Source organism: Microcebus murinus, chromosome 14 (assembly GCF_040939455.1).
Source record: "Microcebus murinus isolate Inina chromosome 14, M.murinus_Inina_mat1.0, whole genome shotgun sequence".
Lineage (NCBI taxonomy): Eukaryota > Metazoa > Chordata > Mammalia > Primates > Cheirogaleidae > Microcebus > Microcebus murinus.
Window position 1 is genome coordinate 74,297,781 of NC_134117.1, and position 115,747 is coordinate 74,413,527.

General features: G+C 62.3%; 20 non-coding genes across 20 annotated transcripts; all 20 read left to right on the forward strand.

Annotated features, from left to right (window-relative positions):
- Positions 1 to 39,875: 39,875 nt before the first annotated feature.
- LOC142875791 (5S ribosomal RNA) lies at positions 39,876 to 39,994 on the forward strand. Its single transcript, XR_012923077.1, has one exon. It is a non-coding gene; the product is annotated as a 5S ribosomal RNA (ribosomal RNA).
- Positions 39,995 to 43,728: 3,734 nt separating this feature from the next.
- Positions 43,729 to 43,847, forward strand: LOC142875846 (5S ribosomal RNA). Its single transcript, XR_012923126.1, has one exon. It is a non-coding gene; the product is annotated as a 5S ribosomal RNA (ribosomal RNA).
- A 3,734-nt stretch (positions 43,848 to 47,581) lies between these two features.
- On the forward strand, positions 47,582 to 47,700 carry LOC142875857 (5S ribosomal RNA). The gene has a single exon (XR_012923137.1). It is a non-coding gene; the product is annotated as a 5S ribosomal RNA (ribosomal RNA).
- A 3,734-nt stretch (positions 47,701 to 51,434) lies between these two features.
- LOC142875868 (5S ribosomal RNA) lies at positions 51,435 to 51,553 on the forward strand. The gene has a single exon (XR_012923148.1). It is a non-coding gene; the product is annotated as a 5S ribosomal RNA (ribosomal RNA).
- A 3,734-nt stretch (positions 51,554 to 55,287) lies between these two features.
- LOC142875879 (5S ribosomal RNA) lies at positions 55,288 to 55,406 on the forward strand. Its single transcript, XR_012923153.1, has one exon. It is a non-coding gene; the product is annotated as a 5S ribosomal RNA (ribosomal RNA).
- A 3,734-nt stretch (positions 55,407 to 59,140) lies between these two features.
- LOC142875890 (5S ribosomal RNA) lies at positions 59,141 to 59,259 on the forward strand. The gene has a single exon (XR_012923154.1). It is a non-coding gene; the product is annotated as a 5S ribosomal RNA (ribosomal RNA).
- Positions 59,260 to 62,994: 3,735 nt separating this feature from the next.
- On the forward strand, positions 62,995 to 63,113 carry LOC142875902 (5S ribosomal RNA). Its single transcript, XR_012923155.1, has one exon. It is a non-coding gene; the product is annotated as a 5S ribosomal RNA (ribosomal RNA).
- A 3,734-nt stretch (positions 63,114 to 66,847) lies between these two features.
- Positions 66,848 to 66,966, forward strand: LOC142875913 (5S ribosomal RNA). The gene has a single exon (XR_012923156.1). It is a non-coding gene; the product is annotated as a 5S ribosomal RNA (ribosomal RNA).
- A 3,735-nt stretch (positions 66,967 to 70,701) lies between these two features.
- Positions 70,702 to 70,820, forward strand: LOC142875925 (5S ribosomal RNA). Its single transcript, XR_012923158.1, has one exon. It is a non-coding gene; the product is annotated as a 5S ribosomal RNA (ribosomal RNA).
- A 3,735-nt stretch (positions 70,821 to 74,555) lies between these two features.
- LOC142875936 (5S ribosomal RNA) lies at positions 74,556 to 74,674 on the forward strand. The gene has a single exon (XR_012923159.1). It is a non-coding gene; the product is annotated as a 5S ribosomal RNA (ribosomal RNA).
- Positions 74,675 to 78,408: 3,734 nt separating this feature from the next.
- Positions 78,409 to 78,527, forward strand: LOC142875948 (5S ribosomal RNA). The gene has a single exon (XR_012923160.1). It is a non-coding gene; the product is annotated as a 5S ribosomal RNA (ribosomal RNA).
- A 3,733-nt stretch (positions 78,528 to 82,260) lies between these two features.
- On the forward strand, positions 82,261 to 82,379 carry LOC142875959 (5S ribosomal RNA). Its single transcript, XR_012923161.1, has one exon. It is a non-coding gene; the product is annotated as a 5S ribosomal RNA (ribosomal RNA).
- A 3,734-nt stretch (positions 82,380 to 86,113) lies between these two features.
- LOC142875970 (5S ribosomal RNA) lies at positions 86,114 to 86,232 on the forward strand. Its single transcript, XR_012923162.1, has one exon. It is a non-coding gene; the product is annotated as a 5S ribosomal RNA (ribosomal RNA).
- A 3,733-nt stretch (positions 86,233 to 89,965) lies between these two features.
- LOC142875982 (5S ribosomal RNA) lies at positions 89,966 to 90,084 on the forward strand. The gene has a single exon (XR_012923163.1). It is a non-coding gene; the product is annotated as a 5S ribosomal RNA (ribosomal RNA).
- Positions 90,085 to 93,818: 3,734 nt separating this feature from the next.
- LOC142875993 (5S ribosomal RNA) lies at positions 93,819 to 93,937 on the forward strand. Its single transcript, XR_012923164.1, has one exon. It is a non-coding gene; the product is annotated as a 5S ribosomal RNA (ribosomal RNA).
- A 3,734-nt stretch (positions 93,938 to 97,671) lies between these two features.
- Positions 97,672 to 97,790, forward strand: LOC142876005 (5S ribosomal RNA). Its single transcript, XR_012923165.1, has one exon. It is a non-coding gene; the product is annotated as a 5S ribosomal RNA (ribosomal RNA).
- Positions 97,791 to 101,525: 3,735 nt separating this feature from the next.
- LOC142876016 (5S ribosomal RNA) lies at positions 101,526 to 101,644 on the forward strand. Its single transcript, XR_012923166.1, has one exon. It is a non-coding gene; the product is annotated as a 5S ribosomal RNA (ribosomal RNA).
- A 3,734-nt stretch (positions 101,645 to 105,378) lies between these two features.
- LOC142876027 (5S ribosomal RNA) lies at positions 105,379 to 105,497 on the forward strand. Its single transcript, XR_012923167.1, has one exon. It is a non-coding gene; the product is annotated as a 5S ribosomal RNA (ribosomal RNA).
- Positions 105,498 to 109,228: 3,731 nt separating this feature from the next.
- Positions 109,229 to 109,347, forward strand: LOC142876040 (5S ribosomal RNA). The gene has a single exon (XR_012923169.1). It is a non-coding gene; the product is annotated as a 5S ribosomal RNA (ribosomal RNA).
- Positions 109,348 to 113,081: 3,734 nt separating this feature from the next.
- Positions 113,082 to 113,200, forward strand: LOC142876052 (5S ribosomal RNA). The gene has a single exon (XR_012923170.1). It is a non-coding gene; the product is annotated as a 5S ribosomal RNA (ribosomal RNA).
- Positions 113,201 to 115,747: the final 2,547 nt, after the last annotated feature.

The following is a 115,747-nucleotide window of genomic DNA, read 5'->3' on the forward strand; positions in this document are numbered from 1 at the left end:
CGAAGGCCCAGCTGGCCTGCGGGTCCTTAGAGTGGCAAAAACATCCGAAAACTGAGATTGAGGGTCCGGTGGGTGTCTGCACTTTTGCAGGGAGGCCCGGGGGCTGGCTGGACAACGCGGTCTGCTGGGCGGGGGGGTTTGGAGGAGCAACTGATGTCCTTTGCACTTTGGGTAGCAAGTGTCTGAGGTGTCTCTGATCCCTGCACCATGTCGGGGGGGAGGGGGGCAGGAGGAGGAGGAGGAGGAGGAAGAGGAGGAGGAAGGGGGGGGCCGTGACCTGCAGTCGTGTTCCCGGGGTGGCACGGCATGTGGCTTCTTCCACGGGATGCTTGGCCTGGGCTCCCTGCACCTGGGCCTTTGGAGGACTGGCCCTGTGCTTGCCAACACTTCCTGCAGGGACCCAGAGCTGGGAGGTTGCATCTCTCAGCCCTGGGTCGGGCAGAGTCCCAGCGGGCCATGCCCACAACCTCTCTCAGCACGGGTCCCCCAGAAGGCTCCTTTGGGACCAGGATTCTCTTGCGGGTGACTCTTTAAGGTCTGGCCCCTGGATGGAGGGGCACCAGGACTAGAGGTGCAGGAAGGGGAAGGGGGTGGCCATGCGAGGGGACACTTTCAGGCCAAGTCCCAGCTTCAGCCTGATCCTCCTGGGAGCCCCGGGGTGGACATCACACCTCCTGGTTGTCCCGCTCTGAGACAAGGAGCCGGGCTTCGCATTCCCACAGCAGCCAGTCGTGGGCTGAGGACACCTGGGGCGTTGGGAACTCCCTGGCTTCTCCTTGGTTTAACATCTGGAGCTGCTTGGGAATCGTGCCGCCACACACACCCGAGTGCAGGTGTCTTCTGCACAGACTGCGGGCCTCGCTCTTCTGAATGCCGCTAGCTCGCCACCCACCCACGGGTGAACCTGGTCAGGGTACTTTCTCTCAGGGGCAGACTCTGATCCGGGCGGGCTACCGGTGTCTCTGTTTGCTCCTTTCTTTCTTCCATTTCGGGAAAGGCTTCCTTACTGGGTGTGGAAATCTCCTATGCCTTTCCTCGCCTATTCTGTCAGCTTTCAAATTCTCTTTCAGGCCGGGCGCGGTGGCTCAAGCCTGTAATCCTAGCTCTCTGGGAGGCCGAGGCGGGCGGATTGCTCGAGGTCAGGAGTTCGAAACCAGCCTGAGCAAGAGCCAGACCCGGTCTCTACTGTAAATAGAAAGAAATTAATTGGCCAACTAATATATATAGGAAAATGAGCCAGGCATGGTGGCGCATGCCTGTAGTCCCAGCTACTTGGGAGGCTGAGGCAGAAGGATTGCTTGAGCCCAGGAGTTTGAGGTTGCTGTGAGCTAGGCTAACGCCACGGCACTCACTCTAGCCTAGGCAACAAAGCGAGACTCTGTCTCAAAAAAAAAAAAAAATTCTCTTTCAGTTGCCACCCTCACAGATGGATTAGGAAACTCTTTCCGGTGCACTCATTAGTGAAATGACCTCAATGAAGCTGGAATCCAATATCTAATCGCCGATTTTTGGCGAGTCCACACGCCAGGGTGGTTGGGGTCCAATGCAGCCCCGGCCAGGCCTAGGCCCCTTGGACTGGGCCACAGGAGGACACAGAGGAGGGTCCCGGCCCCCACGGTAGCGGTGCGGGCAGTTCCCCAAGGGCTTGGGCGTTTTCCAGAGGTAGGAGATGGAGGGGACTGATTTCTTCAGCGCCCCACAGACCAAGCCACCCCACCCCACCCATGGGACACATCCCGAGAGAGAGACACGCCCCATACACTGGCTCCCCTCCCCCATGCGCTGTGCCCCAGCCCTGACCCGGGGGAATAGGCGGCCGCCCACCCACAGGGCGGGGGGCACAGCTGAAAGGGGTTGTGGGGGAGGGCGGCCCCTGGCTGGGGTCAAAGGGCGAGCGCCCCGCGCGTGCGCAGTCCTTGGCGGCGGCGGCGGCGGCGGCGGCGGCGGCGCTGGGGGTGGGGGTCGGGGAGGTGAAGGAGGCCAGGCGAGGAGAGGAGGGGGGCTGGAAGGGCTCCACCTTGGCGAGTCCAGCCGTGGAGGCGCATCTTGTGTGAGTGTGAGTGAGTGAGTGAGTGAGTGTGAGTGTGTGTGTGTGGGTGCGTGTGTGGTGTCTGTGTGTCTGTGTGTCTGTGTGTGTAGAGAGACAGCCCCCCACCCCGGCCCGCCCCTCCCTGCCCGCCCCGCCCCGCCCCGCCCGTCACCCCCGTCCCTCGGAGCCCGCCGGACCCGGCCGGCAAACTCAACAGGCCCGGCCCCCGCGGGGCCTGGGGCGGGAGGAGGCGGCGGGGAAGCGCAGAGAGGCTCGGCTTCTTGAGCGGGGCAGGGGCGCCCTCCGCCGTCCACGGCCACACCACCCCGAACGCGCCCGATCTCGTCTGATCTCGGAAGCTAAGCAGGGTCGGGCCTGGGAATACCGGGTGCCGTAGGCTTCTTCTTTTTTTTTTTTTGGCCTCTTGTTCTGTCCCCTTTCTGGGAGCGCCGCGGAGGCCCGGGCTGGGGGTCACCCCCACCCTCAGCGCCCGCCGCGGTGCCTGGCGCCCCAGCCCGCACCGTGGGGCCTCCTCTTGTCCCGAGCCGCGACACCGCCGCCACGGGGCAGCATGCGTGGCATCTGGACAACTGTCAGGTCTCAGACCAAAAGTCTGCTTTGTGGGAACCGACACGCTGGAGGAAACCTTGAGAGTCTGAGAGGGGAGGGAGTTGCAGAAGAAGGCCAGGATGTCATTTTGAGGGAGTATGTGACCAGAACTCGTCCCGTTGCTTTTGGGGTTCTATGGGCTCCACGTAGGAATCTTTGGTGGTGGCACCTGATGTTGGGGGATCCGGAGTCACACCCAGACCTGCTCCACAGGCCTCCTTTTACTTTTCTCTTCGGATTCATTATTATTATTATTTTTTTTTTGAGACAGAGTCTCGCTTTGTTGCCCAGGCTAGAGTGAGTGCCGTGGCGTCAGCCTAGCTCACAGCAACCTCAAACTCCTGGGCCCAAGTGATCCTCCTGCCTCAGCCTCCCGGGTAGCTGGGACTACAGGCATGCACCACCATGCCCGGCTAATTTTTTTATATATGTATCAGTTGGCCAATTAATTTCTTTCTATTTATAGTAGAGACGGGGTCTCGCTCTTGCTCAGGCTGGTTTTGAACTCCTGACCTTGAGCAATCCGCCCGCCTCGGCCTCCCAAGAGCTAGGATTACAGGCGTGAGCCACAGCGCCCGGCCTGGATTCATTATTTTTAAAAAGTGTCTCTTATCTCTATTAGTGCATTTTCTTTTCTCTCTCTCTTCAAGCAGATGATGGCAGTCCAAGTATTAAGGTGACATGTGTTGCCCGTGCCCCCCTGTGTTCTTATTCATTTACCTCTCATGTGGTTCCAGCGTATTGTGGGGGCACCAAAGTTAAGGTCGGGTACATCGCCCTCTCCCCGCCTCCCCCCTCGGGTCAGAGCTTCAAGTGCGCCCATCCCCCAGTGGGTGCGCACCCACCCCATTCCTAATGGATGTGTATGCCCATCCCCTCCCCACGCCCACCCGACACCCACCCGATGAAGGTGATTCCTCTGTGTCCACTTAGGTGTCCATCGGTTCGTACCAATTTGCTGGTGAGCGCGAGCACGTGGTGCTCGTGTGTCCATTCTTGGGATACTTGGCTTACTGGAACGGGTTCCAGCTCTGGCCAGGAGAACCACGAGAGGTGCCCTCTCACCGCTGTTCCTCACAGCCGAATAGCACTCCGTGGTGTCCACACGCCACATTTTATTTACGCACTCGTGGGTCGATGGGCACTCGGGTCGCTTCCAGGTCTTTGCGATTGTGACTTGTGCCCTGACTCTAACCCTAACCCTTACCCAGCCCGTCTCCTCCTCGGCCCCTGCCTGACTGACTCCTTCCCGCCCGGCCTGTCACCTGTCACCGTCCTCGGCCCCTGCCTGACGGGGCTCCTCCGTCGCCTGGGCCTTCCAAGGGCTTGGTGTGGACGCTGGTTCCAGGACGCCCTCCCAGGAACCCGGTAGCAGGGCGGCCGCAGCGTCTCGCGCAACCCAACCGTCCGCCTGCCGCCCTCGCTAAGCGGCCTTCGGGGGACGTGCTCCCGCTGTGCCCCGGGGGCCCAGCCTGGTGTCTTCTCTGAGGCCCCGCAAGGGGAGAGCCGCGGAGGTGGGGACCGCCTCCTCATGGGGACGTACACCCAGCTCTCCACGTCGGATTCCGGGGCTCTCTGTCCTGCCCGAAGGCCCAGCTGGCCTGCGGGTCCTTAGAGTGGCAAAAACATCCGAAAACTGAGATTGAGGGTCCGGTGGGTGTCTGCACTTTTGCAGGGAGGCCCGGGGGCTGGCTGGACAACGCGGTCTGCTGGGCGGGGGGGTTTGGAGGAGCAACTGATGTCCTTTGCACTTTGGGTAGCAAGTGTCTGAGGTGTCTCTGATCCCTGCACCATGTCGGGGGGGAGGGGGGCAGGAGGAGGAGGAGGAGGAGGAAGAGGAGGAGGAAGGGGGGGGCCGTGACCTGCAGTCGTGTTCCCGGGGTGGCACGGCATGTGGCTTCTTCCACGGGATGCTTGGCCTGGGCTCCCTGCACCTGGGCCTTTGGAGGACTGGCCCTGTGCTTGCCAACACTTCCTGCAGGGACCCAGAGCTGGGAGGTTGCATCTCTCAGCCCTGGGTCGGGCAGAGTCCCAGCGGGCCATGCCCACAACCTCTCTCAGCACGGGTCCCCCAGAAGGCTCCTTTGGGACCAGGATTCTCTTGCGGGTGACTCTTTAAGGTCTGGCCCCTGGATGGAGGGGCACCAGGACTAGAGGTGCAGGAAGGGGAAGGGGGTGGCCATGCGAGGGGACACTTTCAGGCCAAGTCCCAGCTTCAGCCTGATCCTCCTGGGAGCCCCGGGGTGGACATCACACCTCCTGGTTGTCCCGCTCTGAGACAAGGAGCCGGGCTTCGCATTCCCACAGCAGCCAGTCGTGGGCTGAGGACACCTGGGGCGTTGGGAACTCCCTGGCTTCTCCTTGGTTTAACATCTGGAGCTGCTTGGGAATCGTGCCGCCACACACACCCGAGTGCAGGTGTCTTCTGCACAGACTGCGGGCCTCGCTCTTCTGAATGCCGCTAGCTCGCCACCCACCCACGGGTGAACCTGGTCAGGGTACTTTCTCTCAGGGGCAGACTCTGATCCGGGCGGGCTACCGGTGTCTCTGTTTGCTCCTTTCTTTCTTCCATTTCGGGAAAGGCTTCCTTACTGGGTGTGGAAATCTCCTATGCCTTTCCTCGCCTATTCTGTCAGCTTTCAAATTCTCTTTCAGGCCGGGCGCGGTGGCTCAAGCCTGTAATCCTAGCTCTCTGGGAGGCCGAGGCGGGCGGATTGCTCGAGGTCAGGAGTTCGAAACCAGCCTGAGCAAGAGCCAGACCCGGTCTCTACTGTAAATAGAAAGAAATTAATTGGCCAACTAATATATATAGGAAAATGAGCCAGGCATGGTGGCGCATGCCTGTAGTCCCAGCTACTTGGGAGGCTGAGGCAGAAGGATTGCTTGAGCCCAGGAGTTTGAGGTTGCTGTGAGCTAGGCTAACGCCACGGCACTCACTCTAGCCTAGGCAACAAAGCGAGACTCTGTCTCAAAAAAAAAAAAAAATTCTCTTTCAGTTGCCACCCTCACAGATGGATTAGGAAACTCTTTCCGGTGCACTCATTAGTGAAATGACCTCAATGAAGCTGGAATCCAATATCTAATCGCCGATTTTTGGCGAGTCCACACGCCAGGGTGGTTGGGGTCCAATGCAGCCCCGGCCAGGCCTAGGCCCCTTGGACTGGGCCACAGGAGGACACAGAGGAGGGTCCCGGCCCCCACGGTAGCGGTGCGGGCAGTTCCCCAAGGGCTTGGGCGTTTTCCAGAGGTAGGAGATGGAGGGGACTGATTTCTTCAGCGCCCCACAGACCAAGCCACCCCACCCCACCCATGGGACACATCCCGAGAGAGAGACACGCCCCATACACTGGCTCCCCTCCCCCATGCGCTGTGCCCCAGCCCTGACCCGGGGGAATAGGCGGCCGCCCACCCACAGGGCGGGGGGCACAGCTGAAAGGGGTTGTGGGGGAGGGCGGCCCCTGGCTGGGGTCAAAGGGCGAGCGCCCCGCGCGTGCGCAGTCCTTGGCGGCGGCGGCGGCGGCGGCGGCGGCGGCGCTGGGGGTGGGGGGCGGGGAGGTGAAGGAGGCCAGGCGAGGAGAGGAGGGGGGCTGGAAGGGCTCCACCTTGGCGAGTCCAGCCGTGGAGGCGCATCTTGTGTGAGTGTGAGTGAGTGAGTGAGTGAGTGTGAGTGTGTGTGTGTGGGTGCGTGTGTGGTGTCTGTGTGTCTGTGTGTCTGTGTGTGTAGAGAGACAGCCCCCCACCCCGGCCCGCCCCTCCCTGCCCGCCCCGCCCCGCCCCGCCCCGCCCGTCACCCCCGTCCCTCGGAGCCCGCCGGACCCGGCCGGCAAACTCAACAGGCCCGGCCCCCGCGGGGCCTGGGGCGGGAGGAGGCGGCGGGGAAGCGCAGAGAGGCTCGGCTTCTTGAGCGGGGCAGGGGCGCCCTCCGCCGTCCACGGCCACACCACCCCGAACGCGCCCGATCTCGTCTGATCTCGGAAGCTAAGCAGGGTCGGGCCTGGGAATACCGGGTGCCGTAGGCTTCTTCTTTTTTTTTTTTGGCCTCTTGTTCTGTCCCCTTTCTGGGAGCGCCGCGGAGGCCCGGGCTGGGGGTCACCCCCACCCTCAGCGCCCGCCGCGGTGCCTGGCGCCCCAGCCCGCACCGTGGGGCCTCCTCTTGTCCCGAGCCGCGACACCGCCGCCACGGGGCAGCATGCGTGGCATCTGGACAACTGTCAGGTCTCAGACCAAAAGTCTGCTTTGTGGGAACCGACACGCTGGAGGAAACCTTGAGAGTCTGAGAGGGGAGGGAGTTGCAGAAGAAGGCCAGGATGTCATTTTGAGGGAGTATGTGACCAGAACTCGTCCCGTTGCTTTTGGGGTTCTATGGGCTCCACGTAGGAATCTTTGGTGGTGGCACCTGATGTTGGGGGATCCGGAGTCACACCCAGACCTGCTCCACAGGCCTCCTTTTACTTTTCTCTTCGGATTCATTATTATTATTTTTTTTTTTTTGAGACAGAGTCTCGCTTTGTTGCCCAGGCTAGAGTGAGTGCCGTGGCGTCAGCCTAGCTCACAGCAACCTCAAACTCCTGGGCCCAAGTGATCCTCCTGCCTCAGCCTCCCGGGTAGCTGGGACTACAGGCATGCACCACCATGCCCGGCTAATTTTTTTATATATGTATCAGTTGGCCAATTAATTTCTTTCTATTTATAGTAGAGACGGGGTCTCGCTCTTGCTCAGGCTGGTTTTGAACTCCTGACCTTGAGCAATCCGCCCGCCTCGGCCTCCCAAGAGCTAGGATTACAGGCGTGAGCCACAGCGCCCGGCCTGGATTCATTATTTTTAAAAAGTGTCTCTTATCTCTATTAGTGCATTTTCTTTTCTCTCTCTCTTCAAGCAGATGATGGCAGTCCAAGTATTAAGGTGACATGTGTTGCCCGTGCCCCCCTGTGTTCTTATTCATTTACCTCTCATGTGGTTCCAGCGTATTGTGGGGGCACCAAAGTTAAGGTCGGGTACATCGCCCTCTCCCCGCCTCCCCCCTCGGGTCAGAGCTTCAAGTGCGCCCATCCCCCAGTGGGTGCGCACCCACCCCATTCCTAATGGATGTGTATGCCCATCCCCTCCCCACGCCCACCCGACACCCACCCGATGAAGGTGATTCCTCTGTGTCCACTTAGGTGTCCATCGGTTCGTACCAATTTGCTGGTGAGCGCGAGCACGTGGTGCTCGTGTGTCCATTCTTGGGATACTTGGCTTACTGGAACGGGTTCCAGCTCTGGCCAGGAGAACCACGAGAGGTGCCCTCTCACCGCTGTTCCTCACAGCCGAATAGCACTCCGTGGTGTCCACACGCCACATTTTATTTACGCACTCGTGGGTCGATGGGCACTCGGGTCGCTTCCAGGTCTTTGCGATTGTGACTTGTGCCCTGACTCTAACCCTAACCCTTACCCAGCCCGTCTCCTCCTCGGCCCCTGCCTGACTGACTCCTTCCCGCCCGGCCTGTCACCTGTCACCGTCCTCGGCCCCTGCCTGACGGGGCTCCTCCGTCGCCTGGGCCTTCCAAGGGCTTGGTGTGGACGCTGGTTCCAGGACGCCCTCCCAGGAACCCGGTAGCAGGGCGGCCGCAGCGTCTCGCGCAACCCAACCGTCCGCCTGCCGCCCTCGCTAAGCGGCCTTCGGGGGACGTGCTCCCGCTGTGCCCCGGGGGCCCAGCCTGGTGTCTTCTCTGAGGCCCCGCAAGGGGAGAGAGCCGCGGAGGTGGGGACCGCCTCCTCATGGGGACGTACACCCAGCTCTCCACGTCGGATTCCGGGGCTCTCTGTCCTGCCCGAAGGCCCAGCTGGCCTGCGGGTCCTTAGAGTGGCAAAAACATCCGAAAACTGAGATTGAGGGTCCGGTGGGTGTCTGCACTTTTGCAGGGAGGCCCGGGGGCTGGCTGGACAACGCGGTCTGCTGGGCGGGGGGGTTTGGAGGAGCAACTGATGTCCTTTGCACTTTGGGTAGCAAGTGTCTGAGGTGTCTCTGATCCCTGCACCATGTCGGGGGGGAGGGGGGCAGGAGGAGGAGGAGGAGGAGGAAGAGGAGGAGGAAGGGGGGGGCCGTGACCTGCAGTCGTGTTCCCGGGGTGGCACGGCATGTGGCTTCTTCCACGGGATGCTTGGCCTGGGCTCCCTGCACCTGGGCCTTTGGAGGACTGGCCCTGTGCTTGCCAACACTTCCTGCAGGGACCCAGAGCTGGGAGGTTGCATCTCTCAGCCCTGGGTCGGGCAGAGTCCCAGCGGGCCATGCCCACAACCTCTCTCAGCACGGGTCCCCCAGAAGGCTCCTTTGGGACCAGGATTCTCTTGCGGGTGACTCTTTAAGGTCTGGCCCCTGGATGGAGGGGCACCAGGACTAGAGGTGCAGGAAGGGGAAGGGGGTGGCCATGCGAGGGGACACTTTCAGGCCAAGTCCCAGCTTCAGCCTGATCCTCCTGGGAGCCCCGGGGTGGACATCACACCTCCTGGTTGTCCCGCTCTGAGACAAGGAGCCGGGCTTCGCATTCCCACAGCAGCCAGTCGTGGGCTGAGGACACCTGGGGCGTTGGGAACTCCCTGGCTTCTCCTTGGTTTAACATCTGGAGCTGCTTGGGAATCGTGCCGCCACACACACCCGAGTGCAGGTGTCTTCTGCACAGACTGCGGGCCTCGCTCTTCTGAATGCCGCTAGCTCGCCACCCACCCACGGGTGAACCTGGTCAGGGTGCTTTCTCTCAGGGGCAGACTCTGATCCGGGCGGGCTACCGGTGTCTCTGTTTGCTCCTTTCTTTCTTCCATTTCGGGAAAGGCTTCCTTACTGGGTGTGGAAATCTCCTATGCCTTTCCTCGCCTATTCTGTCAGCTTTCAAATTCTCTTTCAGGCCGGGCGCGGTGGCTCAAGCCTGTAATCCTAGCTCTCTGGGAGGCCGAGGCGGGCGGATTGCTCGAGGTCAGGAGTTCGAAACCAGCCTGAGCAAGAGCCAGACCCGGTCTCTACTGTAAATAGAAAGAAATTAATTGGCCAACTAATATATATAGGAAAATGAGCCAGGCATGGTGGCGCATGCCTGTAGTCCCAGCTACTTGGGAGGCTGAGGCAGAAGGATTGCTTGAGCCCAGGAGTTTGAGGTTGCTGTGAGCTAGGCTAACGCCACGGCACTCACTCTAGCCTAGGCAACAAAGCGAGACTCTGTCTCAAAAAAAAAAAAAAATTCTCTTTCAGTTGCCACCCTCACAGATGGATTAGGAAACTCTTTCCGGTGCACTCATTAGTGAAATGACCTCAATGAAGCTGGAATCCAATATCTAATCGCCGATTTTTGGCGAGTCCACACGCCAGGGTGGTTGGGGTCCAATGCAGCCCCGGCCAGGCCTAGGCCCCTTGGACTGGGCCACAGGAGGACACAGAGGAGGGTCCCGGCCCCCACGGTAGCGGTGCGGGCAGTTCCCCAAGGGCTTGGGCGTTTTCCAGAGGTAGGAGATGGAGGGGACTGATTTCTTCAGCGCCCCACAGACCAAGCCACCCCACCCCACCCATGGGACACATCCCGAGAGAGAGACACGCCCCATACACTGGCTCCCCTCCCCCATGCGCTGTGCCCCAGCCCTGACCCGGGGGAATAGGCGGCCGCCCACCCACAGGGCGGGGGGCACAGCTGAAAGGGGTTGTGGGGGAGGGCGGCCCCTGGCTGGGGTCAAAGGGCGAGCGCCCCGCGCGTGCGCAGTCCTTGGCGGCGGCGGCGGCGGCGGCGGCGGCGGCGCTGGGGGTGGGGGGCGGGGAGGTGAAGGAGGCCAGGCGAGGAGAGGAGGGGGGCTGGAAGGGCTCCACCTTGGCGAGTCCAGCCGTGGAGGCGCATCTTGTGTGAGTGTGAGTGAGTGAGTGAGTGAGTGTGAGTGTGTGTGTGTGGGTGCGTGTGTGGTGTCTGTGTGTCTGTGTGTCTGTGTGTGTAGAGAGACAGCCCCCCACCCCGGCCCGCCCCTCCCTGCCCGCCCCGCCCCGCCCCGCCCCGCCCGTCACCCCCGTCCCTCGGAGCCCGCCGGACCCGGCCGGCAAACTCAACAGGCCCGGCCCCCGCGGGGCCTGGGGCGGGAGGAGGCGGCGGGGAAGCACAGAGAGGCTCGGCTTCTTGAGCGGGGCAGGGGCGCCCTCCGCCGTCCACGGCCACACCACCCCGAACGCGCCCCATCTCGTCTGATCTCGGAAGCTAAGCAGGGTCGGGCCTGGGAATACCGGGTGCCGTAGGCTTCTTCTTTTTTTTTTTTGGCCTCTTGTTCTGTCCCCTTTCTGGGAGCGCCGCGGAGGCCCGGGCTGGGGGTCACCCCCACCCTCAGCGCCCGCCGCGGTGCCTGGCGCCCCAGCCCGCACCGTGGGGCCTCCTCTTGTCCCGAGCCGCGACACCGCCGCCACGGGGCAGCATGCGTGGCATCTGGACAACTGTCAGGTCTCAGACCAAAAGTCTGCTTTGTGGGAACCGACACGCTGGAGGAAACCTTGAGAGTCTGAGAGGGGAGGGAGTTGCAGAAGAAGGCCAGGATGTCATTTTGAGGGAGTATGTGACCAGAACTCGTCCCGTTGCTTTTGGGGTTCTATGGGCTCCACGTAGGAATCTTTGGTGGTGGCACCTGATGTTGGGGGATCCGGAGTCACACCCAGACCTGCTCCACAGGCCTCCTTTTACTTTTCTCTTCGGATTCATTATTATTATTTTTTTTTTTTTGAGACAGAGTCTCGCTTTGTTGCCCAGGCTAGAGTGAGTGCCGTGGCGTCAGCCTAGCTCACAGCAACCTCAAACTCCTGGGCCCAAGTGATCCTCCTGCCTCAGCCTCCCGGGTAGCTGGGACTACAGGCATGCACCACCATGCCCGGCTAATTTTTTTATATATGTATCAGTTGGCCAATTAATTTCTTTCTATTTATAGTAGAGACGGGGTCTCGCTCTTGCTCAGGCTGGTTTTGAACTCCTGACCTTGAGCAATCCGCCCGCCTCGGCCTCCCAAGAGCTAGGATTACAGGCGTGAGCCACAGCGCCCGGCCTGGATTCATTATTTTTAAAAAGTGTCTCTTATCTCTATTAGTGCATTTTCTTTTCTCTCTCTCTTCAAGCAGATGATGGCAGTCCAAGTATTAAGGTGACATGTGTTGCCCGTGCCCCCCTGTGTTCTTATTCATTTACCTCTCATGTGGTTCCAGCGTATTGTGGGGGCACCAAAGTTAAGGTCGGGTACATCGCCCTCTCCCCGCCTCCCCCCTCGGGTCAGAGCTTCAAGTGCGCCCATCCCCCAGTGGGTGCGCACCCACCCCATTCCTAATGGATGTGTATGCCCATCCCCTCCCCACGCCCACCCGACACCCACCCGATGAAGGTGATTCCTCTGTGTCCACTTAGGTGTCCATCGGTTCGTACCAATTTGCTGGTGAGCGCGAGCACGTGGTGCTCGTGTGTCCATTCTTGGGATACTTGGCTTACTGGAACGGGTTCCAGCTCTGGCCAGGAGAACCACGAGAGGTGCCCTCTCACCGCTGTTCCTCACAGCCGAATAGCACTCCGTGGTGTCCACACGCCACATTTTATTTACGCACTCGTGGGTCGATGGGCACTCGGGTCGCTTCCAGGTCTTTGCGATTGTGACTTGTGCCCTGACTCTAACCCTAACCCTTACCCAGCCCGTCTCCTCCTCGGCCCCTGCCTGACTGACTCCTTCCCGCCCGGCCTGTCACCTGTCACCGTCCTCGGCCCCTGCCTGACGGGGCTCCTCCGTCGCCTGGGCCTTCCAAGGGCTTGGTGTGGACGCTGGTTCCAGGACGCCCTCCCAGGAACCCGGTAGCAGGGCGGCCGCAGCGTCTCGCGCAACCCAACCGTCCGCCTGCCGCCCTCGCTAAGCGGCCTTCGGGGGACGTGCTCCCGCTGTGCCCCGGGGGCCCAGCCTGGTGTCTTCTCTGAGGCCCCGCAAGGGGAGAGCCGCGGAGGTGGGGACCGCCTCCTCATGGGGACGTACACCCAGCTCTCCACGTCGGATTCCGGGGCTCTCTGTCCTGCCCGAAGGCCCAGCTGGCCTGCGGGTCCTTAGAGTGGCAAAAACATCCGAAAACTGAGATTGAGGGTCCGGTGGGTGTCTGCACTTTTGCAGGGAGGCCCGGGGGCTGGCTGGACAACGCGGTCTGCTGGGCGGGGGGGTTTGGAGGAGCAACTGATGTCCTTTGCACTTTGGGTAGCAAGTGTCTGAGGTGTCTCTGATCCCTGCACCATGTCGGGGGGGAGGGGGGCAGGAGGAGGAGGAGGAGGAGGAGGAGGAAGAGGAGGAGGAAGGGGGGGGCCGTGACCTGCAGTCGTGTTCCCGGGGTGGCACGGCATGTGGCTTCTTCCACGGGATGCTTGGCCTGGGCTCCCTGCACCTGGGCCTTTGGAGGACTGGCCCTGTGCTTGCCAACACTTCCTGCAGGGACCCAGAGCTGGGAGGTTGCATCTCTCAGCCCTGGGTCGGGCAGAGTCCCAGCGGGCCATGCCCACAACCTCTCTCAGCACGGGTCCCCCAGAAGGCTCCTTTGGGACCAGGATTCTCTTGCGGGTGACTCTTTAAGGTCTGGCCCCTGGATGGAGGGGCACCAGGACTAGAGGTGCAGGAAGGGGAAGGGGGTGGCCATGCGAGGGGACACTTTCAGGCCAAGTCCCAGCTTCAGCCTGATCCTCCTGGGAGCCCCGGGGTGGACATCACACCTCCTGGTTGTCCCGCTCTGAGACAAGGAGCCGGGCTTCGCATTCCCACAGCAGCCAGTCGTGGGCTGAGGACACCTGGGGCGTTGGGAACTCCCTGGCTTCTCCTTGGTTTAACATCTGGAGCTGCTTGGGAATCGTGCCGCCACACACACCCGAGTGCAGGTGTCTTCTGCACAGACTGCGGGCCTCGCTCTTCTGAATGCCGCTAGCTCGCCACCCACCCACGGGTGAACCTGGTCAGGGTGCTTTCTCTCAGGGGCAGACTCTGATCCGGGCGGGCTACCGGTGTCTCTGTTTGCTCCTTTCTTTCTTCCATTTCGGGAAAGGCTTCCTTACTGGGTGTGGAAATCTCCTATGCCTTTCCTCGCCTATTCTGTCAGCTTTCAAATTCTCTTTCAGGCTGGGCGCGGTGGCTCAAGCCTGTAATCCTAGCTCTCTGGGAGGCCGAGGCGGGCGGATTGCTCGAGGTCAGGAGTTCGAAACCAGCCTGAGCAAGAGCCAGACCCGGTCTCTACTGTAAATAGAAAGAAATTAATTGGCCAACTAATATATATAGGAAAATGAGCCAGGCATGGTGGCGCATGCCTGTAGTCCCAGCTACTTGGGAGGCTGAGGCAGAAGGATTGCTTGAGCCCAGGAGTTTGAGGTTGCTGTGAGCTAGGCTAACGCCACGGCACTCACTCTAGCCTAGGCAACAAAGCGAGACTCTGTCTCAAAAAAAAAAAAAAATTCTCTTTCAGTTGCCACCCTCACAGATGGATTAGGAAACTCTTTCCGGTGCACTCATTAGTGAAATGACCTCAATGAAGCTGGAATCCAATATCTAATCGCCGATTTTTGGCGAGTCCACACGCCAGGGTGGTTGGGGTCCAATGCAGCCCCGGCCAGGCCTAGGCCCCTTGGACTGGGCCACAGGAGGACACAGAGGAGGGTCCCGGCCCCCACGGTAGCGGTGCGGGCAGTTCCCCAAGGGCTTGGGCGTTTTCCAGAGGTAGGAGATGGAGGGGACTGATTTCTTCAGCGCCCCACAGACCAAGCCACCCCACCCCACCCATGGGACACATCCCGAGAGAGAGACACGCCCCATACACTGGCTCCCCTCCCCCATGCGCTGTGCCCCAGCCCTGACCCGGGGGAATAGGCGGCCGCCCACCCACAGGGCGGGGGGCACAGCTGAAAGGGGTTGTGGGGGAGGGCGGCCCCTGGCTGGGGTCAAAGGGCGAGCGCCCCGCGCGTGCGCAGTCCTTGGCGGCGGCGGCGGCGGCGGCGGCGGCGGCGCTGGGGGTGGGGGGCGGGGAGGTGAAGGAGGCCAGGCGAGGAGAGGAGGGGGGCTGGAAGGGCTCCACCTTGGCGAGTCCAGCCGTGGAGGCGCATCTTGTGTGAGTGTGAGTGAGTGAGTGAGTGAGTGTGAGTGTGTGTGTGTGGGTGCGTGTGTGGTGTCTGTGTGTCTGTGTGTGTAGAGAGACAGCCCCCCACCCCGGCCCGCCCCTCCCTGCCCGCCCCGCCCGTCACCCCCGTCCCTCGGAGCCCGCCGGACCCGGCCGGCAAACTCAACAGGCCCGGCCCCCGCGGGGCCTGGGGCGGGAGGAGGCGGCGGGGAAGCGCAGAGAGGCTCGGCTTCTTGAGCGGGGCAGGGGCGCCCTCCGCCGTCCACGGCCACACCACCCCGAACGCGCCCCATCTCGTCTGATCTCGGAAGCTAAGCAGGGTCGGGCCTGGGAATACCGGGTGCCGTAGGCTTCTTCTTTTTTTTTTTTGGCCTCTTGTTCTGTCCCCTTTCTGGGAGCGCCGCGGAGGCCCGGGCTGGGGGTCACCCCCACCCTCAGCGCCCGCCGCGGTGCCTGGCGCCCCAGCCCGCACCGTGGGGCCTCCTCTTGTCCCGAGCCGCGACACCGCCGCCACGGGGCAGCATGCGTGGCATCTGGACAACTGTCAGGTCTCAGACCAAAAGTCTGCTTTGTGGGAACCGACACGCTGGAGGAAACCTTGAGAGTCTGAGAGGGGAGGGAGTTGCAGAAGAAGGCCAGGATGTCATTTTGAGGGAGTATGTGACCAGAACTCGTCCCGTTGCTTTTGGGGTTCTATGGGCTCCACGTAGGAATCTTTGGTGGTGGCACCTGATGTTGGGGGATCCGGAGTCACACCCAGACCTGCTCCACAGGCCTCCTTTTACTTTTCTCTTCGGATTCATTATTATTATTTTTTTTTTTTTGAGACAGAGTCTCGCTTTGTTGCCCAGGCTAGAGTGAGTGCCGTGGCGTCAGCCTAGCTCACAGCAACCTCAAACTCCTGGGCCCAAGTGATCCTCCTGCCTCAGCCTCCCGGGTAGCTGGGACTACAGGCATGCACCACCATGCCCGGCTAATTTTTTTATATATGTATCAGTTGGCCAATTAATTTCTTTCTATTTATAGTAGAGATGGGGTCTCGCTCTTGCTCAGGCTGGTTTTGAACTCCTGACCTTGAGCAATCCGCCCGCCTCGGCCTCCCAAGAGCTAGGATTACAGGCGTGAGCCACAGCGCCCGGCCTGGATTCATTATTTTTAAAAAGTGTCTCTTATCTCTATTAGTGCATTTTCTTTTCTCTCTCTCTTCAAGCAGATGATGGCAGTCCAAGTATTAAGGTGACATGTGTTGCCCGTGCCCCCCTGTGTTCTTATTCATTTACCTCTCATGTGGTTCCAGCGTATTGTGGGGGCACCAAAGTTAAGGTCGGGTACATCGCCCTCTCCCCGCCTCCCCCCTCGGGTCAGAGCTTCAAGTGCGCCCATCCCCCAGTGGGTGCGCACCCACCCCATTCCTAATGGATGTGTATGCCCATCCCCTCCCCACGCCCACCCGACACCCACCCGATGAAGGTGATTCCTCTGTGTCCACTTAGGTGTCCATCGGTTCGTACCAATTTGCTGGTGAGCGCGAGCACGTGGTGCTCGTGTGTCCATTCTTGGGATACTTGGCTTACTGGAACGGGTTCCAGCTCTGGCCAGGAGAACCACGAGAGGTGCCCTCTCACCGCTGTTCCTCACAGCCGAATAGCACTCCGTGGTGTCCACACGCCACATTTTATTTACGCACTCGTGGGTCGATGGGCACTCGGGTCGCTTCCAGGTCTTTGCGATTGTGACTTGTGCCCTGACTCTAACCCTAACCCTTACCCAGCCCGTCTCCTCCTCGGCCCCTGCCTGACTGACTCCTTCCCGCCCGGCCTGTCACCTGTCACCGTCCTCGGCCCCTGCCTGACGGGGCTCCTCCGTCGCCTGGGCCTTCCAAGGGCTTGGTGTGGACGCTGGTTCCAGGACGCCCTCCCAGGAACCCGGTAGCAGGGCGGCCGCAGCGTCTCGCGCAACCCAACCGTCCGCCTGCCGCCCTCGCTAAGCGGCCTTCGGGGGACGTGCTCCCGCTGTGCCCCGGGGGCCCAGCCTGGTGTCTTCTCTGAGGCCCCGCAAGGGGAGAGAGCCGCGGAGGTGGGGACCGCCTCCTCATGGGGACGTACACCCAGCTCTCCACGTCGGATTCCGGGGCTCTCTGTCCTGCCCGAAGGCCCAGCTGGCCTGCGGGTCCTTAGAGTGGCAAAAACATCCGAAAACTGAGATTGAGGGTCCGGTGGGTGTCTGCACTTTTGCAGGGAGGCCCGGGGGCTGGCTGGACAACGCGGTCTGCTGGGCGGGGGGGTTTGGAGGAGCAACTGATGTCCTTTGCACTTTGGGTAGCAAGTGTCTGAGGTGTCTCTGATCCCTGCACCATGTCGGGGGGGAGGGGGGCAGGAGGAGGAGGAGGAGGAGGAAGAGGAGGAGGAAGGGGGGGGCCGTGACCTGCAGTCGTGTTCCCGGGGTGGCACGGCATGTGGCTTCTTCCACGGGATGCTTGGCCTGGGCTCCCTGCACCTGGGCCTTTGGAGGACTGGCCCTGTGCTTGCCAACACTTCCTGCAGGGACCCAGAGCTGGGAGGTTGCATCTCTCAGCCCTGGGTCGGGCAGAGTCCCAGCGGGCCATGCCCACAACCTCTCTCAGCACGGGTCCCCCAGAAGGCTCCTTTGGGACCAGGATTCTCTTGCGGGTGACTCTTTAAGGTCTGGCCCCTGGATGGAGGGGCACCAGGACTAGAGGTGCAGGAAGGGGAAGGGGGTGGCCATGCGAGGGGACACTTTCAGGCCAAGTCCCAGCTTCAGCCTGATCCTCCTGGGAGCCCCGGGGTGGACATCACACCTCCTGGTTGTCCCGCTCTGAGACAAGGAGCCGGGCTTCGCATTCCCACAGCAGCCAGTCGTGGGCTGAGGACACCTGGGGCGTTGGGAACTCCCTGGCTTCTCCTTGGTTTAACATCTGGAGCTGCTTGGGAATCGTGCCGCCACACACACCCGAGTGCAGGTGTCTTCTGCACAGACTGCGGGCCTCGCTCTTCTGAATGCCGCTAGCTCGCCACCCACCCACGGGTGAACCTGGTCAGGGTGCTTTCTCTCAGGGGCAGACTCTGATCCGGGCGGGCTACCGGTGTCTCTGTTTGCTCCTTTCTTTCTTCCATTTCGGGAAAGGCTTCCTTACTGGGTGTGGAAATCTCCTATGCCTTTCCTCGCCTATTCTGTCAGCTTTCAAATTCTCTTTCAGGCTGGGCGCGGTGGCTCAAGCCTGTAATCCTAGCTCTCTGGGAGGCCGAGGCGGGCGGATTGCTCGAGGTCAGGAGTTCGAAACCAGCCTGAGCAAGAGCCAGACCCGGTCTCTACTGTAAATAGAAAGAAATTAATTGGCCAACTAATATATATAGGAAAATGAGCCAGGCATGGTGGCGCATGCCTGTAGTCCCAGCTACTTGGGAGGCTGAGGCAGAAGGATTGCTTGAGCCCAGGAGTTTGAGGTTGCTGTGAGCTAGGCTAACGCCACGGCACTCACTCTAGCCTAGGCAACAAAGCGAGACTCTGTCTCAAAAAAAAAAAAAAATTCTCTTTCAGTTGCCACCCTCACAGATGGATTAGGAAACTCTTTCCGGTGCACTCATTAGTGAAATGACCTCAATGAAGCTGGAATCCAATATCTAATCGCCGATTTTTGGCGAGTCCACACGCCAGGGTGGTTGGGGTCCAATGCAGCCCCGGCCAGGCCTAGGCCCCTTGGACTGGGCCACAGGAGGACACAGAGGAGGGTCCCGGCCCCCACGGTAGCGGTGCGGGCAGTTCCCCAAGGGCTTGGGCGTTTTCCAGAGGTAGGAGATGGAGGGGACTGATTTCTTCAGCGCCCCACAGACCAAGCCACCCCACCCCACCCATGGGACACATCCCGAGAGAGAGACACGCCCCATACACTGGCTCCCCTCCCCCATGCGCTGTGCCCCAGCCCTGACCCGGGGGAATAGGCGGCCGCCCACCCACAGGGCGGGGGGCACAGCTGAAAGGGGTTGTGGGGGAGGGCGGCCCCTGGCTGGGGTCAAAGGGCGAGCGCCCCGCGCGTGCGCAGTCCTTGGCGGCGGCGGCGGCGGCGGCGGCGGCGGCGGCGCTGGGGGTGGGGGGCGGGGAGGTGAAGGAGGCCAGGCGAGGAGAGGAGGGGGGCTGGAAGGGCTCCACCTTGGCGAGTCCAGCCGTGGAGGCGCATCTTGTGTGAGTGTGAGTGAGTGAGTGAGTGAGTGTGAGTGTGTGTGTGTGGGTGCGTGTGTGGTGTCTGTGTGTCTGTGTGTCTGTGTGTGTAGAGAGACAGCCCCCCACCCCGGCCCGCCCCTCCCTGCCCGCCCCGCCCCGCCCCGCCCCGCCCGTCACCCCCGTCCCTCGGAGCCCGCCGGACCCGGCCGGCAAACTCAACAGGCCCGGCCCCCGCGGGGCCTGGGGCGGGAGGAGGCGGCGGGGAAGCGCAGAGAGGCTCGGCTTCTTGAGCGGGGCAGGGGCGCCCTCCGCCGTCCAGGGCCACACCACCCCGAACGCGCCCGATCTCGTCTGATCTCGGAAGCTAAGCAGGGTCGGGCCTGGGAATACCGGGTGCCGTAGGCTTCTTCTTTTTTTTTTTTGGCCTCTTGTTCTGTCCCCTTTCTGGGAGCGCCGCGGAGGCCCGGGCTGGGGGTCACCCCCACCCTCAGCGCCCGCCGCGGTGCCTGGCGCCCCAGCCCGCACCGTGGGGCCTCCTCTTGTCCCGAGCCGCGACACCGCCGCCACGGGGCAGCATGCGTGGCATCTGGACAACTGTCAGGTCTCAGACCAAAAGTCTGCTTTGTGGGAACCGACACGCTGGAGGAAACCTTGAGAGTCTGAGAGGGGAGGGAGTTGCAGAAGAAGGCCAGGATGTCATTTTGAGGGAGTATGTGACCAGAACTCGTCCCGTTGCTTTTGGGGTTCTATGGGCTCCACGTAGGAATCTTTGGTGGTGGCACCTGATGTTGGGGGATCCGGAGTCACACCCAGACCTGCTCCACAGGCCTCCTTTTACTTTTCTCTTCGGATTCATTATTATTATTTTTTTTTTTTGAGACAGAGTCTCGCTTTGTTGCCCAGGCTAGAGTGAGTGCCGTGGCGTCAGCCTAGCTCACAGCAACCTCAAACTCCTGGGCCCAAGTGATCCTCCTGCCTCAGCCTCCCGGGTAGCTGTGACTACAGGCATGCACCACCATGCCCGGCTAATTTTTTTATATATGTATCAGTTGGCCAATTAATTTCTTTCTATTTATAGTAGAGACGGGGTCTCGCTCTTGCTCAGGCTGGTTTTGAACTCCTGACCTTGAGCAATCCGCCCGCCTCGGCCTCCCAAGAGCTAGGATTACAGGCGTGAGCCACAGCGCCCGGCCTGGATTCATTATTTTTAAAAAGTGTCTCTTATCTCTATTAGTGCATTTTCTTTTCTCTCTCTCTTCAAGCAGATGATGGCAGTCCAAGTATTAAGGTGACATGTGTTGCCCGTGCCCCCCTGTGTTCTTATTCATTTACCTCTCATGTGGTTCCAGCGTATTGTGGGGGCACCAAAGTTAAGGTCGGGTACATCGCCCTCTCCCCGCCTCCCCCCTCGGGTCAGAGCTTCAAGTGCGCCCATCCCCCAGTGGGTGCGCACCCACCCCATTCCTAATGGATGTGTATGCCCATCCCCTCCCCACGCCCACCCGACACCCACCCGATGAAGGTGATTCCTCTGTGTCCACTTAGGTGTCCATCGGTTCGTACCAATTTGCTGGTGAGCGCGAGCACGTGGTGCTCGTGTGTCCATTCTTGGGATACTTGGCTTACTGGAACGGGTTCCAGCTCTGGCCAGGAGAACCACGAGAGGTGCCCTCTCACCGCTGTTCCTCACAGCCGAATAGCACTCCGTGGTGTCCACACGCCACATTTTATTTACGCACTCGTGGGTCGATGGGCACTCGGGTCGCTTCCAGGTCTTTGCGATTGTGACTTGTGCCCTGACTCTAACCCTAACCCTTACCCAGCCCGTCTCCTCCTCGGCCCCTGCCTGACTGACTCCTTCCCGCCCGGCCTGTCACCTGTCACCGTCCTCGGCCCCTGCCTGACGGGGCTCCTCCGTCGCCTGGGCCTTCCAAGGGCTTGGTGTGGACGCTGGTTCCAGGACGCCCTCCCAGGAACCCGGTAGCAGGGCGGCCGCAGCGTCTCGCGCAACCCAACCGTCCGCCTGCCGCCCTCGCTAAGCGGCCTTCGGGGGACGTGCTCCCGCTGTGCCGCGGGGGCCCAGCCTGGTGTCTTCTCTGAGGCCCCGCAAGGGGAGAGCCGCGGAGGTGGGGACCGCCTCCTCATGGGGACGTACACCCAGCTCTCCACGTCGGATTCCGGGGCTCTCTGTCCTGCCCGAAGGCCCAGCTGGCCTGCGGGTCCTTAGAGTGGCAAAAACATCCGAAAACTGAGATTGAGGGTCCGGTGGGTGTCTGCACTTTTGCAGGGAGGCCCGGGGGCTGGCTGGACAACGCGGTCTGCTGGGCGGGGGGGTTTGGAGGAGCAACTGATGTCCTTTGCACTTTGGGTAGCAAGTGTCTGAGGTGTCTCTGATCCCTGCACCATGTCGGGGGGGAGGGGGGCAGGAGGAGGAGGAGGAGGAGGAGGAGGAAGAGGAGGAGGAAGGGGGGGGCCGTGACCTGCAGTCGTGTTCCCGGGGTGGCACGGCATGTGGCTTCTTCCACGGGATGCTTGGCCTGGGCTCCCTGCACCTGGGCCTTTGGAGGACTGGCCCTGTGCTTGCCAACACTTCCTGCAGGGACCCAGAGCTGGGAGGTTGCATCTCTCAGCCCTGGGTCGGGCAGAGTCCCAGCGGGCCATGCCCACAACCTCTCTCAGCACGGGTCCCCCAGAAGGCTCCTTTGGGACCAGGATTCTCTTGCGGGTGACTCTTTAAGGTCTGGCCCCTGGATGGAGGGGCACCAGGACTAGAGGTGCAGGAAGGGGAAGGGGGTGGCCATGCGAGGGGACACTTTCAGGCCAAGTCCCAGCTTCAGCCTGATCCTCCTGGGAGCCCCGGGGTGGACATCACACCTCCTGGTTGTCCCGCTCTGAGACAAGGAGCCGGGCTTCGCATTCCCACAGCAGCCAGTCGTGGGCTGAGGACACCTGGGGCGTTGGGAACTCCCTGGCTTCTCCTTGGTTTAACATCTGGAGCTGCTTGGGAATCGTGCCGCCACACACACCCGAGTGCAGGTGTCTTCTGCACAGACTGCGGGCCTCGCTCTTCTGAATGCCGCTAGCTCGCCACCCACCCACGGGTGAACCTGGTCAGGGTGCTTTCTCTCAGGGGCAGACTCTGATCCGGGCGGGCTACCGGTGTCTCTGTTTGCTCCTTTCTTTCTTCCATTTCGGGAAAGGCTTCCTTACTGGGTGTGGAAATCTCCTATGCCTTTCCTCGCCTATTCTGTCAGCTTTCAAATTCTCTTTCAGGCTGGGCGCGGTGGCTCAAGCCTGTAATCCTAGCTCTCTGGGAGGCCGAGGCGGGCGGATTGCTCGAGGTCAGGAGTTCGAAACCAGCCTGAGCAAGAGCCAGACCCGGTCTCTACTGTAAATAGAAAGAAATTAATTGGCCAACTAATATATATAGGAAAATGAGCCAGGCATGGTGGCGCATGCCTGTAGTCCCAGCTACTTGGGAGGCTGAGGCAGAAGGATTGCTTGAGCCCAGGAGTTTGAGGTTGCTGTGAGCTAGGCTAACGCCACGGCACTCACTCTAGCCTAGGCAACAAAGCGAGACTCTGTCTCAAAAAAAAAAAAAAATTCTCTTTCAGTTGCCACCCTCACAGATGGATTAGGAAACTCTTTCCGGTGCACTCATTAGTGAAATGACCTCAATGAAGCTGGAATCCAATATCTAATCGCCGATTTTTGGCGAGTCCACACGCCAGGGTGGTTGGGGTCCAATGCAGCCCCGGCCAGGCCTAGGCCCCTTGGACTGGGCCACAGGAGGACACAGAGGAGGGTCCCGGCCCCCACGGTAGCGGTGCGGGCAGTTCCCCAAGGGCTTGGGCGTTTTCCAGAGGTAGGAGATGGAGGGGACTGATTTCTTCAGCGCCCCACAGACCAAGCCACCCCACCCCACCCATGGGACACATCCCGAGAGAGAGACACGCCCCATACACTGGCTCCCCTCCCCCATGCGCTGTGCCCCAGCCCTGACCCGGGGGAATAGGCGGCCGCCCACACACAGGGCGGGGGGCACAGCTGAAAGGGGTTGTGGGGGAGGGCGGCCCCTGGCTGGGGTCAAAGGGCGAGCGCCCCGCGCGTGCGCAGTCCTTGGCGGCGGCGGCGCTGGGGGTGGGGGGCGGGGAGGTGAAGGAGGCCAGGCGAGGAGAGGAGGGGGGCTGGAAGGGCTCCACCTTGGCGAGTCCAGCCGTGGAGGCGCATCTTGTGTGAGTGTGAGTGAGTGAGTGAGTGAGTGTGAGTGTGTGTGTGTGGGTGCGTGTGTGGTGTCTGTGTGTCTGTGTGTCTGTGTGTGTAGAGAGACAGCCCCCCACCCCGGCCCGCCCCTCCCTGCCCGCCCCGCCCCGCCCGTCACCCCCGTCCCTCGGAGCCCGCCGGACCCGGCCGGCAAACTCAACAGGCCCGGCCCCCGCGGGGCCTGGGGCGGGAGGAGGCGGCGGGGAAGCGCAGAGAGGCTCGGCTTCTTGAGCGGGGGCAGGGGCGCCCTCCGCCGTCCAGGGCCACACCACCCCGAACGCGCCCGATCTCGTCTGATCTCGGAAGCTAAGCAGGGTCGGGCCTGGGAATACCGGGTGCCGTAGGCTTCTTCTTTTTTTTTTTTGGCCTCTTGTTCTGTCCCCTTTCTGGGAGCGCCGCGGAGGCCCGGGCTGGGGGTCACCCCCACCCTCAGCGCCCGCCGCGGTGCCTGGCGCCCCAGCCCGCACCGTGGGGCCTCCTCTTGTCCCGAGCCGCGACACCGCCGCCACGGGGCAGCATGCGTGGCATCTGGACAACTGTCAGGTCTCAGACCAAAAGTCTGCTTTGTGGGAACCGACACGCTGGAGGAAACCTTGAGAGTCTGAGAGGGGAGGGAGTTGCAGAAGAAGGCCAGGATGTCATTTTGAGGGAGTATGTGACCAGAACTCGTCCCGTTGCTTTTGGGGTTCTATGGGCTCCACGTAGGAATCTTTGGTGGTGGCACCTGATGTTGGGGGATCCGGAGTCACACCCAGACCTGCTCCACAGGCCTCCTTTTACTTTTCTCTTCGGATTCATTATTATTATTTTTTTTTTTTTGAGACAGAGTCTCGCTTTGTTGCCCAGGCTAGAGTGAGTGCCGTGGCGTCAGCCTAGCTCACAGCAACCTCAAACTCCTGGGCCCAAGTGATCCTCCTGCCTCAGCCTCCCGGGTAGCTGTGACTACAGGCATGCACCACCATGCCCGGCTAATTTTTTTATATATGTATCAGTTGGCCAATTAATTTCTTTCTATTTATAGTAGAGACGGGGTCTCGCTCTTGCTCAGGCTGGTTTTGAACTCCTGACCTTGAGCAATCCGCCCGCCTCGGCCTCCCAAGAGCTAGGATTACAGGCGTGAGCCACAGCGCCCGGCCTGGATTCATTATTTTTAAAAAGTGTCTCTTATCTCTATTAGTGCATTTTCTTTTCTCTCTCTCTTCAAGCAGATGATGGCAGTCCAAGTATTAAGGTGACATGTGTTGCCCGTGCCCCCCTGTGTTCTTATTCATTTACCTCTCATGTGGTTCCAGCGTATTGTGGGGGCACCAAAGTTAAGGTCGGGTACATCGCCCTCTCCCCGCCTCCCCCCTCGGGTCAGAGCTTCAAGTGCGCCCATCCCCCAGTGGGTGCGCACCCACCCCATTCCTAATGGATGTGTATGCCCATCCCCTCCCCACGCCCACCCGACACCCACCCGATGAAGGTGATTCCTCTGTGTCCACTTAGGTGTCCATCGGTTCGTACCAATTTGCTGGTGAGCGCGAGCACGTGGTGCTCGTGTGTCCATTCTTGGGATACTTGGCTTACTGGAACGGGTTCCAGCTCTGGCCAGGAGAACCACGAGAGGTGCCCTCTCACCGCTGTTCCTCACAGCCGAATAGCACTCCGTGGTGTCCACACGCCACATTTTATTTACGCACTCGTGGGTCGATGGGCACTCGGGTCGCTTCCAGGTCTTTGCGATTGTGACTTGTGCCCTGACTCTAACCCTAACCCTTACCCAGCCCGTCTCCTCCTCGGCCCCTGCCTGACTGACTCCTTCCCGCCCGGCCTGTCACCTGTCACCGTCCTCGGCCCCTGCCTGACGGGGCTCCTCCGTCGCCTGGGCCTTCCAAGGGCTTGGTGTGGACGCTGGTTCCAGGACGCCCTCCCAGGAACCCGGTAGCAGGGCGGCCGCAGCGTCTCGCGCAACCCAACCGTCCGCCTGCCGCCCTCGCTAAGCGGCCTTCGGGGGACGTGCTCCCGCTGTGCCGCGGGGGCCCAGCCTGGTGTCTTCTCTGAGGCCCCGCAAGGGGAGAGCCGCGGAGGTGGGGACCGCCTCCTCATGGGGACGTACACCCAGCTCTCCACGTCGGATTCCGGGGCTCTCTGTCCTGCCCGAAGGCCCAGCTGGCCTGCGGGTCCTTAGAGTGGCAAAAACATCCGAAAACTGAGATTGAGGGTCCGGTGGGTGTCTGCACTTTTGCAGGGAGGCCCGGGGGCTGGCTGGACAACGCGGTCTGCTGGGCGGGGGGGTTTGGAGGAGCAACTGATGTCCTTTGCACTTTGGGTAGCAAGTGTCTGAGGTGTCTCTGATCCCTGCACCATGTCGGGGGGGAGGGGGGCAGGAGGAGGAGGAGGAGGAGGAGGAGGAAGAGGAGGAGGAAGGGGGGGGCCGTGACCTGCAGTCGTGTTCCCGGGGTGGCACGGCATGTGGCTTCTTCCACGGGATGCTTGGCCTGGGCTCCCTGCACCTGGGCCTTTGGAGGACTGGCCCTGTGCTTGCCAACACTTCCTGCAGGGACCCAGAGCTGGGAGGTTGCATCTCTCAGCCCTGGGTCGGGCAGAGTCCCAGCGGGCCATGCCCACAACCTCTCTCAGCACGGGTCCCCCAGAAGGCTCCTTTGGGACCAGGATTCTCTTGCGGGTGACTCTTTAAGGTCTGGCCCCTGGATGGAGGGGCACCAGGACTAGAGGTGCAGGAAGGGGAAGGGGGTGGCCATGCGAGGGGACACTTTCAGGCCAAGTCCCAGCTTCAGCCTGATCCTCCTGGGAGCCCCGGGGTGGACATCACACCTCCTGGTTGTCCCGCTCTGAGACAAGGAGCCGGGCTTCGCATTCCCACAGCAGCCAGTCGTGGGCTGAGGACACCTGGGGCGTTGGGAACTCCCTGGCTTCTCCTTGGTTTAACATCTGGAGCTGCTTGGGAATCGTGCCGCCACACACACCCGAGTGCAGGTGTCTTCTGCACAGACTGCGGGCCTCGCTCTTCTGAATGCCGCTAGCTCGCCACCCACCCACGGGTGAACCTGGTCAGGGTGCTTTCTCTCAGGGGCAGACTCTGATCCGGGCGGGCTACCGGTGTCTCTGTTTGCTCCTTTCTTTCTTCCATTTCGGGAAAGGCTTCCTTACTGGGTGTGGAAATCTCCTATGCCTTTCCTCGCCTATTCTGTCAGCTTTCAAATTCTCTTTCAGGCTGGGCGCGGTGGCTCAAGCCTGTAATCCTAGCTCTCTGGGAGGCCGAGGCGGGCGGATTGCTCGAGGTCAGGAGTTCGAAACCAGCCTGAGCAAGAGCCAGACCCGGTCTCTACTGTAAATAGAAAGAAATTAATTGGCCAACTAATATATATAGGAAAATGAGCCAGGCATGGTGGCGCATGCCTGTAGTCCCAGCTACTTGGGAGGCTGAGGCAGAAGGATTGCTTGAGCCCAGGAGTTTGAGGTTGCTGTGAGCTAGGCTAACGCCACGGCACTCACTCTAGCCTAGGCAACAAAGCGAGACTCTGTCTCAAAAAAAAAAAAAAATTCTCTTTCAGTTGCCACCCTCACAGATGGATTAGGAAACTCTTTCCGGTGCACTCATTAGTGAAATGACCTCAATGAAGCTGGAATCCAATATCTAATCGCCGATTTTTGGCGAGTCCACACGCCAGGGTGGTTGGGGTCCAATGCAGCCCCGGCCAGGCCTAGGCCCCTTGGACTGGGCCACAGGAGGACACAGAGGAGGGTCCCGGCCCCCACGGTAGCGGTGCGGGCAGTTCCCCAAGGGCTTGGGCGTTTTCCAGAGGTAGGAGATGGAGGGGACTGATTTCTTCAGCGCCCCACAGACCAAGCCACCCCACCCCACCCATGGGACACATCCCGAGAGAGAGACACGCCCCATACACTGGCTCCCCTCCCCCATGCGCTGTGCCCCAGCCCTGACCCGGGGGAATAGGCGGCCGCCCACACACAGGGCGGGGGGCACAGCTGAAAGGGGTTGTGGGGGAGGGCGGCCCCTGGCTGGGGTCAAAGGGCGAGCGCCCCGCGCGTGCGCAGTCCTTGGCGGCGGCGGCGGCGGCGCTGGGGGTGGGGGGCGGGGAGGTGAAGGAGGCCAGGCGAGGAGAGGAGGGGGGCTGGAAGGGCTCCACCTTGGCGAGTCCAGCCGTGGAGGCGCATCTTGTGTGAGTGTGAGTGAGTGAGTGAGTGAGTGTGAGTGTGTGTGTGTGGGTGCGTGTGTGGTGTCTGTGTGTCTGTGTGTCTGTGTGTGTAGAGAGACAGCCCCCCACCCCGGCCCGCCCCTCCCTGCCCGCCCCGCCCCGCCCCGCCCCGCCCGTCACCCCCGTCCCTCGGAGCCCGCCGGACCCAGCCGGCAAACTCAACAGGCCCGGCCCCCGCGGGGCCTGGGGCGGGAGGAGGCGGCGGGGAAGCGCAGAGAGGCTCGGCTTCTTGAGCGGGGCAGGGGCGCCCTCCGCCGTCCAGGGCCACACCACCCCGAACGCGCCCGATCTCGTCTGATCTCGGAAGCTAAGCAGGGTCGGGCCTGGGAATACCGGGTGCCGTAGGCTTCTTCTTTTTTTTTTTTGGCCTCTTGTTCTGTCCCCTTTCTGGGAGCGCCGCGGAGGCCCGGGCTGGGGGTCACCCCCACCCTCAGCGCCCGCCGCGGTGCCTGGCGCCCCAGCCCGCACCGTGGGGCCTCCTCTTGTCCCGAGCCGCGACACCGCCGCCACGGGGCAGCATGCGTGGCATCTGGACAACTGTCAGGTCTCAGACCAAAAGTCTGCTTTGTGGGAACCGACACGCTGGAGGAAACCTTGAGAGTCTGAGAGGGGAGGGAGTTGCAGAAGAAGGCCAGGATGTCATTTTGAGGGAGTATGTGACCAGAACTCGTCCCGTTGCTTTTGGGGTTCTATGGGCTCCACGTAGGAATCTTTGGTGGTGGCACCTGATGTTGGGGGATCCGGAGTCACACCCAGACCTGCTCCACAGGCCTCCTTTTACTTTTCTCTTCGGATTCATTATTATTATTTTTTTTTTTTTGAGACAGAGTCTCGCTTTGTTGCCCAGGCTAGAGTGAGTGCCGTGGCGTCAGCCTAGCTCACAGCAACCTCAAACTCCTGGGCCCAAGTGATCCTCCTGCCTCAGCCTCCCGGGTAGCTGTGACTACAGGCATGCACCACCATGCCCGGCTAATTTTTTTATATATGTATCAGTTGGCCAATTAATTTCTTTCTATTTATAGTAGAGACGGGGTCTCGCTCTTGCTCAGGCTGGTTTTGAACTCCTGACCTTGAGCAATCCGCCCGCCTCGGCCTCCCAAGAGCTAGGATTACAGGCGTGAGCCACAGCGCCCGGCCTGGATTCATTATTTTTAAAAAGTGTCTCTTATCTCTATTAGTGCATTTTCTTTTCTCTCTCTCTTCAAGCAGATGATGGCAGTCCAAGTATTAAGGTGACATGTGTTGCCCGTGCCCCCCTGTGTTCTTATTCATTTACCTCTCATGTGGTTCCAGCGTATTGTGGGGGCACCAAAGTTAAGGTCGGGTACATCGCCCTCTCCCCGCCTCCCCCCTCGGGTCAGAGCTTCAAGTGCGCCCATCCCCCAGTGGGTGCGCACCCACCCCATTCCTAATGGATGTGTATGCCCATCCCCTCCCCACGCCCACCCGACACCCACCCGATGAAGGTGATTCCTCTGTGTCCACTTAGGTGTCCATCGGTTCGTACCAATTTGCTGGTGAGCGCGAGCACGTGGTGCTCGTGTGTCCATTCTTGGGATACTTGGCTTACTGGAACGGGTTCCAGCTCTGGCCAGGAGAACCACGAGAGGTGCCCTCTCACCGCTGTTCCTCACAGCCGAATAGCACTCCGTGGTGTCCACACGCCACATTTTATTTACGCACTCGTGGGTCGATGGGCACTCGGGTCGCTTCCAGGTCTTTGCGATTGTGACTTGTGCCCTGACTCTAACCCTAACCCTTACCCAGCCCGTCTCCTCCTCGGCCCCTGCCTGACTGACTCCTTCCCGCCCGGCCTGTCACCTGTCACCGTCCTCGGCCCCTGCCTGACGGGGCTCCTCCGTCGCCTGGGCCTTCCAAGGGCTTGGTGTGGACGCTGGTTCCAGGACGCCCTCCCAGGAACCCGGTAGCAGGGCGGCCGCAGCGTCTCGCGCAACCCAACCGTCCGCCTGCCGCCCTCGCTAAGCGGCCTTCGGGGGACGTGCTCCCGCTGTGCCGCGGGGGCCCAGCCTGGTGTCTTCTCTGAGGCCCCGCAAGGGGAGAGCCGCGGAGGTGGGGACCGCCTCCTCATGGGGACGTACACCCAGCTCTCCACGTCGGATTCCGGGGCTCTCTGTCCTGCCCGAAGGCCCAGCTGGCCTGCGGGTCCTTAGAGTGGCAAAAACATCCGAAAACTGAGATTGAGGGTCCGGTGGGTGTCTGCACTTTTGCAGGGAGGCCCGGGGGCTGGCTGGACAACGCGGTCTGCTGGGCGGGGGGGTTTGGAGGAGCAACTGATGTCCTTTGCACTTTGGGTAGCAAGTGTCTGAGGTGTCTCTGATCCCTGCACCATGTCGGGGGGGAGGGGGGCAGGAGGAGGAGGAGGAGGAGGAGGAGGAAGAGGAGGAGGAAGGGGGGGGCCGTGACCTGCAGTCGTGTTCCCGGGGTGGCACGGCATGTGGCTTCTTCCACGGGATGCTTGGCCTGGGCTCCCTGCACCTGGGCCTTTGGAGGACTGGCCCTGTGCTTGCCAACACTTCCTGCAGGGACCCAGAGCTGGGAGGTTGCATCTCTCAGCCCTGGGTCGGGCAGAGTCCCAGCGGGCCATGCCCACAACCTCTCTCAGCACGGGTCCCCCAGAAGGCTCCTTTGGGACCAGGATTCTCTTGCGGGTGACTCTTTAAGGTCTGGCCCCTGGATGGAGGGGCACCAGGACTAGAGGTGCAGGAAGGGGAAGGGGGTGGCCATGCGAGGGGACACTTTCAGGCCAAGTCCCAGCTTCAGCCTGATCCTCCTGGGAGCCCCGGGGTGGACATCACACCTCCTGGTTGTCCCGCTCTGAGACAAGGAGCCGGGCTTCGCATTCCCACAGCAGCCAGTCGTGGGCTGAGGACACCTGGGGCGTTGGGAACTCCCTGGCTTCTCCTTGGTTTAACATCTGGAGCTGCTTGGGAATCGTGCCGCCACACACACCCGAGTGCAGGTGTCTTCTGCACAGACTGCGGGCCTCGCTCTTCTGAATGCCGCTAGCTCGCCACCCACCCACGGGTGAACCTGGTCAGGGTGCTTTCTCTCAGGGGCAGACTCTGATCCGGGCGGGCTACCGGTGTCTCTGTTTGCTCCTTTCTTTCTTCCATTTCGGGAAAGGCTTCCTTACTGGGTGTGGAAATCTCCTATGCCTTTCCTCGCCTATTCTGTCAGCTTTCAAATTCTCTTTCAGGCTGGGCGCGGTGGCTCAAGCCTGTAATCCTAGCTCTCTGGGAGGCCGAGGCGGGCGGATTGCTCGAGGTCAGGAGTTCGAAACCAGCCTGAGCAAGAGCCAGACCCGGTCTCTACTGTAAATAGAAAGAAATTAATTGGCCAACTAATATATATAGGAAAATGAGCCAGGCATGGTGGCGCATGCCTGTAGTCCCAGCTACTTGGGAGGCTGAGGCAGAAGGATTGCTTGAGCCCAGGAGTTTGAGGTTGCTGTGAGCTAGGCTAACGCCACGGCACTCACTCTAGCCTAGGCAACAAAGCGAGACTCTGTCTCAAAAAAAAAAAAAAATTCTCTTTCAGTTGCCACCCTCACAGATGGATTAGGAAACTCTTTCCGGTGCACTCATTAGTGAAATGACCTCAATGAAGCTGGAATCCAATATCTAATCGCCGATTTTTGGCGAGTCCACACGCCAGGGTGGTTGGGGTCCAATGCAGCCCCGGCCAGGCCTAGGCCCCTTGGACTGGGCCACAGGAGGACACAGAGGAGGGTCCCGGCCCCCACGGTAGCGGTGCGGGCAGTTCCCCAAGGGCTTGGGCGTTTTCCAGAGGTAGGAGATGGAGGGGACTGATTTCTTCAGCGCCCCACAGACCAAGCCACCCCACCCCACCCATGGGACACATCCCGAGAGAGAGACACGCCCCATACACTGGCTCCCCTCCCCCATGCGCTGTGCCCCAGCCCTGACCCGGGGGAATAGGCGGCCGCCCACACACAGGGCGGGGGGCACAGCTGAAAGGGGTTGTGGGGGAGGGCGGCCCCTGGCTGGGGTCAAAGGGCGAGCGCCCCGCGCGTGCGCAGTCCTTGGCGGCGGCGGCGGCGGCGCTGGGGGTGGGGGGCGGGGAGGTGAAGGAGGCCAGGCGAGGAGAGGAGGGGGGCTGGAAGGGCTCCACCTTGGCGAGTCCAGCCGTGGAGGCGCATCTTGTGTGAGTGTGAGTGAGTGAGTGAGTGAGTGTGAGTGTGTGTGTGTGGGTGCGTGTGTGGTGTCTGTGTGTCTGTGTGTCTGTGTGTGTAGAGAGACAGCCCCCCACCCCGGCCCGCCCCTCCCTGCCCGCCCCGCCCCGCCCCGCCCCGCCCCGCCCGTCACCCCCGTCCCTCGGAGCCCGCCGGACCCGGCCGGCAAACTCAACAGGCCCGGCCCCCGCGGGGCCTGGGGCGGGAGGAGGCGGCGGGGAAGCGCAGAGAGGCTCGGCTTCTTGAGCGGGGCAGGGGCGCCCTCCGCCGTCCAGGGCCACACCACCCCGAACGCGCCCGATCTCGTCTGATCTCGGAAGCTAAGCAGGGTCGGGCCTGGGAATACCGGGTGCCGTAGGCTTCTTCTTTTTTTTTTTTGGCCTCTTGTTCTGTCCCCTTTCTGGGAGCGCCGCGGAGGCCCGGGCTGGGGGTCACCCCCACCCTCAGCGCCCGCCGCGGTGCCTGGCGCCCCAGCCCGCACCGTGGGGCCTCCTCTTGTCCCGAGCCGCGACACCGCCGCCACGGGGCAGCATGCGTGGCATCTGGACAACTGTCAGGTCTCAGACCAAAAGTCTGCTTTGTGGGAACCGACACGCTGGAGGAAACCTTGAGAGTCTGAGAGGGGAGGGAGTTGCAGAAGAAGGCCAGGATGTCATTTTGAGGGAGTATGTGACCAGAACTCGTCCCGTTGCTTTTGGGGTTCTATGGGCTCCACGTAGGAATCTTTGGTGGTGGCACCTGATGTTGGGGGATCCGGAGTCACACCCAGACCTGCTCCACAGGCCTCCTTTTACTTTTCTCTTCGGATTCATTATTATTATTTTTTTTTTTTTGAGACAGAGTCTCGCTTTGTTGCCCAGGCTAGAGTGAGTGCCGTGGCGTCAGCCTAGCTCACAGCAACCTCAAACTCCTGGGCCCAAGTGATCCTCCTGCCTCAGCCTCCCGGGTAGCTGTGACTACAGGCATGCACCACCATGCCCGGCTAATTTTTTTATATATGTATCAGTTGGCCAATTAATTTCTTTCTATTTATAGTAGAGACGGGGTCTCGCTCTTGCTCAGGCTGGTTTTGAACTCCTGACCTTGAGCAATCCGCCCGCCTCGGCCTCCCAAGAGCTAGGATTACAGGCGTGAGCCACAGCGCCCGGCCTGGATTCATTATTTTTAAAAAGTGTCTCTTATCTCTATTAGTGCATTTTCTTTTCTCTCTCTCTTCAAGCAGATGATGGCAGTCCAAGTATTAAGGTGACATGTGTTGCCCGTGCCCCCCTGTGTTCTTATTCATTTACCTCTCATGTGGTTCCAGCGTATTGTGGGGGCACCAAAGTTAAGGTCGGGTACATCGCCCTCTCCCCGCCTCCCCCCTCGGGTCAGAGCTTCAAGTGCGCCCATCCCCCAGTGGGTGCGCACCCACCCCATTCCTAATGGATGTGTATGCCCATCCCCTCCCCACGCCCACCCGACACCCACCCGATGAAGGTGATTCCTCTGTGTCCACTTAGGTGTCCATCGGTTCGTACCAATTTGCTGGTGAGCGCGAGCACGTGGTGCTCGTGTGTCCATTCTTGGGATACTTGGCTTACTGGAACGGGTTCCAGCTCTGGCCAGGAGAACCACGAGAGGTGCCCTCTCACCGCTGTTCCTCACAGCCGAATAGCACTCCGTGGTGTCCACACGCCACATTTTATTTACGCACTCGTGGGTCGATGGGCACTCGGGTCGCTTCCAGGTCTTTGCGATTGTGACTTGTGCCCTGACTCTAACCCTAACCCTTACCCAGCCCGTCTCCTCCTCGGCCCCTGCCTGACTGACTCCTTCCCGCCCGGCCTGTCACCTGTCACCGTCCTCGGCCCCTGCCTGACGGGGCTCCTCCGTCGCCTGGGCCTTCCAAGGGCTTGGTGTGGACGCTGGTTCCAGGACGCCCTCCCAGGAACCCGGTAGCAGGGCGGCCGCAGCGTCTCGCGCAACCCAACCGTCCGCCTGCCGCCCTCGCTAAGCGGCCTTCGGGGGACGTGCTCCCGCTGTGCCGCGGGGGCCCAGCCTGGTGTCTTCTCTGAGGCCCCGCAAGGGGAGAGCCGCGGAGGTGGGGACCGCCTCCTCATGGGGACGTACACCCAGCTCTCCACGTCGGATTCCGGGGCTCTCTGTCCTGCCCGAAGGCCCAGCTGGCCTGCGGGTCCTTAGAGTGGCAAAAACATCCGAAAACTGAGATTGAGGGTCCGGTGGGTGTCTGCACTTTTGCAGGGAGGCCCGGGGGCTGGCTGGACAACGCGGTCTGCTGGGCGGGGGGGTTTGGAGGAGCAACTGATGTCCTTTGCACTTTGGGTAGCAAGTGTCTGAGGTGTCTCTGATCCCTGCACCATGTCGGGGGGGAGGGGGGCAGGAGGAGGAGGAGGAGGAGGAGGAGGAAGAGGAGGAGGAAGGGGGGGGCCGTGACCTGCAGTCGTGTTCCCGGGGTGGCACGGCATGTGGCTTCTTCCACGGGATGCTTGGCCTGGGCTCCCTGCACCTGGGCCTTTGGAGGACTGGCCCTGTGCTTGCCAACACTTCCTGCAGGGACCCAGAGCTGGGAGGTTGCATCTCTCAGCCCTGGGTCGGGCAGAGTCCCAGCGGGCCATGCCCACAACCTCTCTCAGCACGGGTCCCCCAGAAGGCTCCTTTGGGACCAGGATTCTCTTGCGGGTGACTCTTTAAGGTCTGGCCCCTGGATGGAGGGGCACCAGGACTAGAGGTGCAGGAAGGGGAAGGGGGTGGCCATGCGAGGGGACACTTTCAGGCCAAGTCCCAGCTTCAGCCTGATCCTCCTGGGAGCCCCGGGGTGGACATCACACCTCCTGGTTGTCCCGCTCTGAGACAAGGAGCCGGGCTTCGCATTCCCACAGCAGCCAGTCGTGGGCTGAGGACACCTGGGGCGTTGGGAACTCCCTGGCTTCTCCTTGGTTTAACATCTGGAGCTGCTTGGGAATCGTGCCGCCACACACACCCGAGTGCAGGTGTCTTCTGCACAGACTGCGGGCCTCGCTCTTCTGAATGCCGCTAGCTCGCCACCCACCCACGGGTGAACCTGGTCAGGGTGCTTTCTCTCAGGGGCAGACTCTGATCCGGGCGGGCTACCGGTGTCTCTGTTTGCTCCTTTCTTTCTTCCATTTCGGGAAAGGCTTCCTTACTGGGTGTGGAAATCTCCTATGCCTTTCCTCGCCTATTCTGTCAGCTTTCAAATTCTCTTTCAGGCTGGGCGCGGTGGCTCAAGCCTGTAATCCTAGCTCTCTGGGAGGCCGGGGCGGGCGGATTGCTCGAGGTCAGGAGTTCGAAACCAGCCTGAGCAAGAGCCAGACCCGGTCTCTACTGTAAATAGAAAGAAATTAATTGGCCAACTAATATATATAGGAAAATGAGCCAGGCATGGTGGCGCATGCCTGTAGTCCCAGCTACTTGGGAGGCTGAGGCAGAAGGATTGCTTGAGCCCAGGAGTTTGAGGTTGCTGTGAGCTAGGCTAACGCCACGGCACTCACTCTAGCCTAGGCAACAAAGCGAGACTCTGTCTCAAAAAAAAAAAAAAATTCTCTTTCAGTTGCCACCCTCACAGATGGATTAGGAAACTCTTTCCGGTGCACTCATTAGTGAAATGACCTCAATGAAGCTGGAATCCAATATCTAATCGCCGATTTTTGGCGAGTCCACACGCCAGGGTGGTTGGGGTCCAATGCAGCCCCGGCCAGGCCTAGGCCCCTTGGACTGGGCCACAGGAGGACACAGAGGAGGGTCCCGGCCCCCACGGTAGCGGTGCGGGCAGTTCCCCAAGGGCTTGGGCGTTTTCCAGAGGTAGGAGATGGAGGGGACTGATTTCTTCAGCGCCCCACAGACCAAGCCACCCCACCCCACCCATGGGACACATCCCGAGAGAGAGACACGCCCCATACACTGGCTCCCCTCCCCCATGCGCTGTGCCCCAGCCCTGACCCGGGGGAATAGGCGGCCGCCCACACACAGGGCGGGGGGCACAGCTGAAAGGGGTTGTGGGGGAGGGCGGCCCCTGGCTGGGGTCAAAGGGCGAGCGCCCCGCGCGTGCGCAGTCCTTGGCGGCGGCGGCGCTGGGGGTGGGGGGCGGGGAGGTGAAGGAGGCCAGGCGAGGAGAGGAGGGGGGCTGGAAGGGCTCCACCTTGGCGAGTCCAGCCGTGGAGGCGCATCTTGTGTGAGTGTGAGTGAGTGAGTGAGTGAGTGTGAGTGTGTGTGTGTGGGTGCGTGTGTGGTGTCTGTGTGTCTGTGTGTCTGTGTGTGTAGAGAGACAGCCCCCCACCCCGGCCCGCCCCTCCCTGCCCGCCCCGCCCCGCCCGTCACCCCCGTCCCTCGGAGCCCGCCGGACCCGGCCGGCAAACTCAACAGGCCCGGCCCCCGCGGGGCCTGGGGCGGGAGGAGGCGGCGGGGAAGCGCAGAGAGGCTCGGCTTCTTGAGCGGGGCAGGGGCGCCCTCCGCCGTCCACGGCCACACCACCCCGAACGCGCCCCATCTCGTCTGATCTCGGAAGCTAAGCAGGGTCGGGCCTGGGAATACCGGGTGCCGTAGGCTTCTTCTTTTTTTTTTTTGGCCTCTTGTTCTGTCCCCTTTCTGGGAGCGCCGCGGAGGCCCGGGCTGGGGGTCACCCCCACCCTCAGCGCCCGCCGCGGTGCCTGGCGCCCCAGCCCGCACCGTGGGGCCTCCTCTTGTCCCGAGCCGCGACACCGCCGCCACGGGGCAGCATGCGTGGCATCTGGACAACTGTCAGGTCTCAGACCAAAAGTCTGCTTTGTGGGAACCGACACGCTGGAGGAAACCTTGAGAGTCTGAGAGGGGAGGGAGTTGCAGAAGAAGGCCAGGATGTCATTTTGAGGGAGTATGTGACCAGAACTCGTCCCGTTGCTTTTGGGGTTCTATGGGCTCCACGTAGGAATCTTTGGTGGTGGCACCTGATGTTGGGGGATCCGGAGTCACACCCAGACCTGCTCCACAGGCCTCCTTTTACTTTTCTCTTCGGATTCATTATTATTATTTTTTTTTTTTTGAGACAGAGTCTCGCTTTGTTGCCCAGGCTAGAGTGAGTGCCGTGGCGTCAGCCTAGCTCACAGCAACCTCAAACTCCTGGGCCCAAGTGATCCTCCTGCCTCAGCCTCCCGGGTAGCTGGGACTACAGGCATGCACCACCATGCCCGGCTAATTTTTTTATATATGTATCAGTTGGCCAATTAATTTCTTTCTATTTATAGTAGAGACGGGGTCTCGCTCTTGCTCAGGCTGGTTTTGAACTCCTGACCTTGAGCAATCCGCCCGCCTCGGCCTCCCAAGAGCTAGGATTACAGGCGTGAGCCACAGCGCCCGGCCTGGATTCATTATTTTTAAAAAGTGTCTCTTATCTCTATTAGTGCATTTTCTTTTCTCTCTCTCTTCAAGCAGATGATGGCAGTCCAAGTATTAAGGTGACATGTGTTGCCCGTGCCCCCCTGTGTTCTTATTCATTTACCTCTCATGTGGTTCCAGCGTATTGTGGGGGCACCAAAGTTAAGGTCGGGTACATCGCCCTCTCCCCGCCTCCCCCCTCGGGTCAGAGCTTCAAGTGCGCCCATCCCCCAGTGGGTGCGCACCCACCCCATTCCTAATGGATGTGTATGCCCATCCCCTCCCCACGCCCACCCGACACCCACCCGATGAAGGTGATTCCTCTGTGTCCACTTAGGTGTCCATCGGTTCGTACCAATTTGCTGGTGAGCGCGAGCACGTGGTGCTCGTGTGTCCATTCTTGGGATACTTGGCTTACTGGAACGGGTTCCAGCTCTGGCCAGGAGAACCACGAGAGGTGCCCTCTCACCGCTGTTCCTCACAGCCGAATAGCACTCCGTGGTGTCCACACGCCACATTTTATTTACGCACTCGTGGGTCGATGGGCACTCGGGTCGCTTCCCGGTCTTTGCGATTGTGACTTGTGCCCTGACTCTAACCCTAACCCTTACCCAGCCCGTCTCCTCCTCGGCCCCTGCCTGACTGACTCCTTCCCGCCCGGCCTGTCACCTGTCACCGTCCTCGGCCCCTGCCTGACGGGGCTCCTCCGTCGCCTGGGCCTTCCAAGGGCTTGGTGTGGACGCTGGTTCCAGGACGCCCTCCCAGGAACCCGGTAGCAGGGCGGCCGCAGCGTCTCGCGCAACCCAACCGTCCGCCTGCCGCCCTCGCTAAGCGGCCTTCGGGGGACGTGCTCCCGCTGTGCCGCGGGGGCCCAGCCTGGTGATTTCTCTGAGGCCCCGCAAGGGGAGAGCCGCGGAGGTGGGGACCGCCTCCTCATGGGGACGTACACCCAGCTCTCCACGTCGGATTCCGGGGCTCTCTGTCCTGCCCGAAGGCCCAGCTGGCCTGCGGGTCCTTAGAGTGGCAAAAACATCCGAAAACTGAGATTGAGGGTCCGGTGGGTGTCTGCACTTTTGCAGGGAGGCCCGGGGGCTGGCTGGACAACGCGGTCTGCTGGGCGGGGGGGTTTGGAGGAGCAACTGATGTCCTTTGCACTTTGGGTAGCAAGTGTCTGAGGTGTCTCTGATCCCTGCACCATGTCGGGGGGGAGGGGGGCAGGAGGAGGAGGAGGAGGAGGAGGAGGAAGAGGAGGAGGAAGGGGGGGCCGTGACCTGCAGTCGTGTTCCCGGGGTGGCACGGCATGTGGCTTCTTCCACGGGATGCTTGGCCTGGGCTCCCTGCACCTGGGCCTTTGGAGGACTGGCCCTGTGCTTGCCAACACTTCCTGCAGGGACCCAGAGCTGGGAGGTTGCATCTCTCAGCCCTGGGTCGGGCAGAGTCCCAGCGGGCCATGCCCACAACCTCTCTCAGCACGGGTCCCCCAGAAGGCTCCTTTGGGACCAGGATTCTCTTGCGGGTGACTCTTTAAGGTCTGGCCCCTGGATGGAGGGGCACCAGGACTAGAGGTGCAGGAAGGGGAAGGGGGTGGCCATGCGAGGGGACACTTTCAGGCCAAGTCCCAGCTTCAGCCTGATCCTCCTGGGAGCCCCGGGGTGGACATCACACCTCCTGGTTGTCCCGCTCTGAGACAAGGAGCCGGGCTTCGCATTCCCACAGCAGCCAGTCGTGGGCTGAGGACACCTGGGGCGTTGGGAACTCCCTGGCTTCTCCTTGGTTTAACGTCTAGAGCTGCTTGTGAATCGCGCCGCCACACACACCCGAGCGCAGGTGTCTTCCGCACAGACTGCGGGCCTCGCTCTTCTGAACGCCGCTAGCTCGCCACCCACCCACGGGTGAACCTGGTCAGGGTGCTTTCTCTAAGGGGCAGACTCTTTTCCGGGCGGGCTACCGGTGTCTCTGTTTGCTCGTTTCTTTCTTCCATTTCGGGAAAGTCTTCCTTGCTGGGTGTGGAAATCTCCTATGCCTTCCCTCGCCTATTCTGTCAGCTTTCAAATTCTCTTTCAGTTGCCACCCTCACAGATGGATTAGGAAACTCTTTCCGGTGCACTCATTAGTGAAATGACCTCCAGGAAGCTGGAATCCAATATCTAATGGCCGATTTTTAGCGAGTCCACACGCCAGGGTGGTCGGGGTCCAATGCAGCCCCGGCCAGGCCCAGGCCCCTTGGACTGGGCCACAGGAGGACACGGAGGAGGGTCCCGGCCCCCACGAAGCGGTGCCGGCAGTTCTCCACGGGCTTGGGCGTTTTCCAGAGGTAGGAGATGGAGGGGACTGATTTCTTCAGCGCCCCCCAAACCACGCCACCCCACCCCACCCATGGGACACATCCCCAGAGAGAGACGCCCCATACACTGGCTGTGCCCCAGCCCTGGCCCGGGGGAATAGGCGGCAGCCCACCCACAGGGCGAGGGGGGGGGGCGCAGCTGAAAGGGGTTGTGGGGGAGGGCGGCCCCTGGCTGGGGTCAAAGGGCGAGCGTCCCGCGCGTGCGCAGTCAGCGGCAGGCAGCGACGCGCTGGGGGTGGGCAGCGGGTAGGTGAAGGAGGCCGGGCGAGGAGACGAGGGGGGCTGGGAGGGCTCCACCTTGGCGAGTCCAGCCGTGGAGGCGCATCTTGTGTGAGTGTGAGTGAGTGTGAGTGTGTGTGTGTGTGTATACAGAGACAGCCCCCCGCCCCGCCCCGCCCATCACCCCGTCCCTGGGAGCCCGCGGGACCCGGCCGGAGAACTCAACCGGCCCGGCCCGGCGCGGGGCCTGGGGCGGGAGGCGGCGGCGGGGAAGCCCAGAGAGGCTCGGCTTCTTGAGCGGGGCAGGGGCGCCCTCCGCCGCCGTCTAGGGCCACACCACCCTGAACGCCCCCGATCTCGTCTGGTCTCGGAAGCTAAGCAGGGTCGGGCCTGGTTAGTACTTGGATGGGAGACCGCCTGGGAATACCGGGTGCCACAGGCTGCTGCTTTTTTTTTTTTTTTTTTTTTTTTGCCTCTTGTTGTGTCCCCTTTCTGGGAGCGCGGCGGCGGCCCGGGGTGGGGGTCACCCCCACCCTCAGCGCCCGCCCGCGGTGCCTGGCGCCCCAGCCCGCACCGTGGGGCCTCCTCTTGTCCCAAGCCGCGACACCGCCGCCACGCGGCAGCATGCGTGGCATCTGGACTGTCAGGTCTCAGACCAAAGGTCTGCTCTGTGGGAACCGACACGCTGGAGGAAACCTTGAGAGTCTGAGAGGGGAGGGAGTTCCAGAAGAAGGCCAGGATGTCATTTGGAGGGAGTATGTGACCAGAACTCGTCCCGTTGCTTTTGGGGTTCTATGGGCTACACGCAGGAATCTTTGGTGGTGGCACCTGATGTTGGGGGATCCGGAGTCACACCCAGACCTGCTCCACAGGCCTCCTTTTACTTTTCTCTTCGGATTCATTATTTTTAAAAAGTGTCTCTTACCTCTATGATTGCATTTTCTTTTCTCTCTCTCTTCAAGCAGATGATGGGAGTACAAGTATTCAGGTGACATGTGTTGCCCGTGCCCCCCTCCCCCCTGTGTTCTTTTTTTTTTTTTTTTTTGAGACAGAGTCTCGTTTTGCTGCCCAGGCTAGAGTGAGTGCCATGGCGTCAGCCTAGCTCACAGCAACCTCAATCTCCGGGCTCAAGCAATCCTGCTGCCTCAGCCTCCCGAGTAGTTGGGACTACAGGCATGCACCACCACGCCCGGCTGTGTTTTTCTATATATATTAGTTGGCCAATTAATTTCTTTCTATTTTTAGTAGAGACGGGGTCTCGCTCTTGCTCAGGCTGGTTTCGAACTCCTGACCTGGAGCAATCCGCCCGCCTCGGCCTCCCAGAGAGCTAGGATTACAGGCGTGAGCCACCGCGCCCGCCCCCCCCCTGTGTTCTTATTGATATACCTCTCATGTTGTTCCAGCGTATTGTGGGGGTACCAATGTTAAGGTCGGGTGCCTTGCCCTCTCCAAGCCTCCCCCCTCGGGTCAGAGCTTCAAGTGCGCCCATCCCCCAGTCGGTGCGCACCCACCCCATGCCTAATGGATGTGTATGCCCCTCCCCTCCCCCCACACGCCCGACACCCACCCGATGAAGGTGATTCCTCTCTGTCCACTTAGGCGTCCATCCGTTCGTACCAATTTGCTGGTGAGCGCGCTCACGTGGTGCTCGTGTGTCCATTCTTGGGATACCTGGCCTACTGGAACGGGTTCCAGCTCTGGCCAGGAGAACACGAGAGGCGCCCTCTCACCGCTGCTCCTCACAGCCGAATGGCACTCCGTGGTGTCCACGCGCCACATTTTATTCATGCACTCCTGGATGGATGGGCACTCGGGTCGCTTCCACGTCTTTGCGATTGTGAATTGTGCCCTAACTGTCACCCTAACCCTTACCCAGCCCGTCTCCACTGCCCCTGCCTGACGCACTCCTCCCCGGCCAGGCCCGTCACTGTCCTGGGCCCCCGCCTGACCGGCTCCTCCCCGCCCGGCCTCTCACCGTCCTCGGCCCCTGCCTGACCGGCTCCTCCGTCGCCTGGGCCTTCCAAGGGCTTGGTGTGGACGCTGCTTCCAGGAAGCCCTCCAGAAACCCGGCAGCAGGGTGGCCGCAGCAGTCTCCAGCAGCCGTCCCTAAGTCGCGTGAGTGCGGGGGACGTGCCCCCGCTGTGCCGCGGGGGCCCAGCCTGGTGTCTTCCCTGAGGCCCTGCGGCTGGCTGCCGGCTGGGCTGCCCCTCCCCGCAAGGGGAGAGCCGCGGAGGTGGGGACCGCCTCCTGATGGGGACGTACACGCAGCTCTCCACGTCGGATTCCGGGGCTCTCTGTCCTGCCCGAAGGCCCAGCTGGCCTGCGGGTCCTTAGAGTGGCAAAAACATCCGAAAACTGAGATTGAGGGTCCGGTGGGTGTCTGCACTTTTGTGCTGGGCACCCCAGGGAGGCCCGGGGGCTGGCTGGACAACGTGGTCTGCTGGGCGGGGGGGTTGGAGGAGCAACTGATGCCCTTTGCACTTCGGGTAGCAAGAGTCTGAGCAAGAGTCTCTGAGCCCTGTGCCCTGTGGGGGGGGGCGGGGGGGAGGAGGAGGAGGAGGAGGAGGAGGAGGAGGTGGGAAGGGCCGGGGCCTGCAGTCCTGTTCCCGGGGTGGCACGGCAAGTGGCCTCTTCCACAGGCTGCTTGGCCTGGGCTCCCTGCACCTGGGCCTTTGGAGGACCGGCCCTGTGCTTGCCAACACTTCCTGCAGGGACCCAGAGCTGGGAGGTGGCATCTCTCAGCCCTGGGTCGGGCAGAGCCCCAGCGGGCCATGCCCACAACCTCTCTCAGCACCGGTCCCCCAGAAGGCTCCTTTGGGACCAGGATTCTCTTGCGGTGACTCTTTAAGGTCTGGCCCCTGGATGGAGGGGCACCAGGAGTAGAGGAGCAGGAAGGGGAAGGGGGTGGCCATGCGAGGGGACACTTTGAGGCCGAGTCCCAGCTTCAGCCTGATCCTCCTGGGAACCCCGCTCTGAGACAAGGAGCCGGGCTTCGCATTCCCACAGCAGCCAGTCGTGGGCTGAGGACACCTGGGGCGTTGGGAACTCCCTGGCTTCTCCTTGGTTTAACGTCTAGAGCTGCTTGTGAATCGCGCCGCCACACACACCCGAGCGCAGGTGTCTTCCGCACAGACTGCGGGCCTCGCTCTTCTGAACGCCGCTAGCTCGCCACCCACCCACGGGTGAACCTGGTCAGGGTGCTTTCTCTAAGGGGCAGACTCTTTTCCGGGCGGGCTACCGGTGTCTCTGTTTGCTCGTTTCTTTCTTCCATTTCGGGAAAGTCTTCCTTGCTGGGTGTGGAAATCTCCTATGCCTTCCCTCGCCTATTCTGTCAGCTTTCAAATTCTCTTTCAGTTGCCACCCTCACAGATGGATTAGGAAACTCTTTCCGGTGCACTCATTAGTGAAATGACCTCCAGGAAGCTGGAATCCAATATCTAATGGCCGATTTTTAGCGAGTCCACACGCCAGGGTGGTCGGGGTCCAATGCAGCCCCGGCCAGGCCCAGGCCCCTTGGACTGGGCCACAGGAGGACACGGAGGAGGGTCCCGGCCCCCACGAAGCGGTGCCGGCAGTTCTCCACGGGCTTGGGCGTTTTCCAGAGGTAGGAGATGGAGGGGACTGATTTCTTCAGCGCCCCCCAAACCACGCCACCCCACCCCACCCATGGGACACATCCCCAGAGAGAGACGCCCCATACACTGGCTGTGCCCCAGCCCTGGCCCGGGGGAATAGGCGGCAGCCCACCCACAGGGCGAGGGGGGGGGGCGCAGCTGAAAGGGGTTGTGGGGGAGGGCGGCCCCTGGCTGGGGTCAAAGGGCGAGCGTCCCGCGCGTGCGCAGTCAGCGGCAGGCAGCGACGCGCTGGGGGTGGGCAGCGGGTAGGTGAAGGAGGCCGGGCGAGGAGACGAGGGGGGCTGGGAGGGCTCCACCTTGGCGAGTCCAGCCGTGGAGGCGCATCTTGTGTGAGTGTGAGTGAGTGTGAGTGTGTGTGTGTGTGTATACAGAGACAGCCCCCCGCCCCGCCCCGCCCATCACCCCGTCCCTGGGAGCCCGCGGGACCCGGCCGGAGAACTCAACCGGCCCGGCCCGGCGCGGGGCCTGGGGCGGGAGGCGGCGGCGGGGAAGCCCAGAGAGGCTCGGCTTCTTGAGCGGGGCAGGGGCGCCCTCCGCCGCCGTCTAGGGCCACACCACCCTGAACGCCCCCGATCTCGTCTGGTCTCGGAAGCTAAGCAGGGTCGGGCCTGGTTAGTACTTGGATGGGAGACCGCCTGGGAATACCGGGTGCCACAGGCTGCTGCTTTTTTTTTTTTTTTTTTTTTTTTGCCTCTTGTTGTGTCCCCTTTCTGGGAGCGCGGCGGCGGCCCGGGGTGGGGGTCACCCCCACCCTCAGCGCCCGCCCGCGGTGCCTGGCGCCCCAGCCCGCACCGTGGGGCCTCCTCTTGTCCCAAGCCGCGACACCGCCGCCACGCGGCAGCATGCGTGGCATCTGGACTGTCAGGTCTCAGACCAAAGGTCTGCTCTGTGGGAACCGACACGCTGGAGGAAACCTTGAGAGTCTGAGAGGGGAGGGAGTTCCAGAAGAAGGCCAGGATGTCATTTGGAGGGAGTATGTGACCAGAACTCGTCCCGTTGCTTTTGGGGTTCTATGGGCTACACGCAGGAATCTTTGGTGGTGGCACCTGATGTTGGGGGATCCGGAGTCACACCCAGACCTGCTCCACAGGCCTCCTTTTACTTTTCTCTTCGGATTCATTATTTTTAAAAAGTGTCTCTTACCTCTAGGATTGCATTTTCTTTTCTCTCTCTCTTCAAGCAGATGATGGGAGTACAAGTATTCAGGTGACATGTGTTGCCCGTGCCCCCCTCCCCCCTGTGTTCTTTTTTTTTTTTTTTTTTGAGACAGAGTCTCGTTTTGCTGCCCAGGCTAGAGTGAGTGCCATGGCGTCAGCCTAGCTCACAGCAACCTCAATCTCCGGGCTCAAGCAATCCTGCTGCCTCAGCCTCCCGAGTAGTTGGGACTACAGGCATGCACCACCACGCCCGGCTGTGTTTTTCTATATATATTAGTTGGCCAATTAATTTCTTTCTATTTTTAGTAGAGACGGGGTCTCGCTCTTGCTCAGGCTGGTTTCGAACTCCTGACCTGGAGCAATCCGCCCGCCTCGGCCTCCCAGAGAGCTAGGATTACAGGCGTGAGCCACCGCGCCCGCCCCCCCCCTGTGTTCTTATTGATATACCTCTCATGTTGTTCCAGCGTATTGTGGGGGTACCAATGTTAAGGTCGGGTGCCTTGCCCTCTCCAAGCCTCCCCCCTCGGGTCAGAGCTTCAAGTGCGCCCATCCCCCAGTCGGTGCGCACCCACCCCATGCCTAATGGATGTGTATGCCCCTCCCCTCCCCCCACACGCCCGACACCCACCCGATGAAGGTGATTCCTCTCTGTCCACTTAGGCGTCCATCCGTTCGTACCAATTTGCTGGTGAGCGCGCTCACGTGGTGCTCGTGTGTCCATTCTTGGGATACCTGGCCTACTGGAACGGGTTCCAGCTCTGGCCAGGAGAACACGAGAGGCGCCCTCTCACCGCTGCTCCTCACAGCCGAATGGCACTCCGTGGTGTCCACGCGCCACATTTTATTCATGCACTCCTGGATGGATGGGCACTCGGGTCGCTTCCACGTCTTTGCGATTGTGAATTGTGCCCTAACTGTCACCCTAACCCTTACCCAGCCCGTCTCCACTGCCCCTGCCTGACGCACTCCTCCCCGGCCAGGCCCGTCACTGTCCTGGGCCCCCGCCTGACCGGCTCCTCCCCGCCCGGCCTCTCACCGTCCTCGGCCCCTGCCTGACCGGCTCCTCCGTCGCCTGGGCCTTCCAAGGGCTTGGTGTGGACGCTGCTTCCAGGAAGCCCTCCAGAAACCCGGCAGCAGGGTGGCCGCAGCAGTCTCCAGCAGCCGTCCCTAAGTCGCGTGAGTGCGGGGGACGTGCCCCCGCTGTGCCGCGGGGGCCCAGCCTGGTGTCTTCCCTGAGGCCCTGCGGCTGGCTGCCGGCTGGGCTGCCCCTCCCCGCAAGGGGAGAGCCGCGGAGGTGGGGACCGCCTCCTGATGGGGACGTACACGCAGCTCTCCACGTCGGATTCCGGGGCTCTCTGTCCTGCCCGAAGGCCCAGCTGGCCTGCGGGTCCTTAGAGTGGCAAAAACATCCGAAAACTGAGATTGAGGGTCCGGTGGGTGTCTGCACTTTTGTGCTGGGCACCCCAGGGAGGCCCGGGGGCTGGCTGGACAACGTGGTCTGCTGGGCGGGGGGGTTGGAGGAGCAACTGATGCCCTTTGCACTTCGGGTAGCAAGAGTCTGAGCAAGAGTCTCTGAGCCCTGTGCCCTGTGGGGGGGGGCGGGGGGGAGGAGGAGGAGGAGGAGGAGGAGGAGGAGGTGGGAAGGGCCGGGGCCTGCAGTCCTGTTCCCGGGGTGGCACGGCAAGTGGCCTCTTCCACAGGCTGCTTGGCCTGGGCTCCCTGCACCTGGGCCTTTGGAGGACCGGCCCTGTGCTTGCCAACACTTCCTGCAGGGACCCAGAGCTGGGAGGTGGCATCTCTCAGCCCTGGGTCGGGCAGAGCCCCAGCGGGCCATGCCCACAACCTCTCTCAGCACCGGTCCCCCAGAAGGCTCCTTTGGGACCAGGATTCTCTTGCGGTGACTCTTTAAGGTCTGGCCCCTGGATGGAGGGGCACCAGGAGTAGAGGAGCAGGAAGGGGAAGGGGGTGGCCATGCGAGGGGACACTTTGAGGCCGAGTCCCAGCTTCAGCCTGATCCTCCTGGGAACCCCGCTCTGAGACAAGGAGCCGGGCTTCGCATTCCCACAGCAGCCAGTCGTGGGCTGAGGACACCTGGGGCGTTGGGAACTCCCTGGCTTCTCCTTGGTTTAACGTCTAGAGCTGCTTGTGAATCGCGCCGCCACACACACCCGAGCGCAGGTGTCTTCCGCACAGACTGCGGGCCTCGCTCTTCTGAACGCCGCTAGCTCGCCACCCACCCACGGGTGAACCTGGTCAGGGTGCTTTCTCTAAGGGGCAGACTCTTTTCCGGGCGGGCTACCGGTGTCTCTGTTTGCTCGTTTCTTTCTTCCATTTCGGGAAAGTCTTCCTTGCTGGGTGTGGAAATCTCCTATGCCTTCCCTCGCCTATTCTGTCAGCTTTCAAATTCTCTTTCAGTTGCCACCCTCACAGATGGATTAGGAAACTCTTTCCGGTGCACTCATTAGTGAAATGACCTCCAGGAAGCTGGAATCCAATATCTAATGGCCGATTTTTAGCGAGTCCACACGCCAGGGTGGTCGGGGTCCAATGCAGCCCCGGCCAGGCCCAGGCCCCTTGGACTGGGCCACAGGAGGACACGGAGGAGGGTCCCGGCCCCCACGAAGCGGTGCCGGCAGTTCTCCACGGGCTTGGGCGTTTTCCAGAGGTAGGAGATGGAGGGGACTGATTTCTTCAGCGCCCCCCAAACCACGCCACCCCACCCCACCCATGGGACACATCCCCAGAGAGAGACGCCCCATACACTGGCTGTGCCCCAGCCCTGGCCCGGGGGAATAGGCGGCAGCCCACCCACAGGGCGAGGGGGGGGGGCGCAGCTGAAAGGGGTTGTGGGGGAGGGCGGCCCCTGGCTGGGGTCAAAGGGCGAGCGTCCCGCGCGTGCGCAGTCAGCGGCAGGCAGCGACGCGCTGGGGGTGGGCAGCGGGTAGGTGAAGGAGGCCGGGCGAGGAGACGAGGGGGGCTGGGAGGGCTCCACCTTGGCGAGTCCAGCCGTGGAGGCGCATCTTGTGTGAGTGTGAGTGAGTGTGAGTGTGTGTGTGTGTGTATACAGAGACAGCCCCCCGCCCCGCCCCGCCCATCACCCCGTCCCTGGGAGCCCGCGGGACCCGGCCGGAGAACTCAACCGGCCCGGCCCGGCGCGGGGCCTGGGGCGGGAGGCGGCGGCGGGGAAGCCCAGAGAGGCTCGGCTTCTTGAGCGGGGCAGGGGCGCCCTCCGCCGCCGTCTAGGGCCACACCACCCTGAACGCCCCCGATCTCGTCTGGTCTCGGAAGCTAAGCAGGGTCGGGCCTGGTTAGTACTTGGATGGGAGACCGCCTGGGAATACCGGGTGCCACAGGCTGCTGCTTTTTTTTTTTTTTTTTTTTTTTTGCCTCTTGTTGTGTCCCCTTTCTGGGAGCGCGGCGGCGGCCCGGGGTGGGGGTCACCCCCACCCTCAGCGCCCGCCCGCGGTGCCTGGCGCCCCAGCCCGCACCGTGGGGCCTCCTCTTGTCCCAAGCCGCGACACCGCCGCCACGCGGCAGCATGCGTGGCATCTGGACTGTCAGGTCTCAGACCAAAGGTCTGCTCTGTGGGAACCGACACGCTGGAGGAAACCTTGAGAGTCTGAGAGGGGAGGGAGTTCCAGAAGAAGGCCAGGATGTCATTTGGAGGGAGTATGTGACCAGAACTCGTCCCGTTGCTTTTGGGGTTCTATGGGCTACACGCAGGAATCTTTGGTGGTGGCACCTGATGTTGGGGGATCCGGAGTCACACCCAGACCTGCTCCACAGGCCTCCTTTTACTTTTCTCTTCGGATTCATTATTTTTAAAAAGTGTCTCTTACCTCTAGGATTGCATTTTCTTTTCTCTCTCTCTTCAAGCAGATGATGGGAGTACAAGTATTCAGGTGACATGTGTTGCCCGTGCCCCCCTCCCCCCTGTGTTCTTTTTTTTTTTTTTTTTTGAGACAGAGTCTCGTTTTGCTGCCCAGGCTAGAGTGAGTGCCATGGCGTCAGCCTAGCTCACAGCAACCTCAATCTCCGGGCTCAAGCAATCCTGCTGCCTCAGCCTCCCGAGTAGTTGGGACTACAGGCATGCACCACCACGCCCGGCTGTGTTTTTCTATATATATTAGTTGGCCAATTAATTTCTTTCTATTTTTAGTAGAGACGGGGTCTCGCTCTTGCTCAGGCTGGTTTCGAACTCCTGACCTGGAGCAATCCGCCCGCCTCGGCCTCCCAGAGAGCTAGGATTACAGGCGTGAGCCACCGCGCCCGCCCCCCCCCTGTGTTCTTATTGATATACCTCTCATGTTGTTCCAGCGTATTGTGGGGGTACCAATGTTAAGGTCGGGTGCCTTGCCCTCTCCAAGCCTCCCCCCTCGGGTCAGAGCTTCAAGTGCGCCCATCCCCCAGTCGGTGCGCACCCACCCCATGCCTAATGGATGTGTATGCCCCTCCCCTCCCCCCACACGCCCGACACCCACCCGATGAAGGTGATTCCTCTCTGTCCACTTAGGCGTCCATCCGTTCGTACCAATTTGCTGGTGAGCGCGCTCACGTGGTGCTCGTGTGTCCATTCTTGGGATACCTGGCCTACTGGAACGGGTTCCAGCTCTGGCCAGGAGAACACGAGAGGCGCCCTCTCACCGCTGCTCCTCACAGCCGAATGGCACTCCGTGGTGTCCACGCGCCACATTTTATTCATGCACTCCTGGATGGATGGGCACTCGGGTCGCTTCCACGTCTTTGCGATTGTGAATTGTGCCCTAACTGTCACCCTAACCCTTACCCAGCCCGTCTCCACTGCCCCTGCCTGACGCACTCCTCCCCGGCCAGGCCCGTCACTGTCCTGGGCCCCCGCCTGACCGGCTCCTCCCCGCCCGGCCTCTCACCGTCCTCGGCCCCTGCCTGACCGGCTCCTCCGTCGCCTGGGCCTTCCAAGGGCTTGGTGTGGACGCTGCTTCCAGGAAGCCCTCCAGAAACCCGGCAGCAGGGTGGCCGCAGCAGTCTCCAGCAGCCGTCCCTAAGTCGCGTGAGTGCGGGGGACGTGCCCCCGCTGTGCCGCGGGGGCCCAGCCTGGTGTCTTCCCTGAGGCCCTGCGGCTGGCTGCCGGCTGGGCTGCCCCTCCCCGCAAGGGGAGAGCCGCGGAGGTGGGGACCGCCTCCTGATGGGGACGTACACGCAGCTCTCCACGTCGGATTCCGGGGCTCTCTGTCCTGCCCGAAGGCCCAGCTGGCCTGCGGGTCCTTAGAGTGGCAAAAACATCCGAAAACTGAGATTGAGGGTCCGGTGGGTGTCTGCACTTTTGTGCTGGGCACCCCAGGGAGGCCCGGGGGCTGGCTGGACAACGTGGTCTGCTGGGCGGGGGGGTTGGAGGAGCAACTGATGCCCTTTGCACTTCGGGTAGCAAGAGTCTGAGCAAGAGTCTCTGAGCCCTGTGCCCTGTGGGGGGGGGCGGGGGGGAGGAGGAGGAGGAGGAGGAGGAGGAGGAGGTGGGAAGGGCCGGGGCCTGCAGTCCTGTTCCCGGGGTGGCACGGCAAGTGGCCTCTTCCACAGGCTGCTTGGCCTGGGCTCCCTGCACCTGGGCCTTTGGAGGACCGGCCCTGTGCTTGCCAACACTTCCTGCAGGGACCCAGAGCTGGGAGGTGGCATCTCTCAGCCCTGGGTCGGGCAGAGCCCCAGCGGGCCATGCCCACAACCTCTCTCAGCACCGGTCCCCCAGAAGGCTCCTTTGGGACCAGGATTCTCTTGCGGTGACTCTTTAAGGTCTGGCCCCTGGATGGAGGGGCACCAGGAGTAGAGGAGCAGGAAGGGGAAGGGGGTGGCCATGCGAGGGGACACTTTGAGGCCGAGTCCCAGCTTCAGCCTGATCCTCCTGGGAACCCCGCTCTGAGACAAGGAGCCGGGCTTCGCATTCCCACAGCAGCCAGTCGTGGGCTGAGGACACCTGGGGCGTTGGGAACTCCCTGGCTTCTCCTTGGTTTAACGTCTAGAGCTGCTTGTGAATCGCGCCGCCACACACACCCGAGCGCAGGTGTCTTCCGCACAGACTGCGGGCCTCGCTCTTCTGAACGCCGCTAGCTCGCCACCCACCCACGGGTGAACCTGGTCAGGGTGCTTTCTCTAAGGGGCAGACTCTTTTCCGGGCGGGCTACCGGTGTCTCTGTTTGCTCGTTTCTTTCTTCCATTTCGGGAAAGTCTTCCTTGCTGGGTGTGGAAATCTCCTATGCCTTCCCTCGCCTATTCTGTCAGCTTTCAAATTCTCTTTCAGTTGCCACCCTCACAGATGGATTAGGAAACTCTTTCCGGTGCACTCATTAGTGAAATGACCTCCAGGAAGCTGGAATCCAATATCTAATGGCCGATTTTTAGCGAGTCCACACGCCAGGGTGGTCGGGGTCCAATGCAGCCCCGGCCAGGCCCAGGCCCCTTGGACTGGGCCACAGGAGGACACGGAGGAGGGTCCCGGCCCCCACGAAGCGGTGCCGGCAGTTCTCCACGGGCTTGGGCGTTTTCCAGAGGTAGGAGATGGAGGGGACTGATTTCTTCAGCGCCCCCCAAACCACGCCACCCCACCCCACCCATGGGACACATCCCCAGAGAGAGACGCCCCATACACTGGCTGTGCCCCAGCCCTGGCCCGGGGGAATAGGCGGCAGCCCACCCACAGGGCGAGGGGGGGGGGCGCAGCTGAAAGGGGTTGTGGGGGAGGGCGGCCCCTGGCTGGGGTCAAAGGGCGAGCGTCCCGCGCGTGCGCAGTCAGCGGCAGGCAGCGACGCGCTGGGGGTGGGCAGCGGGTAGGTGAAGGAGGCCGGGCGAGGAGACGAGGGGGGCTGGGAGGGCTCCACCTTGGCGAGTCCAGCCGTGGAGGCGCATCTTGTGTGAGTGTGAGTGAGTGTGAGTGTGTGTGTGTGTGTATACAGAGACAGCCCCCCGCCCCGCCCCGCCCATCACCCCGTCCCTGGGAGCCCGCGGGACCCGGCCGGAGAACTCAACCGGCCCGGCCCGGCGCGGGGCCTGGGGCGGGAGGCGGCGGCGGGGAAGCCCAGAGAGGCTCGGCTTCTTGAGCGGGGCAGGGGCGCCCTCCGCCGCCGTCTAGGGCCACACCACCCTGAACGCCCCCGATCTCGTCTGGTCTCGGAAGCTAAGCAGGGTCGGGCCTGGTTAGTACTTGGATGGGAGACCGCCTGGGAATACCGGGTGCCACAGGCTGCTGCTTTTTTTTTTTTTTTTTTTTTTTTGCCTCTTGTTGTGTCCCCTTTCTGGGAGCGCGGCGGCGGCCCGGGGTGGGGGTCACCCCCACCCTCAGCGCCCGCCCGCGGTGCCTGGCGCCCCAGCCCGCACCGTGGGGCCTCCTCTTGTCCCAAGCCGCGACACCGCCGCCACGCGGCAGCATGCGTGGCATCTGGACTGTCAGGTCTCAGACCAAAGGTCTGCTCTGTGGGAACCGACACGCTGGAGGAAACCTTGAGAGTCTGAGAGGGGAGGGAGTTCCAGAAGAAGGCCAGGATGTCATTTGGAGGGAGTATGTGACCAGAACTCGTCCCGTTGCTTTTGGGGTTCTATGGGCTACACGCAGGAATCTTTGGTGGTGGCACCTGATGTTGGGGGATCCGGAGTCACACCCAGACCTGCTCCACAGGCCTCCTTTTACTTTTCTCTTCGGATTCATTATTTTTAAAAAGTGTCTCTTACCTCTAGGATTGCATTTTCTTTTCTCTCTCTCTTCAAGCAAGATGATGGGAGTACAAGTATTCAGGTGACATGTGTTGCCCGTGCCCCCCTCCCCCCTGTGTTCTTTTTTTTTTTTTTTTTTGAGACAGAGTCTCGTTTTGCTGCCCAGGCTAGAGTGAGTGCCATGGCGTCAGCCTAGCTCACAGCAACCTCAATCTCCGGGCTCAAGCAATCCTGCTGCCTCAGCCTCCCGAGTAGTTGGGACTACAGGCATGCACCACCACGCCCGGCTGTGTTTTTCTATATATATTAGTTGGCCAATTAATTTCTTTCTATTTTTAGTAGAGACGGGGTCTCGCTCTTGCTCAGGCTGGTTTCGAACTCCTGACCTGGAGCAATCCGCCCGCCTCGGCCTCCCAGAGAGCTAGGATTACAGGCGTGAGCCACCGCGCCCGCCCCCCCCTGTGTTCTTATTCATATACCTCTCATGTTGTTCCAGCGTATTGTGGGGGTACCAATGTTAAGGTCGGGTGCCTTGCCCTCTCCAAGCCTCCCCCCTCGGGTCAGAGCTTCAAGTGCGCCCATCCCCCAGTCGGTGCGCACCCACCCCATGCCTAATGGATGTGTATGCCCCTCCCCTCCCCCCACACGCCCGACACCCACCCGATGAAGGTGATTCCTCTCTGTCCACTTAGGCGTCCATCCGTTCGTACCAATTTGCTGGTGAGCGCGCTCACGTGGTGCTCGTGTGTCCATTCTTGGGATACCTGGCCTACTGGAACGGGTTCCAGCTCTGGCCAGGAGAACACGAGAGGCGCCCTCTCACCGCTGCTCCTCACAGCCGAATGGCACTCCGTGGTGTCCACGCGCCACATTTTATTCATGCACTCCTGGATGGATGGGCACTCGGGTCGCTTCCACGTCTTTGCGATTGTGAATTGTGCCCTAACTGTCACCCTAACCCTTACCCAGCCCGTCTCCACTGCCCCTGCCTGACGCACTCCTCCCCGGCCAGGCCCGTCACTGTCCTGGGCCCCCGCCTGACCGGCTCCTCCCCGCCCGGCCTCTCACCGTCCTCGGCCCCTGCCTGACCGGCTCCTCCGTCGCCTGGGCCTTCCAAGGGCTTGGTGTGGACGCTGCTTCCAGGAAGCCCTCCAGAAACCCGGCAGCAGGGTGGCCGCAGCAGTCTCCAGCAGCCGTCCCTAAGTCGCGTGAGTGCGGGGGACGTGCCCCCGCTGTGCCGCGGGGGCCCAGCCTGGTGTCTTCCCTGAGGCCCTGCGGCTGGCTGCCGGCTGGGCTGCCCCTCCCCGCAAGGGGAGAGCCGCGGAGGTGGGGACCGCCTCCTGATGGGGACGTACACGCAGCTCTCCACGTCGGATTCCGGGGCTCTCTGTCCTGCCCGAAGGCCCAGCTGGCCTGCGGGTCCTTAGAGTGGCAAAAACATCCGAAAACTGAGATTGAGGGTCCGGTGGGTGTCTGCACTTTTGTGCTGGGCACCCCAGGGAGGCCCGGGGGCTGGCTGGACAACGTGGTCTGCTGGGCGGGGGGGTTGGAGGAGCAACTGATGCCCTTTGCACTTCGGGTAGCAAGAGTCTGAGCAAGAGTCTCTGAGCCCTGTGCCCTGTGGGGGGGGGCGGGGGGGAGGAGGAGGAGGAGGAGGAGGAGGAGGAGGTGGGAAGGGCCGGGGCCTGCAGTCCTGTTCCCGGGGTGGCACGGCAAGTGGCCTCTTCCACAGGCTGCTTGGCCTGGGCTCCCTGCACCTGGGCCTTTGGAGGACCGGCCCTGTGCTTGCCAACACTTCCTGCAGGGACCCAGAGCTGGGAGGTGGCATCTCTCAGCCCTGGGTCGGGCAGAGCCCCAGCGGGCCATGCCCACAACCTCTCTCAGCACCGGTCCCCCAGAAGGCTCCTTTGGGACCAGGATTCTCTTGCGGTGACTCTTTAAGGTCTGGCCCCTGGATGGAGGGGCACCAGGAGTAGAGGAGCAGGAAGGGGAAGGGGGTGGCCATGCGAGGGGACACTTTGAGGCCGAGTCCCAGCTTCAGCCTGATCCTCCTGGGAACCCCGCTCTGAGACAAGGAGCCGGGCTTCGCATTCCCACAGCAGCCAGTCGTGGGCTGAGGACACCTGGGGCGTTGGGAACTCCCTGGCTTCTCCTTGGTTTAACGTCTAGAGCTGCTTGTGAATCGCGCCGCCACACACACCCGAGCGCAGGTGTCTTCCGCACAGACTGCGGGCCTCGCTCTTCTGAACGCCGCTAGCTCGCCACCCACCCACGGGTGAACCTGGTCAGGGTGCTTTCTCTAAGGGGCAGACTCTTTTCCGGGCGGGCTACCGGTGTCTCTGTTTGCTCGTTTCTTTCTTCCATTTCGGGAAAGTCTTCCTTGCTGGGTGTGGAAATCTCCTATGCCTTCCCTCGCCTATTCTGTCAGCTTTCAAATTCTCTTTCAGTTGCCACCCTCACAGATGGATTAGGAAACTCTTTCCGGTGCACTCATTAGTGAAATGACCTCCAGGAAGCTGGAATCCAATATCTAATGGCCGATTTTTAGCGAGTCCACACGCCAGGGTGGTCGGGGTCCAATGCAGCCCCGGCCAGGCCCAGGCCCCTTGGACTGGGCCACAGGAGGACACGGAGGAGGGTCCCGGCCCCCACGAAGCGGTGCCGGCAGTTCTCCACGGGCTTGGGCGTTTTCCAGAGGTAGGAGATGGAGGGGACTGATTTCTTCAGCGCCCCCCAAACCACGCCACCCCACCCCACCCATGGGACACATCCCCAGAGAGAGACGCCCCATACACTGGCTGTGCCCCAGCCCTGGCCCGGGGGAATAGGCGGCAGCCCACCCACAGGGCGAGGGGGGGGGGCGCAGCTGAAAGGGGTTGTGGGGGAGGGCGGCCCCTGGCTGGGGTCAAAGGGCGAGCGTCCCGCGCGTGCGCAGTCAGCGGCAGGCAGCGACGCGCTGGGGGTGGGCAGCGGGTAGGTGAAGGAGGCCGGGCGAGGAGACGAGGGGGGCTGGGAGGGCTCCACCTTGGCGAGTCCAGCCGTGGAGGCGCATCTTGTGTGAGTGTGAGTGAGTGTGAGTGTGTGTGTGTGTGTATACAGAGACAGCCCCCCGCCCCGCCCCGCCCATCACCCCGTCCCTGGGAGCCCGCGGGACCCGGCCGGAGAACTCAACCGGCCCGGCCCGGCGCGGGGCCTGGGGCGGGAGGCGGCGGCGGGGAAGCCCAGAGAGGCTCGGCTTCTTGAGCGGGGCAGGGGCGCCCTCCGCCGCCGTCTAGGGCCACACCACCCTGAACGCCCCCGATCTCGTCTGGTCTCGGAAGCTAAGCAGGGTCGGGCCTGGTTAGTACTTGGATGGGAGACCGCCTGGGAATACCGGGTGCCACAGGCTGCTGCTTTTTTTTTTTTTTTTTTTTTTTTGCCTCTTGTTGTGTCCCCTTTCTGGGAGCGCGGCGGCGGCCCGGGGTGGGGGTCACCCCCACCCTCAGCGCCCGCCCGCGGTGCCTGGCGCCCCAGCCCGCACCGTGGGGCCTCCTCTTGTCCCAAGCCGCGACACCGCCGCCACGCGGCAGCATGCGTGGCATCTGGACTGTCAGGTCTCAGACCAAAGGTCTGCTCTGTGGGAACCGACACGCTGGAGGAAACCTTGAGAGTCTGAGAGGGGAGGGAGTTCCAGAAGAAGGCCAGGATGTCATTTGGAGGGAGTATGTGACCAGAACTCGTCCCGTTGCTTTTGGGGTTCTATGGGCTACACGCAGGAATCTTTGGTGGTGGCACCTGATGTTGGGGGATCCGGAGTCACACCCAGACCTGCTCCACAGGCCTCCTTTTACTTTTCTCTTCGGATTCATTATTTTTAAAAAGTGTCTCTTACCTCTAGGATTGCATTTTCTTTTCTCTCTCTCTTCAAGCAGATGATGGGAGTACAAGTATTCAGGTGACATGTGTTGCCCGTGCCCCCCTCCCCCCTGTGTTCTTTTTTTTTTTTTTTTTTGAGACAGAGTCTCGTTTTGCTGCCCAGGCTAGAGTGAGTGCCATGGCGTCAGCCTAGCTCACAGCAACCTCAATCTCCGGGCTCAAGCAATCCTGCTGCCTCAGCCTCCCGAGTAGTTGGGACTACAGGCATGCACCACCACGCCCGGCTGTGTTTTTCTATATATATTAGTTGGCCAATTAATTTCTTTCTATTTTTAGTAGAGACGGGGTCTCGCTCTTGCTCAGGCTGGTTTCGAACTCCTGACCTGGAGCAATCCGCCCGCCTCGGCCTCCCAGAGAGCTAGGATTACAGGCGTGAGCCACCGCGCCCGCCCCCCCCCTGTGTTCTTATTGATATACCTCTCATGTTGTTCCAGCGTATTGTGGGGGTACCAATGTTAAGGTCGGGTGCCTTGCCCTCTCCAAGCCTCCCCCCTCGGGTCAGAGCTTCAAGTGCGCCCATCCCCCAGTCGGTGCGCACCCACCCCATGCCTAATGGATGTGTATGCCCCTCCCCTCCCCCCACACGCCCGACACCCACCCGATGAAGGTGATTCCTCTCTGTCCACTTAGGCGTCCATCCGTTCGTACCAATTTGCTGGTGAGCGCGCTCACGTGGTGCTCGTGTGTCCATTCTTGGGATACCTGGCCTACTGGAACGGGTTCCAGCTCTGGCCAGGAGAACACGAGAGGCGCCCTCTCACCGCTGCTCCTCACAGCCGAATGGCACTCCGTGGTGTCCACGCGCCACATTTTATTCATGCACTCCTGGATGGATGGGCACTCGGGTCGCTTCCACGTCTTTGCGATTGTGAATTGTGCCCTAACTGTCACCCTAACCCTTACCCAGCCCGTCTCCACTGCCCCTGCCTGACGCACTCCTCCCCGGCCAGGCCCGTCACTGTCCTGGGCCCCCGCCTGACCGGCTCCTCCCCGCCCGGCCTCTCACCGTCCTCGGCCCCTGCCTGACCGGCTCCTCCGTCGCCTGGGCCTTCCAAGGGCTTGGTGTGGACGCTGCTTCCAGGAAGCCCTCCAGAAACCCGGCAGCAGGGTGGCCGCAGCAGTCTCCAGCAGCCGTCCCTAAGTCGCGTGAGTGCGGGGGACGTGCCCCCGCTGTGCCGCGGGGGCCCAGCCTGGTGTCTTCCCTGAGGCCCTGCGGCTGGCTGCCGGCTGGGCTGCCCCTCCCCGCAAGGGGAGAGCCGCGGAGGTGGGGACCGCCTCCTGATGGGGACGTACACGCAGCTCTCCACGTCGGATTCCGGGGCTCTCTGTCCTGCCCGAAGGCCCAGCTGGCCTGCGGGTCCTTAGAGTGGCAAAAACATCCGAAAACTGAGATTGAGGGTCCGGTGGGTGTCTGCACTTTTGTGCTGGGCACCCCAGGGAGGCCCGGGGGCTGGCTGGACAACGTGGTCTGCTGGGCGGGGGGGTTGGAGGAGCAACTGATGCCCTTTGCACTTCGGGTAGCAAGAGTCTGAGCAAGAGTCTCTGAGCCCTGTGCCCTGTGGGGGGGGGCGGGGGGGAGGAGGAGGAGGAGGAGGAGGAGGAGGAGGTGGGAAGGGCCGGGGCCTGCAGTCCTGTTCCCGGGGTGGCACGGCAAGTGGCCTCTTCCACAGGCTGCTTGGCCTGGGCTCCCTGCACCTGGGCCTTTGGAGGACCGGCCCTGTGCTTGCCAACACTTCCTGCAGGGACCCAGAGCTGGGAGGTGGCATCTCTCAGCCCTGGGTCGGGCAGAGCCCCAGCGGGCCATGCCCACAACCTCTCTCAGCACCGGTCCCCCAGAAGGCTCCTTTGGGACCAGGATTCTCTTGCGGTGACTCTTTAAGGTCTGGCCCCTGGATGGAGGGGCACCAGGAGTAGAGGAGCAGGAAGGGGAAGGGGGTGGCCATGCGAGGGGACACTTTGAGGCCGAGTCCCAGCTTCAGCCTGATCCTCCTGGGAACCCCGCTCTGAGACAAGGAGCCGGGCTTCGCATTCCCACAGCAGCCAGTCGTGGGCTGAGGACACCTGGGGCGTTGGGAACTCCCTGGCTTCTCCTTGGTTTAACGTCTAGAGCTGCTTGTGAATCGCGCCGCCACACACACCCGAGCGCAGGTGTCTTCCGCACAGACTGCGGGCCTCGCTCTTCTGAACGCCGCTAGCTCGCCACCCACCCACGGGTGAACCTGGTCAGGGTGCTTTCTCTAAGGGGCAGACTCTTTTCCGGGCGGGCTACCGGTGTCTCTGTTTGCTCGTTTCTTTCTTCCATTTCGGGAAAGTCTTCCTTGCTGGGTGTGGAAATCTCCTATGCCTTCCCTCGCCTATTCTGTCAGCTTTCAAATTCTCTTTCAGTTGCCACCCTCACAGATGGATTAGGAAACTCTTTCCGGTGCACTCATTAGTGAAATGACCTCCAGGAAGCTGGAATCCAATATCTAATGGCCGATTTTTAGCGAGTCCACACGCCAGGGTGGTCGGGGTCCAATGCAGCCCCGGCCAGGCCCAGGCCCCTTGGACTGGGCCACAGGAGGACACGGAGGAGGGTCCCGGCCCCCACGAAGCGGTGCCGGCAGTTCTCCACGGGCTTGGGCGTTTTCCAGAGGTAGGAGATGGAGGGGACTGATTTCTTCAGCGCCCCCCAAACCACGCCACCCCACCCCACCCATGGGACACATCCCCAGAGAGAGACGCCCCATACACTGGCTGTGCCCCAGCCCTGGCCCGGGGGAATAGGCGGCAGCCCACCCACAGGGCGAGGGGGGGGGGCGCAGCTGAAAGGGGTTGTGGGGGAGGGCGGCCCCTGGCTGGGGTCAAAGGGCGAGCGTCCCGCGCGTGCGCAGTCAGCGGCAGGCAGCGACGCGCTGGGGGTGGGCAGCGGGTAGGTGAAGGAGGCCGGGCGAGGAGACGAGGGGGGCTGGGAGGGCTCCACCTTGGCGAGTCCAGCCGTGGAGGCGCATCTTGTGTGAGTGTGAGTGAGTGTGAGTGTGTGTGTGTGTGTATACAGAGACAGCCCCCCGCCCCGCCCCGCCCATCACCCCGTCCCTGGGAGCCCGCGGGACCCGGCCGGAGAACTCAACCGGCCCGGCCCGGCGCGGGGCCTGGGGCGGGAGGCGGCGGCGGGGAAGCCCAGAGAGGCTCGGCTTCTTGAGCGGGGCAGGGGCGCCCTCCGCCGCCGTCTAGGGCCACACCACCCTGAACGCCCCCGATCTCGTCTGGTCTCGGAAGCTAAGCAGGGTCGGGCCTGGTTAGTACTTGGATGGGAGACCGCCTGGGAATACCGGGTGCCACAGGCTGCTGCTTTTTTTTTTTTTTTTTTTTTTTTTTGCCTCTTGTTGTGTCCCCTTTCTGGGAGCGCGGCGGCGGCCCGGGGTGGGGGTCACCCCCACCCTCAGCGCCCGCCCGCGGTGCCTGGCGCCCCAGCCCGCACCGTGGGGCCTCCTCTTGTCCCAAGCCGCGACACCGCCGCCACGCGGCAGCATGCGTGGCATCTGGACTGTCAGGTCTCAGACCAAAGGTCTGCTCTGTGGGAACCGACACGCTGGAGGAAACCTTGAGAGTCTGAGAGGGGAGGGAGTTCCAGAAGAAGGCCAGGATGTCATTTGGAGGGAGTATGTGACCAGAACTCGTCCCGTTGCTTTTGGGGTTCTATGGGCTACACGCAGGAATCTTTGGTGGTGGCACCTGATGTTGGGGGATCCGGAGTCACACCCAGACCTGCTCCACAGGCCTCCTTTTACTTTTCTCTTCGGATTCATTATTTTTAAAAAGTGTCTCTTACCTCTAGGATTGCATTTTCTTTTCTCTCTCTCTTCAAGCAGATGATGGGAGTACAAGTATTCAGGTGACATGTGTTGCCCGTGCCCCCCTCCCCCCTGTGTTCTTTTTTTTTTTTTTTTTGAGACAGAGTCTCGTTTTGCTGCCCAGGCTAGAGTGAGTGCCATGGCATCAGCCTAGCTCACAGCAACCTCAATCTCCGGGCTCAAGCAATCCTGCTGCCTCAGCCTCCCGAGTAGTTGGGACTACAGGCATGCACCACCACGCCCGGCTGTGTTTTTCTATATATATTAGTTGGCCAATTAATTTCTTTCTATTTTTAGTAGAGACGGGGTCTCGCTCTTGCTCAGGCTGGTTTCGAACTCCTGACCTGGAGCAATCCGCCCGCCTCGGCCTCCCAGAGAGCTAGGATTACAGGCGTGAGCCACCGCGCCCGCCCCCCCCCTGTGTTCTTATTGATATACCTCTCATGTTGTTCCAGCGTATTGTGGGGGTACCAATGTTAAGGTCGGGTGCCTTGCCCTCTCCAAGCCTCCCCCCTCGGGTCAGAGCTTCAAGTGCGCCCATCCCCCAGTCGGTGCGCACCCACCCCATGCCTAATGGATGTGTATGCCCCTCCCCTCCCCCCACACGCCCGACACCCACCCGATGAAGGTGATTCCTCTCTGTCCACTTAGGCGTCCATCCGTTCGTACCAATTTGCTGGTGAGCGCGCTCACGTGGTGCTCGTGTGTCCATTCTTGGGATACCTGGCCTACTGGAACGGGTTCCAGCTCTGGCCAGGAGAACACGAGAGGCGCCCTCTCACCGCTGCTCCTCACAGCCGAATGGCACTCCGTGGTGTCCACGCGCCACATTTTATTCATGCACTCCTGGATGGATGGGCACTCGGGTCGCTTCCACGTCTTTGCGATTGTGAATTGTGCCCTAACTGTCACCCTAACCCTTACCCAGCCCGTCTCCACTGCCCCTGCCTGACGCACTCCTCCCCGGCCAGGCCCGTCACTGTCCTGGGCCCCCGCCTGACCGGCTCCTCCCCGCCCGGCCTCTCACCGTCCTCGGCCCCTGCCTGACCGGCTCCTCCGTCGCCTGGGCCTTCCAAGGGCTTGGTGTGGACGCTGCTTCCAGGAAGCCCTCCAGAAACCCGGCAGCAGGGTGGCCGCAGCAGTCTCCAGCAGCCGTCCCTAAGTCGCGTGAGTGCGGGGGACGTGCCCCCGCTGTGCCGCGGGGGCCCAGCCTGGTGTCTTCCCTGAGGCCCTGCGGCTGGCTGCCGGCTGGGCTGCCCCTCCCCGCAAGGGGAGAGCCGCGGAGGTGGGGACCGCCTCCTGATGGGGACGTACACGCAGCTCTCCACGTCGGATTCCGGGGCTCTCTGTCCTGCCCGAAGGCCCAGCTGGCCTGCGGGTCCTTAGAGTGGCAAAAACATCCGAAAACTGAGATTGAGGGTCCGGTGGGTGTCTGCACTTTTGTGCTGGGCACCCCAGGGAGGCCCGGGGGCTGGCTGGACAACGTGGTCTGCTGGGCGGGGGGGTTGGAGGAGCAACTGATGCCCTTTGCACTTCGGGTAGCAAGAGTCTGAGCAAGAGTCTCTGAGCCCTGTGCCCTGTGGGGGGGGGCGGGGGGGAGGAGGAGGAGGAGGAGGAGGAGGAGGAGGTGGGAAGGGCCGGGGCCTGCAGTCCTGTTCCCGGGGTGGCACGGCAAGTGGCCTCTTCCACAGGCTGCTTGGCCTGGGCTCCCTGCACCTGGGCCTTTGGAGGACCGGCCCTGTGCTTGCCAACACTTCCTGCAGGGACCCAGAGCTGGGAGGTGGCATCTCTCAGCCCTGGGTCGGGCAGAGCCCCAGCGGGCCATGCCCACAACCTCTCTCAGCACCGGTCCCCCAGAAGGCTCCTTTGGGACCAGGATTCTCTTGCGGTGACTCTTTAAGGTCTGGCCCCTGGATGGAGGGGCACCAGGAGTAGAGGAGCAGGAAGGGGAAGGGGGTGGCCATGCGAGGGGACACTTTGAGGCCGAGTCCCAGCTTCAGCCTGATCCTCCTGGGAACCCCGCTCTGAGACAAGGAGCCGGGCTTCGCATTCCCACAGCAGCCAGTCGTGGGCTGAGGACACCTGGGGCGTTGGGAACTCCCTGGCTTCTCCTTGGTTTAACGTCTAGAGCTGCTTGTGAATCGCGCCGCCACACACACCCGAGCGCAGGTGTCTTCCGCACAGACTGCGGGCCTCGCTCTTCTGAACGCCGCTAGCTCGCCACCCACCCACGGGTGAACCTGGTCAGGGTGCTTTCTCTAAGGGGCAGACTCTTTTCCGGGCGGGCTACCGGTGTCTCTGTTTGCTCGTTTCTTTCTTCCATTTCGGGAAAGTCTTCCTTGCTGGGTGTGGAAATCTCCTATGCCTTCCCTCGCCTATTCTGTCAGCTTTCAAATTCTCTTTCAGTTGCCACCCTCACAGATGGATTAGGAAACTCTTTCCGGTGCACTCATTAGTGAAATGACCTCCAGGAAGCTGGAATCCAATATCTAATGGCCGATTTTTAGCGAGTCCACACGCCAGGGTGGTCGGGGTCCAATGCAGCCCCGGCCAGGCCCAGGCCCCTTGGACTGGGCCACAGGAGGACACGGAGGAGGGTCCCGGCCCCCACGAAGCGGTGCCGGCAGTTCTCCACGGGCTTGGGCGTTTTCCAGAGGTAGGAGATGGAGGGGACTGATTTCTTCAGCGCCCCCCAAACCACGCCACCCCACCCCACCCATGGGACACATCCCCAGAGAGAGACGCCCCATACACTGGCTGTGCCCCAGCCCTGGCCCGGGGGAATAGGCGGCAGCCCACCCACAGGGCGAGGGGGGGGGGCGCAGCTGAAAGGGGTTGTGGGGGAGGGCGGCCCCTGGCTGGGGTCAAAGGGCGAGCGTCCCGCGCGTGCGCAGTCAGCGGCAGGCAGCGACGCGCTGGGGGTGGGCAGCGGGTAGGTGAAGGAGGCCGGGCGAGGAGACGAGGGGGGCTGGGAGGGCTCCACCTTGGCGAGTCCAGCCGTGGAGGCGCATCTTGTGTGAGTGTGAGTGAGTGTGAGTGTGTGTGTGTGTGTATACAGAGACAGCCCCCCGCCCCGCCCCGCCCATCACCCCGTCCCTGGGAGCCCGCGGGACCCGGCCGGAGAACTCAACCGGCCCGGCCCGGCGCGGGGCCTGGGGCGGGAGGCGGCGGCGGGGAAGCCCAGAGAGGCTCGGCTTCTTGAGCGGGGCAGGGGCGCCCTCCGCCGCCGTCTAGGGCCACACCACCCTGAACGCCCCCGATCTCGTCTGGTCTCGGAAGCTAAGCAGGGTCGGGCCTGGTTAGTACTTGGATGGGAGACCGCCTGGGAATACCGGGTGCCACAGGCTGCTGCTTTTTTTTTTTTTTTTTTTTTTTTGCCTCTTGTTGTGTCCCCTTTCTGGGAGCGCGGCGGCGGCCCGGGGTGGGGGTCACCCCCACCCTCAGCGCCCGCCCGCGGTGCCTGGCGCCCCAGCCCGCACCGTGGGGCCTCCTCTTGTCCCAAGCCGCGACACCGCCGCCACGCGGCAGCATGCGTGGCATCTGGACTGTCAGGTCTCAGACCAAAGGTCTGCTCTGTGGGAACCGACACGCTGGAGGAAACCTTGAGAGTCTGAGAGGGGAGGGAGTTCCAGAAGAAGGCCAGGATGTCATTTGGAGGGAGTATGTGACCAGAACTCGTCCCGTTGCTTTTGGGGTTCTATGGGCTACACGCAGGAATCTTTGGTGGTGGCACCTGATGTTGGGGGATCCGGAGTCACACCCAGACCTGCTCCACAGGCCTCCTTTTACTTTTCTCTTCGGATTCATTATTTTTAAAAAGTGTCTCTTACCTCTATGATTGCATTTTCTTTTCTCTCTCTCTTCAAGCAGATGATGGGAGTACAAGTATTCAGGTGACATGTGTTGCCCGTGCCCCCCTCCCCCCTGTGTTCTTTTTTTTTTTTTTTTTTTGAGACAGAGTCTCGTTTTGCTGCCCAGGCTAGAGTGAGTGCCATGGCGTCAGCCTAGCTCACAGCAACCTCAATCTCCGGGCTCAAGCAATCCTGCTGCCTCAGCCTCCCGAGTAGTTGGGACTACAGGCATGCACCACCACGCCCGGCTGTGTTTTTCTATATATATTAGTTGGCCAATTAATTTCTTTCTATTTTTAGTAGAGACGGGGTCTCGCTCTTGCTCAGGCTGGTTTCGAACTCCTGACCTGGAGCAATCCGCCCGCCTCGGCCTCCCAGAGAGCTAGGATTACAGGCGTGAGCCACCGCGCCCGCCCCCCCCTGTGTTCTTATTCATATACCTCTCATGTTGTTCCAGCGTATTGTGGGGGTACCAATGTTAAGGTCGGGTGCCTTGCCCTCTCCAAGCCTCCCCCCTCGGGTCAGAGCTTCAAGTGCGCCCATCCCCCAGTCGGTGCGCACCCACCCCATGCCTAATGGATGTGTATGCCCCTCCCCTCCCCCCACACGCCCGACACCCACCCGATGAAGGTGATTCCTCTCTGTCCACTTAGGCGTCCATCCGTTCGTACCAATTTGCTGGTGAGCGCGCTCACGTGGTGCTCGTGTGTCCATTCTTGGGATACCTGGCCTACTGGAACGGGTTCCAGCTCTGGCCAGGAGAACACGAGAGGCGCCCTCTCACCGCTGCTCCTCACAGCCGAATGGCACTCCGTGGTGTCCACGCGCCACATTTTATTCATGCACTCCTGGATGGATGGGCACTCGGGTCGCTTCCACGTCTTTGCGATTGTGAATTGTGCCCTAACTGTCACCCTAACCCTTACCCAGCCCGTCTCCACTGCCCCTGCCTGACGCACTCCTCCCCGGCCAGGCCCGTCACTGTCCTGGGCCCCCGCCTGACCGGCTCCTCCCCGCCCGGCCTCTCACCGTCCTCGGCCCCTGCCTGACCGGCTCCTCCGTCGCCTGGGCCTTCCAAGGGCTTGGTGTGGACGCTGCTTCCAGGAAGCCCTCCAGAAACCCGGCAGCAGGGTGGCCGCAGCAGTCTCCAGCAGCCGTCCCTAAGTCGCGTGAGTGCGGGGGACGTGCCCCCGCTGTGCCGCGGGGGCCCAGCCTGGTGTCTTCCCTGAGGCCCTGCGGCTGGCTGCCGGCTGGGCTGCCCCTCCCCGCAAGGGGAGAGCCGCGGAGGTGGGGACCGCCTCCTGATGGGGACGTACACGCAGCTCTCCACGTCGGATTCCGGGGCTCTCTGTCCTGCCCGAAGGCCCAGCTGGCCTGCGGGTCCTTAGAGTGGCAAAAACATCCGAAAACTGAGATTGAGGGTCCGGTGGGTGTCTGCACTTTTGTGCTGGGCACCCCAGGGAGGCCCGGGGGCTGGCTGGACAACGTGGTCTGCTGGGCGGGGGGGTTGGAGGAGCAACTGATGCCCTTTGCACTTCGGGTAGCAAGAGTCTGAGCAAGAGTCTCTGAGCCCTGTGCCCTGTGGGGGGGGGCGGGGGGGAGGAGGAGGAGGAGGAGGAGGAGGAGGAGGTGGGAAGGGCCGGGGCCTGCAGTCCTGTTCCCGGGGTGGCACGGCAAGTGGCCTCTTCCACAGGCTGCTTGGCCTGGGCTCCCTGCACCTGGGCCTTTGGAGGACCGGCCCTGTGCTTGCCAACACTTCCTGCAGGGACCCAGAGCTGGGAGGTGGCATCTCTCAGCCCTGGGTCGGGCAGAGCCCCAGCGGGCCATGCCCACAACCTCTCTCAGCACCGGTCCCCCAGAAGGCTCCTTTGGGACCAGGATTCTCTTGCGGTGACTCTTTAAGGTCTGGCCCCTGGATGGAGGGGCACCAGGAGTAGAGGAGCAGGAAGGGGAAGGGGGTGGCCATGCGAGGGGACACTTTGAGGCCGAGTCCCAGCTTCAGCCTGATCCTCCTGGGAACCCCGCTCTGAGACAAGGAGCCGGGCTTCGCATTCCCACAGCAGCCAGTCGTGGGCTGAGGACACCTGGGGCGTTGGGAACTCCCTGGCTTCTCCTTGGTTTAACGTCTAGAGCTGCTTGTGAATCGCGCCGCCACACACACCCGAGCGCAGGTGTCTTCCGCACAGACTGCGGGCCTCGCTCTTCTGAACGCCGCTAGCTCGCCACCCACCCACGGGTGAACCTGGTCAGGGTGCTTTCTCTAAGGGGCAGACTCTTTTCCGGGCGGGCTACCGGTGTCTCTGTTTGCTCGTTTCTTTCTTCCATTTCGGGAAAGTCTTCCTTGCTGGGTGTGGAAATCTCCTATGCCTTCCCTCGCCTATTCTGTCAGCTTTCAAATTCTCTTTCAGTTGCCACCCTCACAGATGGATTAGGAAACTCTTTCCGGTGCACTCATTAGTGAAATGACCTCCAGGAAGCTGGAATCCAATATCTAATGGCCGATTTTTAGCGAGTCCACACGCCAGGGTGGTCGGGGTCCAATGCAGCCCCGGCCAGGCCCAGGCCCCTTGGACTGGGCCACAGGAGGACACGGAGGAGGGTCCCGGCCCCCACGAAGCGGTGCCGGCAGTTCTCCACGGGCTTGGGCGTTTTCCAGAGGTAGGAGATGGAGGGGACTGATTTCTTCAGCGCCCCCCAAACCACGCCACCCCACCCCACCCATGGGACACATCCCCAGAGAGAGACGCCCCATACACTGGCTGTGCCCCAGCCCTGGCCCGGGGGAATAGGCGGCAGCCCACCCACAGGGCGAGGGGGGGGGGCGCAGCTGAAAGGGGTTGTGGGGGAGGGCGGCCCCTGGCTGGGGTCAAAGGGCGAGCGTCCCGCGCGTGCGCAGTCAGCGGCAGGCAGCGACGCGCTGGGGGTGGGCAGCGGGTAGGTGAAGGAGGCCGGGCGAGGAGACGAGGGGGGCTGGGAGGGCTCCACCTTGGCGAGTCCAGCCGTGGAGGCGCATCTTGTGTGAGTGTGAGTGAGTGTGAGTGTGTGTGTGTGTGTATACAGAGACAGCCCCCCGCCCCGCCCCGCCCATCACCCCGTCCCTGGGAGCCCGCGGGACCCGGCCGGAGAACTCAACCGGCCCGGCCCGGCGCGGGGCCTGGGGCGGGAGGCGGCGGCGGGGAAGCCCAGAGAGGCTCGGCTTCTTGAGCGGGGCAGGGGCGCCCTCCGCCGCCGTCTAGGGCCACACCACCCTGAACGCCCCCGATCTCGTCTGGTCTCGGAAGCTAAGCAGGGTCGGGCCTGGTTAGTACTTGGATGGGAGACCGCCTGGGAATACCGGGTGCCACAGGCTGCTGCTTTTTTTTTTTTTTTTTTTTTTTTGCCTCTTGTTGTGTCCCCTTTCTGGGAGCGCGGCGGCGGCCCGGGGTGGGGGTCACCCCCACCCTCAGCGCCCGCCCGCGGTGCCTGGCGCCCCAGCCCGCACCGTGGGGCCTCCTCTTGTCCCAAGCCGCGACACCGCCGCCACGCGGCAGCATGCGTGGCATCTGGACTGTCAGGTCTCAGACCAAAGGTCTGCTCTGTGGGAACCGACACGCTGGAGGAAACCTTGAGAGTCTGAGAGGGGAGGGAGTTCCAGAAGAAGGCCAGGATGTCATTTGGAGGGAGTATGTGACCAGAACTCGTCCCGTTGCTTTTGGGGTTCTATGGGCTACACGCAGGAATCTTTGGTGGTGGCACCTGATGTTGGGGGATCCGGAGTCACACCCAGACCTGCTCCACAGGCCTCCTTTTACTTTTCTCTTCGGATTCATTATTTTTAAAAAGTGTCTCTTACCTCTATGATTGCATTTTCTTTTCTCTCTCTCTTCAAGCAGATGATGGGAGTACAAGTATTCAGGTGACATGTGTTGCCCGTGCCCCCCTCCCCCCTGTGTTCTTTTTTTTTTTTTTTTTTGAGACAGAGTCTCGTTTTGCTGCCCAGGCTAGAGTGAGTGCCATGGCGTCAGCCTAGCTCACAGCAACCTCAATCTCCGGGCTCAAGCAATCCTGCTGCCTCAGCCTCCCGAGTAGTTGGGACTACAGGCATGCACCACCACGCCCGGCTGTGTTTTTCTATATATATTAGTTGGCCAATTAATTTCTTTCTATTTTTAGTAGAGACGGGGTCTCGCTCTTGCTCAGGCTGGTTTCGAACTCCTGACCTGGAGCAATCCGCCCGCCTCGGCCTCCCAGAGAGCTAGGATTACAGGCGTGAGCCACCGCGCCCGCCCCCCCCCTGTGTTCTTATTGATATACCTCTCATGTTGTTCCAGCGTATTGTGGGGGTACCAATGTTAAGGTCGGGTGCCTTGCCCTCTCCAAGCCTCCCCCCTCGGGTCAGAGCTTCAAGTGCGCCCATCCCCCAGTCGGTGCGCACCCACCCCATGCCTAATGGATGTGTATGCCCCTCCCCTCCCCCCACACGCCCGACACCCACCCGATGAAGGTGATTCCTCTCTGTCCACTTAGGCGTCCATCCGTTCGTACCAATTTGCTGGTGAGCGCGCTCACGTGGTGCTCGTGTGTCCATTCTTGGGATACCTGGCCTACTGGAACGGGTTCCAGCTCTGGCCAGGAGAACACGAGAGGCGCCCTCTCACCGCTGCTCCTCACAGCCGAATGGCACTCCGTGGTGTCCACGCGCCACATTTTATTCATGCACTCCTGGATGGATGGGCACTCGGGTCGCTTCCACGTCTTTGCGATTGTGAATTGTGCCCTAACTGTCACCCTAACCCTTACCCAGCCCGTCTCCACTGCCCCTGCCTGACGCACTCCTCCCCGGCCAGGCCCGTCACTGTCCTGGGCCCCCGCCTGACCGGCTCCTCCCCGCCCGGCCTCTCACCGTCCTCGGCCCCTGCCTGACCGGCTCCTCCGTCGCCTGGGCCTTCCAAGGGCTTGGTGTGGACGCTGCTTCCAGGAAGCCCTCCAGAAACCCGGCAGCAGGGTGGCCGCAGCAGTCTCCAGCAGCCGTCCCTAAGTCGCGTGAGTGCGGGGGACGTGCCCCCGCTGTGCCGCGGGGGCCCAGCCTGGTGTCTTCCCTGAGGCCCTGCGGCTGGCTGCCGGCTGGGCTGCCCCTCCCCGCAAGGGGAGAGCCGCGGAGGTGGGGACCGCCTCCTGATGGGGACGTACACGCAGCTCTCCACGTCGGATTCCGGGGCTCTCTGTCCTGCCCGAAGGCCCAGCTGGCCTGCGGGTCCTTAGAGTGGCAAAAACATCCGAAAACTGAGATTGAGGGTCCGGTGGGTGTCTGCACTTTTGTGCTGGGCACCCCAGGGAGGCCCGGGGGCTGGCTGGACAACGTGGTCTGCTGGGCGGGGGGGTTGGAGGAGCAACTGATGCCCTTTGCACTTCGGGTAGCAAGAGTCTGAGCAAGAGTCTCTGAGCCCTGTGCCCTGTGGGGGGGGGGCGGGGGGGAGGAGGAGGAGGAGGAGGAGGAGGAGGAGGTGGGAAGGGCCGGGGCCTGCAGTCCTGTTCCCGGGGTGGCACGGCAAGTGGCCTCTTCCACAGGCTGCTTGGCCTGGGCTCCCTGCACCTGGGCCTTTGGAGGACCGGCCCTGTGCTTGCCAACACTTCCTGCAGGGACCCAGAGCTGGGAGGTGGCATCTCTCAGCCCTGGGTCGGGCAGAGCCCCAGCGGGCCATGCCCACAACCTCTCTCAGCACCGGTCCCCCAGAAGGCTCCTTTGGGACCAGGATTCTCTTGCGGTGACTCTTTAAGGTCTGGCCCCTGGATGGAGGGGCACCAGGAGTAGAGGAGCAGGAAGGGGAAGGGGGTGGCCATGCGAGGGGACACTTTGAGGCCGAGTCCCAGCTTCAGCCTGATCCTCCTGGGAACCCCGCTCTGAGACAAGGAGCCGGGCTTCGCATTCCCACAGCAGCCAGTCGTGGGCTGAGGACACCTGGGGCGTTGGGAACTCCCTGGCTTCTCCTTGGTTTAACGTCTAGAGCTGCTTGTGAATCGCGCCGCCACACACACCCGAGCGCAGGTGTCTTCCGCACAGACTGCGGGCCTCGCTCTTCTGAACGCCGCTAGCTCGCCACCCACCCACGGGTGAACCTGGTCAGGGTGCTTTCTCTAAGGGGCAGACTCTTTTCCGGGCGGGCTACCGGTGTCTCTGTTTGCTCGTTTCTTTCTTCCATTTCGGGAAAGTCTTCCTTGCTGGGTGTGGAAATCTCCTATGCCTTCCCTCGCCTATTCTGTCAGCTTTCAAATTCTCTTTCAGTTGCCACCCTCACAGATGGATTAGGAAACTCTTTCCGGTGCACTCATTAGTGAAATGACCTCCAGGAAGCTGGAATCCAATATCTAATGGCCGATTTTTAGCGAGTCCACACGCCAGGGTGGTCGGGGTCCAATGCAGCCCCGGCCAGGCCCAGGCCCCTTGGACTGGGCCACAGGAGGACACGGAGGAGGGTCCCGGCCCCCACGAAGCGGTGCCGGCAGTTCTCCACGGGCTTGGGCGTTTTCCAGAGGTAGGAGATGGAGGGGACTGATTTCTTCAGCGCCCCCCAAACCACGCCACCCCACCCCACCCATGGGACACATCCCCAGAGAGAGACGCCCCATACACTGGCTGTGCCCCAGCCCTGGCCCGGGGGAATAGGCGGCAGCCCACCCACAGGGCGAGGGGGGGGGGCGCAGCTGAAAGGGGTTGTGGGGGAGGGCGGCCCCTGGCTGGGGTCAAAGGGCGAGCGTCCCGCGCGTGCGCAGTCAGCGGCAGGCAGCGACGCGCTGGGGGTGGGCAGCGGGTAGGTGAAGGAGGCCGGGCGAGGAGACGAGGGGGGCTGGGAGGGCTCCACCTTGGCGAGTCCAGCCGTGGAGGCGCATCTTGTGTGAGTGTGAGTGAGTGTGAGTGTGTGTGTGTGTGTATACAGAGACAGCCCCCCGCCCCGCCCCGCCCATCACCCCGTCCCTGGGAGCCCGCGGGACCCGGCCGGAGAACTCAACCGGCCCGGCCCGGCGCGGGGCCTGGGGCGGGAGGCGGCGGCGGGGAAGCCCAGAGAGGCTCGGCTTCTTGAGCGGGGCAGGGGCGCCCTCCGCCGCCGTCTAGGGCCACACCACCCTGAACGCCCCCGATCTCGTCTGGTCTCGGAAGCTAAGCAGGGTCGGGCCTGGTTAGTACTTGGATGGGAGACCGCCTGGGAATACCGGGTGCCACAGGCTGCTGCTTTTTTTTTTTTTTTTTTTTTTTTGCCTCTTGTTGTGTCCCCTTTCTGGGAGCGCGGCGGCGGCCCGGGGTGGGGGTCACCCCCACCCTCAGCGCCCGCCCGCGGTGCCTGGCGCCCCAGCCCGCACCGTGGGGCCTCCTCTTGTCCCAAGCCGCGACACCGCCGCCACGCGGCAGCATGCGTGGCATCTGGACTGTCAGGTCTCAGACCAAAGGTCTGCTCTGTGGGAACCGACACGCTGGAGGAAACCTTGAGAGTCTGAGAGGGGAGGGAGTTCCAGAAGAAGGCCAGGATGTCATTTGGAGGGAGTATGTGACCAGAACTCGTCCCGTTGCTTTTGGGGTTCTATGGGCTACACGCAGGAATCTTTGGTGGTGGCACCTGATGTTGGGGGATCCGGAGTCACACCCAGACCTGCTCCACAGGCCTCCTTTTACTTTTCTCTTCGGATTCATTATTTTTAAAAAGTGTCTCTTACCTCTATGATTGCATTTTCTTTTCTCTCTCTCTTCAAGCAGATGATGGGAGTACAAGTATTCAGGTGACATGTGTTGCCCGTGCCCCCCTCCCCCCTGTGTTCTTTTTTTTTTTTTTTTTTGAGACAGAGTCTCGTTTTGCTGCCCAGGCTAGAGTGAGTGCCATGGCGTCAGCCTAGCTCACAGCAACCTCAATCTCCGGGCTCAAGCAATCCTGCTGCCTCAGCCTCCCGAGTAGTTGGGACTACAGGCATGCACCACCACGCCCGGCTGTGTTTTTCTATATATATTAGTTGGCCAATTAATTTCTTTCTATTTTTAGTAGAGACGGGGTCTCGCTCTTGCTCAGGCTGGTTTCGAACTCCTGACCTGGAGCAATCCGCCCGCCTCGGCCTCCCAGAGAGCTAGGATTACAGGCGTGAGCCACCGCGCCCGCCCCCCCCCTGTGTTCTTATTGATATACCTCTCATGTTGTTCCAGCGTATTGTGGGGGTACCAATGTTAAGGTCGGGTGCCTTGCCCTCTCCAAGCCTCCCCCCTCGGGTCAGAGCTTCAAGTGCGCCCATCCCCCAGTCGGTGCGCACCCACCCCATGCCTAATGGATGTGTATGCCCCTCCCCTCCCCCCACACGCCCGACACCCACCCGATGAAGGTGATTCCTCTCTGTCCACTTAGGCGTCCATCCGTTCGTACCAATTTGCTGGTGAGCGCGCTCACGTGGTGCTCGTGTGTCCATTCTTGGGATACCTGGCCTACTGGAACGGGTTCCAGCTCTGGCCAGGAGAACACGAGAGGCGCCCTCTCACCGCTGCTCCTCACAGCCGAATGGCACTCCGTGGTGTCCACGCGCCACATTTTATTCATGCACTCCTGGATGGATGGGCACTCGGGTCGCTTCCACGTCTTTGCGATTGTGAATTGTGCCCTAACTGTCACCCTAACCCTTACCCAGCCCGTCTCCACTGCCCCTGCCTGACGCACTCCTCCCCGGCCAGGCCCGTCACTGTCCTGGGCCCCCGCCTGACCGGCTCCTCCCCGCCCGGCCTCTCACCGTCCTCGGCCCCTGCCTGACCGGCTCCTCCGTCGCCTGGGCCTTCCAAGGGCTTGGTGTGGACGCTGCTTCCAGGAAGCCCTCCAGAAACCCGGCAGCAGGGTGGCCGCAGCAGTCTCCAGCAGCCGTCCCTAAGTCGCGTGAGTGCGGGGGACGTGCCCCCGCTGTGCCGCGGGGGCCCAGCCTGGTGTCTTCCCTGAGGCCCTGCGGCTGGCTGCCGGCTGGGCTGCCCCTCCCCGCAAGGGGAGAGCCGCGGAGGTGGGGACCGCCTCCTGATGGGGACGTACACGCAGCTCTCCACGTCGGATTCCGGGGCTCTCTGTCCTGCCCGAAGGCCCAGCTGGCCTGCGGGTCCTTAGAGTGGCAAAAACATCCGAAAACTGAGATTGAGGGTCCGGTGGGTGTCTGCACTTTTGTGCTGGGCACCCCAGGGAGGCCCGGGGGCTGGCTGGACAACGTGGTCTGCTGGGCGGGGGGGTTGGAGGAGCAACTGATGCCCTTTGCACTTCGGGTAGCAAGAGTCTGAGCAAGAGTCTCTGAGCCCTGTGCCCTGTGGGGGGGGGCGGGGGGGAGGAGGAGGAGGAGGAGGAGGAGGAGGAGGTGGGAAGGGCCGGGGCCTGCAGTCCTGTTCCCGGGGTGGCACGGCAAGTGGCCTCTTCCACAGGCTGCTTGGCCTGGGCTCCCTGCACCTGGGCCTTTGGAGGACCGGCCCTGTGCTTGCCAACACTTCCTGCAGGGACCCAGAGCTGGGAGGTGGCATCTCTCAGCCCTGGGTCGGGCAGAGCCCCAGCGGGCCATGCCCACAACCTCTCTCAGCACCGGTCCCCCAGAAGGCTCCTTTGGGACCAGGATTCTCTTGCGGTGACTCTTTAAGGTCTGGCCCCTGGATGGAGGGGCACCAGGAGTAGAGGAGCAGGAAGGGGAAGGGGGTGGCCATGCGAGGGGACACTTTGAGGCCGAGTCCCAGCTTCAGCCTGATCCTCCTGGGAACCCCGCTCTGAGACAAGGAGCCGGGCTTCGCATTCCCACAGCAGCCAGTCGTGGGCTGAGGACACCTGGGGCGTTGGGAACTCCCTGGCTTCTCCTTGGTTTAACGTCTAGAGCTGCTTGTGAATCGCGCCGCCACACACACCCGAGCGCAGGTGTCTTCCGCACAGACTGCGGGCCTCGCTCTTCTGAACGCCGCTAGCTCGCCACCCACCCACGGGTGAACCTGGTCAGGGTGCTTTCTCTAAGGGGCAGACTCTTTTCCGGGCGGGCTACCGGTGTCTCTGTTTGCTCGTTTCTTTCTTCCATTTCGGGAAAGTCTTCCTTGCTGGGTGTGGAAATCTCCTATGCCTTCCCTCGCCTATTCTGTCAGCTTTCAAATTCTCTTTCAGTTGCCACCCTCACAGATGGATTAGGAAACTCTTTCCGGTGCACTCATTAGTGAAATGACCTCCAGGAAGCTGGAATCCAATATCTAATGGCCGATTTTTAGCGAGTCCACACGCCAGGGTGGTCGGGGTCCAATGCAGCCCCGGCCAGGCCCAGGCCCCTTGGACTGGGCCACAGGAGGACACGGAGGAGGGTCCCGGCCCCCACGAAGCGGTGCCGGCAGTTCTCCACGGGCTTGGGCGTTTTCCAGAGGTAGGAGATGGAGGGGACTGATTTCTTCAGCGCCCCCCAAACCACGCCACCCCACCCCACCCATGGGACACATCCCCAGAGAGAGACGCCCCATACACTGGCTGTGCCCCAGCCCTGGCCCGGGGGAATAGGCGGCAGCCCACCCACAGGGCGAGGGGGGGGGGGCGCAGCTGAAAGGGGTTGTGGGGGAGGGCGGCCCCTGGCTGGGGTCAAAGGGCGAGCGTCCCGCGCGTGCGCAGTCAGCGGCAGGCAGCGACGCGCTGGGGGTGGGCAGCGGGTAGGTGAAGGAGGCCGGGCGAGGAGACGAGGGGGGCTGGGAGGGCTCCACCTTGGCGAGTCCAGCCGTGGAGGCGCATCTTGTGTGAGTGTGAGTGAGTGTGAGTGTGTGTGTGTGTGTATACAGAGACAGCCCCCCGCCCCGCCCCGCCCATCACCCCGTCCCTGGGAGCCCGCGGGACCCGGCCGGAGAACTCAACCGGCCCGGCCCGGCGCGGGGCCTGGGGCGGGAGGCGGCGGCGGGGAAGCCCAGAGAGGCTCGGCTTCTTGAGCGGGGCAGGGGCGCCCTCCGCCGCCGTCTAGGGCCACACCACCCTGAACGCCCCCGATCTCGTCTGGTCTCGGAAGCTAAGCAGGGTCGGGCCTGGTTAGTACTTGGATGGGAGACCGCCTGGGAATACCGGGTGCCACAGGCTGCTGCTTTTTTTTTTTTTTTTTTTTTTTTGCCTCTTGTTGTGTCCCCTTTCTGGGAGCGCGGCGGCGGCCCGGGGTGGGGGTCACCCCCACCCTCAGCGCCCGCCCGCGGTGCCTGGCGCCCCAGCCCGCACCGTGGGGCCTCCTCTTGTCCCAAGCCGCGACACCGCCGCCACGCGGCAGCATGCGTGGCATCTGGACTGTCAGGTCTCAGACCAAAGGTCTGCTCTGTGGGAACCGACACGCTGGAGGAAACCTTGAGAGTCTGAGAGGGGAGGGAGTTCCAGAAGAAGGCCAGGATGTCATTTGGAGGGAGTATGTGACCAGAACTCGTCCCGTTGCTTTTGGGGTTCTATGGGCTACACGCAGGAATCTTTGGTGGTGGCACCTGATGTTGGGGGATCCGGAGTCACACCCAGACCTGCTCCACAGGCCTCCTTTTACTTTTCTCTTCGGATTCATTATTTTTAAAAAGTGTCTCTTACCTCTATGATTGCATTTTCTTTTCTCTCTCTCTTCAAGCAGATGATGGGAGTACAAGTATTCAGGTGACATGTGTTGCCCGTGCCCCCCTCCCCCCTGTGTTCTTTTTTTTTTTTTTTTTTTGAGACAGAGTCTCGTTTTGCTGCCCAGGCTAGAGTGAGTGCCATGGCGTCAGCCTAGCTCACAGCAACCTCAATCTCCGGGCTCAAGCAATCCTGCTGCCTCAGCCTCCCGAGTAGTTGGGACTACAGGCATGCACCACCACGCCCGGCTGTGTTTTTCTATATATATTAGTTGGCCAATTAATTTCTTTCTATTTTTAGTAGAGACGGGGTCTCGCTCTTGCTCAGGCTGGTTTCGAACTCCTGACCTGGAGCAATCCGCCCGCCTCGGCCTCCCAGAGAGCTAGGATTACAGGCGTGAGCCACCGCGCCCGCCCCCCCCTGTGTTCTTATTCATATACCTCTCATGTTGTTCCAGCGTATTGTGGGGGTACCAATGTTAAGGTCGGGTGCCTTGCCCTCTCCAAGCCTCCCCCCTCGGGTCAGAGCTTCAAGTGCGCCCATCCCCCAGTCGGTGCGCACCCACCCCATGCCTAATGGATGTGTATGCCCCTCCCCTCCCCCCACACGCCCGACACCCACCCGATGAAGGTGATTCCTCTCTGTCCACTTAGGCGTCCATCCGTTCGTACCAATTTGCTGGTGAGCGCGCTCACGTGGTGCTCGTGTGTCCATTCTTGGGATACCTGGCCTACTGGAACGGGTTCCAGCTCTGGCCAGGAGAACACGAGAGGCGCCCTCTCACCGCTGCTCCTCACAGCCGAATGGCACTCCGTGGTGTCCACGCGCCACATTTTATTCATGCACTCCTGGATGGATGGGCACTCGGGTCGCTTCCACGTCTTTGCGATTGTGAATTGTGCCCTAACTGTCACCCTAACCCTTACCCAGCCCGTCTCCACTGCCCCTGCCTGACGCACTCCTCCCCGGCCAGGCCCGTCACTGTCCTGGGCCCCCGCCTGACCGGCTCCTCCCCGCCCGGCCTCTCACCGTCCTCGGCCCCTGCCTGACCGGCTCCTCCGTCGCCTGGGCCTTCCAAGGGCTTGGTGTGGACGCTGCTTCCAGGAAGCCCTCCAGAAACCCGGCAGCAGGGTGGCCGCAGCAGTCTCCAGCAGCCGTCCCTAAGTCGCGTGAGTGCGGGGGACGTGCCCCCGCTGTGCCGCGGGGGCCCAGCCTGGTGTCTTCCCTGAGGCCCTGCGGCTGGCTGCCGGCTGGGCTGCCCCTCCCCGCAAGGGGAGAGCCGCGGAGGTGGGGACCGCCTCCTGATGGGGACGTACACGCAGCTCTCCACGTCGGATTCCGGGGCTCTCTGTCCTGCCCGAAGGCCCAGCTGGCCTGCGGGTCCTTAGAGTGGCAAAAACATCCGAAAACTGAGATTGAGGGTCCGGTGGGTGTCTGCACTTTTGTGCTGGGCACCCCAGGGAGGCCCGGGGGCTGGCTGGACAACGTGGTCTGCTGGGCGGGGGGGTTGGAGGAGCAACTGATGCCCTTTGCACTTCGGGTAGCAAGAGTCTGAGCAAGAGTCTCTGAGCCCTGTGCCCTGTGGGGGGGGGCGGGGGGGAGGAGGAGGAGGAGGAGGAGGAGGAGGAGGTGGGAAGGGCCGGGGCCTGCAGTCCTGTTCCCGGGGTGGCACGGCAAGTGGCCTCTTCCACAGGCTGCTTGGCCTGGGCTCCCTGCACCTGGGCCTTTGGAGGACCGGCCCTGTGCTTGCCAACACTTCCTGCAGGGACCCAGAGCTGGGAGGTGGCATCTCTCAGCCCTGGGTCGGGCAGAGCCCCAGCGGGCCATGCCCACAACCTCTCTCAGCACCGGTCCCCCAGAAGGCTCCTTTGGGACCAGGATTCTCTTGCGGTGACTCTTTAAGGTCTGGCCCCTGGATGGAGGGGCACCAGGAGTAGAGGAGCAGGAAGGGGAAGGGGGTGGCCATGCGAGGGGACACTTTGAGGCCGAGTCCCAGCTTCAGCCTGATCCTCCTGGGAACCCCGCTCTGAGACAAGGAGCCGGGCTTCGCATTCCCACAGCAGCCAGTCGTGGGCTGAGGACACCTGGGGCGTTGGGAACTCCCTGGCTTCTCCTTGGTTTAACGTCTAGAGCTGCTTGTGAATCGCGCCGCCACACACACCCGAGCGCAGGTGTCTTCCGCACAGACTGCGGGCCTCGCTCTTCTGAACGCCGCTAGCTCGCCACCCACCCACGGGTGAACCTGGTCAGGGTGCTTTCTCTAAGGGGCAGACTCTTTTCCGGGCGGGCTACCGGTGTCTCTGTTTGCTCGTTTCTTTCTTCCATTTCGGGAAAGTCTTCCTTGCTGGGTGTGGAAATCTCCTATGCCTTCCCTCGCCTATTCTGTCAGCTTTCAAATTCTCTTTCAGTTGCCACCCTCACAGATGGATTAGGAAACTCTTTCCGGTGCACTCATTAGTGAAATGACCTCCAGGAAGCTGGAATCCAATATCTAATGGCCGATTTTTAGCGAGTCCACACGCCAGGGTGGTCGGGGTCCAATGCAGCCCCGGCCAGGCCCAGGCCCCTTGGACTGGGCCACAGGAGGACACGGAGGAGGGTCCCGGCCCCCACGAAGCGGTGCCGGCAGTTCTCCACGGGCTTGGGCGTTTTCCAGAGGTAGGAGATGGAGGGGACTGATTTCTTCAGCGCCCCCCAAACCACGCCACCCCACCCCACCCATGGGACACATCCCCAGAGAGAGACGCCCCATACACTGGCTGTGCCCCAGCCCTGGCCCGGGGGAATAGGCGGCAGCCCACCCACAGGGCGAGGGGGGGGGGCGCAGCTGAAAGGGGTTGTGGGGGAGGGCGGCCCCTGGCTGGGGTCAAAGGGCGAGCGTCCCGCGCGTGCGCAGTCAGCGGCAGGCAGCGACGCGCTGGGGGTGGGCAGCGGGTAGGTGAAGGAGGCCGGGCGAGGAGACGAGGGGGGCTGGGAGGGCTCCACCTTGGCGAGTCCAGCCGTGGAGGCGCATCTTGTGTGAGTGTGAGTGAGTGTGAGTGTGTGTGTGTGTGTATACAGAGACAGCCCCCCGCCCCGCCCCGCCCATCACCCCGTCCCTGGGAGCCCGCGGGACCCGGCCGGAGAACTCAACCGGCCCGGCCCGGCGCGGGGCCTGGGGCGGGAGGCGGCGGCGGGGAAGCCCAGAGAGGCTCGGCTTCTTGAGCGGGGCAGGGGCGCCCTCCGCCGCCGTCTAGGGCCACACCACCCTGAACGCCCCCGATCTCGTCTGGTCTCGGAAGCTAAGCAGGGTCGGGCCTGGTTAGTACTTGGATGGGAGACCGCCTGGGAATACCGGGTGCCACAGGCTGCTGCTTTTTTTTTTTTTTTTTTTTTTTTGCCTCTTGTTGTGTCCCCTTTCTGGGAGCGCGGCGGCGGCCCGGGGTGGGGGTCACCCCCACCCTCAGCGCCCGCCCGCGGTGCCTGGCGCCCCAGCCCGCACCGTGGGGCCTCCTCTTGTCCCAAGCCGCGACACCGCCGCCACGCGGCAGCATGCGTGGCATCTGGACTGTCAGGTCTCAGACCAAAGGTCTGCTCTGTGGGAACCGACACGCTGGAGGAAACCTTGAGAGTCTGAGAGGGGAGGGAGTTCCAGAAGAAGGCCAGGATGTCATTTGGAGGGAGTATGTGACCAGAACTCGTCCCGTTGCTTTTGGGGTTCTATGGGCTACACGCAGGAATCTTTGGTGGTGGCACCTGATGTTGGGGGATCCGGAGTCACACCCAGACCTGCTCCACAGGCCTCCTTTTACTTTTCTCTTCGGATTCATTATTTTTAAAAAGTGTCTCTTACCTCTAGGATTGCATTTTCTTTTCTCTCTCTCTTCAAGCAGATGATGGGAGTACAAGTATTCAGGTGACATGTGTTGCCCGTGCCCCCCTCCCCCCTGTGTTCTTTTTTTTTTTTTTTTTTGAGACAGAGTCTCGTTTTGCTGCCCAGGCTAGAGTGAGTGCCATGGCGTCAGCCTAGCTCACAGCAACCTCAATCTCCGGGCTCAAGCAATCCTGCTGCCTCAGCCTCCCGAGTAGTTGGGACTACAGGCATGCACCACCACGCCCGGCTGTGTTTTTCTATATATATTAGTTGGCCAATTAATTTCTTTCTATTTTTAGTAGAGACGGGGTCTCGCTCTTGCTCAGGCTGGTTTCGAACTCCTGACCTGGAGCAATCCGCCCGCCTCGGCCTCCCAGAGAGCTAGGATTACAGGCGTGAGCCACCGCGCCCGCCCCCCCCTGTGTTCTTATTCATATACCTCTCATGTTGTTCCAGCGTATTGTGGGGGTACCAATGTTAAGGTCGGGTGCCTTGCCCTCTCCAAGCCTCCCCCCTCGGGTCAGAGCTTCAAGTGCGCCCATCCCCCAGTCGGTGCGCACCCACCCCATGCCTAATGGATGTGTATGCCCCTCCCCTCCCCCCACACGCCCGACACCCACCCGATGAAGGTGATTCCTCTCTGTCCACTTAGGCGTCCATCCGTTCGTACCAATTTGCTGGTGAGCGCGCTCACGTGGTGCTCGTGTGTCCATTCTTGGGATACCTGGCCTACTGGAACGGGTTCCAGCTCTGGCCAGGAGAACACGAGAGGCGCCCTCTCACCGCTGCTCCTCACAGCCGAATGGCACTCCGTGGTGTCCACGCGCCACATTTTATTCATGCACTCCTGGATGGATGGGCACTCGGGTCGCTTCCACGTCTTTGCGATTGTGAATTGTGCCCTAACTGTCACCCTAACCCTTACCCAGCCCGTCTCCACTGCCCCTGCCTGACGCACTCCTCCCCGGCCAGGCCCGTCACTGTCCTGGGCCCCCGCCTGACCGGCTCCTCCCCGCCCGGCCTCTCACCGTCCTCGGCCCCTGCCTGACCGGCTCCTCCGTCGCCTGGGCCTTCCAAGGGCTTGGTGTGGACGCTGCTTCCAGGAAGCCCTCCAGAAACCCGGCAGCAGGGTGGCCGCAGCAGTCTCCAGCAGCCGTCCCTAAGTCGCGTGAGTGCGGGGGACGTGCCCCCGCTGTGCCGCGGGGGCCCAGCCTGGTGTCTTCCCTGAGGCCCTGCGGCTGGCTGCCGGCTGGGCTGCCCCTCCCCGCAAGGGGAGAGCCGCGGAGGTGGGGACCGCCTCCTGATGGGGACGTACACGCAGCTCTCCACGTCGGATTCCGGGGCTCTCTGTCCTGCCCGAAGGCCCAGCTGGCCTGCGGGTCCTTAGAGTGGCAAAAACATCCGAAAACTGAGATTGAGGGTCCGGTGGGTGTCTGCACTTTTGTGCTGGGCACCCCAGGGAGGCCCGGGGGCTGGCTGGACAACGTGGTCTGCTGGGCGGGGGGGTTGGAGGAGCAACTGATGCCCTTTGCACTTCGGGTAGCAAGAGTCTGAGCAAGAGTCTCTGAGCCCTGTGCCCTGTGGGGGGGGGCGGGGGGGAGGAGGAGGAGGAGGAGGAGGAGGAGGAGGTGGGAAGGGCCGGGGCCTGCAGTCCTGTTCCCGGGGTGGCACGGCAAGTGGCCTCTTCCACAGGCTGCTTGGCCTGGGCTCCCTGCACCTGGGCCTTTGGAGGACCGGCCCTGTGCTTGCCAACACTTCCTGCAGGGACCCAGAGCTGGGAGGTGGCATCTCTCAGCCCTGGGTCGGGCAGAGCCCCAGCGGGCCATGCCCACAACCTCTCTCAGCACCGGTCCCCCAGAAGGCTCCTTTGGGACCAGGATTCTCTTGCGGTGACTCTTTAAGGTCTGGCCCCTGGATGGAGGGGCACCAGGAGTAGAGGAGCAGGAAGGGGAAGGGGGTGGCCATGCGAGGGGACACTTTGAGGCCGAGTCCCAGCTTCAGCCTGATCCTCCTGGGAACCCCGCTCTGAGACAAGGAGCCGGGCTTCGCATTCCCACAGCAGCCAGTCGTGGGCTGAGGACACCTGGGGCGTTGGGAACTCCCTGGCTTCTCCTTGGTTTAACGTCTGGAGCTGCTTGTGAATCGCGCCGCCACACACACCCGAGCGCAGGTGTCTTCCGCACAGACTGCGGGCCTCGCTCTTCTGAACGCCGCTAGCTCGCCACCCACCCACGGGTGAACCTGGTCAGGGTGCTTTCTCTAAGGGGCAGACTCTTTTCCGGGCGGGCTACCGGTGTCTCTGTTTGCTCGTTTCTTTCTTCCATTTCGGGAAAGTCTTCCTTGCTGGGTGTGGAAATCTCCTATGCCTTCCCTCGCCTATTCTGTCAGCTTTCAAATTCTCTTTCAGTTGCCACCCTCACAGATGGATTAGGAAACTCTTTCCGGTGCACTCATTAGTGAAATGACCTCCAGGAAGCTGGAATCCAATATCTAATGGCCGATTTTTAGCGAGTCCACACGCCAGGGTGGTCGGGGTCCAATGCAGCCCCGGCCAGGCCCAGGCCCCTTGGACTGGGCCACAGGAGGACACGGAGGAGGGTCCCGGCCCCCACGAAGCGGTGCCGGCAGTTCTCCACGGGCTTGGGCGTTTTCCAGAGGTAGGAGATGGAGGGGACTGATTTCTTCAGCGCCCCCCAAACCACGCCACCCCACCCCACCCATGGGACACATCCCCAGAGAGAGACGCCCCATACACTGGCTGTGCCCCAGCCCTGGCCCGGGGGAATAGGCGGCAGCCCACCCACAGGGCGAGGGGGGGGGGCGCAGCTGAAAGGGGTTGTGGGGGAGGGCGGCCCCTGGCTGGGGTCAAAGGGCGAGCGTCCCGCGCGTGCGCAGTCAGCGGCAGGCAGCGACGCGCTGGGGGTGGGCAGCGGGTAGGTGAAGGAGGCCGGGCGAGGAGACGAGGGGGGCTGGGAGGGCTCCACCTTGGCGAGTCCAGCCGTGGAGGCGCATCTTGTGTGAGTGTGAGTGAGTGTGAGTGTGTGTGTGTGTGTATACAGAGACAGCCCCCCGCCCCGCCCCGCCCATCACCCCGTCCCTGGGAGCCCGCGGGACCCGGCCGGAGAACTCAACCGGCCCGGCCCGGCGCGGGGCCTGGGGCGGGAGGCGGCGGCGGGGAAGCCCAGAGAGGCTCGGCTTCTTGAGCGGGGCAGGGGCGCCCTCCGCCGCCGTCTAGGGCCACACCACCCTGAACGCCCCCGATCTCGTCTGGTCTCGGAAGCTAAGCAGGGTCGGGCCTGGTTAGTACTTGGATGGGAGACCGCCTGGGAATACCGGGTGCCACAGGCTGCTGCTTTTTTTTTTTTTTTTTTTTTTTTGCCTCTTGTTGTGTCCCCTTTCTGGGAGCGCGGCGGCGGCCCGGGGTGGGGGTCACCCCCACCCTCAGCGCCCGCCCGCGGTGCCTGGCGCCCCAGCCCGCACCGTGGGGCCTCCTCTTGTCCCAAGCCGCGACACCGCCGCCACGCGGCAGCATGCGTGGCATCTGGACTGTCAGGTCTCAGACCAAAGGTCTGCTCTGTGGGAACCGACACGCTGGAGGAAACCTTGAGAGTCTGAGAGGGGAGGGAGTTCCAGAAGAAGGCCAGGATGTCATTTGGAGGGAGTATGTGACCAGAACTCGTCCCGTTGCTTTTGGGGTTCTATGGGCTACACGCAGGAATCTTTGGTGGTGGCACCTGATGTTGGGGGATCCGGAGTCACACCCAGACCTGCTCCACAGGCCTCCTTTTACTTTTCTCTTCGGATTCATTATTTTTAAAAAGTGTCTCTTACCTCTAGGATTGCATTTTCTTTTCTCTCTCTCTTCAAGCAGATGATGGGAGTACAAGTATTCAGGTGACATGTGTTGCCCGTGCCCCCCTCCCCCCTGTGTTCTTTTTTTTTTTTTTTTTTGAGACAGAGTCTCGTTTTGCTGCCCAGGCTAGAGTGAGTGCCATGGCGTCAGCCTAGCTCACAGCAACCTCAATCTCCGGGCTCAAGCAATCCTGCTGCCTCAGCCTCCCGAGTAGTTGGGACTACAGGCATGCACCACCACGCCCGGCTGTGTTTTTCTATATATATTAGTTGGCCAATTAATTTCTTTCTATTTTTAGTAGAGACGGGGTCTCGCTCTTGCTCAGGCTGGTTTCGAACTCCTGACCTGGAGCAATCCGCCCGCCTCGGCCTCCCAGAGAGCTAGGATTACAGGCGTGAGCCACCGCGCCCGCCCCCCCCCTGTGTTCTTATTGATATACCTCTCATGTTGTTCCAGCGTATTGTGGGGGTACCAATGTTAAGGTCGGGTGCCTTGCCCTCTCCAAGCCTCCCCCCTCGGGTCAGAGCTTCAAGTGCGCCCATCCCCCAGTCGGTGCGCACCCACCCCATGCCTAATGGATGTGTATGCCCCTCCCCTCCCCCCACACGCCCGACACCCACCCGATGAAGGTGATTCCTCTCTGTCCACTTAGGCGTCCATCCGTTCGTACCAATTTGCTGGTGAGCGCGCTCACGTGGTGCTCGTGTGTCCATTCTTGGGATACCTGGCCTACTGGAACGGGTTCCAGCTCTGGCCAGGAGAACACGAGAGGCGCCCTCTCACCGCTGCTCCTCACAGCCGAATGGCACTCCGTGGTGTCCACGCGCCACATTTTATTCATGCACTCCTGGATGGATGGGCACTCGGGTCGCTTCCACGTCTTTGCGATTGTGAATTGTGCCCTAACTGTCACCCTAACCCTTACCCAGCCCGTCTCCACTGCCCCTGCCTGACGCACTCCTCCCCGGCCAGGCCCGTCACTGTCCTGGGCCCCCGCCTGACCGGCTCCTCCCCGCCCGGCCTCTCACCGTCCTCGGCCCCTGCCTGACCGGCTCCTCCGTCGCCTGGGCCTTCCAAGGGCTTGGTGTGGACGCTGCTTCCAGGAAGCCCTCCAGAAACCCGGCAGCAGGGTGGCCGCAGCAGTCTCCAGCAGCCGTCCCTAAGTCGCGTGAGTGCGGGGGACGTGCCCCCGCTGTGCCGCGGGGGCCCAGCCTGGTGTCTTCCCTGAGGCCCTGCGGCTGGCTGCCGGCTGGGCTGCCCCTCCCCGCAAGGGGAGAGCCGCGGAGGTGGGGACCGCCTCCTGATGGGGACGTACACGCAGCTCTCCACGTCGGATTCCGGGGCTCTCTGTCCTGCCCGAAGGCCCAGCTGGCCTGCGGGTCCTTAGAGTGGCAAAAACATCCGAAAACTGAGATTGAGGGTCCGGTGGGTGTCTGCACTTTTGTGCTGGGCACCCCAGGGAGGCCCGGGGGCTGGCTGGACAACGTGGTCTGCTGGGCGGGGGGGTTGGAGGAGCAACTGATGCCCTTTGCACTTCGGGTAGCAAGAGTCTGAGCAAGAGTCTCTGAGCCCTGTGCCCTGTGGGGGGGGGCGGGGGGGAGGAGGAGGAGGAGGAGGAGGAGGAGGAGGTGGGAAGGGCCGGGGCCTGCAGTCCTGTTCCCGGGGTGGCACGGCAAGTGGCCTCTTCCACAGGCTGCTTGGCCTGGGCTCCCTGCACCTGGGCCTTTGGAGGACCGGCCCTGTGCTTGCCAACACTTCCTGCAGGGACCCAGAGCTGGGAGGTGGCATCTCTCAGCCCTGGGTCGGGCAGAGCCCCAGCGGGCCATGCCCACAACCTCTCTCAGCACCGGTCCCCCAGAAGGCTCCTTTGGGACCAGGATTCTCTTGCGGTGACTCTTTAAGGTCTGGCCCCTGGATGGAGGGGCACCAGGAGTAGAGGAGCAGGAAGGGGAAGGGGGTGGCCATGCGAGGGGACACTTTGAGGCCGAGTCCCAGCTTCAGCCTGATCCTCCTGGGAACCCCGCTCTGAGACAAGGAGCCGGGCTTCGCATTCCCACAGCAGCCAGTCGTGGGCTGAGGACACCTGGGGCGTTGGGAACTCCCTGGCTTCTCCTTGGTTTAACGTCTAGAGCTGCTTGTGAATCGCGCCGCCACACACACCCGAGCGCAGGTGTCTTCCGCACAGACTGCGGGCCTCGCTCTTCTGAACGCCGCTAGCTCGCCACCCACCCACGGGTGAACCTGGTCAGGGTGCTTTCTCTAAGGGGCAGACTCTTTTCCGGGCGGGCTACCGGTGTCTCTGTTTGCTCGTTTCTTTCTTCCATTTCGGGAAAGTCTTCCTTGCTGGGTGTGGAAATCTCCTATGCCTTCCCTCGCCTATTCTGTCAGCTTTCAAATTCTCTTTCAGTTGCCACCCTCACAGATGGATTAGGAAACTCTTTCCGGTGCACTCATTAGTGAAATGACCTCCAGGAAGCTGGAATCCAATATCTAATGGCCGATTTTTAGCGAGTCCACACGCCAGGGTGGTCGGGGTCCAATGCAGCCCCGGCCAGGCCCAGGCCCCTTGGACTGGGCCACAGGAGGACACGGAGGAGGGTCCCGGCCCCCACGAAGCGGTGCCGGCAGTTCTCCACGGGCTTGGGCGTTTTCCAGAGGTAGGAGATGGAGGGGACTGATTTCTTCAGCGCCCCCCAAACCACGCCACCCCACCCCACCCATGGGACACATCCCCAGAGAGAGACGCCCCATACACTGGCTGTGCCCCAGCCCTGGCCCGGGGGAATAGGCGGCAGCCCACCCACAGGGCGAGGGGGGGGGGCGCAGCTGAAAGGGGTTGTGGGGGAGGGCGGCCCCTGGCTGGGGTCAAAGGGCGAGCGTCCCGCGCGTGCGCAGTCAGCGGCAGGCAGCGACGCGCTGGGGGTGGGCAGCGGGTAGGTGAAGGAGGCCGGGCGAGGAGACGAGGGGGGCTGGGAGGGCTCCACCTTGGCGAGTCCAGCCGTGGAGGCGCATCTTGTGTGAGTGTGAGTGAGTGTGAGTGTGTGTGTGTGTGTATACAGAGACAGCCCCCCGCCCCGCCCCGCCCATCACCCCGTCCCTGGGAGCCCGCGGGACCCGGCCGGAGAACTCAACCGGCCCGGCCCGGCGCGGGGCCTGGGGCGGGAGGCGGCGGCGGGGAAGCCCAGAGAGGCTCGGCTTCTTGAGCGGGGCAGGGGCGCCCTCCGCCGCCGTCTAGGGCCACACCACCCTGAACGCCCCCGATCTCGTCTGGTCTCGGAAGCTAAGCAGGGTCGGGCCTGGTTAGTACTTGGATGGGAGACCGCCTGGGAATACCGGGTGCCACAGGCTGCTGCTTTTTTTTTTTTTTTTTTTTTTTTGCCTCTTGTTGTGTCCCCTTTCTGGGAGCGCGGCGGCGGCCCGGGGTGGGGGTCACCCCCACCCTCAGCGCCCGCCCGCGGTGCCTGGCGCCCCAGCCCGCACCGTGGGGCCTCCTCTTGTCCCAAGCCGCGACACCGCCGCCACGCGGCAGCATGCGTGGCATCTGGACTGTCAGGTCTCAGACCAAAGGTCTGCTCTGTGGGAACCGACACGCTGGAGGAAACCTTGAGAGTCTGAGAGGGGAGGGAGTTCCAGAAGAAGGCCAGGATGTCATTTGGAGGGAGTATGTGACCAGAACTCGTCCCGTTGCTTTTGGGGTTCTATGGGCTACACGCAGGAATCTTTGGTGGTGGCACCTGATGTTGGGGGATCCGGAGTCACACCCAGACCTGCTCCACAGGCCTCCTTTTACTTTTCTCTTCGGATTCATTATTTTTAAAAAGTGTCTCTTACCTCTATGATTGCATTTTCTTTTCTCTCTCTCTTCAAGCAGATGATGGGAGTACAAGTATTCAGGTGACATGTGTTGCCCGTGCCCCCCTCCCCCCTGTGTTCTTTTTTTTTTTTTTTTTTGAGACAGAGTCTCGTTTTGCTGCCCAGGCTAGAGTGAGTGCCATGGCGTCAGCCTAGCTCACAGCAACCTCAATCTCCGGGCTCAAGCAATCCTGCTGCCTCAGCCTCCCGAGTAGTTGGGACTACAGGCATGCACCACCACGCCCGGCTGTGTTTTTCTATATATATTAGTTGGCCAATTAATTTCTTTCTATTTTTAGTAGAGACGGGGTCTCGCTCTTGCTCAGGCTGGTTTCGAACTCCTGACCTGGAGCAATCCGCCCGCCTCGGCCTCCCAGAGAGCTAGGATTACAGGCGTGAGCCACCGCGCCCGCCCCCCCCTGTGTTCTTATTCATATACCTCTCATGTTGTTCCAGCGTATTGTGGGGGTACCAATGTTAAGGTCGGGTGCCTTGCCCTCTCCAAGCCTCCCCCCTCGGGTCAGAGCTTCAAGTGCGCCCATCCCCCAGTCGGTGCGCACCCACCCCATGCCTAATGGATGTGTATGCCCCTCCCCTCCCCCCACACGCCCGACACCCACCCGATGAAGGTGATTCCTCTCTGTCCACTTAGGCGTCCATCCGTTCGTACCAATTTGCTGGTGAGCGCGCTCACGTGGTGCTCGTGTGTCCATTCTTGGGATACCTGGCCTACTGGAACGGGTTCCAGCTCTGGCCAGGAGAACACGAGAGGCGCCCTCTCACCGCTGCTCCTCACAGCCGAATGGCACTCCGTGGTGTCCACGCGCCACATTTTATTCATGCACTCCTGGATGGATGGGCACTCGGGTCGCTTCCACGTCTTTGCGATTGTGAATTGTGCCCTAACTGTCACCCTAACCCTTACCCAGCCCGTCTCCACTGCCCCTGCCTGACGCACTCCTCCCCGGCCAGGCCCGTCACTGTCCTGGGCCCCCGCCTGACCGGCTCCTCCCCGCCCGGCCTCTCACCGTCCTCGGCCCCTGCCTGACCGGCTCCTCCGTCGCCTGGGCCTTCCAAGGGCTTGGTGTGGACGCTGCTTCCAGGAAGCCCTCCAGAAACCCGGCAGCAGGGTGGCCGCAGCAGTCTCCAGCAGCCGTCCCTAAGTCGCGTGAGTGCGGGGGACGTGCCCCCGCTGTGCCGCGGGGGCCCAGCCTGGTGTCTTCCCTGAGGCCCTGCGGCTGGCTGCCGGCTGGGCTGCCCCTCCCCGCAAGGGGAGAGCCGCGGAGGTGGGGACCGCCTCCTGATGGGGACGTACACGCAGCTCTCCACGTCGGATTCCGGGGCTCTCTGTCCTGCCCGAAGGCCCAGCTGGCCTGCGGGTCCTTAGAGTGGCAAAAACATCCGAAAACTGAGATTGAGGGTCCGGTGGGTGTCTGCACTTTTGTGCTGGGCACCCCAGGGAGGCCCGGGGGCTGGCTGGACAACGTGGTCTGCTGGGCGGGGGGGTTGGAGGAGCAACTGATGCCCTTTGCACTTCGGGTAGCAAGAGTCTGAGCAAGAGTCTCTGAGCCCTGTGCCCTGTGGGGGGGGGCGGGGGGGAGGAGGAGGAGGAGGAGGAGGAGGAGGAGGTGGGAAGGGCCGGGGCCTGCAGTCCTGTTCCCGGGGTGGCACGGCAAGTGGCCTCTTCCACAGGCTGCTTGGCCTGGGCTCCCTGCACCTGGGCCTTTGGAGGACCGGCCCTGTGCTTGCCAACACTTCCTGCAGGGACCCAGAGCTGGGAGGTGGCATCTCTCAGCCCTGGGTCGGGCAGAGCCCCAGCGGGCCATGCCCACAACCTCTCTCAGCACCGGTCCCCCAGAAGGCTCCTTTGGGACCAGGATTCTCTTGCGGTGACTCTTTAAGGTCTGGCCCCTGGATGGAGGGGCACCAGGAGTAGAGGAGCAGGAAGGGGAAGGGGGTGGCCATGCGAGGGGACACTTTGAGGCCGAGTCCCAGCTTCAGCCTGATCCTCCTGGGAACCCCGCTCTGAGACAAGGAGCCGGGCTTCGCATTCCCACAGCAGCCAGTCGTGGGCTGAGGACACCTGGGGCGTTGGGAACTCCCTGGCTTCTCCTTGGTTTAACGTCTAGAGCTGCTTGTGAATCGCGCCGCCACACACACCCGAGCGCAGGTGTCTTCCGCACAGACTGCGGGCCTCGCTCTTCTGAACGCCGCTAGCTCGCCACCCACCCACGGGTGAACCTGGTCAGGGTGCTTTCTCTAAGGGGCAGACTCTTTTCCGGGCGGGCTACCGGTGTCTCTGTTTGCTCGTTTCTTTCTTCCATTTCGGGAAAGTCTTCCTTGCTGGGTGTGGAAATCTCCTATGCCTTCCCTCGCCTATTCTGTCAGCTTTCAAATTCTCTTTCAGTTGCCACCCTCACAGATGGATTAGGAAACTCTTTCCGGTGCACTCATTAGTGAAATGACCTCCAGGAAGCTGGAATCCAATATCTAATGGCCGATTTTTAGCGAGTCCACACGCCAGGGTGGTCGGGGTCCAATGCAGCCCCGGCCAGGCCCAGGCCCCTTGGACTGGGCCACAGGAGGACACGGAGGAGGGTCCCGGCCCCCACGAAGCGGTGCCGGCAGTTCTCCACGGGCTTGGGCGTTTTCCAGAGGTAGGAGATGGAGGGGACTGATTTCTTCAGCGCCCCCCAAACCACGCCACCCCACCCCACCCATGGGACACATCCCCAGAGAGAGACGCCCCATACACTGGCTGTGCCCCAGCCCTGGCCCGGGGGAATAGGCGGCAGCCCACCCACAGGGCGAGGGGGGGGGGCGCAGCTGAAAGGGGTTGTGGGGGAGGGCGGCCCCTGGCTGGGGTCAAAGGGCGAGCGTCCCGCGCGTGCGCAGTCAGCGGCAGGCAGCGACGCGCTGGGGGTGGGCAGCGGGTAGGTGAAGGAGGCCGGGCGAGGAGACGAGGGGGGCTGGGAGGGCTCCACCTTGGCGAGTCCAGCCGTGGAGGCGCATCTTGTGTGAGTGTGAGTGAGTGTGAGTGTGTGTGTGTGTGTATACAGAGACAGCCCCCCGCCCCGCCCCGCCCATCACCCCGTCCCTGGGAGCCCGCGGGACCCGGCCGGAGAACTCAACCGGCCCGGCCCGGCGCGGGGCCTGGGGCGGGAGGCGGCGGCGGGGAAGCCCAGAGAGGCTCGGCTTCTTGAGCGGGGCAGGGGCGCCCTCCGCCGCCGTCTAGGGCCACACCACCCTGAACGCCCCCGATCTCGTCTGGTCTCGGAAGCTAAGCAGGGTCGGGCCTGGTTAGTACTTGGATGGGAGACCGCCTGGGAATACCGGGTGCCACAGGCTGCTGCTTTTTTTTTTTTTTTTTTTTTTTTTGCCTCTTGTTGTGTCCCCTTTCTGGGAGCGCGGCGGCGGCCCGGGGTGGGGGTCACCCCCACCCTCAGCGCCCGCCCGCGGTGCCTGGCGCCCCAGCCCGCACCGTGGGGCCTCCTCTTGTCCCAAGCCGCGACACCGCCGCCACGCGGCAGCATGCGTGGCATCTGGACTGTCAGGTCTCAGACCAAAGGTCTGCTCTGTGGGAACCGACACGCTGGAGGAAACCTTGAGAGTCTGAGAGGGGAGGGAGTTCCAGAAGAAGGCCAGGATGTCATTTGGAGGGAGTATGTGACCAGAACTCGTCCCGTTGCTTTTGGGGTTCTATGGGCTACACGCAGGAATCTTTGGTGGTGGCACCTGATGTTGGGGGATCCGGAGTCACACCCAGACCTGCTCCACAGGCCTCCTTTTACTTTTCTCTTCGGATTCATTATTTTTAAAAAGTGTCTCTTACCTCTATGATTGCATTTTCTTTTCTCTCTCTCTTCAAGCAGATGATGGGAGTACAAGTATTCAGGTGACATGTGTTGCCCGTGCCCCCCTCCCCCCTGTGTTCTTTTTTTTTTTTTTTTTTGAGACAGAGTCTCGTTTTGCTGCCCAGGCTAGAGTGAGTGCCATGGCGTCAGCCTAGCTCACAGCAACCTCAATCTCCGGGCTCAAGCAATCCTGCTGCCTCAGCCTCCCGAGTAGTTGGGACTACAGGCATGCACCACCACGCCCGGCTGTGTTTTTCTATATATATTAGTTGGCCAATTAATTTCTTTCTATTTTTAGTAGAGACGGGGTCTCGCTCTTGCTCAGGCTGGTTTCGAACTCCTGACCTGGAGCAATCCGCCCGCCTCGGCCTCCCAGAGAGCTAGGATTACAGGCGTGAGCCACCGCGCCCGCCCCCCCCTGTGTTCTTATTCATATACCTCTCATGTTGTTCCAGCGTATTGTGGGGGTACCAATGTTAAGGTCGGGTGCCTTGCCCTCTCCAAGCCTCCCCCCTCGGGTCAGAGCTTCAAGTGCGCCCATCCCCCAGTCGGTGCGCACCCACCCCATGCCTAATGGATGTGTATGCCCCTCCCCTCCCCCCACACGCCCGACACCCACCCGATGAAGGTGATTCCTCTCTGTCCACTTAGGCGTCCATCCGTTCGTACCAATTTGCTGGTGAGCGCGCTCACGTGGTGCTCGTGTGTCCATTCTTGGGATACCTGGCCTACTGGAACGGGTTCCAGCTCTGGCCAGGAGAACACGAGAGGCGCCCTCTCACCGCTGCTCCTCACAGCCGAATGGCACTCCGTGGTGTCCACGCGCCACATTTTATTCATGCACTCCTGGATGGATGGGCACTCGGGTCGCTTCCACGTCTTTGCGATTGTGAATTGTGCCCTAACTGTCACCCTAACCCTTACCCAGCCCGTCTCCACTGCCCCTGCCTGACGCACTCCTCCCCGGCCAGGCCCGTCACTGTCCTGGGCCCCCGCCTGACCGGCTCCTCCCCGCCCGGCCTCTCACCGTCCTCGGCCCCTGCCTGACCGGCTCCTCCGTCGCCTGGGCCTTCCAAGGGCTTGGTGTGGACGCTGCTTCCAGGAAGCCCTCCAGAAACCCGGCAGCAGGGTGGCCGCAGCAGTCTCCAGCAGCCGTCCCTAAGTCGCGTGAGTGCGGGGGACGTGCCCCCGCTGTGCCGCGGGGGCCCAGCCTGGTGTCTTCCCTGAGGCCCTGCGGCTGGCTGCCGGCTGGGCTGCCCCTCCCCGCAAGGGGAGAGCCGCGGAGGTGGGGACCGCCTCCTGATGGGGACGTACACGCAGCTCTCCACGTCGGATTCCGGGGCTCTCTGTCCTGCCCGAAGGCCCAGCTGGCCTGCGGGTCCTTAGAGTGGCAAAAACATCCGAAAACTGAGATTGAGGGTCCGGTGGGTGTCTGCACTTTTGTGCTGGGCACCCCAGGGAGGCCCGGGGGCTGGCTGGACAACGTGGTCTGCTGGGCGGGGGGGTTGGAGGAGCAACTGATGCCCTTTGCACTTCGGGTAGCAAGAGTCTGAGCAAGAGTCTCTGAGCCCTGTGCCCTGTGGGGGGGGGCGGGGGGGAGGAGGAGGAGGAGGAGGAGGAGGAGGAGGTGGGAAGGGCCGGGGCCTGCAGTCCTGTTCCCGGGGTGGCACGGCAAGTGGCCTCTTCCACAGGCTGCTTGGCCTGGGCTCCCTGCACCTGGGCCTTTGGAGGACCGGCCCTGTGCTTGCCAACACTTCCTGCAGGGACCCAGAGCTGGGAGGTGGCATCTCTCAGCCCTGGGTCGGGCAGAGCCCCAGCGGGCCATGCCCACAACCTCTCTCAGCACCGGTCCCCCAGAAGGCTCCTTTGGGACCAGGATTCTCTTGCGGTGACTCTTTAAGGTCTGGCCCCTGGATGGAGGGGCACCAGGAGTAGAGGAGCAGGAAGGGGAAGGGGGTGGCCATGCGAGGGGACACTTTGAGGCCGAGTCCCAGCTTCAGCCTGATCCTCCTGGGAACCCCGCTCTGAGACAAGGAGCCGGGCTTCGCATTCCCACAGCAGCCAGTCGTGGGCTGAGGACACCTGGGGCGTTGGGAACTCCCTGGCTTCTCCTTGGTTTAACGTCTGGAGCTGCTTGTGAATCGCGCCGCCACACACACCCGAGCGCAGGTGTCTTCCGCACAGACTGCGGGCCTCGCTCTTCTGAACGCCGCTAGCTCGCCACCCACCCACGGGTGAACCTGGTCAGGGTGCTTTCTCTAAGGGGCAGACTCTTTTCCGGGCGGGCTACCGGTGTCTCTGTTTGCTCGTTTCTTTCTTCCATTTCGGGAAAGTCTTCCTTGCTGGGTGTGGAAATCTCCTATGCCTTCCCTCGCCTATTCTGTCAGCTTTCAAATTCTCTTTCAGTTGCCACCCTCACAGATGGATTAGGAAACTCTTTCCGGTGCACTCATTAGTGAAATGACCTCCAGGAAGCTGGAATCCAATATCTAATGGCCGATTTTTAGCGAGTCCACACGCCAGGGTGGTCGGGGTCCAATGCAGCCCCGGCCAGGCCCAGGCCCCTTGGACTGGGCCACAGGAGGACACGGAGGAGGGTCCCGGCCCCCACGAAGCGGTGCCGGCAGTTCTCCACGGGCTTGGGCGTTTTCCAGAGGTAGGAGATGGAGGGGACTGATTTCTTCAGCGCCCCCCAAACCACGCCACCCCACCCCACCCATGGGACACATCCCCAGAGAGAGACGCCCCATACACTGGCTGTGCCCCAGCCCTGGCCCGGGGGAATAGGCGGCAGCCCACCCACAGGGCGAGGGGGGGGGGCGCAGCTGAAAGGGGTTGTGGGGGAGGGCGGCCCCTGGCTGGGGTCAAAGGGCGAGCGTCCCGCGCGTGCGCAGTCAGCGGCAGGCAGCGACGCGCTGGGGGTGGGCAGCGGGTAGGTGAAGGAGGCCGGGCGAGGAGACGAGGGGGGCTGGGAGGGCTCCACCTTGGCGAGTCCAGCCGTGGAGGCGCATCTTGTGTGAGTGTGAGTGAGTGTGAGTGTGTGTGTGTGTGTATACAGAGACAGCCCCCCGCCCCGCCCCGCCCATCACCCCGTCCCTGGGAGCCCGCGGGACCCGGCCGGAGAACTCAACCGGCCCGGCCCGGCGCGGGGCCTGGGGCGGGAGGCGGCGGCGGGGAAGCCCAGAGAGGCTCGGCTTCTTGAGCGGGGCAGGGGCGCCCTCCGCCGCCGTCTAGGGCCACACCACCCTGAACGCCCCCGATCTCGTCTGGTCTCGGAAGCTAAGCAGGGTCGGGCCTGGTTAGTACTTGGATGGGAGACCGCCTGGGAATACCGGGTGCCACAGGCTGCTGCTTTTTTTTTTTTTTTTTTTTTTTTGCCTCTTGTTGTGTCCCCTTTCTGGGAGCGCGGCGGCGGCCCGGGGTGGGGGTCACCCCCACCCTCAGCGCCCGCCCGCGGTGCCTGGCGCCCCAGCCCGCACCGTGGGGCCTCCTCTTGTCCCAAGCCGCGACACCGCCGCCACGCGGCAGCATGCGTGGCATCTGGACTGTCAGGTCTCAGACCAAAGGTCTGCTCTGTGGGAACCGACACGCTGGAGGAAACCTTGAGAGTCTGAGAGGGGAGGGAGTTCCAGAAGAAGGCCAGGATGTCATTTGGAGGGAGTATGTGACCAGAACTCGTCCCGTTGCTTTTGGGGTTCTATGGGCTACACGCAGGAATCTTTGGTGGTGGCACCTGATGTTGGGGGATCCGGAGTCACACCCAGACCTGCTCCACAGGCCTCCTTTTACTTTTCTCTTCGGATTCATTATTTTTAAAAAGTGTCTCTTACCTCTAGGATTGCATTTTCTTTTCTCTCTCTCTTCAAGCAGATGATGGGAGTACAAGTATTCAGGTGACATGTGTTGCCCGTGCCCCCCTCCCCCCTGTGTTCTTTTTTTTTTTTTTTTTTGAGACAGAGTCTCGTTTTGCTGCCCAGGCTAGAGTGAGTGCCATGGCGTCAGCCTAGCTCACAGCAACCTCAATCTCCGGGCTCAAGCAATCCTGCTGCCTCAGCCTCCCGAGTAGTTGGGACTACAGGCATGCACCACCACGCCCGGCTGTGTTTTTCTATATATATTAGTTGGCCAATTAATTTCTTTCTATTTTTAGTAGAGACGGGGTCTCGCTCTTGCTCAGGCTGGTTTCGAACTCCTGACCTGGAGCAATCCGCCCGCCTCGGCCTCCCAGAGAGCTAGGATTACAGGCGTGAGCCACCGCGCCCGCCCCCCCCCTGTGTTCTTATTGATATACCTCTCATGTTGTTCCAGCGTATTGTGGGGGTACCAATGTTAAGGTCGGGTGCCTTGCCCTCTCCAAGCCTCCCCCCTCGGGTCAGAGCTTCAAGTGCGCCCATCCCCCAGTCGGTGCGCACCCACCCCATGCCTAATGGATGTGTATGCCCCTCCCCTCCCCCCACACGCCCGACACCCACCCGATGAAGGTGATTCCTCTCTGTCCACTTAGGCGTCCATCCGTTCGTACCAATTTGCTGGTGAGCGCGCTCACGTGGTGCTCGTGTGTCCATTCTTGGGATACCTGGCCTACTGGAACGGGTTCCAGCTCTGGCCAGGAGAACACGAGAGGCGCCCTCTCACCGCTGCTCCTCACAGCCGAATGGCACTCCGTGGTGTCCACGCGCCACATTTTATTCATGCACTCCTGGATGGATGGGCACTCGGGTCGCTTCCACGTCTTTGCGATTGTGAATTGTGCCCTAACTGTCACCCTAACCCTTACCCAGCCCGTCTCCACTGCCCCTGCCTGACGCACTCCTCCCCGGCCAGGCCCGTCACTGTCCTGGGCCCCCGCCTGACCGGCTCCTCCCCGCCCGGCCTCTCACCGTCCTCGGCCCCTGCCTGACCGGCTCCTCCGTCGCCTGGGCCTTCCAAGGGCTTGGTGTGGACGCTGCTTCCAGGAAGCCCTCCAGAAACCCGGCAGCAGGGTGGCCGCAGCAGTCTCCAGCAGCCGTCCCTAAGTCGCGTGAGTGCGGGGGACGTGCCCCCGCTGTGCCGCGGGGGCCCAGCCTGGTGTCTTCCCTGAGGCCCTGCGGCTGGCTGCCGGCTGGGCTGCCCCTCCCCGCAAGGGGAGAGCCGCGGAGGTGGGGACCGCCTCCTGATGGGGACGTACACGCAGCTCTCCACGTCGGATTCCGGGGCTCTCTGTCCTGCCCGAAGGCCCAGCTGGCCTGCGGGTCCTTAGAGTGGCAAAAACATCCGAAAACTGAGATTGAGGGTCCGGTGGGTGTCTGCACTTTTGTGCTGGGCACCCCAGGGAGGCCCGGGGGCTGGCTGGACAACGTGGTCTGCTGGGCGGGGGGGTTGGAGGAGCAACTGATGCCCTTTGCACTTCGGGTAGCAAGAGTCTGAGCAAGAGTCTCTGAGCCCTGTGCCCTGTGGGGGGGGGCGGGGGGGAGGAGGAGGAGGAGGAGGAGGAGGAGGAGGTGGGAAGGGCCGGGGCCTGCAGTCCTGTTCCCGGGGTGGCACGGCAAGTGGCCTCTTCCACAGGCTGCTTGGCCTGGGCTCCCTGCACCTGGGCCTTTGGAGGACCGGCCCTGTGCTTGCCAACACTTCCTGCAGGGACCCAGAGCTGGGAGGTGGCATCTCTCAGCCCTGGGTCGGGCAGAGCCCCAGCGGGCCATGCCCACAACCTCTCTCAGCACCGGTCCCCCAGAAGGCTCCTTTGGGACCAGGATTCTCTTGCGGTGACTCTTTAAGGTCTGGCCCCTGGATGGAGGGGCACCAGGAGTAGAGGAGCAGGAAGGGGAAGGGGGTGGCCATGCGAGGGGACACTTTGAGGCCGAGTCCCAGCTTCAGCCTGATCCTCCTGGGAACCCCGCTCTGAGACAAGGAGCCGGGCTTCGCATTCCCACAGCAGCCAGTCGTGGGCTGAGGACACCTGGGGCGTTGGGAACTCCCTGGCTTCTCCTTGGTTTAACGTCTAGAGCTGCTTGTGAATCGCGCCGCCACACACACCCGAGCGCAGGTGTCTTCCGCACAGACTGCGGGCCTCGCTCTTCTGAACGCCGCTAGCTCGCCACCCACCCACGGGTGAACCTGGTCAGGGTGCTTTCTCTAAGGGGCAGACTCTTTTCCGGGCGGGCTACCGGTGTCTCTGTTTGCTCGTTTCTTTCTTCCATTTCGGGAAAGTCTTCCTTGCTGGGTGTGGAAATCTCCTATGCCTTCCCTCGCCTATTCTGTCAGCTTTCAAATTCTCTTTCAGTTGCCACCCTCACAGATGGATTAGGAAACTCTTTCCGGTGCACTCATTAGTGAAATGACCTCCAGGAAGCTGGAATCCAATATCTAATGGCCGATTTTTAGCGAGTCCACACGCCAGGGTGGTCGGGGTCCAATGCAGCCCCGGCCAGGCCCAGGCCCCTTGGACTGGGCCACAGGAGGACACGGAGGAGGGTCCCGGCCCCCACGAAGCGGTGCCGGCAGTTCTCCACGGGCTTGGGCGTTTTCCAGAGGTAGGAGATGGAGGGGACTGATTTCTTCAGCGCCCCCCAAACCACGCCACCCCACCCCACCCATGGGACACATCCCCAGAGAGAGACGCCCCATACACTGGCTGTGCCCCAGCCCTGGCCCGGGGGAATAGGCGGCAGCCCACCCACAGGGCGAGGGGGGGGGGCGCAGCTGAAAGGGGTTGTGGGGGAGGGCGGCCCCTGGCTGGGGTCAAAGGGCGAGCGTCCCGCGCGTGCGCAGTCAGCGGCAGGCAGCGACGCGCTGGGGGTGGGCAGCGGGTAGGTGAAGGAGGCCGGGCGAGGAGACGAGGGGGGCTGGGAGGGCTCCACCTTGGCGAGTCCAGCCGTGGAGGCGCATCTTGTGTGAGTGTGAGTGAGTGTGAGTGTGTGTGTGTGTGTATACAGAGACAGCCCCCCGCCCCGCCCCGCCCATCACCCCGTCCCTGGGAGCCCGCGGGACCCGGCCGGAGAACTCAACCGGCCCGGCCCGGCGCGGGGCCTGGGGCGGGAGGCGGCGGCGGGGAAGCCCAGAGAGGCTCGGCTTCTTGAGCGGGGCAGGGGCGCCCTCCGCCGCCGTCTAGGGCCACACCACCCTGAACGCCCCCGATCTCGTCTGGTCTCGGAAGCTAAGCAGGGTCGGGCCTGGTTAGTACTTGGATGGGAGACCGCCTGGGAATACCGGGTGCCACAGGCTGCTGCTTTTTTTTTTTTTTTTTTTTTTTTTGCCTCTTGTTGTGTCCCCTTTCTGGGAGCGCGGCGGCGGCCCGGGGTGGGGGTCACCCCCACCCTCAGCGCCCGCCCGCGGTGCCTGGCGCCCCAGCCCGCACCGTGGGGCCTCCTCTTGTCCCAAGCCGCGACACCGCCGCCACGCGGCAGCATGCGTGGCATCTGGACTGTCAGGTCTCAGACCAAAGGTCTGCTCTGTGGGAACCGACACGCTGGAGGAAACCTTGAGAGTCTGAGAGGGGAGGGAGTTCCAGAAGAAGGCCAGGATGTCATTTGGAGGGAGTATGTGACCAGAACTCGTCCCGTTGCTTTTGGGGTTCTATGGGCTACACGCAGGAATCTTTGGTGGTGGCACCTGATGTTGGGGGATCCGGAGTCACACCCAGACCTGCTCCACAGGCCTCCTTTTACTTTTCTCTTCGGATTCATTATTTTTAAAAAGTGTCTCTTACCTCTATGATTGCATTTTCTTTTCTCTCTCTCTTCAAGCAGATGATGGGAGTACAAGTATTCAGGTGACATGTGTTGCCCGTGCCCCCCTCCCCCCTGTGTTCTTTTTTTTTTTTTTTTTTGAGACAGAGTCTCGTTTTGCTGCCCAGGCTAGAGTGAGTGCCATGGCGTCAGCCTAGCTCACAGCAACCTCAATCTCCGGGCTCAAGCAATCCTGCTGCCTCAGCCTCCCGAGTAGTTGGGACTACAGGCATGCACCACCACGCCCGGCTGTGTTTTTCTATATATATTAGTTGGCCAATTAATTTCTTTCTATTTTTAGTAGAGACGGGGTCTCGCTCTTGCTCAGGCTGGTTTCGAACTCCTGACCTGGAGCAATCCGCCCGCCTCGGCCTCCCAGAGAGCTAGGATTACAGGCGTGAGCCACCGCGCCCGCCCCCCCCCTGTGTTCTTATTGATATACCTCTCATGTTGTTCCAGCGTATTGTGGGGGTACCAATGTTAAGGTCGGGTGCCTTGCCCTCTCCAAGCCTCCCCCCTCGGGTCAGAGCTTCAAGTGCGCCCATCCCCCAGTCGGTGCGCACCCACCCCATGCCTAATGGATGTGTATGCCCCTCCCCTCCCCCCACACGCCCGACACCCACCCGATGAAGGTGATTCCTCTCTGTCCACTTAGGCGTCCATCCGTTCGTACCAATTTGCTGGTGAGCGCGCTCACGTGGTGCTCGTGTGTCCATTCTTGGGATACCTGGCCTACTGGAACGGGTTCCAGCTCTGGCCAGGAGAACACGAGAGGCGCCCTCTCACCGCTGCTCCTCACAGCCGAATGGCACTCCGTGGTGTCCACGCGCCACATTTTATTCATGCACTCCTGGATGGATGGGCACTCGGGTCGCTTCCACGTCTTTGCGATTGTGAATTGTGCCCTAACTGTCACCCTAACCCTTACCCAGCCCGTCTCCACTGCCCCTGCCTGACGCACTCCTCCCCGGCCAGGCCCGTCACTGTCCTGGGCCCCCGCCTGACCGGCTCCTCCCCGCCCGGCCTCTCACCGTCCTCGGCCCCTGCCTGACCGGCTCCTCCGTCGCCTGGGCCTTCCAAGGGCTTGGTGTGGACGCTGCTTCCAGGAAGCCCTCCAGAAACCCGGCAGCAGGGTGGCCGCAGCAGTCTCCAGCAGCCGTCCCTAAGTCGCGTGAGTGCGGGGGACGTGCCCCCGCTGTGCCGCGGGGGCCCAGCCTGGTGTCTTCCCTGAGGCCCTGCGGCTGGCTGCCGGCTGGGCTGCCCCTCCCCGCAAGGGGAGAGCCGCGGAGGTGGGGACCGCCTCCTGATGGGGACGTACACGCAGCTCTCCACGTCGGATTCCGGGGCTCTCTGTCCTGCCCGAAGGCCCAGCTGGCCTGCGGGTCCTTAGAGTGGCAAAAACATCCGAAAACTGAGATTGAGGGTCCGGTGGGTGTCTGCACTTTTGTGCTGGGCACCCCAGGGAGGCCCGGGGGCTGGCTGGACAACGTGGTCTGCTGGGCGGGGGGGTTGGAGGAGCAACTGATGCCCTTTGCACTTCGGGTAGCAAGAGTCTGAGCAAGAGTCTCTGAGCCCTGTGCCCTGTGGGGGGGGGCGGGGGGGAGGAGGAGGAGGAGGAGGAGGAGGAGGAGGTGGGAAGGGCCGGGGCCTGCAGTCCTGTTCCCGGGGTGGCACGGCAAGTGGCCTCTTCCACAGGCTGCTTGGCCTGGGCTCCCTGCACCTGGGCCTTTGGAGGACCGGCCCTGTGCTTGCCAACACTTCCTGCAGGGACCCAGAGCTGGGAGGTGGCATCTCTCAGCCCTGGGTCGGGCAGAGCCCCAGCGGGCCATGCCCACAACCTCTCTCAGCACCGGTCCCCCAGAAGGCTCCTTTGGGACCAGGATTCTCTTGCGGTGACTCTTTAAGGTCTGGCCCCTGGATGGAGGGGCACCAGGAGTAGAGGAGCAGGAAGGGGAAGGGGGTGGCCATGCGAGGGGACACTTTGAGGCCGAGTCCCAGCTTCAGCCTGATCCTCCTGGGAACCCCGCTCTGAGACAAGGAGCCGGGCTTCGCATTCCCACAGCAGCCAGTCGTGGGCTGAGGACACCTGGGGCGTTGGGAACTCCCTGGCTTCTCCTTGGTTTAACGTCTAGAGCTGCTTGTGAATCGCGCCGCCACACACACCCGAGCGCAGGTGTCTTCCGCACAGACTGCGGGCCTCGCTCTTCTGAACGCCGCTAGCTCGCCACCCACCCACGGGTGAACCTGGTCAGGGTGCTTTCTCTAAGGGGCAGACTCTTTTCCGGGCGGGCTACCGGTGTCTCTGTTTGCTCGTTTCTTTCTTCCATTTCGGGAAAGTCTTCCTTGCTGGGTGTGGAAATCTCCTATGCCTTCCCTCGCCTATTCTGTCAGCTTTCAAATTCTCTTTCAGTTGCCACCCTCACAGATGGATTAGGAAACTCTTTCCGGTGCACTCATTAGTGAAATGACCTCCAGGAAGCTGGAATCCAATATCTAATGGCCGATTTTTAGCGAGTCCACACGCCAGGGTGGTCGGGGTCCAATGCAGCCCCGGCCAGGCCCAGGCCCCTTGGACTGGGCCACAGGAGGACACGGAGGAGGGTCCCGGCCCCCACGAAGCGGTGCCGGCAGTTCTCCACGGGCTTGGGCGTTTTCCAGAGGTAGGAGATGGAGGGGACTGATTTCTTCAGCGCCCCCCAAACCACGCCACCCCACCCCACCCATGGGACACATCCCCAGAGAGAGACGCCCCATACACTGGCTGTGCCCCAGCCCTGGCCCGGGGGAATAGGCGGCAGCCCACCCACAGGGCGAGGGGGGGGGGCGCAGCTGAAAGGGGTTGTGGGGGAGGGCGGCCCCTGGCTGGGGTCAAAGGGCGAGCGTCCCGCGCGTGCGCAGTCAGCGGCAGGCAGCGACGCGCTGGGGGTGGGCAGCGGGTAGGTGAAGGAGGCCGGGCGAGGAGACGAGGGGGGCTGGGAGGGCTCCACCTTGGCGAGTCCAGCCGTGGAGGCGCATCTTGTGTGAGTGTGAGTGAGTGTGAGTGTGTGTGTGTGTGTATACAGAGACAGCCCCCCGCCCCGCCCCGCCCATCACCCCGTCCCTGGGAGCCCGCGGGACCCGGCCGGAGAACTCAACCGGCCCGGCCCGGCGCGGGGCCTGGGGCGGGAGGCGGCGGCGGGGAAGCCCAGAGAGGCTCGGCTTCTTGAGCGGGGCAGGGGCGCCCTCCGCCGCCGTCTAGGGCCACACCACCCTGAACGCCCCCGATCTCGTCTGGTCTCGGAAGCTAAGCAGGGTCGGGCCTGGTTAGTACTTGGATGGGAGACCGCCTGGGAATACCGGGTGCCACAGGCTGCTGCTTTTTTTTTTTTTTTTTTTTTTTTTGCCTCTTGTTGTGTCCCCTTTCTGGGAGCGCGGCGGCGGCCCGGGGTGGGGGTCACCCCCACCCTCAGCGCCCGCCCGCGGTGCCTGGCGCCCCAGCCCGCACCGTGGGGCCTCCTCTTGTCCCAAGCCGCGACACCGCCGCCACGCGGCAGCATGCGTGGCATCTGGACTGTCAGGTCTCAGACCAAAGGTCTGCTCTGTGGGAACCGACACGCTGGAGGAAACCTTGAGAGTCTGAGAGGGGAGGGAGTTCCAGAAGAAGGCCAGGATGTCATTTGGAGGGAGTATGTGACCAGAACTCGTCCCGTTGCTTTTGGGGTTCTATGGGCTACACGCAGGAATCTTTGGTGGTGGCACCTGATGTTGGGGGATCCGGAGTCACACCCAGACCTGCTCCACAGGCCTCCTTTTACTTTTCTCTTCGGATTCATTATTTTTAAAAAGTGTCTCTTACCTCTATGATTGCATTTTCTTTTCTCTCTCTCTTCAAGCAGATGATGGGAGTACAAGTATTCAGGTGACATGTGTTGCCCGTGCCCCCCTCCCCCCTGTGTTCTTTTTTTTTTTTTTTTTTGAGACAGAGTCTCGTTTTGCTGCCCAGGCTAGAGTGAGTGCCATGGCGTCAGCCTAGCTCACAGCAACCTCAATCTCCGGGCTCAAGCAATCCTGCTGCCTCAGCCTCCCGAGTAGTTGGGACTACAGGCATGCACCACCACGCCCGGCTGTGTTTTTCTATATATATTAGTTGGCCAATTAATTTCTTTCTATTTTTAGTAGAGACGGGGTCTCGCTCTTGCTCAGGCTGGTTTCGAACTCCTGACCTGGAGCAATCCGCCCGCCTCGGCCTCCCAGAGAGCTAGGATTACAGGCGTGAGCCACCGCGCCCGCCCCCCCCTGTGTTCTTATTCATATACCTCTCATGTTGTTCCAGCGTATTGTGGGGGTACCAATGTTAAGGTCGGGTGCCTTGCCCTCTCCAAGCCTCCCCCCTCGGGTCAGAGCTTCAAGTGCGCCCATCCCCCAGTCGGTGCGCACCCACCCCATGCCTAATGGATGTGTATGCCCCTCCCCTCCCCCCACACGCCCGACACCCACCCGATGAAGGTGATTCCTCTCTGTCCACTTAGGCGTCCATCCGTTCGTACCAATTTGCTGGTGAGCGCGCTCACGTGGTGCTCGTGTGTCCATTCTTGGGATACCTGGCCTACTGGAACGGGTTCCAGCTCTGGCCAGGAGAACACGAGAGGCGCCCTCTCACCGCTGCTCCTCACAGCCGAATGGCACTCCGTGGTGTCCACGCGCCACATTTTATTCATGCACTCCTGGATGGATGGGCACTCGGGTCGCTTCCACGTCTTTGCGATTGTGAATTGTGCCCTAACTGTCACCCTAACCCTTACCCAGCCCGTCTCCACTGCCCCTGCCTGACGCACTCCTCCCCGGCCAGGCCCGTCACTGTCCTGGGCCCCCGCCTGACCGGCTCCTCCCCGCCCGGCCTCTCACCGTCCTCGGCCCCTGCCTGACCGGCTCCTCCGTCGCCTGGGCCTTCCAAGGGCTTGGTGTGGACGCTGCTTCCAGGAAGCCCTCCAGAAACCCGGCAGCAGGGTGGCCGCAGCAGTCTCCAGCAGCCGTCCCTAAGTCGCGTGAGTGCGGGGGACGTGCCCCCGCTGTGCCGCGGGGGCCCAGCCTGGTGTCTTCCCTGAGGCCCTGCGGCTGGCTGCCGGCTGGGCTGCCCCTCCCCGCAAGGGGAGAGCCGCGGAGGTGGGGACCGCCTCCTGATGGGGACGTACACGCAGCTCTCCACGTCGGATTCCGGGGCTCTCTGTCCTGCCCGAAGGCCCAGCTGGCCTGCGGGTCCTTAGAGTGGCAAAAACATCCGAAAACTGAGATTGAGGGTCCGGTGGGTGTCTGCACTTTTGTGCTGGGCACCCCAGGGAGGCCCGGGGGCTGGCTGGACAACGTGGTCTGCTGGGCGGGGGGGTTGGAGGAGCAACTGATGCCCTTTGCACTTCGGGTAGCAAGAGTCTGAGCAAGAGTCTCTGAGCCCTGTGCCCTGTGGGGGGGGGCGGGGGGGAGGAGGAGGAGGAGGAGGAGGAGGAGGAGGTGGGAAGGGCCGGGGCCTGCAGTCCTGTTCCCGGGGTGGCACGGCAAGTGGCCTCTTCCACAGGCTGCTTGGCCTGGGCTCCCTGCACCTGGGCCTTTGGAGGACCGGCCCTGTGCTTGCCAACACTTCCTGCAGGGACCCAGAGCTGGGAGGTGGCATCTCTCAGCCCTGGGTCGGGCAGAGCCCCAGCGGGCCATGCCCACAACCTCTCTCAGCACCGGTCCCCCAGAAGGCTCCTTTGGGACCAGGATTCTCTTGCGGTGACTCTTTAAGGTCTGGCCCCTGGATGGAGGGGCACCAGGAGTAGAGGAGCAGGAAGGGGAAGGGGGTGGCCATGCGAGGGGACACTTTGAGGCCGAGTCCCAGCTTCAGCCTGATCCTCCTGGGAACCCCGCTCTGAGACAAGGAGCCGGGCTTCGCATTCCCACAGCAGCCAGTCGTGGGCTGAGGACACCTGGGGCGTTGGGAACTCCCTGGCTTCTCCTTGGTTTAACGTCTGGAGCTGCTTGTGAATCGCGCCGCCACACACACCCGAGCGCAGGTGTCTTCCGCACAGACTGCGGGCCTCGCTCTTCTGAACGCCGCTAGCTCGCCACCCACCCACGGGTGAACCTGGTCAGGGTGCTTTCTCTAAGGGGCAGACTCTTTTCCGGGCGGGCTACCGGTGTCTCTGTTTGCTCGTTTCTTTCTTCCATTTCGGGAAAGTCTTCCTTGCTGGGTGTGGAAATCTCCTATGCCTTCCCTCGCCTATTCTGTCAGCTTTCAAATTCTCTTTCAGTTGCCACCCTCACAGATGGATTAGGAAACTCTTTCCGGTGCACTCATTAGTGAAATGACCTCCAGGAAGCTGGAATCCAATATCTAATGGCCGATTTTTAGCGAGTCCACACGCCAGGGTGGTCGGGGTCCAATGCAGCCCCGGCCAGGCCCAGGCCCCTTGGACTGGGCCACAGGAGGACACGGAGGAGGGTCCCGGCCCCCACGAAGCGGTGCCGGCAGTTCTCCACGGGCTTGGGCGTTTTCCAGAGGTAGGAGATGGAGGGGACTGATTTCTTCAGCGCCCCCCAAACCACGCCACCCCACCCCACCCATGGGACACATCCCCAGAGAGAGACGCCCCATACACTGGCTGTGCCCCAGCCCTGGCCCGGGGGAATAGGCGGCAGCCCACCCACAGGGCGAGGGGGGGGGGCGCAGCTGAAAGGGGTTGTGGGGGAGGGCGGCCCCTGGCTGGGGTCAAAGGGCGAGCGTCCCGCGCGTGCGCAGTCAGCGGCAGGCAGCGACGCGCTGGGGGTGGGCAGCGGGTAGGTGAAGGAGGCCGGGCGAGGAGACGAGGGGGGCTGGGAGGGCTCCACCTTGGCGAGTCCAGCCGTGGAGGCGCATCTTGTGTGAGTGTGAGTGAGTGTGAGTGTGTGTGTGTGTGTATACAGAGACAGCCCCCCGCCCCGCCCCGCCCATCACCCCGTCCCTGGGAGCCCGCGGGACCCGGCCGGAGAACTCAACCGGCCCGGCCCGGCGCGGGGCCTGGGGCGGGAGGCGGCGGCGGGGAAGCCCAGAGAGGCTCGGCTTCTTGAGCGGGGCAGGGGCGCCCTCCGCCGCCGTCTAGGGCCACACCACCCTGAACGCCCCCGATCTCGTCTGGTCTCGGAAGCTAAGCAGGGTCGGGCCTGGTTAGTACTTGGATGGGAGACCGCCTGGGAATACCGGGTGCCACAGGCTGCTGCTTTTTTTTTTTTTTTTTTTTTTTTGCCTCTTGTTGTGTCCCCTTTCTGGGAGCGCGGCGGCGGCCCGGGGTGGGGGTCACCCCCACCCTCAGCGCCCGCCCGCGGTGCCTGGCGCCCCAGCCCGCACCGTGGGGCCTCCTCTTGTCCCAAGCCGCGACACCGCCGCCACGCGGCAGCATGCGTGGCATCTGGACTGTCAGGTCTCAGACCAAAGGTCTGCTCTGTGGGAACCGACACGCTGGAGGAAACCTTGAGAGTCTGAGAGGGGAGGGAGTTCCAGAAGAAGGCCAGGATGTCATTTGGAGGGAGTATGTGACCAGAACTCGTCCCGTTGCTTTTGGGGTTCTATGGGCTACACGCAGGAATCTTTGGTGGTGGCACCTGATGTTGGGGGATCCGGAGTCACACCCAGACCTGCTCCACAGGCCTCCTTTTACTTTTCTCTTCGGATTCATTATTTTTAAAAAGTGTCTCTTACCTCTAGGATTGCATTTTCTTTTCTCTCTCTCTTCAAGCAGATGATGGGAGTACAAGTATTCAGGTGACATGTGTTGCCCGTGCCCCCCTCCCCCCTGTGTTCTTTTTTTTTTTTTTTTTTGAGACAGAGTCTCGTTTTGCTGCCCAGGCTAGAGTGAGTGCCATGGCGTCAGCCTAGCTCACAGCAACCTCAATCTCCGGGCTCAAGCAATCCTGCTGCCTCAGCCTCCCGAGTAGTTGGGACTACAGGCATGCACCACCACGCCCGGCTGTGTTTTTCTATATATATTAGTTGGCCAATTAATTTCTTTCTATTTTTAGTAGAGACGGGGTCTCGCTCTTGCTCAGGCTGGTTTCGAACTCCTGACCTGGAGCAATCCGCCCGCCTCGGCCTCCCAGAGAGCTAGGATTACAGGCGTGAGCCACCGCGCCCGCCCCCCCCCTGTGTTCTTATTGATATACCTCTCATGTTGTTCCAGCGTATTGTGGGGGTACCAATGTTAAGGTCGGGTGCCTTGCCCTCTCCAAGCCTCCCCCCTCGGGTCAGAGCTTCAAGTGCGCCCATCCCCCAGTCGGTGCGCACCCACCCCATGCCTAATGGATGTGTATGCCCCTCCCCTCCCCCCACACGCCCGACACCCACCCGATGAAGGTGATTCCTCTCTGTCCACTTAGGCGTCCATCCGTTCGTACCAATTTGCTGGTGAGCGCGCTCACGTGGTGCTCGTGTGTCCATTCTTGGGATACCTGGCCTACTGGAACGGGTTCCAGCTCTGGCCAGGAGAACACGAGAGGCGCCCTCTCACCGCTGCTCCTCACAGCCGAATGGCACTCCGTGGTGTCCACGCGCCACATTTTATTCATGCACTCCTGGATGGATGGGCACTCGGGTCGCTTCCACGTCTTTGCGATTGTGAATTGTGCCCTAACTGTCACCCTAACCCTTACCCAGCCCGTCTCCACTGCCCCTGCCTGACGCACTCCTCCCCGGCCAGGCCCGTCACTGTCCTGGGCCCCCGCCTGACCGGCTCCTCCCCGCCCGGCCTCTCACCGTCCTCGGCCCCTGCCTGACCGGCTCCTCCGTCGCCTGGGCCTTCCAAGGGCTTGGTGTGGACGCTGCTTCCAGGAAGCCCTCCAGAAACCCGGCAGCAGGGTGGCCGCAGCAGTCTCCAGCAGCCGTCCCTAAGTCGCGTGAGTGCGGGGGACGTGCCCCCGCTGTGCCGCGGGGGCCCAGCCTGGTGTCTTCCCTGAGGCCCTGCGGCTGGCTGCCGGCTGGGCTGCCCCTCCCCGCAAGGGGAGAGCCGCGGAGGTGGGGACCGCCTCCTGATGGGGACGTACACGCAGCTCTCCACGTCGGATTCCGGGGCTCTCTGTCCTGCCCGAAGGCCCAGCTGGCCTGCGGGTCCTTAGAGTGGCAAAAACATCCGAAAACTGAGATTGAGGGTCCGGTGGGTGTCTGCACTTTTGTGCTGGGCACCCCAGGGAGGCCCGGGGGCTGGCTGGACAACGTGGTCTGCTGGGCGGGGGGGTTGGAGGAGCAACTGATGCCCTTTGCACTTCGGGTAGCAAGAGTCTGAGGTGTCTCTGAGCCCTGTGCCCTGTGGGGGGGGGCGGGGGGGAGGAGGAGGAGGAGGAGGAGGAGGAGGAGGTGGGAAGGGCCGGGGCCTGCAGTCCTGTTCCCGGGGTGGCACGGCAAGTGGCCTCTTCCACAGGCTGCTTGGCCTGGGCTCCCTGCACCTGGGCCTTTGGAGGACCGGCCCTGTGCTTGCCAACACTTCCTGCAGGGACCCAGAGCTGGGAGGTGGCATCTCTCAGCCCTGGGTCGGGCAGAGCCCCAGCGGGCCATGCCCACAACCTCTCTCAGCACCGGTCCCCCAGAAGGCTCCTTTGGGACCAGGATTCTCTTGCGGTGACTCTTTAAGGTCTGGCCCCTGGATGGAGGGGCACCAGGAGTAGAGGAGCAGGAAGGGGAAGGGGGTGGCCATGCGAGGGGACACTTTGAGGCCGAGTCCCAGCTTCAGCCTGATCCTCCTGGGAACCCCGCTCTGAGACAAGGAGCCGGGCTTCGCATTCCCACAGCAGCCAGTCGTGGGCTGAGGACACCTGGGGCGTTGGGAACTCCCTGGCTTCTCCTTGGTTTAACGTCTAGAGCTGCTTGTGAATCGCGCCGCCACACACACCCGAGCGCAGGTGTCTTCCGCACAGACTGCGGGCCTCGCTCTTCTGAACGCCGCTAGCTCGCCACCCACCCACGGGTGAACCTGGTCAGGGTGCTTTCTCTAAGGGGCAGACTCTTTTCCGGGCGGGCTACCGGTGTCTCTGTTTGCTCGTTTCTTTCTTCCATTTCGGGAAAGTCTTCCTTGCTGGGTGTGGAAATCTCCTATGCCTTCCCTCGCCTATTCTGTCAGCTTTCAAATTCTCTTTCAGTTGCCACCCTCACAGATGGATTAGGAAACTCTTTCCGGTGCACTCATTAGTGAAATGACCTCCAGGAAGCTGGAATCCAATATCTAATGGCCGATTTTTAGCGAGTCCACACGCCAGGGTGGTCGGGGTCCAATGCAGCCCCGGCCAGGCCCAGGCCCCTTGGACTGGGCCACAGGAGGACACGGAGGAGGGTCCCGGCCCCCACGAAGCGGTGCCGGCAGTTCTCCACGGGCTTGGGCGTTTTCCAGAGGTAGGAGATGGAGGGGACTGATTTCTTCAGCGCCCCCCAAACCACGCCACCCCACCCCACCCATGGGACACATCCCCAGAGAGAGACGCCCCATACACTGGCTGTGCCCCAGCCCTGGCCCGGGGGAATAGGCGGCAGCCCACCCACAGGGCGAGGGGGGGGGGCGCAGCTGAAAGGGGTTGTGGGGGAGGGCGGCCCCTGGCTGGGGTCAAAGGGCGAGCGTCCCGCGCGTGCGCAGTCAGCGGCAGGCAGCGACGCGCTGGGGGTGGGCAGCGGGTAGGTGAAGGAGGCCGGGCGAGGAGACGAGGGGGGCTGGGAGGGCTCCACCTTGGCGAGTCCAGCCGTGGAGGCGCATCTTGTGTGAGTGTGAGTGAGTGTGAGTGTGTGTGTGTGTGTATACAGAGACAGCCCCCCGCCCCGCCCCGCCCATCACCCCGTCCCTGGGAGCCCGCGGGACCCGGCCGGAGAACTCAACCGGCCCGGCCCGGCGCGGGGCCTGGGGCGGGAGGCGGCGGCGGGGAAGCCCAGAGAGGCTCGGCTTCTTGAGCGGGGCAGGGGCGCCCTCCGCCGCCGTCTAGGGCCACACCACCCTGAACGCCCCCGATCTCGTCTGGTCTCGGAAGCTAAGCAGGGTCGGGCCTGGTTAGTACTTGGATGGGAGACCGCCTGGGAATACCGGGTGCCACAGGCTGCTGCTTTTTTTTTTTTTTTTTTTTTTTTGCCTCTTGTTGTGTCCCCTTTCTGGGAGCGCGGCGGCGGCCCGGGGTGGGGGTCACCCCCACCCTCAGCGCCCGCCCGCGGTGCCTGGCGCCCCAGCCCGCACCGTGGGGCCTCCTCTTGTCCCAAGCCGCGACACCGCCGCCACGCGGCAGCATGCGTGGCATCTGGACTGTCAGGTCTCAGACCAAAGGTCTGCTCTGTGGGAACCGACACGCTGGAGGAAACCTTGAGAGTCTGAGAGGGGAGGGAGTTCCAGAAGAAGGCCAGGATGTCATTTGGAGGGAGTATGTGACCAGAACTCGTCCCGTTGCTTTTGGGGTTCTATGGGCTACACGCAGGAATCTTTGGTGGTGGCACCTGATGTTGGGGGATCCGGAGTCACACCCAGACCTGCTCCACAGGCCTCCTTTTACTTTTCTCTTCGGATTCATTATTTTTAAAAAGTGTCTCTTACCTCTAGGATTGCATTTTCTTTTCTCTCTCTCTTCAAGCAGATGATGGGAGTACAAGTATTCAGGTGACATGTGTTGCCCGTGCCCCCCTCCCCCCTGTGTTCTTTTTTTTTTTTTTTTTTGAGACAGAGTCTCGTTTTGCTGCCCAGGCTAGAGTGAGTGCCATGGCGTCAGCCTAGCTCACAGCAACCTCAATCTCCGGGCTCAAGCAATCCTGCTGCCTCAGCCTCCCGAGTAGTTGGGACTACAGGCATGCACCACCACGCCCGGCTGTGTTTTTCTATATATATTAGTTGGCCAATTAATTTCTTTCTATTTTTAGTAGAGACGGGGTCTCGCTCTTGCTCAGGCTGGTTTCGAACTCCTGACCTGGAGCAATCCGCCCGCCTCGGCCTCCCAGAGAGCTAGGATTACAGGCGTGAGCCACCGCGCCCGCCCCCCCCCTGTGTTCTTATTGATATACCTCTCATGTTGTTCCAGCGTATTGTGGGGGTACCAATGTTAAGGTCGGGTGCCTTGCCCTCTCCAAGCCTCCCCCCTCGGGTCAGAGCTTCAAGTGCGCCCATCCCCCAGTCGGTGCGCACCCACCCCATGCCTAATGGATGTGTATGCCCCTCCCCTCCCCCCACACGCCCGACACCCACCCGATGAAGGTGATTCCTCTCTGTCCACTTAGGCGTCCATCCGTTCGTACCAATTTGCTGGTGAGCGCGCTCACGTGGTGCTCGTGTGTCCATTCTTGGGATACCTGGCCTACTGGAACGGGTTCCAGCTCTGGCCAGGAGAACACGAGAGGCGCCCTCTCACCGCTGCTCCTCACAGCCGAATGGCACTCCGTGGTGTCCACGCGCCACATTTTATTCATGCACTCCTGGATGGATGGGCACTCGGGTCGCTTCCACGTCTTTGCGATTGTGAATTGTGCCCTAACTGTCACCCTAACCCTTACCCAGCCCGTCTCCACTGCCCCTGCCTGACGCACTCCTCCCCGGCCAGGCCCGTCACTGTCCTGGGCCCCCGCCTGACCGGCTCCTCCCCGCCCGGCCTCTCACCGTCCTCGGCCCCTGCCTGACCGGCTCCTCCGTCGCCTGGGCCTTCCAAGGGCTTGGTGTGGACGCTGCTTCCAGGAAGCCCTCCAGAAACCCGGCAGCAGGGTGGCCGCAGCAGTCTCCAGCAGCCGTCCCTAAGTCGCGTGAGTGCGGGGGACGTGCCCCCGCTGTGCCGCGGGGGCCCAGCCTGGTGTCTTCCCTGAGGCCCTGCGGCTGGCTGCCGGCTGGGCTGCCCCTCCCCGCAAGGGGAGAGCCGCGGAGGTGGGGACCGCCTCCTCATGGGGACGTACACGCAGCTCTCCACGTCGGATTCCGGGGCTCTCTGTCCTGCCCGAAGGCCCAGCTGGCCTGCGGGTCCTTAGAGTGGCAAAAACATCCGAAAACTGAGATTGAGGGTCCGGTGGGTGTCTGCACTTTTGTGCTGGGCACCCCAGGGAGGCCCGGGGGCTGGCTGGACAACGTGGTCTGCTGGGCGGGGGGGTTGGAGGAGCAACTGATGCCCTTTGCACTTCGGGTAGCAAGAGTCTGAGCAAGAGTCTCTGAGCCCTGTGCCCTGTGGGGGGGGGCGGGGGGGAGGAGGAGGAGGAGGAGGAGGAGGAGGAGGTGGGAAGGGCCGGGGCCTGCAGTCCTGTTCCCGGGGTGGCACGGCAAGTGGCCTCTTCCACAGGCTGCTTGGCCTGGGCTCCCTGCACCTGGGCCTTTGGAGGACCGGCCCTGTGCTTGCCAACACTTCCTGCAGGGACCCAGAGCTGGGAGGTGGCATCTCTCAGCCCTGGGTCGGGCAGAGCCCCAGCGGGCCATGCCCACAACCTCTCTCAGCACCGGTCCCCCAGAAGGCTCCTTTGGGACCAGGATTCTCTTGCGGTGACTCTTTAAGGTCTGGCCCCTGGATGGAGGGGCACCAGGAGTAGAGGAGCAGGAAGGGGAAGGGGGTGGCCATGCGAGGGGACACTTTGAGGCCGAGTCCCAGCTTCAGCCTGATCCTCCTGGGAACCCCGCTCTGAGACAAGGAGCCGGGCTTCGCATTCCCACAGCAGCCAGTCGTGGGCTGAGGACACCTGGGGCGTTGGGAACTCCCTGGCTTCTCCTTGGTTTAACGTCTAGAGCTGCTTGTGAATCGCGCCGCCACACACACCCGAGCGCAGGTGTCTTCCGCACAGACTGCGGGCCTCGCTCTTCTGAATGCCGCTAGCTCGCCACCCACCCACGGGTGAACCTGGTCAGGGTGCTTTCTCTAAGGGGCAGACTCTTTTCCGGGCGGGCTACCGGTGTCTCTGTTTGCTCGTTTCTTTCTTCCATTTCGGGAAAGTCTTCCTTGCTGGGTGTGGAAATCTCCTATGCCTTCCCTCGCCTATTCTGTCAGCTTTCAAATTCTCTTTCAGTTGCCACCCTCACAGATGGATTAGGAAACTCTTTCCGGTGCACTCATTAGTGAAATGACCTCCAGGAAGCTGGAATCCAATATCTAATGGCCGATTTTTAGCGAGTCCACACGCCAGGGTGGTCGGGGTCCAATGCAGCCCCGGCCAGGCCCAGGCCCCTTGGACTGGGCCACAGGAGGACACGGAGGAGGGTCCCGGCCCCCACGAAGCGGTGCCGGCAGTTCTCCACGGGCTTGGGCGTTTTCCAGAGGTAGGAGATGGAGGGGACTGATTTCTTCAGCGCCCCCCAAACCACGCCACCCCACCCCACCCATGGGACACATCCCCAGAGAGAGACGCCCCATACACTGGCTGTGCCCCAGCCCTGGCCCGGGGGAATAGGCGGCAGCCCACCCACAGGGCGAGGGGGGGGGGCGCAGCTGAAAGGGGTTGTGGGGGAGGGCGGCCCCTGGCTGGGGTCAAAGGGCGAGCGTCCCGCGCGTGCGCAGTCAGCGGCAGGCAGCGACGCGCTGGGGGTGGGCAGCGGGTAGGTGAAGGAGGCCGGGCGAGGAGACGAGGGGGGCTGGGAGGGCTCCACCTTGGCGAGTCCAGCCGTGGAGGCGCATCTTGTGTGAGTGTGAGTGAGTGTGAGTGTGTGTGTGTGTGTATACAGAGACAGCCCCCCGCCCCGCCCCGCCCATCACCCCGTCCCTGGGAGCCCGCGGGACCCGGCCGGAGAACTCAACCGGCCCGGCCCGGCGCGGGGCCTGGGGCGGGAGGCGGCGGCGGGGAAGCCCAGAGAGGCTCGGCTTCTTGAGCGGGGCAGGGGCGCCCTCCGCCGCCGTCTAGGGCCACACCACCCTGAACGCCCCCGATCTCGTCTGGTCTCGGAAGCTAAGCAGGGTCGGGCCTGGTTAGTACTTGGATGGGAGACCGCCTGGGAATACCGGGTGCCACAGGCTGCTGCTTTTTTTTTTTTTTTTTTTTTTTTGCCTCTTGTTGTGTCCCCTTTCTGGGAGCGCGGCGGCGGCCCGGGGTGGGGGTCACCCCCACCCTCAGCGCCCGCCCGCGGTGCCTGGCGCCCCAGCCCGCACCGTGGGGCCTCCTCTTGTCCCAAGCCGCGACACCGCCGCCACGCGGCAGCATGCGTGGCATCTGGACTGTCAGGTCTCAGACCAAAGGTCTGCTCTGTGGGAACCGACACGCTGGAGGAAACCTTGAGAGTCTGAGAGGGGAGGGAGTTCCAGAAGAAGGCCAGGATGTCATTTGGAGGGAGTATGTGACCAGAACTCGTCCCGTTGCTTTTGGGGTTCTATGGGCTACACGCAGGAATCTTTGGTGGTGGCACCTGATGTTGGGGGATCCGGAGTCACACCCAGACCTGCTCCACAGGCCTCCTTTTACTTTTCTCTTCGGATTCATTATTTTTAAAAAGTGTCTCTTACCTCTATGATTGCATTTTCTTTTCTCTCTCTCTTCAAGCAGATGATGGGAGTACAAGTATTCAGGTGACATGTGTTGCCCGTGCCCCCCTCCCCCCTGTGTTCTTTTTTTTTTTTTTTTTTGAGACAGAGTCTCGTTTTGCTGCCCAGGCTAGAGTGAGTGCCATGGCGTCAGCCTAGCTCACAGCAACCTCAATCTCCGGGCTCAAGCAATCCTGCTGCCTCAGCCTCCCGAGTAGTTGGGACTACAGGCATGCACCACCACGCCCGGCTGTGTTTTTCTATATATATTAGTTGGCCAATTAATTTCTTTCTATTTTTAGTAGAGACGGGGTCTCGCTCTTGCTCAGGCTGGTTTCGAACTCCTGACCTGGAGCAATCCGCCCGCCTCGGCCTCCCAGAGAGCTAGGATTACAGGCGTGAGCCACCGCGCCCGCCCCCCCCCCTGTGTTCTTATTGATATACCTCTCATGTTGTTCCAGCGTATTGTGGGGGTACCAATGTTAAGGTCGGGTGCCTTGCCCTCTCCAAGCCTCCCCCCTCGGGTCAGAGCTTCAAGTGCGCCCATCCCCCAGTCGGTGCGCACCCACCCCATGCCTAATGGATGTGTATGCCCCTCCCCTCCCCCCACACGCCCGACACCCACCCGATGAAGGTGATTCCTCTCTGTCCACTTAGGCGTCCATCCGTTCGTACCAATTTGCTGGTGAGCGCGCTCACGTGGTGCTCGTGTGTCCATTCTTGGGATACCTGGCCTACTGGAACGGGTTCCAGCTCTGGCCAGGAGAACACGAGAGGCGCCCTCTCACCGCTGCTCCTCACAGCCGAATGGCACTCCGTGGTGTCCACGCGCCACATTTTATTCATGCACTCCTGGATTGATGGGCACTCGGGTCGCTTCCACGTCTTTGCGATTGTGAATTGTGCCCTAACTGTCACCCTAACCCTTACCCAGCCCGTCTCCACTGCCCCTGCCTGACGCACTCCTCCCCGGCCAGGCCCGTCACTGTCCTGGGCCCCCGCCTGACCGGCTCCTCCCCGCCCGGCCTCTCACCGTCCTCGGCCCCTGCCTGACCGGCTCCTCCGTCGCCTGGGCCTTCCAAGGGCTTGGTGTGGACGCTGCTTCCAGGAAGCCCTCCAGAAACCCGGCAGCAGGGTGGCCGCAGCAGTCTCCAGCAGCCGTCCCTAAGTCGCGTGAGTGCGGGGGACGTGCCCCCGCTGTGCCGCGGGGGCCCAGCCTGGTGTCTTCCCTGAGGCCCTGCGGCTGGCTGCCGGCTGGGCTGCCCCTCCCCGCAAGGGGAGAGCCGCGGAGGTGGGGACCGCCTCCTGATGGGGACGTACACGCAGCTCTCCACGTCGGATTCCGGGGCTCTCTGTCCTGCCCGAAGGCCCAGCTGGCCTGCGGGTCCTTAGAGTGGCAAAAACATCCGAAAACTGAGATTGAGGGTCCGGTGGGTGTCTGCACTTTTGTGCTGGGCACCCCAGGGAGGCCCGGGGGCTGGCTGGACAACGTGGTCTGCTGGGCGGGGGGGTTGGAGGAGCAACTGATGCCCTTTGCACTTCGGGTAGCAAGAGTCTGAGCAAGAGTCTCTGAGCCCTGTGCCCTGTGGGGGGGGGCGGGGGGGAGGAGGAGGAGGAGGAGGAGGAGGAGGAGGTGGGAAGGGCCGGGGCCTGCAGTCCTGTTCCCGGGGTGGCACGGCAAGTGGCCTCTTCCACAGGCTGCTTGGCCTGGGCTCCCTGCACCTGGGCCTTTGGAGGACCGGCCCTGTGCTTGCCAACACTTCCTGCAGGGACCCAGAGCTGGGAGGTGGCATCTCTCAGCCCTGGGTCGGGCAGAGCCCCAGCGGGCCATGCCCACAACCTCTCTCAGCACCGGTCCCCCAGAAGGCTCCTTTGGGACCAGGATTCTCTTGCGGTGACTCTTTAAGGTCTGGCCCCTGGATGGAGGGGCACCAGGAGTAGAGGAGCAGGAAGGGGAAGGGGGTGGCCATGCGAGGGGACACTTTGAGGCCGAGTCCCAGCTTCAGCCTGATCCTCCTGGGAACCCCGCTCTGAGACAAGGAGCCG